The following is a 144,179-nucleotide window of genomic DNA, read 5'->3' as shown; positions in this document are numbered from 1 at the left end:
AGGAGTTAGCAGAAATATCCTTAAGATGAAAGAGTGACTGTGCATTCAGGATGTCCTTTACCACAAAGGTCTGCAGCAGTCTACATTCCTTCCTAATGCAGTTGAGTTTTGGCACTTGATTTCAAGGAGATCACACTGGGTCAATCCCGACGACTTTCAAAGATCCTATCCTAAATATGGGCTGTTTACAGCAGAGAGACACTTTAGCTAAGCTAATTGCTTCTGGCCCGGCAACGATCTGATCTTTGTCTGCCACAGCACATGGGCTCTCAGAAGATCATCAGTATAGCTGCCCTGATACTAGATATATCCTTTTTGGTTTTGCTCATTTCCTTTCCTCACTGTCCAGTCACTCAAACTAACAATGGAAGCAATCAGCTCCTCTATGCAACAAATGAGAAGTCATCAAGTTTTTTGTTTTTTTTTTTTTTTAAGAATCAACTGTCATTATCTTTATCACCGAAGATGAGGAAACTGAGGCCCTGAGGTGCATAAGTAATGTCCCCAGAAGACCAAAGTGGTGCTGGTATATAGCCCGTTTCTCCAGAGCCCTGGCACAGAAAGAACATTAGGGAGCTGTGGGTACATGACCACAGCCTATCTTGTTTCCTGAATTCAAGTCTCTGAGAAACACAGGAGGGTGCAATTAGGAAGGGAACTAGAGCTTACTGAAGTCAGTGGAAATCTTTCCAATTATTTCAACAGGTATTTGGCACAAGCCCCTGATGAATCCTGTGGGGCTCCCTGTTGCCTGCTATGCATGGCTCATTAAAATAAAAATTCATCTTGAGCACTTAACTCCTCAACTGGCAGGTTTGCAGGTATCCATGCTTATCTTTCTATTGCAAGCAGCAGCTGATAGAGACGGGATGGAGAAAAGAGTGTAAGTGGGGAGAGATCAGCCATAGCAAGTCACAAGAGGAAGCAGCTTACAGGAATGGCAGGGCCTCTTTTTCCCTTTTGCCTGTCCCGCAGGAGCTTGCCAGAAACCTGACAGCTTTGTGGCAGTTAGTAGAGCAAACACCATTTCTCAGCTTATTTTCTATTGCAAAGATAAGCAGCTTGATACTGTGATTGATCAATGCTCCTTGTGAGTCAATACTCAGATCACATGCAGTAAATCCCAGGAGGAGTGCCAAAACTGGTGAGTGAATATGCCTCAGCGTGCTGCCAAATTCTCCTTCCCCTCTCATACCAGAAACTCACCCAGCCAATGGAGCTGGTGTGAGCTGACATCAGCACACCAGAAGCTGGCTCATTTCAGTCTCTGAGACATCAACATCGGATATACAGGTCCAGTGGAAAGGTCTGGAAAAAGCAGCACATTCTCTAGAAGAGAAAATAGCACTGACAGGAATTGTGGAAAGCTGCAGTAATGCAGTATGCTGCACCAGGTGATATGCCACTCAAACAATGCTCTGTATCACAGCAAGCTAGGCTATTTCATGAGTCTAGTATAATGAGCAGAAAAGAAAAAAAACCCGATTATAAAACAGCAGGCAGCCCTGCCACTCAATACCAAGTAATAAAAATCAATTGAATGATCAATAGGCTTTTCTGTCCACTAGGGCTTTGAAGATTCTGCTGTCATGCTCTCTGCTATAATTAGCACTTGATGAACTTAAAATGTTTAATGACTGTGAAATTGCATTTCTATAGAGACAATGCACATCTGGAATAACAGCATGCAATTCAGGGGTCTATAGAGTCCCACACCATTAAACACAGAACTTCAAATAGAGTTTTCACTGTGAAAATGGAGCAGGCTCTTTGACGTGCTAACAGCAGCTCTGGCTCACTTGCTTCTCAAATCAGTGGCATAGCAGACAAACTTCAGGATATATTTTAAAATGACTACAGCATGTGCTTGTTTAGGAATGAACATACATTCCTGGCAGTAGGATGAAGAGAGCCAGACCACCCTTATCTCAGTTTCACCTTCACAGTCAAAAGGAAGGCAGAATGGGGTGTATCACTATATATATATATATATATGAGAAAGAAAAACTCATAAACCAATGAACCCATTCCAGCTTTAATATAAAATAAGCTGCTTTGTGATATAGATTAGAAAATAGAAGTTTTTGCAGGGAGAAAAAGAAGGAAATGCATTGCAAATGTGATTTACTCCAGCTGACAGTTTTTCAAGGCTGAGAATGCAATGGAGTTGTAACAAAGTAAATTTTTCTTCTCCCGAATCAGTATTTTTTACCATAAGCACTTCTGCCTTGCACACTAAATGAAAAAAGCACTCTCTTGCCTGAGCTGGGGCACACACTTGAAAAGGAAAGTTAAATTGGCAAAAACAAGGCAAAGAGCAAGAAGAGGCTGATATTTTCCTTCCCAAGTTCAGCAGAAACTTGGCTATGTACAGTTCAAAACCGATCTCTTCATAGGGCCAGTATAACCTGGACTAATGTTTCTAGTTGTGCTATTAATTGCTCATCCTGGCAACTAAAACCCCCAAATAGACCCAGTATATCAGTCAGCTATTTCTGAAGAGCATACACACAAGATAGATCAGGTGGTGTCATCAACCTTGCTTTAAGGGCTAATGCCAACAGAGTATGGATGTGACTTTCAGAAGATGTTCACCCTGAGAAGCTGGCGGTCTCACAATGATAACCCATGATATGGGAGCACTATGTGGCAGCTCAAACTGGCCTAAGCTGCCTTTCACACTATGCAAAAATCTTAAAAAATTTTAAAAAAATTAAGGCCTACAAATGGATTTTGTCCTTCAATGGGTTTTTCAAGACTACCGTTCTGAACCAGAACCCTGGCTTTCTACTGTCATGCTGGGCACATACTAAAAGAAGCTGAAGCACAGTCCCCATCAGAATTACTTCCTTTAATGCTGTCTCCTCAATCAGAAAAAAATTCTCTTCTGTCTCCTTATACTTCCCACCACTGGCCCCAGAGTCCAAGGCAACATAAACAAAAGCCTAAATATTGGTAAATATCATTATTTCACTCTGACTATATGTGTGTCTGCACAGAAATTCAACAGGGATTTCTGTTTTAAATCTGATGCTTGATCTCCTCAGTTTTTAAGAGACTACTATGGAAGGCTTATCATGAATGTATTGTGAAGAAAGACAAGAAAAATTGTTAGCACTATGCTAGCATTCATTATGTGGACAAGGTTAATGCATGGTAAGATATGAGGGCTAGATACTAATCTATAAGGCTCAATTTCAAGTTCAAGCTGAACTGCTTAAAGGTTTCTCTGTGCTAACACTGCTAGAATTAGCCATGACACTCCTGTTTCTGATCTGTAAGGTCTGAAAGCTCACAGTTCTCTGCCACACAAAAAAGCAATGAAGATCATACATTGCTGAAATGGAACAGTATCTCTAAAGAAACCTGCAAAAGTATGAAGGAATATGTATTAAAAAAACAACAAAAAAAATCTCATATCACACATGAGAAGTACTGGTGTGTATTTTCTGTCTGCTTTTGTAAGGTGCATGTAAAATCTTTAAAGCCAGGGGTTAAACATTTGACCTTTATTTTGAGCTTTCCCACCTCTGAAGTGTTTCCATAGATACTTAATATATTAAAACAACCTGACCTTTGAAGGGTGCTTTATAGAGTTTTCAAATATTGTCTGATTGTAACACTTTATCCCTAACCTGTTCTTGGCTTCTGATTCCTATTACTATGATGAATCTCTAGTTTTCACTCTGTAGGAGCAAGGTGGTGTTTTTTTGTTTTTTTTTTTCCCAAACGTCAGTAGCATAGCACAGGAGCCAGCCTTTGCTTCAATTCTCTGATCACCTGAGTTTTCACAGCAGAACTGCAGCAAAACCATAAGTGCTAGAAGAAGCTTTGTGAATTCAAGTCCCTACTCCTCTTAAACACCCCATCCCCTCTTTTTTTTTTTTTTTTTTCCCCTTTTTCCAGAATAAGTGTCATTTTCATTAGATTGTTTGCCACTTCAGCTATGCCAGGCACCAAGACCGCCTGAAGATACAGCACATCTTTGCTTGGCTATTCCTCAACCTGTTAACATGGGTAGCAAAGGTCATCCCAAATTCATGCCCTGTCCTAAGAGCATAGCTCAGCACACAGCCTAGAACATTAGTTACTGATCTGCTGCGCTTGGGTTGTTATGTTAATCTAAAATGACTGGATTATAGTTTATATTTCAGGGAAATAACCCAAGTTACAAGAGCTGGAGGAGATGGGCCATTGACCTCAATGAAGACATGATAATTAACATCAGCCAGTGTAGCAGCTTGGTGGAGCTTTGCTGATGTAAACCAGTGGAGGATTTCACCCATTATCCCTGGAAATGTTCCACAAAAATACAATGTTCCCTCTAGTCCCTGTTGTCATTGTTTTAAGCAATTACTGCACTAGATTCCCAAGAAAGGGTATAGCAATATATGTATTTTAATCTCAAGGTGACTTACTGCCTATTTTTCCATAACAAGAGATTACTGCTTTACTTCAATAGCTTTTATTAGTGGTGAAAAAAGAAAAGGCAGAGATCAGATTTTGTAATTGAATAGAGAAGGTAATTTGCACTCCAGTCTTCTTGGAAATGAGGCTTTTTATTAAAAAAAGGGAAAGGTCTGAAAGGAATAACTCTTTCACGCATTGTGGTACATAAAAAAAGCCAGAGAATAGCGGGGGCTGTCCCTTTCTTGCCTAGCGTACTTTTATCCCAGAGAGAAAACCAGAGCTAACTCCCAGGCAGACCTCTGTGGCACTGCCCAGTCATTTGGCTTACTATCCCTTAGGGGTCCTGAATGTGTGCAGCCCTTGTAAGTACAGGCCTTCTCTCACACCAACAATACCAGAAACGGCACAGGGGAAAAGAGGGATTAGGTTCTGGAAGAGTGTGTGAAGACATCATGAAGACCTCCATCGTGTTTCAGGCCGTACCTAAAGAGACATCCTCTCCACACCCTACCTGCCACCAGCCCACAGGAGCCAGCACTGCAGAAATTATAGAAATGGACAGTAAATACATCCTTCATTGCTGACATATATGAGGCAGAGGCAGTGCTCCTGCAAAAATCAGATGCCATGAAAAATGAGCACTGTGTACTCTAGCTATAGCTCAGGTGGCTAGCTGAAGAAGTAGAAAGCCTCAATTTTAAATAAAGAGCTTTGAATTAAAAATAGTGTTAAGAACTTCATCAATGAGACCAGAATCAGTGGCTCAAAGAGCTACTTTTCCACTTAAGTAGACTGGAAGGTGGTTGAAAGCCCGAAGACTTGTTTTACAAAATGTGGAATAGCAGTTTTTTTACAAAATGTGGAATAGCAGTTTTGACGCCCTTTGGTAAAGTTTCTAGACAAAGCAAACAAGCTGGTTTACAAGTTGAATTTACATTTCCATTGAATTATGAAATCGCAATTTCTTTCCATTTGGCTATGAAAATCCAGAAGAAAACACAAATGGAAGGTGAAAATGCCAACTTAATTTTGGATTTCTTAAATACAGACCCCACTGTCAGAAAAAAACCCTGCTCATCTCCTGATTAAGGAACAAAAGAAAGAACAGTGATATTTTCCGTATTTTTTAAAAAAAAACAGAAACTGAAATAGTTTCTTGACTACATGTTATTCAATGGGATGGATTTTCTCACTGTTTTTATCTCAGACTTTTCTTTGCTGGCAGGCCATGCCACATGCCTGCAAAAAACAGATAATGCCACTGATAGAGAAGTAGCGAAGAACTCACTGGAGCATGGAGGTGTGAATGGTTGAACCAGCCCTGACAGAGGCTCAAAAGAACATGATGACCTGTTGTTCAAAGAGGCACTACATGGTTGTGTAAGATTGGGATGGCAGGATCAGCTGCGATTTCAGATTTCAATCTGTCCTGAGTCTGGAACAATCAGAAGCTGTACAACTGCAGAAGAAAACACTTCTTAAGCAACAACTTCCCATTTAGAAATCCTGGGTCATATCCTCTACTGAGACAGTCAGTTTCTTGAGATGAACAGAGCCCAGAATAGGCCCATCTGGACTTTCTGTTCATGTTTTCAGGACATGGGAAATTCAGCAGCAGCCATCATCAGGTGCAGCCGAACAAGTACATTTTAAGCACCATTTCTGTATATATATGAAGTTTTACAGTTCAAAAATCACTCGGGGGATCTTCAGGAGAGGAAGGGAAGATGAACTGTAGATTTTAATAAACCGGTGCATTTTTTGTTTCTGCCTCTACCTTATTTGGTTGCTAAGTATACGGCAAGAATAAATGAAGATCAATAACCTATGGGGAAAATAACTGCATTGCAAAAACAGTTCAGCCAAGCTTTATTTTTCAATTGGCTAAAGAAGCAGCTTCTTAAACTTAGTATGACCTAGAAACTGCACATTCCCCAACAGTCCCAGCAGCCCTAATTAGCTGAAGAAACTGAGCATTTTACCACATAACCTTCAAATCATCTCTTTGAATTTAGTCTTTGCCTCTAAATCTCACTGGTTTCCCAAGTGCTTCCTTGTCTCACTTCATATAGCTAATGAAACAACTCAATCAAGGAGCGGGTTTTTATATATGAACAGATTCTGTCTGCATTCTTAAGGGCTGAAATTTGAAATAAATTACTACTCTCTGTTTTGTTCCTTAAAGTAAAATGAATGTCAGCACCACATCCTCTTTCTGATGCAGAAATGGTTTGTCAGGTACTTCACCATCCTCTTTACTCTCAGAATACTTTCACATCTCGGATGAAAAAGAATTTGGGCATGGGAATCCAAAATGGTTTATTTCTTATGCACAGCTTTACCTTTTGAGATGGGTTATTTTTCTCTGTACCCTGCAAAAGATCTTGTGAACAGAACACAGTTCATACTTGTCAAGGCACCGATGTTGCCAGACCTGGCACATACATATAGAAATAAAATTTTATCCAGGGCAGAGGGTGATGGGGGCATGCTGTTCACCAAAGGCTCCTCTTCCTTTTCTGTTTTTCAATAGCTGTTCAGAAATGGTCTTTCAGTGACCCTTAGCCCAACCCTTCAGGAATAGACCTCTAACCTAAGACATCTAACCCAAATTGACCAAAGTAGCGTGACCCCATTCCAGTTTTGGAAATTAACCCACACAGAGGAAGTCTAGAATTTATGCAGCGTTCCTGGAGCTTGTTCCACCTTTCTCCTTGTTTTGTTTCAGTCACTTTCACTATGACTAAGTAGGACAGTTACAGTTGAAACTGTTATTAGTTATTGCCATTGGCAAATCCTTCACTAGGGGAAGAAGCTGTTGGGAGTTTAATCCATTTGAAATATGAAGTCAATAGAATTCAGATGGTTGAAGTGTTCACATTCTACAGGTACCTGATGACCTTCAAAATTTGGAGTTTAGTTGGCTTGGTCAGCCACCCAGAATCCTCAACGTGGTCACTGTTTCTCTCTTTTTCTCACTTTGAACTAACGTTAGTTAAAAACAGGTGCTCAGTCAAGAGATCTGTAAGCTTATCTAGTCAGTGTTTTGAAGACAGCTGGTAAGTGAAAGAAAATGAAGTCAGCTAGTCTGTGAAAGCATTTTTGATGCTACATTATTCTAAAAATATTCAACTAAAACCTTGTTTAAAATATAAAAAATTATTACTGGATTTTTACTAAAAAAGCCCCAAATCTACTAAATTCCAATCCTGCTGAAGTTGTGGATTTTTTAGAATAACTGAAGAACATCGTGTGTGTGGAAGTGTTTCAGTGAAAAAGTTTGGCCAGCAAGGGACTCCTAGAGAACTTCTTTGTCTTACTGGTGTTCACATGGGGATAAGTACATAATGGGGTAAAGAAATTACTTACTGGCCAAGGCTGTTATCTGCCTGCTTTCTGAAACAAGCACACATTGTACATTTGATGGCTATGAAAACTACAATGAGAACGCAAGCTCATGGTCTCCAGCATTATAAGCCGTTAATGCCAAGGCACAACAAAGAACAAGGAAAAAAACAAAGAAGGGAAGAGATGAAAGAAAGCTGGACATAAAAATCTGACCTCAAGAACCAGCTGGGAATTGCCCATCAGAAGGACTCCCTGACAGAAAAACACTTCCACAAAAATCCAAATTTCATTTTTTACGGTAAATATTTCAACTCCACAGAAAACCCTTAGGAGAAAAAAAACCCAACAAAACAACACCTCATCCAGATTTGCTCGCTCACTTTGACCTTCCTGGTTAAGCTTTTCTTTTGACAACCAAATTCCCATCAGATGGAAGTAAACCTAATGGTTCAGAACCAACTGAGTTTGCCTCAGAGCTTTGACAGCTTCTGATTTCCTGGATGTTCCTGGAAGAATGTTATTCACAGCAAGTCTGTTCCAGGTTGCAATTCCTTTCAGATGCATTTCCTTTCCAGATTAAATGGGGACATAAACAGAAACTGAAACCATCAATAAATTGCCTATCCCTGTCATTCTGTACCATGTTCTGACTCCTCACGTCAGGGTAACAGAATAGGTTATTTGCTGGGCCTGTTCAGTATCATATAAACGTATCAAATACCTCTACTGCTACAACTATTATTCCTTTTCTAAGAGCTGCTCACTTTCTTCATGTGCAAAATTTCACAGCTGCTTGAAAATGCGCTTATATTTCTGACACTGGTTTTGCCTAGCAAGAGATCCACTTGTACAACTAACTTGGAAATTTGAAAAAAATGCAATTGGCTTTAGTTTTGTGTCAAAGTTCAGTATTGTGCACCTTCCATGACCGTTATATTGAGAAATTAGAAATAGTAAGATTTAGAATTATCAGATACTTTTTCTACATACCTAAGAACCACTCTCTCTTGAAAATCTAGCCCTAACTATGATGCTGACTTGATGTTCCACCAGATGTTTACTTAACAGAGCAGGAGACAGTTCTGCAGGCCTGCTTATGCAACTCCAGTGCTCACCTTTCTGCTACCTGGTATCAATATCTTTAGCAAACCAAAAACATTTCTTTAAGCACAGTTTCATCATGAGAAAGATTTACCCTGCAGAAACTTTCTAACCCATTTTAAATATATCTGTACTGTAAAGCAGGACTGGTTCAAGGCCACAGAACAATGCTGCTCTGTTTCATTCTCATTCTGACTCAAACCAATTAGGCTTTGCCTACCTGGGCTTGTCATCCTCACTCCGAGGGGTCCAGCCCAGGGCTAGGAACTACAAGCTGGTATTCCTTCAGGCTGGGAGAAAAGCAGTGCCGGAGCTGGTGGACTGCTTGCACCACCTAGTGATGTCTGCGGGCTTGCACAGATCCTCCCTCCTGCCTGAAGATGCTTGAGATCTCTGGAGAGAAAAAGGGAAAAACAACCCTTAAACCACAAATACTGTTACAAGGACTAGCGTTCTCTCCTCAGCCTCACCATTTTTTAACTGGTTTTCCCTCTGACACACCGTGCAACACTAAGTTAAGTACATCTGCATCAAATTTGTATGGATATTAGATGAACTACACAGGGTTTACAGGGCACAAGAGAGCAGTACTCAACTGGAGAAAGCAGGGTGCAGTGGGGAGCGTCGACATTTCCACATGCATTTATCCAAAGCTTTCAGGCCAAAAATAATCTAGGACTTTATATTCCCCAGAAACAATACTTCCTATAGTAAAGAGACCATTTTCTGTGCAAAAACATTTTCACCACTTTATGGTCGTCTATGTAGTGACCTTTCTCTAGAGATTTTCCAGGATCCAGCTCATCACAAGGAGGGAGCAATGTCCATGGGTATGTGACTGAATTTGCAAAGAGATGAAGTGCAGTGGGATCTAGAGGACAAAAGGCTGTTCTCATTTGTATTTGGTTTCCATGGCAAGGTTTTGGTAGCAGGTGGGCTACAGGTGTGGCTTCTGTGAGAAGCTGCTAGAAACTTCCCTTATGTCCAATGAAGCCAATGCCAGCCAGCTTCAAGACAGACCCACCACTGGCCAAGGCCAACCCCATCAGCTACAGTGGTTGCACATCTATGATAACATATTTAAGAAGGGGGAAAATTTCCTGCACAACAGCAACTGCAGCCAGAGAGAGAAGTAAGAATATGTGAGAGCAACAACCCTGCAGACAGACACCCTGGTCAGTGAGGAAGGAGGGGAGCAGGAGATGCTCCAGGCACCAGAGCAGATTCCCCTGCAGCCCCTGGTGAAGACCATGGTGAGGCAGGCTGTCCCCTGCAGCCCATGGAGGTTAACGGTGGAGCAGACACCCACCTGCAGCCCACGGAGGACTTCACACCAGAGCTCGTGGATGCCTGAAGGAGGCTGTGACCCTGTGGGAAGCCCGCACTGGAGCTGGCTCCTGGCAGGACCTGTGGCACCATGAAGAGAGGAGCCCAGGCTGGAGCAGGTTTGCTGGCCGGGCTTATGACCCTGCAGGGGACCCACACTGGAGCTGTTGGTGACGAACTGTAGCCTGTGGGAAGGACTCACATTGGAGCAGTTTGTGGAGGACTGCCAGGTCAAATCACCACAGTGTTGAAGCAAAATCCAAAAGATCACTGACTTGATTTGGCCCAGAAATTCACACTTACATTGCTATAAACTTTGGTGGGAACAGCAGTATGTTATAAGAGGCAGGTTTTGGTGGTCTTTTTCAGTTTGAAGTGGGAAACAGGAGTCAAAAGTTTCAGGATTTGTTCTGTAAGTTATGAAGCTATTATTTTAACTTGAACTGTATTGCCTGCCTCAGTAGACCTTTGCATGAAATAGTGGTAATTCTTACATGTATTCTCAGTGTTTCCAGGCTTTTCTGGCTAGTGCTTGAAAACGTTTAGAAATGTTTGAATGAAAAAACAATAGAAATAGAATAGAAATTCAGGGGACCAAAATTAAAACAGAACAAGAAAAGGAGCAGGTTTGTGTAAAAAAACCATTTATCTGGTTCTGCCATGGGGAGCAGGGAAGCTGTTCACCTAAAAAATGAGCTTATGGGCTATTGGTGACTTCATGGGGATTCTCATTCTTTCTGTCAAGTTTGGGGGCAGCAGAGATGGGAAGGGATGTGAGCAGAAGTGAGGTGCACTCTATTTTTCCTGCTACTGTGTTAAGACCCAGATTGAATTTACGTTCCCAGAGATTAACTCAAGTACCTACTCACAGTCCAATCCTTTATTACAATTATCCAAGGAGGTCTCACCTGAAGAGTTAAGTTGCCGAGTGACATCTACATGAGCTGATATACACACTTTTGGAGTCTGCATCAGTCTAGTAAAAAGCCGTGGGAGATTCTTCTTTGTACTGTGGGCTATGAAGATACATATTGCCTTTTCTCTGCCTGAGCATTTCTCTGATGACAAGTCACTTAATTCCATCAGCAATTAATATTAGGCACTCTCCCATCTGTGGCTGCAAAAATGAAAATGCTATTACTTCAGGCAATCTATAGGTAATTGGGCCTAAATAAGGGTGGGGGGAACATGTGCGTGTGTATTACCTAGTCGTTTTACTTGGTGGTCTTTTCTGCTCTTAATTTCTTGGTTCTGGCATTTAAAAGGGCAAGTCAGTTGAGCTTTAAATCAATGCTTTTTTATTATTAACCTGCAAATCCATTAAGGATTTCACATGTTATTTGCTTTTCAGTAAGGGCATTATTAAGAATTAAACTTAAACCCAAAAAGAACAGGCTTTTCAGGATCCTCCAGCAGACACAAAGCCAGACAATATTCACGCTGCTCCGCTTCTCTTAATACAAAGCCATTCCATTGCTGTGTTTCAAACTAATTGAATGTTTATCTGAAAGCCTTCATTATGCTAATATCAATAGGATCCATCTCCATGCCCACTTCTACAGAGATGACTTATTTTAATCTAGGTTGTTGCAGAGCTCCATTGCACAGTAATACGAGTTTAATGACAGAAGGCCTCAATTAAATCTCTGAGGTTTTCAGGAACATTTTCAGCTCTTCAAAAAGTTATTATCTCCCAACCATGTTGATTGGCCAAAGATACTTTAAAAGCAGCCTCCTCCCCCACCTCATTATGAAGGCCTGAGCAAAACTGACATCAAACCAAACGGTGGTTAGTGAATCAGCCTTTTTGTAATGATAGCAAGAGTTAATGGAGTTTGGACATCTTGATTTTAGTATCTCCTTTGAGATTAATCTTCCTCTTTCTCCTGACTTTGCCACTTTGATGTTGACCTTCCCTTGCTGTCATTGTACTTGCCCTTTCCTTCCCCTGTACTCATACAAACACATGGGCAGTCCCATGAAGCACATACTCCTCACTGCTATATGTTCTAAGAATATTTTATGTGTTTGTGTAAATGCCTGAGTGGGGTCTGCAGTGACAAAAGGAGATCCTTGATATTACTCCTCTTGAGCTCCAGAGTCCTGATTACTAAAGCCTCCTGCTCTATGCTTACCCTGACTCATTGGAACAAGTGGGGGACCACAAGACCCATCGCTCGCTAGCATAGCTCTTGTGCCAGAAGAAAATTCCAGAAGTGTTAAATATCAAGGAGAAATTAGGTCCTTTCATTTGACCTCCTTTACAAACTCAACGACAGAAAAGAGCCCAAAGATTCCTATTATTTAAGAACACAATGCTCAAACAGATACACATCCAATCTGAGACCATCAAGTAATGGAGAAACCCAGCAAAGATTCTGATACATTTTCAGTAGTTAATTTCTTAAGGTTTTTTTAAATCTAGAAGAACTGTGTCTTCCTAACCTGAATCGAGGTGCTTCCCCCCTTGCCCCCATACAGTTATTTCTACATTATTGCCAAATCACATCTTAATCAGCTTCATGTTTAGCAGAACAAATCACATTCCTTCAGTCTGCCACTTTAATGCCCTGTGGATATAATTATAACATGCAAAAACAGTATTCCTTCTTAACATTTATGTGTCAATAAAACATGGGTATGCTTGACAACTTGTCCTGAGACTGATATACTTGAAGACAAAGCTGGGTACAATTCCCTCTTGACAGTGATGGGATTTGTCTTGAAGATGAAAAACTCCCAGACAAACTCTGCTGTCTTTCACTCCTTGCCTCACACACCTCCTAATGCAACTGCCTGTATTCAGACACCAAATCCCTCATTACTGTGCCTCGCAGCCTGTGGCAAATATGAGAAATTCCATGTCAGTCAAGAGAAATATGAATAAATGCCTTGTCACCATTGAAAGCAAAGCCTGATGAATTAAAATACTTTTACAAAGGCTAGATTCACATATAAATCAAACTGAATTAATGATTTATCACATCTGTCTGCATTATATACACATCTTCCAGGTGTTATACTACTTTAAACATTTGCCACAGTATTTATGACATATGCAGGGCTTTTATATCAGTAACAACATCTGGTAGCATCAGAGTATCACCAAACACTTTAAAACCTCTGGATCTTTATTAGACATTGCCAGAAAAAAACCTGGTCTCCAAAGACATTGAAAGCATGCAGGTTTCTTTAAGTAGCTGAGTGGATTTAGCCATCCCCAAAATCAAGCTCTGTGTGAATACAGATGTGGCTCCTAAATAGGGACATGATGGTCTTGGCTTCCCTTTAGTCCTTGGGGAGGAACTTGCACAGACTCAAGCTGTATCTACACGTGGGCTTACTCAGATTCTCAGTGGTCCCAGCTCCTTCAGTTACTGTCACAGTTCGATGGCGAGTGTTTTCAGAACTGCCAGGGTTTGGAGGAGTGATGGTACTCTAAAGCAGCAGGACCAGTGCTCAGAGTGTAGGTTTGGGGATGTTTATTACTGAGAATTCTAAGCCATGACTCAGTAGCAACTGCTCAGTCTGTACAGAAGCTTTATATCTGCATCTCTTGTTTGTCTGCCAATTGTTTAGCTTTAACATGCAGAAGAAAAGATCCTCAAACCAAAGGTTGTGCAAGCATTCCAGCAGCAATTCTGAGTAGGCATCTTTGAAGAAGCACCAATGACCTCTTTTTGCCTTTATGAATTGGACCAGCATGGACCTGAGTATGCAGCAAGCCCTGTTCCTTAAAGCTGGTTTGAAAATGACCATGAACAATTTCAGCACTCTCAAGAGCTCTGGAAGTTTCCAAATCTGTGCCTCTGGAATATTTTAAATTACTAGGGTAGTAACAGCCCTAAACATTTCTCAGGCCAAACAGCTGCTAGCTGTCATATTCCCATATTTTTCGAATGGTTCTGGGGACCACTTATGACCCGTGCTTTGCAGTTTGGCATGGAAAGCAGACCATGATTTGGGAACTACTTCACCTAAGCCAACAGGCACTGGATGGCTCCTCCATTACTTCAGCATAGACTCTCTTGTTGAGCTGAAGAGCTTAATGGGGACAGAAAACAGAGTATCATTGTGCTGCCCACAGAGATGATTGATATCTTTGAGAAAATGATAACTCAACCTCCTCTTATCCCTTGGAAAAGCCATGCTGGAATGCCATCAATCTGTTTTGTTAGCAATTTAAAACTGAGTCTGTATAGGCATAAACAACAAGCTGTGAAAGAACAACATTAGCGCAGAACTGGAGATTTTTTTGTCCTTAAGTTAAAGATGCTTGGTAGCATTTAAACCAAGACTTTCACATGTACTCAAGGTATTCGGTATTTTTCTGGGCAGCCTTAATTTCTACTGTTACATTGTTTCCACAGGGGGAGATATCAGGTATCATGTGGTGCAGAACAAAAATTCCTGCCCAACAAACTCAGAAAGGTCTAAATTTCTGGAAGAGTCCCTGGGAAAATAAGATCCCTTCACAGTGAACAAAATGCTGCAGCCCAAAGCAAGCAGCCTTTCTGCAACTTTGAGACATCAGCAGATGCCTTACCACATCAACCTGTCTTTCAAGAGCCACCGTGCTGCCAGGACAATGGGGTATTACTGGTATAGTTCGCGGCACTTCTTGCTTGCGGAAAACAAATCTGTCATTGTGCCCTGTGGGCTATCCATTTTACATCTGAAGCAACACTGAACAAAATGGGGCCAGATCCATTTTTATCAGAAACAGGCAAGGTTCACCCAAGTCAGGCTACGGACTGGCTTCCCACAGGCACATACAACCTTGGTCACAGGAGCTTCTCTCCGTGTCTGCAAGCAGCAGTAAATAAAGGCACTCTCAGTCACTGAAATTGCTATGCTGTAGTTAGAGGCACAGAAAAATGAGGTCATTCAAAAGGTTCAAAGGCTGAGTCAGGCCCACTAAAGCTACTGTTTTCCAGCTCTCAGTACAGCAGCACAATTTACCATGTAACATAACTGATCAGGTGAAACTGAGTGCCGGGGAAAACCCACCTGGTCTGGCAAAATACCCATCCAGACAGACTTCTTGGAGAAACCCCGAATCATCACTAGTATGGCTCCTCATGACCTCTGCAAAGCTCCCTATTTGGGTTACATTCCTCGGACCTCAGACTTTCCATCCTGGAGAAGTACCCTGTGCTGATCTGATGTTGATCTCTTACCCTCTTCCCCAAGGATTCCATCACAACACGTACAAAAAGAGATTTAAGTCTCAGACTTCACAGCACAGCTTTAGATCTCTTAGCACAGCAAGTCACCGGCCCAACCAGGTACATTTTATGACACCAGCATCAACAGCCAGGAACACCAGTTACACTGCAAAGTGTGCCCCATGTGCTGGCCACATCTGCCTGGATCCAACCTGCAGTGCAAGACCTACCAATTACCAACACAGCAGTTGATGTTGCCAGATCTTGCAGTTTTATCACAAATATTACGGATTCTCCCCCTCCACCCTCCAGGAGATTTGACATTTGATTTTATGAAAAGTAGTTAGGTGGCTAATTACCATCACAATCAGGAAGAAAAGTCATTCGCTCTTGTGCGGGTTCCTGCAATTCCCACATGCAAAGTTTCAGCTTGCTTTAAAGCCGTGACCTCTTCTGAGCAGTTAGCTGCAGAAAGATGTTTGCAAGTAGCCTATGTTAGCACTGAATAGTGAATGAAAAGATACGCTGAGGTTTCCTTGGCTGGGGTTTCCTTGGTCAGACATGATTTTCAAAGAGGCTGCATGACAAAGCTGCTAGTGCGACAATACTGACTCATAACAAGGAAAAACCCAAGCACACCAATTGTTCAGAGAAAGTATGCTTTAAGTATTGGTTAGAAATGCTTCCCCTGCCCCACTGGTCACCGGGCACAATGACAAGAATGACTTGAAATGGCTGCACAAATGCCAGACCAGTGACCACACTAGCTACAGCCCCTTCCCTTCTAAGGCACTTGGATGGCTGAGAAGGCCAAAACAGCAGACACGCATTTATTGCTGATCAGCAATTGCCACACACAAAAGAAGTCTGTTTTGGAGGTAATATTCTTGTACATTAAGGTGCTATTTGGCACACAATAACCTGTGCAGCAAGACCTGTCTATATGCTGCTTTATTCTACAGATTATTATCATTCTTTTTATCTAAGTTCTTTCAGCACTTCTTCCCCACGCTCAAAGATAGGTGACTGTATACACATTACAGCTTTTTAGATCCTCTGACTAAATGTCATTTCCCCTTCTGGAAATATATTCATTATAGTCAATGCCTGCCAGCCAAACAGAAAAGCAGCTTTAAAGCAGCTGGAATTTTTTCCTTTTCCTTTTTTGTTGTCATATCAGCCAACCTCCTGCTATAATCCAGAATAAGCACAGGCTACAGCATTAGCCGAGATGAAGGCAGCAAGCACCTCTTGGGAAGGCATTTCGGGTATCTTCTTGCCTAAAAGTTAATAGCCCCCATCCCTTTTTAAGAGCACAGTATTTGCAAAACGTTTTTGAGCCATTCCCATGAACACTTGCAGCATTTTTCCAATCGTCAGACATTACACACCTTCTTCATGAAGGCCACTGTCCTGGTTTCAGCCAGGATAGAGTTAATTTTCATTTTAGTAGCTGGTGCAGTGCTGTGGTTTGGAATTTGGTGTGACAATGTGGATAGCAAACTGATGTTTTCAGTTGTTGCTGGGTGATGTTTACACTAAGTCAAGGACTTTGTGGTTTCTTGGGCCCTGCCAGAGAGAGGGCTGGGGGGGGCACAGCCAGAACAGCTGACCTGAACTAGCCAAAGGTGTGTTCCATACTATAGGGCATCATGGCCAGCAGATAAAGCTGGGGGAGGAAGAAGGAAGGGGGGGGGACGACAACGACACGACTGGGATGTCTGGCATTATGGCATTTGTCCTCTTGAGTAACCATTACATGTGATGGAGCCCCGCTTTCCTGCCTGCCAATGGCAAGTAGTGAATGAATTCCTTGCTTTGCTTGCGTGCACTGGCTTTTGCTTTACCTACTAAATTGTTCTTATCTCAACCCTTGAGTTTTACATTCCTTTCTGGCTCTCCTCTCCATCCCCCTGGGTGAGGGGCGGTGAGTGAGCAGCCGCGTGGTGCTTGGTTTCCGGCTGGGGATAAACCACGAGAGCCAGGAACGCAGCGAAGTCGAAGTCGCTTGGCTATGGTCAGATGGCAGATCTGTATCTGAAATGGAGATTCAGCACTCCTTGTAAGAAGGCATTGGTATCTTCTCCTGCCAGATTTTGATAAGGAAACAAAGACTCCACCCATGCTGGCTGTTTTTTTTAACTTTCATTAAAAAAAACCCCAACAACACCCAAACCGAACAGGCCCTAAGTATCACTTAAGGGAAACTGAATTGTTGTGAAAGCATTTCCTCAGAAGCAGGTGCTCTGGATCACAGCCTGTCCCTGGCCGTTTCTGGGAACCACGACAGCCCCGTGCCCTGCCAGCCTTACTGCCCACGCAGAGGGAAGGCCGCCCCCCCCCGCAGCCCCCAGGCCTGGGGCCGCCTCCGGCTGAGCTCGGGCCGGCGAAGGGCCGCGGCGGAACGGCCCGGAACGGCCCTGCACACGCAGCCCGGGCCGTGCCCCTGCCAGGGCCGCTCCGCTTTCTCCCCCGCCCTCGTTCCGCGGCTGTATTCCCAGGGAATTCCCAGCGCGAGGCCGCGGCCGCCAGGGGTCGCTCCGGCCCCACGAGAAGGCCGGCGGCGCCGCGGGAGGGAGCGCGGTGGCGGCTGCGGACCTGGCCCCGGGGGCCGCCGGAGAGGCCCCGGGGGGGCTCGGGGACGGGGGAGCCAGGGCAGCGCCGGCCAGGGGGAGCCGGGGCTGCGTCAGAGAGGGCCTTTCCTCCATTGCTTCCTCTGTGCAAGGGCTGTGTCTGGCCTGGGACAGCGCGAGACGCGGTGCCCCTGCTGCCTGCGGGGGTTTCCCGGCCGGGCCTAGCGCCTTGTGCGGGTCTGAAGGCCGCTTGTAGCACGGTTGGGAACTAGATACAAAAAATGCAGGAGACCCTGCTCCTTTATTTCTTCTCGTTCACCAGGGAATTCTGAGTACTGACAGCCACTACACCTTGACGGATTAAGGCGAGATATGGTATGCTTGGCACCAGAAAGCGACTGAACTAACAAAGTGTCTTTCTGGTGTAGCAGTAAAAGGTCAGATTTTGATCTTATAAATACCAGAATAGATCCAGAGTAACTTCAGTGGAGGACTCCAGACTTAACAGGTGGAAATGCCAACAGAAATTCGCTAAACAGTTTAATTTCAGTTCCCTGTCAAAAGTTGCTAAGGATTTGTTGGCAAATCCATTAACCCTAGGGAATGTATTTTTTTTTTTTCTTCTCACTAGTAAGCCAAAGCATTGAGCCATGCTCAAAGGAAGCCAGCCATGAGACAACAAACTATACCTTTGGCAGCGTGGGTGCAAGGGAAGCCAGTTTGACATTGAACCATCAAGAAGAATGTCTGTTCTTAAAGAAAATGTTGTTGCAACTTCTTTCCAACAGAAAATGGCCTTCCAATCTTTCCAGCTAGTCAGGATGGTGGATATTTTAACATTACTCACAAATAACTGCAGGCCAAGTATTTCCGATGCTTTGCCTCTCAAGCAGCCATAAAAATAAAAATAGTCAATCACAGAAACTGCCATATAGCTCTGAACAGTTTTTCCAGTTCAGTGTCTTCACCTTCCTCTGAATGGCTCATGATAAAGTAGAAATGAAAACAGCAGCAAAAAGGTAGAAGTGCAGAACTGACTGTAATTCAAAAGATGTCACTAATCATAGACATAGGAGGGACTCTCAAATGAGACAAAGTGGCAAGAACTGCCATTTATGGTTCCTTAGTTCTCTATATGAAACGTTAGTGTACTCTGGATCAGTAGAGATATTATGAATGAAGAAAGAAGACAAAAGAATGAAGCATAGAAACAAGACGTATTGAGGCCAAGGTCATTAAAAGTGAAATTGTTCCTCCTTTTGTACTTGCTTTTTCAGAACATTAGCTATTACCATTAATTCAATCCAAAATGACATGACGCTTCACATCAGCCTAAGCAAACAGCAAAATACAAGGGGCTCAAAACATGACTGCATCTCAAAGGTGCTCTGGAAATGCAAACAATAGGAGTGCAGAAACAGTGCATCATAAGGAGAGTTTGTCTACAAAAGGAAGAGCAGAAATGATGATATAATGTGGCTGATGACCAACAGGATACTATGTTGAACTGTCAGCTGATTTGGTATAGAAAAGCTGGTAAGTCTGATGAGAAAATACTGCTTTTATTTTAACTTGATTCCATTTCAGGAGTGTTTAGGATGTGTGTTAACACTTAGCAAAAAACTTTAGCCAATTTCTGAAGCTAGAAAGCTTATGGGATATTTTGTGATTCATGGGTAGAGTTTGAGATACATGAAAGGGATGTTCCACAGACCTTTCAGCATTAATAGGCTATTGTATGCTGCCCTGTGATGGCAGAGAACTGGGCAGTGGTCAGCATAGCCTTTCCTGGTCCTTTTCTGCTGGCGGTGATCCACACACCCATTTCCCTTTCCTGTTCTGTGTTAGGACTCCAAGCACATGCTGGTAACTGAAACACTGCTGTACTTTAAAGGGGGAAAATGGGTTCAGGGATGGAGATATTCAGAATTAGGGCTACACCTATAAAGCTGCCTAGAAAACTTAATACACTGAACAACCCTGCCAGAGGGAGTTTTGTATTGCTGGCTGTGGTGTTCCCTACAACTTCCTTAAGCTGAATACTGACATCAGGGGACCATTGTATCAGCCTGGAAGCATCATGCAAATTTCAAAACCATTTTCACATTTTTTTTCTCAAAAGACCATCTTCAAGGGCTTTTCAGTCTCCAATCAATGCAGTAATTTTATTCTACAACACATTTAAAAAACCTATGAGGTCTGTGAAAGGAAATATAATCCTAACATTTGCCTTTCAAATATTTGGTGCAAGTGAAGAACAGTTCTGTAATATCCACAGCAATGCCTTGTTATTAAATTCATTGAGTGTGGGTATATTTTAGATCTGTAGATATATGCATAATTAGCATACTTTATAAATAATTACTCAGTTACAGTTAATTGTCCAATTAATTATGACAATTGTAGAAGCCTTATAAGTTGCAATAAGAAGACTGAAGAACAGATGAAAGGAAAAGGTAAATTCAATTAAAACCCCATCTAAGTCAGCTTCATCATTTTTAAGACAGTGAAGGGAGGTGGGCGATTTCCATTCTACTGCTGCGAGTTACTACTCTGCCATTTAGATTTCTAACACCATTAGCTCTGATCCTCTGAACCTTTGCATGGTAACTCAACCTATTACGCGGAGGCCATTAGTCTCACTGATCCCTGGGCCCATTTTCCCCAAGGAAGGTTTTACATACATAAACACAGAGATGCTTGAAAGCTTCTCTGTTTAATAATACATTATTGGGAAGTAGCTTTCTATGAATTGCAGCCTTTTCATTCATTTTTTTGCAGGCTCAGCACAGGGCTTATAGCAAATATGGCTAGACCATGAGTACATATGCGATGCTGCCTCTAAAACTGCCTTCAGCTTTGAGAACCCTGCCTTGATACAGATACATTAGCAGCAAACGTCAGGCCAACTTCTACAGAAAGTAGGCGCCTGGGCCAATCTGGGTGTGTGGGACTGGGCATCACATTATCCGCATTGAGGGGAACAGAAAAGCTCATTTAAGGTTTGCTTTCTAAAGAGGAAAGAAAAGTCAGGACGTTACAGCTGAAGAGTAGAGGGTGAATTGCCCTTACCCTGAACCAGCGTTGCAGTCACCGGAGCATGACAAGAGACAGGCCTGTGCGCTGCGGTAGGGATGCAGGCAGCGTTTTGGAAGAGGCTGGGAAGTTCTGATGTTCACTGTCTTTGACTACCTTAAAGCACAGCCTCTACTTCCCACATGGTACTGTCCGAGCCTCCCATGCCTTAGCCATGCCTTCACGCACCAGTAGGTTTACTTCTCCAACAGCATTTGAAGTGAGGAGAGAATAACTGCAATTTTTATAATGAACACTTTCAGATGTGCGTTTATTTTTAGTGAATGCTTTGTTCCTCCCTCCTTTCCTTGTTTTCTCAGGTAATTGGGTACACATCTCCTGCTAAATAACCTTTCATTCTTTGCCACTGCCTTCTGATGACCTTTTCCCAGTCGCTCACACTTTCTTGGAGTTTAAAAAGTCTGCCAGTATGCAATATGTTTTTCTGTTTGGTTTATGATACTAACAATGAAATTCCCCCCCCCCCTTTTTTTTTTTTTTAGTTTTCCTGGACTAAAGATTACATAGTGTGCAAATACAGTCACTTTAAAATCTTTGCAAAATCTGATTTTTTCCTCTAGCCATTTAAACTGTTGGAAGCAACGTTCCTCTATTTGATATATGGTGTATTGCCACTTCCTCTCTTCCTCTGCTTCCCTGTCTCCAGCTCCGTGTAAATATTGACAGTAAAGAGAATACCACACTTGAATATTTCAGCATGCCAGTATTACAGATACTCCCCAGAGTAAATGAGGCCCCTCCTTATGCTCCTGTGACTTTTTTGCTGGGGAGGTTGGCTGTGGGTGAGAACACAAATACAGGCAGCTATCCCAGCTCAGCTGACCGTGGAAAACTGGTCACAATTAGTGAAGGGAAAAAAAAAAAAAAGAGGAAAGCTGGATGTTTTCTCGTGCTTTTGACAGTGAGAATGAGCTGCTTTGGAACAGAGGTTTGTTTTGTTAGCTTTTAGGAAGTAAATGATTGTGGTTCTGATTCAAGCATCTCTGTGTTACTAACCACAAATTACTGATGCTCTCCAAAGGATCTTTCAGCTATTGCTCGCATTGTTCTTTTTCCTTGACATTTTCCTGTTCTGTTATTTCAAATGTCTGCTTCAACATGGCTGTGACTACCCGCTAACCACACACTATTTGTCTGAACGGAGTTGCACTCTAACACCACTGTTACCTTTTTTTGTCAGAGGAAGCAGGCAGTGTTGAGAGGTCTTTGGCATCAGGCAACATCCAAGGGAAAATTTGTTTGAGAGTGAAGTTCAGGGTCACCACAAAAGAAATTCAGCCTGTTTTTGTGTTTTTGGAAGGTAACTTAATCTCAATAATTTTAAAGAATCTTTACCTAATCTGAATGTTAGCCAGGCAGACTATTATTGTTATTCATGGTACAGGGCAGTATTAAAATGCTGAGCGCTTACTCTTCTGCAGTTTTTCCTGTTCTATTCAGCAAATACTGGAAAGTTATAATTAAGATGGAGAAAAAAAAAAAGAAATCAATGAAATTGCACTGCATTCATCTCAGATGCATCAAACAAATGTTGAAAGTCTGGAACAAGTGCAATTGCCAGAAGTAGTTCTGCAAAGGGCAATAGCTGCTGCTCAGCTCCACCAGAATGGAAAATGCAACGGTAACTCATAAGGGCTATGTGAGATAAAAGCAAACATGCCAAGCTAGTCTGAAACCTCGCAAATCCGCTTTGTGATGCTCTTGGTTTTGCCATCCACCACAGTTAGGGCTAGGGAAAGAGTGGGTTTGTACAATGTACATGCTTGTATGCTCTGAGGCATATTGCCTAACACCGTATTTGTAAAGGTATTTAGGGACAGTTAACTTCCAGTGATTTTACTGAGTATGGGTGCCTTAGCAGCTCTTGAAGTATGACCTTTCACTTGTATGCGCTCAAGTTACCAGGATATATATAAAGGCAGTAAAACATGTCCTCATTAGTAACATAGGGATTGATGCATTGAGGTTTGAGATACTGAGATAGTTTGCGGATGGAAGGGGTGTAGGTCTCTGAGAAATCCCCAACAAGGATTCTTCATGTACCTAAATTAATCCCTTCTTATCCCTGACCCCAGTCAGACACTTCTGCACCAAACTCATCAGCTCCAGTATGGGTGGAAGCAATGCAAGGAGGAAAACAGAGGATGTCCTGGCTTTCCCATGCAGGTGTCCAGGTCTTTCACCACCGAGGCACTACCAGCAGGTCCTGGATGACAGTGGCAGTTTCCCTTAGGGCTGGATTGAGCTACATTGAAACCAGCATCATCTGTCTGAACAGGTCAAGCTGCTCATCAGCTCCTCAGAAGGGTCATTCAAGAGCTGCGTTGTTCTGTTATGCGGGACACACCCCCTGCTGTAGGACCATTAGGGCCTTTGGCAGACTTTGAAAAGGGGAGGTTTTTATACTGCTTTAACAGACATTTTCCCCTATAGTTATGTGCTCAGTAACCCCAGACACTAAGCTCTTTCCCACCTAGTGTTGCGGTGGCATGTCTGTCACTTGCTATTTATGGATAAAGAGGTGGCATTTCAGGGGACACCAAGTCTCCTGTGTTTAATAGGCTTAAGCTAGAGGATCAGTGCTTCGCCAGGCTCTTTCTGGCTGTGCCGCTTGATGGCAGACTTGCATTAGCACACAGCAGGCTGAAGGCAGGACAAATCAACAAGCAAATCCTGTCCAAAATTGTTCCACTTAATTTGTTTTGCATCATGAATGTACCTGTTTAATTGATTAAAGGAACCTAACACTGTAGTATTGAGCAGGAGTAAGCAGGGCATACAAAACAATTACAGCAAGAAAGCCCTGTATTTTTCAATTTTGGTCCCAGATATTGTCTGGATAATTAATTACTTTCTCATTCTTCCAGTAAGTTTGGTAAGAAATTTGCCTTTGTCTTACTGAGCCTTTTCTTCTAAGGGTGGCAGATTTTTCTTGCCCGGTATTTTCTCCTTTGTCTATCAGGTTTGTAGCAGGTTTGTTCATTGCATGTGTCCATGCATGGCTCAGGGTTTTCTTCTGTCCTTTTGGTTCAATAGCAGCAATGAATTGCTACCGAAGCTAAACAATGAACCTTCTGTTTGGCTAGACAGTAAATGGGTATTCATTGATGACCTCTGAGAAAAAGAATTGATGATCCAACTTCATATCAAAGGAACATTCTCCAGTGGGCTATATGAGGTTAACAAATGAATGTATGTTATCACATGCCACTTATCTCTAGATGTTTATAAATACAGCAGCAAGAGCTCCGGATGGTTACAGGCCACAGGTAGAAACAACTTGCTGGCCTGTTGGCTTTTATGACTTCATAAAGAATGTATTAAAAATTATTAGCTCTTACACTTGCAAATGGAACTGACCAGGATCTGAAGTTAAAATGTTGCAGGGACTGGAGTGGAATCTTCAGAGGGTGGCTGGCTGATACAGGAGCATCTTCTGTTCAAGAGCTGGGATCCAAGTTCTGAATGAGAACCTCAAGGGGAAGACTGGAAGCATCTCCGTACACATTATGGGAGTGCCATTGGATCCTTGGATTTACCGAGGCCCAAATCCCACAGTCTTTTTCAAAAAAACCCCAAACTTTACCTGGTCCACAAAGCAGTTGCTAACAATCTTTCCTGCCCATGACTTGAACTGTCTGATCCCTTGCTTTGACACTTCACCAGCTCCCCAAGGAAGACCCAGTTAGTGAGCACAGACTTCTTGCCTTTGTTCTGTAGTTACATTTAACATTTTGAATTTGTTCCCCTGCTTCTCCAACATTCCTTCCCCGCTCCTTCAAATGCATGGGTAAAAGATGGGCTAGAGGTTTAAACCAGGGAGAGCTCGTGCTTTTTATTCTGCCTGGAACAGCGGAGGAGCAGAATAGAGTGGAAGCCTCACAAATAAGTGTCATGGGTAGGCAGCACCTGAGAGGTTTTGAAGCATGTACTGTCCTGACTTCCTCCATTACCCACTGAATTGCATTGGCAGCGATAATTGCAGCTTCAGGAAAAATAACTGCTAAACAACGATAGCAGCAAAGCCCTACAGCCTTTCTCAATTAAATTAAGTGGAAATTTAGTCCTTGAGTACTACTACTGAAACTGTCTGAGCAGAATAAGAGCAAGCACCCTGGTGGGCTGGAGGATAGTTTAGGGCAGGAGAAACTCTGCTCGCTTTGCTCTCTGACCATCCTTCTTACAGCGCCCACCTCTGTCCCGTATCTAATGGTGGTATGAGAATAAAAGCAACACTGCAGGTTGGATCTACTCTTAACAGAGGCCATGTAGGCTGGTGAATTTAGGAAGGGCCACTGTCATCTCTGTAGCCATCATTTCCCTTCTGGTTCTGCAGCAGCAGCTTGTACTGCCACCACTTATTCACCTGTCTCTGCCACAACCTCTTGACCTTTGAAGGCTATTTTGGTATTGCTAGCGTGTCCTTTCTACCTCATTTATTTCTACCCTTTCTGCTTATCCAGGTACTTGCAGCTTTTATCAACATCATCTGCAAACATCTTGTGTTTGTTAACTGGTCCTACAAACTCGAGTCTTTTATAGAAGTAGAAAATCTTGTCTCTATACATTCCTGTGTGAAGGGAAACTGGAGTCACTTTCAGTAACCAAGGAATTACCTTTATGCTGATTTAATTTAAACAACCCAACATTAAAGAACAAAGCAAACAAGTCTCTGTCATGAGACTCAGTGAATCCAGGAGATCTTTTCCAAATGATATCTAAGAGCATTTACTTCAGCCTTCACAAAGGGGAGCTCTTCCTCTGGGATATCTGGGATAAAGATGGGACAGGAAGGACAAGGTTTTATGGAAGAGAACAGCCTGCAAATTGTTATAGCCTTTTAACCTCTTTCTGCAGTGCTTAGAGACAATAACCCAAATAAGTAGAAAGGTTCGTAGCCAGCCTTCACATAATGTAACTTTTAAGGAGTGCTGCCTCAAAGTGATGCTCTCACTTTAGTACCTATGAAATGAAGGCCATGCAAAAAATAAGGAAGGTGAGATTAGTATGTTTTCCATTGCCACTAAAAGAGTAATTTCTGCAACTCTGAGTATTCACCTGTTTGCAGGTGAATGCAGCTTGCAAGATAGTGTGTGGGTTGGCATTCGGAGTTTGAGGTGACTCGTATCAATGCAAGTCCCTTGATGGAAAACAGCAGCATGTGCATTGCGAGGATAGGCAGCAGTGGCACGGCAGAATAATAGTGACTTCTGAAGGGAAGGGTCTGCTCAGCCCGCTGGAGACAGTTTATTTAGGTCAGTCCGCAGGGACACGGGCACCAGCCGGTGCGGGGGAAGACAGACCAATTTCTCCCCTCCGCTTCCTTGTAGCCTGCCTGGGTTAAGGGTCCCTACCCCTGGCCCAGAGGCTGTCCCCAGTGGGAAGTCAGGAGGTTTTAACCCTAATAACATTTTTGGCAGGGGACAGTATTACTTCCCTCCTTGCATGCATCAGGCCTTCCATGAAGCACAGGACTGGATGGGTGCAGCATCTCTGCTGCTCAGGGCAGAAGGGGGGATGAGGACATGGCCTCTCACTGCCTCCCTTGGTCAGGCAATTCACATTCACTACAGCACAGGTACGTGACAGAGCTGGACACAGATTTCAGCATCCAAATTGTTCACGGTGCTTCAAAAAACTATCTACAGCTCTGGAAAGCAGGCAGACATGGCACATGGCTGTGACCTAAGAAAATGATGCATTCACTTTTGTCTACCATCCAAAGCTTGTCCACTGAGTTGGATTTGTGCCGTTCTCTCCATAAGGTGACCAAGCTCTTCACAGTGCTGGGGTCTAGCCTGACGTTTCCTTCTCCCTTTCAACATCATTTCTTGTGCCAGTTCCCCATTGCTTTTGGTGTATTTTGAGCAGCACTTAACCCCAGCACTCTGTGACAGGCACTTTATCAGTGTAACAAAGCGTCTCTGGTCTTGTGGGAAACAGAAGTTGTCATCTGTGTGGAAGCAGCCAAGACTTAGTACAGGTTGTCACACAGAGTCAGAGGCTGAGAAGAGAGAACTTGTCAGCTTTACCTTGATAAGCCCATGAGTGTGAAAGACATGCCACATGTAATTTCCATTACAGAGATCACCAGGAATCTATCAGAAGCATGAACAAGCAGAAGGAGTCAGGCATGCAGAAAATTATTCAGACCAGAAACCCCAGGCAGTTCCAGGTGTGCCTGCTTTCCACAGGAATCAAGAGGATTCTCAACATTGTCTTTTCCACTTAGTTAGGACCACTTTCCTGGTTCACTTGAAAGCAGTGTACAATGTTCTCCTTGTCTTTTTTTCCCCTGACACTGGCAACCCCATCTGCAGGTATCCTCTCCTTTTGTGCTGGAGGAGGAGGGATACAGACTGTTGGTGGAGCTGGCTTTCAGAGGCCGAGAACCCCAGCTGTCCTTACAGTGAGAGACCAGGAATGAGGATCCTGTTCTTTAGCAGCAGCTCCAGCTCTATAGCTGCACGAACCACTCAGCACAGGAACGTGCACGCGCCGTGCTGCTGTGCAGGCAGGAGCTGGCTGCAACTTGGTGATGAAGAGGACAGGCCACCAGCTGGACACCGACCACTGCTTTTCCACCCCCTGAAGCACACCAATGAACAATGATCTACAGTAAATATTTGCACTGTGGCACCACTGCCAAGCAGTAGCAGATGTCACACCCTTGAATTTGGGGTTTCTATCAGATGAGAAGTCAGTATTTGAGGCACCTATTTGTACAGCAGTCTAATTCGTGCTTGCACCAGCCTACAGTGAAAGAGGTCATGGAAGGAAAGACTCCAGAGGAAAGCAGGGCAGTAAATGGGCTAAAGCAGGTTTGTCCATCCCCCCTCCCTGTACACATGCCCCACTGCTGGCCATTAGGACCCTTGCAGCTCAGCAGCCTTCTTGCAACTAACTTGAGTCCAGCTAAGAGATTAAGGCTCATCTGCCTGAAGCTGGCTGTTCGGTGTCAGCTGAGGGAGATGCAAGGAGCTATGCAACTCATGTTTGTGCTCAGTTTTCAGGCACAAATTTTTAAAACAAAGCCAATTGCAGTTAAGGAAACAAACTTCTCTTCCTTGCATTCATCGCCTCACAGAAAAAGCTTCTGCACCTAGAAGCTGGTACAGCACAGCATCTGTACAAGTTAAAAATACCATTTCATTTAGGAAAAGTAATGCCCTTTTGAAAACTGCAATTAGTTGAAAAAGTGATGCAATATGCATACAAGATCATCTTTCAGACCAGTGTTACCCCCACAGTGTTTGTTCATCAATACATGCTAAAATAGCATCACTGTAAAAGTTCAGCAGCCCAGTTTGAAGAACTAAAGTCAGATAATGGTTAATTTTGCAAGACAAGTAGAAGCAAAGTCTGCTTGTGTCAATCAGTATGAAAATGTAATTTATTTCACTGCAACAGAAATCAATTTTTCTCCTAGGATCCAAGATAACCAAATATCACACAGTCAGTTTAATTAGTTTCTGATATTTGTACAGCTTCACCTTTAAACTCTGGAAAAAGCACAGTTCACGTGTTTGTTCTTTATAATTCCTCTCTGTTCTGCTTTACAGCTTAAAAGGAGGCGGCTTACAAAGCTTCACAGTGGCAGTAAAATGTTACTCGAATTCAGACTTTCTTCTGGCAACCAGGAGATGGAATCAATGCTCCATCAGATCCATCGGGCCATCTCATTAGTGTCACTAAAGCAAGCTCAAGCAAAGGAGGAACACAAAACCAGAGCCTTAAACCTTTCAAAAAAACCCTTTTCTCATCAGTTGCCTTACCTAGAGAAGCAGCAGCACAAGCTACACAAGACCCATTCCAACAGTTATCTGTTCACCAAATAAGTGTCTGTCCAAGCTTTTTTTTTGTATTGCTCTGCCATCTGCTCTGCCACTTTGCAGTCCAGGGGCACCCAGGCCCCCAAGCTTGGGCTAGGAGCTCTCAGAAAGCAACCCAAGTCTCTCTACTGCACACAAACAAAGGGTCCTGCACCTCCACGTTGCCCTGCGCCACACATTCCCCAGCTGCATTTTCTGGGCTCTCACACCACACACAGCCCTGCAAGACACATTAAGTTACCAGCACAAGTCTTGGTACTTGTGGCACTGGCCAAGGGATGCTCAGCCAGTCTGACCAGTCACGAGTGCACAGGGCACTTACCTCGGAGGTCGGGGTCCAGCTGCAGGGTGCTGGAAGACCAGGACTGCTTTCCCCACAGAGGAGGACAAACCACGATGCACCGGTTACCCTGCCACAGCAGCTTCACCAGCGTGGGGCACACTGCCGGACAGCACCAGCAGAGCAGGACTGGTGGCAGTAACAAGTCCCAGCAGCAACGCAGTGACAGTAACTGATAGACAAACATGCAAGGCTGAAGCAAGTCCCAGAGCAATCTGGAAAAGTAAACAAGCCAAATTCAGTAGAGAACAAGGCTGGACCCAAACCCTTTCTACAACACAGTTCACAGGAACTAGGGGGAGAAGTGGTCAGACCTGAGCTTATATAGAGTTACTGGCCTATGGGTGAAGGCTGGAGGCACCAGCAGAGGTTGATGAGGCCAATTAGAGTCTATTAGCAGCCTCATGCCCTGCCAGCTGGCTCTCCTTCTCAAGCTGGTTTGAGTCAAGGATTTAACCACTGGTCCATGAGACACAATAAACCACTCTGGTTTCCAAAATTCAGGCTGCATTTTCTCAGGTTTGTTTGTTTGTTTGTTTGTTTTTACTTGTTATAAATGTTTTAAGCAGACTCCTACACTTACCCCTCATCCAACATGGTTGAACTGAATTGGCTTTTGCATTGAGTTTGTGCCTCTAAGCCCAAGAGAAGGGTGATTTCTGAGGCTCCTGCAACATCTTTTTTCCAGTTTACCCTGAAACACTATGGTTTTCCCACATACACCCTACTGGCCCAGTAGTCCTTTTCCAGGCTCATACGCTTGCTGTGAGTGCTATCCTTGAAGAACAAAGCCAGGTCTAAGAATTTCACAGGCATTTGTAAGGGGCATGGCGCTGCTGTGCCCGTAACCCAACCCGAATGGCCCAAGGTCACACAGGTAGTATAGGATGAAGCACCAATTTCAACCACGATAGTATTAACGTCATGTTCTCTAGACCGCAACAAGTGCTTTTGTAAATCCATGATCACTGAAGGGGGCTTCCCAGAATACTGTAGCTATCCAGAACTTTCCTGCTATCTTTTCCATCAGCAAAGGAATGAAAGCACAAAGGATGAAGATGATTCATACCCAGCAAACAAAGGCATAAGAAGCACAAAGTGCAGTTGGCTCAACAGAGCTTAATTAAAACAGGCATTGCAGGAGAAGGTTGATAATGCCCTCTCAAATCTCTTCTTTTTGAAGTGGCTGCATCCCGTTTAGATAGGGTCTTGAAGTAAAACTGCTCTAAAACTGAAGGCAAAGAACATGTCACTGTTTGTCCTACCCTAACGCTTAGATACGTTGAGGCAGAAGGCAGCATTAGTGTTCCAGGCAGGGTACCTATGTCAAAAGTTGCATTGGGGTCACTGTGGTTTTACCACACGTGTAGCTGCTTGGGGCTTTCAGAGGGATTACCTGAGTGAGAAGCTGGTTGTTGGCAAAAGCCAAGGCACAGTATAAAAAACACAATCCTGCCCTCAAAAGCTTGCAATTCAGTTTCATTATTGACTCTTGGATTAGTTACAGGATTGCAGAGGTAAAGATGTTAAGCGAGTGTATTCATGTGTATGTGTGTGGGCTGATTGTAGAGGGAAAGAGAAAAGCGTAAAAATACTAAAATTCAGACTGGCAGGGGAAGCAAGCTGGGGTGAGGCCAAGCCCCTGCAGCACATTTGATTGCCAGTGATGGCAAGAATTCTGTGCGTGATTGAAAGTCCTCATCTTCATATTCCCGTTGGAGCTGATCACAACATGTAAAATGAAGCGCCCTTCTAGAATCAGAGCTCCAGTCGCTTTCTGCTAAGACAGACACTGCCCTGCCAACACGGACATTAAAAACATCATGCATGGAGCTTCAAAGGTGAGAAGCCTAACTGAAAGCTGATACTGTAGCATATCCACTTTACTCCAAGAGGTAGATTTTTCTAGGAAACCTCAAAAACCTCAGAATTTGCAAGGTTCATTCTTAAAATCTCTGCAGATCTGATTACAGCACAGGATGATTTTGGAGAAAAATCAATCCTGTAGCCATAATGGTGCTTGCTATTGTGAGCAACAGAATTAAAACAGGTTAAGTGATTGAAAACAAAGGAAAGCCCCCTAAGGAAGGAAGATTTCTGTGACAAAATATACTACATTTTCCTTGTGCTTCATTAGTTTAAGAATCGGTTAGTTTCAAACTGCAGCCTTTAAAGTCAAGAATAATTTGGAGTGTGGTACACTGGCTTGTCGGGAATTCTGAGGAGAGCTCAACTGAGGTCTAGGTTTGTCTTTTCAGACTTACTTGCAGCTTTCTCTTCCTGTAAATTGCTGGGCAAACTTCTCACATTTCAACTTTTTCCTGTACTGACTTGGCTCTTAACCTCTTATTCATTTTTCACGTATACTGGGAACTCAGCTGGACTCTGCTACATACAGTCTTCTTTATGCTACTAAAAGGGCCTGAATTCAAATCACAACTTCCAGGTGGATTATCCTTGGATTAGAAAGACATCCAAAGGTCTTGCACATTTCTCAGCTGGAGAAAAATGAGGTTTATGTGGGGATGGGAGATGTTCATGTCAAGAGTGAATAACAGCGTGAATTTCTGGATCACTGTGTCCATACCCACATTTGGCATAGATCAGAGCCAACTGTTCGGTGGCTGAAAGCAGAATTGGCCTTTGAGATCATTCATGGACAAATAGTAGCACCCATTGTAGTATTACTAGCATCAAATAATGACACAGAAAAAATGTGCAGCCATATGGAAGGAAGGTACAGACCGTATCTGTCTGGGTCCTGCTGGTTTTCTGCACAGGTACTGTCTATATTAAGATCCCATACGTATGGTGTAGCTTGGAGCAACCCCAGAGCAGCTTTACATGGTAACTTGGCCAGTTCTGTTCTTCAGAATCATTGTGTTGGGAACAGCTTTATCATAGTCTGCAGTTTCTGATGTGTTAATCAGTCTGCCTCAAGAAGCTGACAGTGTTCAGTCTGCTGTATTTCAAAGTAAAGAACAGGATTTTCTGAAGAGTCATGGTTAATTTTGGTTATTTAATAAGACATAGCAAGGAATTGTCTAATTAGCAAATATTGTCTGATACAAATTATCCGTTACTGAACATCTGATACCCTGTCTGATTGATTGTTGTTGAGCGTGAAAAGCTGTTTATTACTAGTGCTATTTTCAGTGGGTCTGAGAAGACAGTTTTTATTTTGTTAACCTGCACGTAGGTAATTCTCAGATAGCCATCCTGTTGTTCCTCTGTGGGATAGATGTATATATCTTATAGGATGCAAAAGGTGTTCACTTTTAGTGTGGAAGGGCGAGAAGCAAACTACAGTCATCTTTCTAAAAACTGGCAGTCATGGCACTGTCGCTTATGTTGCTGTTCTGAGAGCATGGGTAGGATGCAGTTCCCTTCATTTCGCAAGGAACTACTTGGCCATGTTGACATTTGCAGCCCTCTGGGATCGCCCCAGCTACTGACCTGTTTGCTAAACACTAGTTCAGCTGTGTCAGTTCTGTCGAAAACTATTTCCTGGCATTTGTGTTCAGTTCACACTATTTTGCAGTATCCCAGCCATGATTGTTTCCTTTCTTGAGGAAAATAACCTCTCTACTTAGGCCATTGAAAACCTGGGTGTTAAATGCCTTTCATGTCTTTTATCAACACTGTGTGCCTGCCTTCTCTCTTGTGATAAATCATTGCTTTTCATAGCGTGTCCATTTGCCATGCTTCGTGTCCGCAGACTGTTAGTGGGGTTGTTTCTGAGAAGCTACATGGTACCACATGACCTCTGAACACTCTGAACCGTGCATTTATGCTTGGAAGCAAAACTCAGACGCTCTGTCCCTTGCGCAGCAGGAACAGCAACATCTGCCTTGGGCTGGGAGGGAAGCTGAGTCCTCAGAGGCGCAAAGGGCTGAAGCTATTTCCTTCTGTTAGTTACTCAGCTGAAGTCACTGGGAAATTACTGAGGACAATACATCTTATTGGAGAGATCAGTTCTGCACATCATGACAGCACTATGCAGTATGCATAGTTCCTTCAGGAGCAAGCAATAGAAGTTACTCACAGGCACAGCACACCTGCAATTCCTTGAATGTACTCGCTGGCAAGCAGCAGAGATGAGGACTAGCTTTCTGTTTGCATAGCAGCTCTACCACTGCTAGATAATAATTCAGCTTGAAGGACAGCACATCTGCTTCCTACTCCCAGTTCTGTACTGTACACATCTGTAAGCTCCACGGGTATTCCCCATATCTGTCCCAGTGCGCAATAGGTATTATGCCATTGCATTTCAGAAGCAGCTAATCTCATACACGTAACTGGCGCACACTCCAGTGAGATTCTTTTGGGGCTTAGGTTTTACTCAATGAGATAAACAGACCTGAGATTCTCTGATTCAGCAAGAGACAAATACGTTGGAGTGGGGAAAACCACAAAACTATACATGGAAGTGGATTAAGTTTTATTAAATTCTATTTTTTACAACTATTTTATTGAAAACTTTCACATGTATACAGCACAGGAAGAAAATATTGAAGGAGACAGTCTACTATTCTGATAGTAGATCAGAATTAGATATTGGTCTGCTACCCCTTTAGAAAAAGCCAGTGGCAATCTGGGCTGCTTTACAGAAGTACTCTGGTGTGCTCATTTCTTGAATGTCATGCTGAGTCTGGGCATTGTGTTATCAGTAGGGAGAGGTCAGAACTGAAAGAGAAAAAAATGATGAGAAGATCACTGACTTGGAATGGGCAACTTGTACAGCATGAGGAAAGATTAGAAGTACTAAAGTGATTTATGCTAGCTGAGGATCTGAGATGTCTAGTTTAGTTTTGGCCCCTAGCCAACCTAAAGGGTGAGAATGAAGCTCAGCAGTCTGCAAATAACTGAAGGCTGTTAAATACCAAGGAGGAAATGAAATGATTTAATGAAGCACACAAAGGTGTAACTAGAAGTAGTTGGACTTAATTAAGGAAGGGAAAATCGTAAATGAGTATCCAGAAAGCTTCTTGCTAATGAAATATAATAGTCTGCAAAATCACCTTCGCCTGACACTTTTAAAACCGGGTGTGACAGAATACAAATGTCTTGCAGGTCAAGAAAGATGGTGTGTTTATAGCATATTAATTTGTAGTTACCATGGGGCTAAGCTAACTGAGGATTCACAGTCTTGAGCTCATAGTATCTAATACTTCCCAACAGACACACCAAATAATATGTACATCTTAACTGTTGAATGCCATCATGTATGCCTGAGAGTCGTAAGCGCATACCCACAATTTTTTTCCCTGTTGAAAAAAACTAACAAAACAAAAAAACACCAAAACCCCAAAACCTCTAGCTGGTAAGGCATGCTTAGCGGAGAAATGGTTTTATGGTTAAATGAAGAAGTGCTGATACCTATGTGGAAGAGTAAAGGGAGGATAGCCCTAGTCAAAGCTTTTGAATCAAAAGACGTTTTCTGAGCTGTCTCAGAATTCTTACAAAATGCCCACCCTGCAGCGAAGGCACTTCAATGGGACTGCCTGTGCAGTCCCAAGCAGAACTGAAACTCGGCTGGAGAATTTAGGTACCTCTATGATGCAAAAAGGTATAGAATTGTTACTGCTACCTTGACATTAAAACTAGTAGCAACAGACTGGGGAAGTGACATTTCCATTTGTGAACAAACTGTGTATCATTAGCTTGGATATTTGAGAGATGGAGATTATTCTGAATTTGCTAAAATGGCCACATCTGAATTTGTTTCATAGCTCATTAGGGAGCTGTGTATAATAAATTACCCAGCATGTTATGTTCAGCTAACCTGCCAGCTCCCAGGTTTGTTTTATGCTCTAGGTTGCTGAATGTGAATGGTGCCTATTTGACCATTGTTTCATTGTGCGAGTGTCAAAAACAGCGACTTGACAGAGCTTTTCTTTCTATCAAACCTAAAGCATTTTTTCACAAACATAAGAGGTGATTTCCTGCGCTTTACATCCATGAGGGCTGTTTCCAGTTGATAAGAAAGAACACATTAGCAGAAGGACAGAGGTACCTAAGGTCAGGAGGGTCTATTTTCCTTTCCTAATTGTTGCCCACAGGGATGGTTCCTCTCTGCCCAGTAATTTCCACTGCCCAGTGGGCAGGATTTCCAGACAGGCTTGAGATGTCCAGTATACCTCAGGGACATGCTGGACACAGGCTCAACCTTGCCATTTTGTTACTCACTTCGTGCTGTGCTTTCTTCTGGCTGCTGCACAGCCTTGGGTGTGGGGAAGAGGCTTCAGTTCCATTTCCATCTGTGGGGTTTGGGGGCTGGTTTTGTTTTTCACTTGACTGTTCAGTCCCAGTTTGCTTTGTGGTCCCACCTTATCATCTATAAAGCTGTGAGAAGGCAGAGTTGCTGATGTGGGTCAGAGTGTGTAGTGGTGCTTGTTTTTTTTTTAAACAGTTCAACTTTTCAAGGAAGAGAGGCTTTTTTTTTTTCTGCTCCCCCCCCCCCCTCCCCCCATTTGAATACTCCTGGGCAAGATTTTCTTATTTGTACTTAATCTTTTTTTCCTTTTCTTTTTTACAGTTATTACCTAAAATAGGTCTCTACAGAGTAAGAAAATGTTTCATTAACTTCTTTGATGCTTCCTAGGAAAGAATAATTCATTAATGAAACTAGTTGTACATATATATATATATATTTATATATATATATATGTAAGTATGTATGTATAATAGTATTCGGGCTTTCTCATACCAAAAGCTTTTGATGATGAACAGGGAGCTTTTGTGAGATGTTTCACTGTGGAGTGTTTCCATTTTCTGCCAGCACCGTTCATCAATAGGATTGATTTTTTCACAGGCTGGCTGTTCTTGGTCATAATGCTGGCTGTATGAGACTGTGTGGGAACAATTGCTGTTCACTGTTCTCTGGCATATTTGCATTAAATATGGTCTAAACACAAAAACTGTACTGACTGTCTATGCAGATTTCCCAGTTGATTTCATTATATCAGCAACATCCATAACTTTGATAAGTCTTTTAGATTGGAGAGTGTTTTTTTCAGTGTTCCATGAGTTGTTAAAAAGGAAAAAATAAAAACAAAACCAAAATCCAAACCAGACAAGGATTGGATACTCTTATCTCATATAACGTGGAAGAAATAAATGTATCTTTACCAAATCAAATTTCAAACAGATATAGGAAGACTGGTGCTCAGATAGACTCAGATTCTTCCATGAAGTAAGTCACAGTGTAGACTTTAATTTACGGGCTGGTATTAAGGGATCAGTAGCATTCACAGGTACACAAAAGCAATACACGGGTGTTAAGGCATCTGAAAGCAGCTGCATTTGTAAAACCAGCCACTTCCATCTGCTGGGACGAGGCCAAGGTTTTGTCCACTCATGTGGTTGTACGGCTGACCAGCTTGTGCACTGAGCTGGCATTTGAGAACTGCAGACGCCTTGCAGCAGTCAGTAGCTGTGAGCATAACTGGAGGCAGACTGTGCCATACTTCTGTTTCACCAGCTGTGGCCAAGGAAAAAATTGCACTCACTTCTTTATACGTGCTATGATGACAAGTGCTCTGTTAGAGCCAGGCACTAGGGCAAAGAAAAATGGGCTGCCTTTATTCCCCTGTGCAGTGGGTAATGCTACTAAAGAACCACCCCTTCACACACACACACGCATCCAAATAGCTCTGCAAACTTCTGATGTTTTCTGACACTGACCAACGCAGGGGATGGAAACAATATATTGTATGCAACAGAATAGAGGGATTTCCATTTTCTCCGAATCATATAGTTTACCTTAATTGCTTTCCTGTAATAATATAGTGATAAGGTGTTGGCTTTGTATGAATATTTCAGGGCAATAAAATGATAAAGTTACCAACAAAAGATGGCTTACAGTGATTATTTAATGCATTTCATAGATATTTAAAAGACAAAAAGATATATCTGCAGGTGGAATGTGAAATACTACATTGAGAATGAGTACAAATGTATTAATTTTATTACTGGGGTAGAGGAAGAATAAGTTAGCTGAAGGTAGTGAATAAAACATTTTTATATTTCCTGACTATCTGCGATCTTCTTCTATTAATGATCAAAAGATCTTTGCAAAATTCAGATAATCTCTTGTGCAATAGGTGTACTTTATTTCATGAAAAGGAATGGGAAGACTTGAAGAAGACACAGGACTCTTTTTCTAGTGGACTGGTTAATATATGGGGGCAGATTTTATACATGGGCTACACACATCAGAGCGCGCTAAGGCTGTTACCGAAATCTCGGAATGAAGAACTTATCGACACCAATGTGATGTAGATAAGCAGACACTTCTTTATTGATGCCTGGGTGCGTGAGCGAGTCCTCTCACAATCAACGCACACCAAGTCTCAAAATCAGACACCATATATAGAACTTATTCATGCATATTCATTAAATATTCATGCATAATCATAATATTTCCCATAAATCATTAACATATTCTCCTCCTATATCCGATTCTGTGCAGTAGAGCTTAGAAAGGTCTAGAAATGGGTCTGGGGTACGATTTGGGTAGGTGGTATGTGAGTCAGTGGTCGCGATCTCCCCCTGCCGGAATTACCTTTTACTAAAGTTCACGATTTCTTGGCAGGTAACTACAAGCTGTTCCAGTCGACTCTCCCCGGTTTCCATTAATCTCATATTCTGACATTTCAATACACCTTCTACATGCAGAAGACTGGTCAAATACAAAGAAACCTTTCAAACCCTAAAGTTATTACCTAAGTTTTAACAATGGTTCTAGCCCATTCTTCTAGCCTTGGTACAGGATGTACAGAAGATCTCATAGCAGCTTTTACTGTGCAACTATAAGTTTCATTAAAATATTTCTTGTCCTTCTATATTTCGATTTTATAAAATAATTTTATAAAATCAAATAATCAATCAAATAAAGTCAATCAATCTTAACTTATTAGCAAATCTATAACAAGGCTGTACATTAGAAAACATGCCCTGCATGCAAAGATATTCTTGCTTTGTCCCCCTCGCTCCCCCAGTCTCCATGCTCTGCGTGGTGTGGGAGTGGTGACCCAAAGTAGCAACTGAAAGCAGGTTAAAAGCAAACCACAAAATGTTACAGCTCCAAGCGTTCAAGCTGCAGTAACGTTTTGTGCTGCCTCTCTGGACCGAGCTAGTGCTAGAACTGAAGGAACTGAGCGAAAGAGCTTGTCAGATCAAAACCCAGTGGCTACTAAAACCTCTGGATGGCTTCAGTGAGTGATTGTGTGAAGAGCAGCCCACCTTTCCACAGGTCCCCAGTTCCCAGAGCGGCGTGGGCCTGTGCATTTTGCTCCCTGCTTGGAGCATGGGGAAGGTAGGGAGCCTTCTCATAATGCAGAGCAGGACGGCCATCTCATGTGCTGCTTTTTCAAGCCAACCACCAGGAAAACCAACAAAACAAGATGCTTTATGTAGGAATCCTCCTGCATGCTGAATCCTCACTTCTGCACCTCCTAGTCAAGGAAGGTGGCTTTCCCTTGAGTGTCCTGAAATAAGCACTTGCAGAAGCAGGGAATGCATAGACACACATTTGGAGAATTGCCTGAGGCTCTTGGTAGTTTGCACATTCATCCACTGCCTCCCACTGCTGAGGCTCAAAGGACTATGGTGTATCTATTGCTGCTCCTTACAGCCCACTCAGGAGGCAGTCTAGACCTTGAGAACTACTTGACCAAAGACCATGGCTTACCAGCTGCTCTGGAGAACAAAGGCTGTGAAGATGAAGGCTTTGAATTGTTAGGGGCAAGTCTGAAGTCACTCTGAAGTTTGGACCACAGTTTACTTTATGTAAATAATTTATCCATGTGTTGCCTAAACTCCCTCATTACCAAACTCTGATTTAGTTAAGAATGTGCACAAAGTTTAGGTCAATGACTCACCCTTTCAAGTACCCACCATCTCAAGTTATCAAAACTGATGAATGGAAGGACTTCTAATCAAGGGAGTCAATCTTGGAAAACAAAGAACAGTTAATGATAAGAACACCGTTATCTAAATTATAAAGAAATGCAGAAAGAAGTCTCCAAGTGAAAAAAAATCTGGCTGCAAGACAGACAACCTGATAAGGTGTTGCAATTCACAGAAGATTAGTTGAAAGTAGGAGAAAGGTAATTGCAATGGGAGATCATGACCTCCAACGCAAATAGCACCCTGGAAAGAGGGCAGACCCCTGCTTGGGGAGCATGGGTAGGTGGTAAAGAACTTCAGCAGTGCTACCTGAGGATGTGCGCTGATTTGCATTAGAAGTGAGAAACTTGTAACCAATCCTGTTCGTGAATGGAAACAAATATGTAATGTTCTATGAATACACAAGTACCCTACTGTATGTAATGTGTACCTTCGGGTAGCTTGGTGTGCATGTTAGGAGGAAAGATCCCCCATGCACTCAGCGCTGCAATAAAACAATGTCGGTTTTCTAAACTATCATTTGGTTTGGAGAGTTTTTCTGGTTACGATTTTCAGTAATGCCTGCAGTAAAGTTCTTTCTATTTACCCTTGAGAAGTGCAATCACCACTAGGCATCTGCCCCTGAAATAAGCTTGAAGATTTCTCTTGTGTTAAGTAAATTGCTTTGTTAAATACATGCCCCCTTTTTTTACATTCCTCCCCATTTAAAGAAATTAAAAAAGGCATCTTCACTCTTCAGTGTCAGAGAGAAAGAAAAAAATTATTGACTTAATGGTCTTGTCTTTTTTTCCTCCCCATTCTATTACCCTTTATACTATTCATTTACCTGTTCACTATTAAAATAACTCTCTGATGGTGGCATTACTTGGTGAAGTGATACAGATATGCTAAGTGGTGTGTGACAGATGAATTCCATTAATTTTAAAACCTGCTAGCTATGAGGTAGCAAGAACTGCCTTTTTCTGTCTTTATTGACTATTAAAGCTCCATTTTGCAGCACATACTGTTCCAGTGACATGGTTTTCCATGCAGAAGTCTTGATTTTTTCTCAGAAATCAAAAATCTCCCCTTTCTGAGTTCAGGTGGGCTGTGTAATATTGCAGTTAGAGAAAGTACTTTGTTTTGTTAATAAAATGGCTTCTCATTAGCTTCCCAGAATATAATGTTTTTTAATAGGTAAATTAAATCCTTGCTTATTAATTGCAGTGCCTGCAAGTGCCATTGGCATTCTTTCAGTATATACATGCCAAAGCTGTTGCTGGCCAGGATGTGACAAGGCAAAGGAAGAGATCTGAGGTTGAATGAATCTGTCTGGTCTGAGTGATCCTGATGGGAGATCTGACCACAAATCCCTCTTAATTCCTTTCTGTGATTGCTTTCTGCTCTAATTGCTTTGTGAAAAGTCAGAATTACTGTCTTTTTGATAAGCTGACATACTTTTTAGATTGAAATTGTAAAGTGTTTTACTCCAGTGGAGGCTTCCACTTTAATGGACTGGGAGTGCTTACAAACTTAGTTAGCTTATCTCATTTTGGCTCAGTTCAGTGCAGCAGCAAACAGCTGAGGAGTAACTTCATTAAATGTGCTGTGTGGCAGGGGAGCACTGCTTTGCCAAAGTCTATACTTACTGTCAAGTATGTTATTTTAAAGAGGAAAAGCTAAGATTTCATTATACATTTATTCCCATAGTAAAGATAATTGTATTTGTCCATCATACAGCAACTTTCATGGATTTCAATAAACGTGAATTAAACCCAACCTAAACATTTAGTCTGCAAATAAAATGATAAATATACGTATTTAAAAATTAGCTCTCAAAATAGGCTTTTATTTTATATATGTATCTTTTTAATTGGACTGCGTGCTGAATATGGAAGGCCAGATCTTGATCCTGGTTACCCATTAAGGAATGACAATAAATGGGCTGGGGCTAACAGATTTATGCAGATGTTTTCATAATAAAAAGCTTAGTTTGCAGTGTTTAATATTGGAATGGTAGCCTTGTCCTTCATTCTCTGGTGGCAGATGTGTACATGCACTGCTCTGAGAATGGGGTAGTAACTTGTTTTAAGTCTAGTGGGAGTCCTGGGCTACTGGAAGGCTTTTTGTAGCTGAAATCTAAGGTGCAGTTTCTGATTACATACAGATTGACTGGATACCTGCCTATCTTCTCTGAGAAGTCTGCTAATCCCAAAATTTAGGCCATGCAGTGACTAAAGTGGATCAGAAAGCAGAGCAGAAAGCAGAGCTTTCATCTTTGTGAGTTTCTGATGGTGGACGTCTAGATGGATGTTCAGACAGCCCAACCTTGGGCATGCAGATCCACAGAAAAGGGAGTGGTTTTTTTCCCAGACCTAATTTTGGTGCCTTGATTTGCCTTCTGTCCACCAACTATGTATGTAAGAAAGGTACAAAAAGCAGTTTCCTGGGCTGGATGGTGTGAATAGCTGTATTTTATTTATTTCTAGGCTAAAATAATCTGAACGGGACCACGACCAAAATGAAATAATTGTAAAACTTTTATCCTATAAAATGTTACTATCTTTTTTAGATTTAAAAATATTTGATTTTTTTAAGTGCTTCTTTCAGATACTTTTAATCAAGGACACAAACATGCTGGTGTTATTCAACCAAAACCAAATTTCTTCTTGAAGTTTTCTGCTGTAAAGAGTATAATTTTGGTGTGTGTTGTTTCTGAGCTCGGCCTCCAGGTCACTGTCCACTGAGTCCTGAGGCCCTTCAGTTTTTGGTAAGCTGCCTCTGGCCAAATGCCCAGTCCATGTTAATGCATTTTCTGTGATTTTCAAAATTCTGCCCAGATGGTCTCTTCCTCTGGAAGAATTTGCAACGCTCAATCTCACATTTTCCTCAGGGGAGAAATATATAATTTAATTTGTGGGTTTCAGTAGTCTTACTAATGACTTTCTACTTGTTCTGTTGTTTTTAAGTAGTTTTGGATGCTTCACTGGCACTTTTATATTGTCCTGTATTGTTTCCATCAGTTGCTCAATTTCAGGAGGGAGAGATGTAAACTGTACTTCAGCTGCTCTGAGACAAAGCTGACAGAGCTACTGAAAATGAGGCACATGCTGCTGCTGAAGATTTTGCCTTTTAGGGCTGTGTTTTGCTAGAGAGAGCTGGAAAAGTATATCCATGTGAGAGCCTACCGATACTGAAATGCTTGTCTCTCAAAGTCTACAAGAGCATCAAGTTGAAACCATTAACTTTTGGCTCAGAACTTGCCCTTTAGCAGTACACAGAACATTATTAAAACAACCTTTCAGGATTTTGCTGGTGAAGAGGTCTGACTACTTCTTTATCACCGCCTCAGCAGTGCTAACTGAAGGCATGGGCCGGAGGAGCTCAGCCTGTCTCCTGATCCGACAGGTTCACAGGTCTGCACAGAGCCCCGCTGGCAATGAGTCCAGCCTGCACATCAGCTACAACAGGGGACCTGCTGGCCTCTCCGTGTAGCATTCCCGGGACCTCTACTGTTCTTAAAAAACCTCTCACTTTGTTTAGGAGTGTTTAAAAAAGGTGTGCTGCAGTAGTTAGTGTATAATAACAAAAATGATAAAAGCAGAACAAGCAGAAATTATTTCATCTTTACCTTCTGGGAAGCCATGCAAAAGCAAGATAGAAGGTTTCAATGTTCCTGTTCTGACAAATTCTTTTTCAGTTACAGCTGGCTGAAAGCAGAAATGTTTTCTGGGAGAAACTTAAAGAGCAACTTCTTTTTTTGGCCCTATTCATTAAAGCTGTATTCTTATTCTGGCTAAAGAACCAAGTATTTAAGTTTCAATAGGTATTAGTCTGCTAGGGGAGTGCTCTGAAAGAAATATTTCAAGGTGGAGTTTGTGGTTCCCTGTATGTAGGTAGCCCTGTACTTAGCTTACAACAAGCTGACACCAGTGGTCAGTCTGCTTTGCTCTAAATGCTGTGAATTCAGAGAAAAGCTGTGACCTCAAATGTTCATTAGAAACCTGAGGCTTTACAATATGTCCATATTTTTGTTAGTAAGACTGTGTACACCAACAGTTCACATTGCAGCTGGGTGCTTTAATAGCTAAACCGACAAAGAAAAACTGCCACAGACAGTGATAAAGTGCCTAGTAGTTATTTTCTGTGTCTGTTCTTGGCTGTTGTGCTTTTGCATGCAAAATCAGCTTTTTTTGAGAACAGAATGAAACTACCAGTTCCTCTGTTGACAGCAGAAACAGCAAAGCAGGTTCTTTACCTGTGAAGAAACTTGCAGGCACAGCCAGTTCCTCTGGGGGCGGACATGACACCAAGAGCTTGGGCACAAAGACCGCTAAACTGGGTGGACTCGGGTTCAGCATCTGGGGTGCTTGTACATGGTTTGCTCTCAATGGAAAGTCACAGCAGAAAGCAGTTGATGCAGGGTCTCTTGTACGGCAGCGATGACCACAGTTGTCTGCAATTTTGGAGAGAGAGAAAAAGAGACAGAGACTGTGAAGGTACAGTGTGGATGTCACGCATGCACAGTGAGTAATCCTGGTGAACTCACACCTCCCAGTCAGCATGATAGAGCAGTACACAAGGATTGTTGAAGTGGATCTGCAGCAGTAACATGGTTTGCCAAATGTCTGACAGCTTGAAGTGTTGGACATACGTAAAAATAACTGATGGTCAGGAAAGAAAAAGCAAAGCTATACCTCATTGTTTTTCAGATAGGACACAGGACTGATTATTTGCTAAGGCTGTGGAGGATGTCTAGCAACCTGGCTGATGGGGGTGGGCCCTTTCAAACGCAGACATATTCCAGTCTCCTGCTGTAAGACAGCACAGGTAAGGTAGGATTTGTAAAAACCATGAATTTATGTATCTCATCAGCTTGTGGTAGCGATAATTGCATCCAGTCCTGCTAGGCAACTGTGGATTTTCCCTTTGCACTGGTAAAATTCTAGTCCTAGAAGACTGCAGCTGTGATGCTGAATCTTCCTTCATTTCACCCTTATAAATGAGCATCACCTTTAGCCTTTTAGAGTACTTCCTACAGCTGGGTATAGAGGGATGACATTGTTTCTACCCAGGGGCTTTATTTTACAGCATTTTTGAAGCTGTCTGTGGATCTGAGTTGCTTTCTGCAGCAGGAAGTCCTGGTGAAGCATGCTGATATATTACCTGTAATCCTTGAGTGTTGCTTCCCAGACTGTTAAATGTCAGGGCTCTCCTTGTCACATCTATCTGTATGACCTTGCCCACGGGATGGCTATGGAAATTGCAGGAATGCTTTACAGCGACAGTTGTCAGCCTACAAACAGCATCAGCTTTTTCTTTTTTTAAAGCAAAGATAATTCTGACAGCTGGATGTAACCACACAGTGGTTGTCCTGACATTGTTTGCAAGCTGGTCACAGTCATTCCTGACTAGCAGCTGTTAAACTGGAACACAGACTCCACAGGTGTTGAGTGACATGCTGTTGCCCTAATGTGCCAAGCAACAAGTGCTGTCTTTTAGCAGCCTGAGCTCATATGCTTTTGGAGTATACTATGGCAATTATCTGCTTTGGCTTTGCTTGTCCTCAGAGCCAAACTACTTACTGCTGAGTTGTCACATGCTAACTAACATAAGCAGCAAGCCTCTGTCCTTTCTGGTTTGCTACAGGAAAAAGGAAGTTGTGCATTGCAAACTTCACACAAATTACTGCACTCTTCCCTGCCAGCTGTGCTGTACAGAAGCAATTTTTTTTACATTAAAATGCTTCTGTGCCAATGTTGGTGTGATAAAACAAAGCATGAATGAATTGGGTTGTGCCAGTAACAGAGAGCCAGGTGGAAAATGCTTTCTTCACTGGGAATACGTTTCACAAGAAGCCACAAAAGCATTTCTGGAACTAACAGTACCATTTTTCCTTGGAGCTCAAGTTTAAAACGCTGTTCTTCTCAACTTGTTCCAGGCTGCTGTGTGGTATAATGCCATTACATGGATGAAACGCACATTGTTTGTGTCTGCGCTTCTTTCTGGCGGTTAAGAAGGAACGTGAGGGGAGGCCTGGAGCTCACATGGGTTCCATCCTCTTGCGTGTAGCAGGATGCCCTGACACTGTGCTGAGATTTATCGACCTTATGTCTGTGGGCAGCTCACCTTCCCTACGGGCCAGTTCTCCTTTCCCCTCAGTGCACAAACTTGTGGCACGGAGCATGAGAGCACAGGCCAGATTCTAAAAGCGACCCAAGTGCTACAGCACTCTGCTGTCAGGCAGGCAGGTCCTGGCAAGGTATTCGGAGTCCAGTTGAGATGTCAGGGCACCCTGTACCTTGTGTAGGGGAGGCAGGTGTCTCAGCATGGGGTACTTACACAGATCTTGTCCTTTGAAGTTACACAGGGACTGAAGTCCTGGTCTGTTGGGTGTTCTCCAAGAAGAGAGAGGTAGTCAGGAAGCAGGTCTCTCTGTGCCTGGTTTCTGGAACCTTATCATGTTTAGGCATGAGTGAAAGGACCAGGTTGCTCCATTACCTTGTGAAGGAGCCAGCTTTCATGATTCAGCGTGGCACACATGGATGTGCCACCGGCCTCCCCATGGAGCTACTACTTACCGTGATTCTGTCAGTACCCTCTAATCTAGTTGGATTTCCTGATGGAAGGCAGGCTTTATTTCAGGGTATGTGGTGACTCCAGGCGCTGTGAGGATGGCAGGTTTGATGAGGTAGTAATCCTGAGTGCATGATCCTGCTACATTAGAGGGAGTAAGTCAGTGACATTTTCACCTAAACCTGCTGCAAGCCGGGCTGCCTGGTGGAGCACCGTTTCCTACGCTGGACCAGACTTCAGCTCCAGCAGAAAAATGGTCTGATCTCAGGGGAAACTTCATTCTGCTTCTGAAGTATAAAGAGTGGGTTTCTTGTAGTGCCTTAAACATGATAGATTTCTTCTACTGTTTTAAGCAACACTAGTGAGGAGACCCTGGACTCTGATGCATACTTGGGACAGATAATGGTCAAAACATGAAACAGATGGCTCTAACTAACCCAGGACAATATTCAAATTGGGATAGGATCACTTCATCATTGGAGTCATTACTGAGAGTGGTAGTAGTCTGGGGGCAGATGATTTGGTTGTATAGGCAGAAGAGTCTAAACAGGAGAAAGCATTTTAATCTGATGAGCATGCTCGTCTTGTTAATTTTTCTGCACGGAAACATTTTCCTAAACATTTCAAGCTTGAAAAAACCTGCCACTGAACAACAGTTCTAATGAAATAAAAAGAATCCCCTTTTGTTCACTTGTCTAATTCCAAGTTTTCTGGAATTCTGTTCCTCAAAATTATTCTGCTTTGATAGAAAAATGTCACAAGAATACTTTTTAGTCACAAAATGAATATAAAAATGACTGATCATTTTTCTTTTAGCTCAAGAATAATTTTCAGGCTGAGCCTGAATATTAAAAATGTCATAATAAATGGCAACTTTTCTGAAAACTTGAAAGTTTGTGAAAGAAGGAGGTTATGGTGACACATGTTTCAGAAACCTAATTAATGAAGCCCTGAAGTGAAAAAGACTGAGAACAATTTGACTTCTTGTATGAGAAGAAATAACGCATAACATTTTGAAAGTAATAAAAGACCAATCACCCCAAGAACTTCAGACAAAAAGGGAGGATTGTAAAAGAGGAGTTAGATTTCTTTTTGTCGTTGTAAACCTTTAAACATATCTCTGTATAGAACTGTCTGAAAGACCACAATTGTATTTTGTGACAATTACTGAGGTTTCAGGATTTTTATATATTCTGCATTAGCAAACAAAACCTCTTCAATATTATGTTGAAATAGCTCCTTTAGGAATCTCTAAGTGTTCTAGTCAAGGTTGTTCTTCCCTCCTACTGGTCAGGAGGAGACCAGATTGTTCTGAACCTTAAAATCTTTTCATTCAAATGAGTAAATCTTTTGAAGTGCTCCAGCGTCAATGAAAACTGCATTTTTTAACAACTTTTTGTTTTCCTGAAACTATTCCAAATGACTCCAACTTAATCTTGAATGTAACAGTTTTGCACAAAAGAAAGATGAATTTAATCTCAACTATAAAAGCATGGATTTCCAGTTCTGTACTGCTGCCATTTGTGAAAAATGGCTTTGCCTTACTGTATTTCTTTTCATCATCCTTACTTAGGGGCTGATCAGCTTCCAATAATGTGGTTACTCAGTCTTACCCTGTGAAATTACAATCCATTATCTCATCAGGATATTTTCTGTGAGGGGGATTAAAAAAAATGCTGTCTGTAATACATATACTCAGTTGAAATTAAGTAAGGATGTGAAGTAAGCTTATACTGTTGAAAAGTACAGGGTATCAGCACCTGTCCTTCATTAATCTGCTCAGTCCTCTCTTTACACTATGAAGTGACATGATAACATAAAGCCACAATGAATTAGATGGCAACTTTCTTGTCTGTCCATGTTTAGAGGACTCTCATCCACCTAGATGCTGCCTTGTTGCTAGCTTTGCTGCTGGACATGAGTATCAGTGCTGAGATCGACAGGAGGCTCATCACACTGGCTTTCCTCAAATGAGCAATGGCACATTAGAGTACATGAAGCCTATTGCAAAACAGTGAAATGAAACCAAACATTTGGAAGCAAGTTTCTAACCTTTGTTAATTAAGGTGCCATTTTATTAGGCAGAATTGATGATGTAGTAAGTGGAGGTCACACCATGTTAAGGCCGATGGATGGAAACACCTGTTGTCATTGAAAGGCAAAGGCTGCTTAAGAAGACGCTAAAGGGTGAGCGTAATGCTATAGAGAAAATTCTGCAGGTAAAGGTCAGTGAAATTTTCCTTAAAAGTAGTTCTTGGAAGTGTTTGTGTGACATTTCTTTGTCTGCTTTCTAATCTTTGCCTTAAAGAAACAATGGGGTACGATATTGTCTGTGTAAGGACTTAAACATGAACAGTATTGATCTCCCTGTCTGACTGCAAAATGCCAAGACTGGCTTAAAAATCATAGCCTTTGTTTTGAAACAAAAAAGTATCTTTGTTTCTAGACCTCTTGAGGTCAAGTTTTCAGACACGCCTGTGTGTTTCTAAGGGCTCCACATCTACCTAAGTGAAAAAGAATAACAAAATATGTAAGCTTAAAAAACAAATACATTTCACATAGACATGTAGTTCCAAATGCCATGTGTTTAGAGGAAAAGACCATCACATGCCTCAAATAATGAAAGTTAATAACATCAGGAATAGCACAATTTGCACTGATCGAATTCAAACAAGAATGAAAATTCTCACCTGCAGATCTGTAAATATGTTATTTATTGTCAATGACATTAAAAGACTGATCCAGCAATCTATGAAGATTCCTTTGGGCCTCTTCATCACCAGGAGCATCTCCTCAGGCTTCTTCCATGCTGCAGTCCAACAGCTGTCTTTTACAGCATATCCTGACTTGTCATCACATTTGAGCTCTGCATCACACTGTACTTATTTTGGTAGAGAAGTAGGTGTGTGTTTGTGTGTGACAGGGGCTGGGGGCGGAGGTTTCACTTTGTACTTCTTGCAGATAGACTTACTGTGCCTGTTTGTTGACTTTGCTTATTTCTCTTATATCTCTTGGGGATAAAATAAGCACCAGCTTTAGATTTGATTTGCACTGTGAATTTGATTCTAATTGGCACCACCCACACCAAGGTTTAAAGTCAGCATTTTCAGTCTTCAAAGCCAGAGGGATAAAGCCAGGCTACTAGAATGAGATTTTAAACAGCAGGAAAAACTCCATTGCTGTGATAGTCTGTGATAGTCAGTGGCAAAAATGTCTGCAGGGACAAGGTGGGCACTGGAGATCTTTGAGCCCTGCTTGCGAGGTGTTCCCTGGAGTCTCCCTTCTCACAGCCTCTGAAGGATGTAGCCTGAGGCTTGGAACTTTTGGCCATGTAATGTTACCATTATGCAGCTCACAGGGTCAGAAAGGCTGCCACCCTTTGCTGAGGAGCCCTGCCAGTATAGCCAAAGGGAAGGAACATGGCTATGTATCACTTCTGCCCTGCCCCTTAGCTCTGGTGAGGTCTAGTTCTGACTTCAGTATTATTTAAAGCTGTTTTAGGATTGCTTCATGTTACAGAATCAGTGCACTCTCCTTTTGCGCCTTTCTATCCTGTCCATTACTTATTTGTTAAGAGATTTAGCTTCAAGAGAGAAAATATAAGTGCCCAAGTAGTTTTTGTAGTAATACTACGGAGCTTTTTTCTAAGTGGCTTTCTTGAGAGTATGTACAAGTAGATAGAATGCTTTCAATTGATGTTAAGGTTGCTAAGGTAGACATGTGCAGGCAAAGAAACCCCAGAGGATCATGCTTTTTTTTTTAATTTTTTTTTTTTTTCCATGCAGCCTTTATAAACAGTGTTTGGGAATAATGTATCAAATTCCAGATACTATATGCTGCATTCTTAGCTCTACGTTCTTAATTTCTAGCAGCCAGGCTTGCATGCTTAGATTTCTGTTATGCTTCAGGAATGAGTTCTAGTTGTTACTAATATAATACAGATAACAAAATCAAACCAAATATTTAAAAGCATTAGCCCCCCAAATAATCTGGTAAACTTGTTCCTACACTCTCAGCCAGATAAAGCTAGGAGCCAGGCAAATTACTGTTAGTGTTTTTCCAAATGAGTACATTGTACCAGGTTCTTAAATCCTTCCTGTGACAGCTCAGTAAAAAGAGACTGAAAGCACAGCTGCCCTGCTGCCTGGCTCTGAAAACACTCGATCCCAGATTGAAACGGGAAAATGCAGAGCAGTGCTGCTTAGATCAAGTGCAGGAACAGGCATATGGGCTACACAGCTACTGAACTACTGTTTCCATCTTCACCTGGCTTATAAAACTCCAAGAAGGGGTCTGACTTTCCAAACAGGTCCTTTTTATCCAGTTTTCTGTGGGCCATGCTCAGAGTAATCACCCTGTTTTCAGAGAGCTCTTGGGCAGCTATTGTTATCATCCCTTTCCCAGTCAGGAAAGGAGAGAGACCATGGGCCATGGTATGTACCACATACATACTGGTTCAGACCTCCTTTAGCAAGGGAACGCCACTGCTGGTTTGCAACGCAGTTGAGTCCTTACTTGGTCTCAGTGTCTCCTTCCCCAGCAAAATGCATGGCAGAATTTCAAAAAATGGGACACTGAAGTGAGTATGTGTGTGACCTTGGGAATCTGCTTTGCTTTAGGCTGCATGACCTGTGGTACTGAACCCCACATACTTTGGGGTCTGGAGTCTTTTTGTCTTGGGGGTGTTGTTCAGTTCTTTGGCATTCATGAAGCTGGTGGGAAAGTAATAACCCTGCTTCCACCAAGCGTTTGAAGTGTGCAAGATAAAAAAGCCATGTGTGAGGGGCTGCTAACAAGCATCTGGACTGATAGAGATCACCCTCCGTTGCTGACTTAACAGCTGACATTCTGCAGACTGAAAGGAGATGACCAGTTTTGTGGGGAAGGAGGAGTACAAAACATGACCAAAGATGAAAAGGAACTTCAGAAGCACCTTAAGGACCCAGCTGAGATCTTATGAAATCCCTTTGTGCCAGGCTGTCTGCAAAATGCACAGTGCAAGAGAGCATCACGCAGAGAAGACTCTCTTCACGTGGGACGGGAAGGGAAAAGCAGGAAAAACAGCAGTTCCCTAATGTCTCACAGGAAATCAGCGTCATAAACAGAAACTGAATGCTAAGTCATAGTCTCTGCTGTTTTTCATGACCTGCACAGGTTGATGCTTTTTTCAAGATACTGTATTAGATAAGGGTGCAAAAATCCACTACAGGTGTCACTTTTGTTGTGAAAATATCAGCAGTTCAGTTAACCAGAAACGATGGCCCTGCTGCATGCTTTGGGGGGAGGCATTCCCTCCCTCCTGGAAAAAGTGCCTTTCAGAAGGATGGCTTAACAAAATGTCTGCCCGTCTGCAAAGTGGTTCGTGTCAGCCAAGTGTCAAGTGAGGAGAGGAGGTAGAGCCACAGTTTGAGAAGAGTTATGCCCATCCTCACAGCCCGTCAAAAATACTGGCCCCTTATATGGCAGGAAATCCAGTGCGAGCTGAAGTTGTCAGAGATGATTCAATTCTTGCTGAGTGCTCTTTGACTCTTCTCAGAGTCCCAGAATGAAGCTGAGGTCAGGGACTCAGTGACTGCTGGCTACTAGCCCTGCCACAGCTCTGGGAACAGCAGCCTGTACCCATCTAATGTGGATCTGTAGATCTCACCATAGGACTGGCTGACTGCTTGCCCCCAGGTGCTGAGACTCCCCATCTCCAGTGTCGGGGACTGAGATGAGGTACATGTAACTGCATTGGAAGGGAGGATGTGCCTTCTGTCCAGTAATGAATATTTCCCTTCCATGTACGCTCCTACATAGAATGGGCTGAATTATTTCACATTGAGCCAGAACATCTAAACCCATTGATGACATTTCAAGCAAGTGCAGCACTTGTCACATTAATGGCAAAAGCTCCACTACTTTTATGTGTCTCCCCTTTAAGGCTCAGGTTATCAGCTGTAACTCTACCTCTGATTATTTTTGGTAGAGTAGCTCTCACCCACCTTATATGCAAGTAATATGTTTGCTGTAGACATGGTGCTGCAGTCTAATCCTAGACCCATAATTTAAATATAGTAAGGAAAGGGCCAGCCACCTTCAGGGAAGCCTTGCTTGTTTATATCAGGAAAGTATTTGGCTCTGTAAAGACTGTTGTTTATCAAAATTTTGAAATTGCATATGATTATCTTAGATTAAAAAATAAATTATTTTGTAAGCATTTTCTTGGAATTGGTTCAGATATTCAAATTTTCATTGGTCAGTAATAAAATTCTGATAATTTAAATGTCTGCAGTAAATCAAGCTTTTTTTCAGAAGCTACAGTTCAGACATTGTAATTTTAAATAGTTGTGAATATACCCACAGTAATGACTGCAACACCAGTTCCTTATACATAGAAATTAGCCATGATGATCAATATTATTCTTTATTGCTTTTGAATTGATATCAATTTAGAAATTTATTAATATATACTGTTACAGCTCACTGATTCATAGATTTTACAGCTAAAAGGGGACGTTATACCAGTTTGTCTCATCTCTTGTACAGCAGTTTTATACGGTTTCCTTATAGTAGTCTGTTCAAATAAGTGAATCTCACACTTGGAACTTAGGACCTGTGTGTTCTGTTGTCTTTACCTGGCTGTTTTTAACAAGCCCCTTACAGTTAGCCAACAATTCGTCACTCAGTGCTCCGACTAGCTCACAACAATATTTTTGCTTGCTATATTGACACAACTAAGACGATGATTCCTTGCATACCTTCCATCTAAACTCAGAGACAGGTGTATTTTGATCACAATATAATCTTGTTCAAGTCTAACATTTTTTTTCTTTAGGTGCTGACTTGGTTTGCATCAATGGCAAGACACTAACTGATTTCAGCAGAGCCAAAATTTAATCCTTGTTTGTATTAGGTTACCAATATTACTATCCATCTGCATTCCTGCAGTCAGGGCTTTTCGCTAACAAAGCCAGTGAAAGCATTCAAAGGCTGCGTGACTGCAGTTTATTGTTATCAACAAGTAACAGGGATTTTTCTTTCAAACTTGAGCTACACACAGAAGTTTGTTATGTCATGTGGACATAAAGCATCTTAGTTATAAGCTGGGGTTAGCCTGTTTAGTCAGAACAACTGGCTAAAGAATTATAAATAAATTAGACTAGCTCTTGGTATTGGAAGTATTTTGTCCTGTTACCACTGAGCTCAGACCCATTCATGAGTTCAGCCCCTGCTAATTTACTGTTTCCTTTTCCTGTTTGTAAGCAGGGCACATCTCATGGATGCAGGCTTGATTCTTCAGAACTTAGAACTTGACGTAGCATGGATTACTCCATCAACAACAACTATATAGCTCATTTATGTGAAGATGGGCATTATCTGTGAATACTATCTGGAGGGGAGCCTTGGTTTGGAAATGGCTTCTTTGGGTGTCCCCCTCACTCTCATTTTTAATTATTGCAACAATTTATCAATTAGTTTCTCCATTATTTCATAGAGCTTCTTGTCATGTGTCACTAGACAAGATGTGGTGGCCACTAAATTTTCTGCAAGTTATAGCAGAAAAGAAAAGAGACCTGTTCTGTTCCCACCCTGCCTCCCAGAGCGGGTATTAGCTGCAGGGTCACTTTTATCTTGTGAAACTTTTTTTTACCTGATTAAATTTCCTTAGCGTAGCAAACCTATATGACTTTTGTAAACGTGATTGTAGTTTCCTTGAGGTTTTATGTAAAAATGTATTCAGAACTTACTCTGTCTCCACTGGAAAGAGTTGTCTGCAGAAGTCTGTGGTGCCCTTATAACACTGTAATCCCAGGCAGCTCAGGGAAATTGAAGGAGAATGTCAGGATGGAAAAGCGCAGCTAGTTCTATTAAATCCTATTAAAAAATCATATGAGGAAAAATGAGGTTTAAGCCAGGCTTGGGGAAGCCGTTTTAGAGAAAATTTGTTTTAAATAATCCTTATTTTTACCATTAAGACTACCTCTGTTTTGCTGCAGAGTTGCACTGTGAAAATTTTCAGGAAAGAATAAGAAAATAGTAAAATGATCTGAACTCTGAATTAGTGCCTTTATGGTTATAATTTCCTTTACTTCAGTTGAGTTTCCCTGGCAGAGCTGCAAGGAAAACTCTACCCCATTAAATAACAGAGTCCACAGTACTAAATACAAGCAGGTATAAGTTCTCTCTCTATTTGCAAGCAATCCCTAAATTTTGTTGTTGAACTCCTGGCTTTTTGTGAGTAAATATTTCTAGAAAAGACGGCATCTCACATAATTTTGTAGATTATGCTAAGGGTGCATACATACACTACCACCCCCACCCCCACCCCCAATAGATGTATATGTGGACACCTTTAAACATCTGTCTCGGGAGGTAACAGTGGAATTTGGTGCATTCATTCCTGATTACTCTGGGGCTCTGGAATTTCAGGATCTGACTCCTTCTAATAGGGAATCTCTAGCTGTGTCGTTTGAAATGGTGGTTTAAATAAAAAAAAAAAAGCAGCAGCAATACAGCACATCACAATAGCAAGTTAAATATAGACAAGGATTACAGAGCCATTGTTTTCACTTCTGCTAAATAAGACAGTACTCTTAAAATGGAACACCACTTGACCTTTCAAGTCTCATCAGTCTGTGATTGTATTTAACTGTGCGGGGAGGAAACATATTCCCCCTGGAACTGTCCCCTATTGATATGACGATCACTACTGCTGGGTCACACCATGCACAGCAGGCAGAAACCCAGTGCTCCAGAACACAAGAGGAATCTTGCAGCGCATGGAGGAGCTCTGTCCATGTCCCACAATGACACACGCTCTTTTTTCAACTTCTCTCAGCTTGTGCTCTCTGCTGGCCATCTCAAATCACCACCAGTGCTCAAACATTCAAAAATCACTTACTTTGAAGTGGAAATTCTTGATGTGCAAAGCAAGAAGCAGATCTGCATTGTGGACAAGGTGAGTGTGTTATTCCAGCATGCTGGGGACGTGCCTGGTTTACACGGTGCCAGTTCAGGGACTCTGTTTTTACTCTGTTGTGGTCTTACTCTGTAATGGAAATGCTTTCATTCTTTTCTCTGGGGGATACTCAGAACTTCTTGTTAGTTGCAATCCTTGGCTAATGTTGTCCAAGATTTTTACAAATAATCCCAAACTAGTTTCTTTTAGATCTCCTGGCTGCTCTGTGGATTCTAGATATGTCCTCAGGCTGTCTCTTGACACTCAGATTACAGTGTTTATTTCAGAGCATGATACTTAAACATCTGCTTCAGAATGGATATTAAGTTTTAATACATTTGTAAAGCTTAGCATCTCTGTGATCCTATAGGTTGTTGTTATCTAAATGTACTCAACTGCACCCTACTTACCAGACTGGGCAGGAACCTGACAATTTTTTAAAAGACCCTATTTTTTTAAAAAAAGGCCTTAGCTTAAAGAGGTGGCTTTTTTTTTTTTTTTTTTTTTTTTTTTTTGTAACGTGAACCACAAAAAAATAAACTACAGTCAAATTGTATAACTAGGACGAGAGGACTGGGTAGGAAGGAAGTTTACAATGCAGTAAACAACAACTGAAAAAATGCTTCATAAATATTTTCATCACAGTTTCTGTGATTCATTGTCCCTCAGCTGAAGAGCTGGTCTCTTGCGTGCCATGAAAATGAGAATCCTAATCTATTTTGACTATATGATTTGTCAGTAATGTAGTAGAGTTTTGAGACTTACTCTTTCACTAGAAGAAAAAAATAAAAATAAAAATATAAAATAAAACCCTCTCTTATTCTCAACTGGCAACAGCTGGGATCACTGGTTAAGTTTGCTTCAAGTGTTTAATTTAATGCCTTTGAAATATGCAGGGTGGAATACTACCAGAATTCTAGTGTTCTTGATCATTTTAAGGGTGTTTTTGCAATTTGTATGCCTAGTTAAAGGTACATGTCTCACTTGTTCATTCTTAACGGGGCAAAATATTTTTTTTTGAGATTTTTTAAAATCTAGCCAAAGGGGAAACATGTACAAAATAGTCAAACTAATATGATGACTATTAACGCAGTTCTACTGAAAGTGTTTGCTGTATTTAATTTACTGAGTGACTTTTATGCAGTTATTAAAAAGGGTTATCTAAATACTATACTGAATAAGGTTTCAATCCAAAGAAAGACTGAGTCTTTTTTCCTATAGTGTCATTAAAAGAAATACATTAACAGAAACAGAATTAGGTGAAGAGCCACATTTCAGTAATCCTTCCATGATGTATGGAAGAACTGTGGTCTGCTAGGACAATAGCAGACCTGTGTTTTAATTTTAATCCTGAATTTTGATGAGCCTGAACATTTTCTACACCTTCTCCAAACATGGACTCTGCCCCTGTAGAGGTGGAAAGAGAGTTATGAGTGGTGATTGCAAAGTACTCTGTCTCTCTATAGGGATAAAATACACTCAGAGGAGCAGTAACAACTGTAAACTGAAACTGTTGGCTCAGAAATCTATGTTCAATTTACATGGCCATGGCCAGCAGTACAAACCTTTTTTTTTGGCACAGACTGCCTAAAGAATTGGGATTTTGAATGTGCATTCACCTGGCTAAATCCGTTAATTTGCTGTGATAATCCCTTCCTAAGGCAACCCTGAAAGTAGAGAAGCCGAGTTCCTTAATCCCATGAACACTTGTTCGTATTGGTGAACTTCATTTCTGTTGATTATTGGAGCAAACAAGCAACCATTTTACTGGACTAGACTATCTTCTGCTTAATCAGATATAATATTGATACAGACCCAACATAACGCTTCTAATGCCTGTTTTCTATTTGAAAGATGATTACGATTAGCTTAATTTCTTGGGGTTGCATGTAATTATTACCTGTCAGAATTTATAATAGGAGAGAATAGGAACCACAGATTTTTAAATGCATGTATTTACACTTTTACTTCATATTGTTAGTAGTTCACATTATTATGATTTAGCAACTGCGTTTGTAATACTCACAGATTAATAAATCTAAAGGGACAAGCTCTATTGTAATGGCAGAGAGAAGACCCCTTTCTTTCTCCACCTAATAGAAACCCAGGCAGAGTGATTAGATGATTAATACTATGTGGTTAAATACCAGTCACTGCTTCCAGAGGTTTAGTTTCTGTGAGACACTTGCACATGCATATGAATCCTATTCAGATTAGTGGGAGCTTTGTAAAGTCTGCAAAATAATTCTACATCTAACTAGTTTCAGTACTTAGAAAAAAAAGATATCTCGTACTCAATGCGGTGTCAGGGATTTAGAAGAGGTGTGTTTGGCTGTGTGATTTCGAGCAATCGATTGAAATCAATAGGCTTTGGATCCAGCATAAGTAACAGTGAATTAATTCTCCATCTGTAAAACTAAAATAACGTTATTTCCTTTGGCTTTCTTACCCATCTTATACTTTGGGGAAGGATCAATCACCTATTAAGTGAACTGAGTGGTTACTAGAAGGTCTTGATCGTCTTTAAGACTGGCTTAGAGAAACAGAATAAATACATATTTACCTGGTTTTTAAGCCTGTAAGATACATTCACATCATGCTGCAGGGTTTTACACAGTCAGGAAAGGCAGAAAAAAATATTGAAAGAAAGTAGAAGAGGAAAACCCCAGACATTTTGTCTATAGTCATCCCCTCCAGGAGCTGGGTCTTGAAGAAAAATACATAATCTTGCAAAACTTGAAGTAAATTCACAAGAGTCAGGAACACTAGCAGTTCATTTTGCACATGCGTACTTTGAACATAATATTCTTTATAGGAGTGTAATTTCTTTTATTGAATATTGACAACCTGCCCCAGGGACTTCCCCTACTATGGATATGACATTACTGCCAGTAGTTTGGTGTACACGAGCTTTTCCAGTGAGTTACTTAAAGAATTTAAAAGAGAAATAATAATGTGAGATCTTTTTCCCTGGATTTACTCTTGGTACAGAAATTAATTCTGAGGTGAGAAGTCATGGAGAAGAGGCCTCAGATTTTAGGGGTGGGGAGAGAGGGAAGGAAACACAGACCTGTCTCAAAATTGTTTTCCAGTTATTCCACAAAATGTCCTCAAACTACTTCTAACAAAACAGCAGGCACCAGTGATTTACAGAAAAATGGGGGCTACCTTGGACATCTGGAAAAAGGCTTCAAAAGGGAGCTGGCAGGGAAAACTAATTTAAACCTAGGCTATAACCCCATCCGTCTGTCACTAAAAGCAGTATATAAATGCTCAGATACCCTGGGACTGTACTCACATGACCAGAGGTATCCACAGTCTGATGTGATGGCAGCAGGGGAACAAAAGCCAGTGATGTTTTGAGGAGATGTATGGGTGACCTCCCGCTCTGCGCACTGCCCACGAGAGGGCAAGGGTCCAGGCGTGTGGGTCAGCTTGAATGAGAGTCCTGGGTCTGTCTTCCTTCCTTCCTTCCTTCCTTCCTCCCTCCTTCCTTCCCTCCCTCCCTTCCCTCCTTCCCTCCCTCCCTCCTTCCTTCCCTCCTTGCTCCCTCCCTCCTTCCTTCCCTCCCTCTCTTCCCTCCCTCCCTTCCCTCCTTCCTTCTCCCTCCTTCCCTCCCTCCCTCCTCCCTCCTTCCCTCCCTCTCTTCCCTCCTCCCTCCCTCCCTCCCTCCCTTCTCCCTCCCTCCCTCCTCCCTTCCCTGCTCCCCAGGGAGGCAGGCCAGTGTCCTCACGCACAACATGGCTTGGCTGCAGCAGAGCATCTTGCCTGACCCGAGATCCCTCTACAGCTGGGGCAGGATTTCGTAGAACAGAAAGGTGTTTACAAGCAGGCAAAGGCCCTGCAAAGCTGGTGGCTGAAAGTCACAATTAGGCAACCTTAGCCAGGAAATTCAGCCCATATTTTGACAGTCAGTTGGGGTTGATAAATAAAGTTTGGGCATCTTGTGAGTGAATCTTCAGTCTCTTCAACATGCAAATCAAGACTGATTTTTTTTAAGGTGTTCTGTAGTTGAAACATGAGTCACACAGGTTTCTTGCTCAGGGAGTGAAAGAAGTATTCAGCAAGGAATAAATCTCTTCTTTGGCCAGTGTAAAACAGCAGGTGAGCCTAGGTGATCACAAGTCCCTTTTTTCCTCACAATTTATTAATTTCTGTGGATGAAATTCCTTCCTGTCTGTAAAGAGGAGAGGACATGTAATTAGTGATTTAGTTTTAGAAATATTTTCAGGGGAAAAAGTCCCCAAAAGTCTAAGGATTCTGGCTCCTATATTACTTCCAAAAAGCTACGCAAAACAACACAACATGCAAAATTCATCATGTCTTAAAAATGAAAGAAAATAATTCCTGTTTGCATTTTTTAACAAATAATCCACATTTCTCATCGTCAGCCACAACTTATGAAAAATACATAGCTACTCAAAAACTGTTTTACTTGTACATTATTCCAAAAGCCTGATGTAGGTTAGTTTTAAAGTTATCGATGTGCAGTGATTTGATTTATAAATGCTGTTAAGGCAACTCATAACTGTTTCTGTTATAGCATTCATTGTATAATATTTTTTTTCTTCAAATTAACTTGTAGTAAAATGTATTTTCCCACAAACATAATGCAATGCCATTAATTTTGCATGAGTTGCTTTTAAGGCAGAAAGTGTTACACAATACAGTTTTTACAGAATAAATCACCTTTGGGGAAACCAGCAGAGAAAGCTTTTTCCCCACTGAAAGCCTCAGAGCTCAGTAGTTTCGTGCTATATGATTTTGCAAGTCAGCTATAAGCAGAGGTGCAAACTCAGGTTTTGGCTGCTATGCAATGTCCCTCCCTTGCAGAGAACTTCTTAAGGCCTACAGAAGAGAGCTTGCTTCTTAAGGCGTGCAGGAAGAGCCTCTTTTCTTGGTGTGCTGCAAAGATGATGGAAGCTACTTTCCTACTGTTCCTTAAACCAGCACTCCCTGCACCCAGTGCCCTCTCCCACTGAAATCTCTTTGGAAAACCCAGTTACTGATAGTTAAATGTTTGTGGTTAACGATATATACTGTAGGAACACTTAACTGTATTTTTGTGAGTGTAGACATACCATGCAATGCCGACAATGAAAATCACGTGAACATTGTTATTTTTCTTAAATTAAAGGACTCTTGCATAGGGCTTGTCCTTTTGTTACACAGTTTTGTTGTGCCCAGCATAACACAAGTCTATGCATCAATCCAGTCACTTACATCATAGAATCTTTTAGGTTGCAAAAGACTTTTAAGATCATCAAGTCCAACCACTAACCCAGGACTGGCAAGTCCATCGCTAAACCATGTCCCTAAGCACTGCATCTATGTGTTTTTAAACGCTTTCAGTGATGGCAATTCCACCACCTCCCTGGGCAGCCTACACAACTCTTCTTGCTGTTAAATATTGCACAGTATATGTATTATTACTAAAAGATGAATTAGGGCTTATTCTGATTACTCTGAAAGGCTTGCCTGTCTCTGAAGGACTTCACAAGCATTTTTGTTTGTAAAGCACCTAAAACAATAGTGTCCTTTTATCTGCACACTATGGCTTAACAATACAATGGATTTACACTGGCACAACAGCAAAACCAGATACATGCAGAAATGGTACCTCCAGTATCAGAAATCTATTACTTCTGCCTGCGGGTTGCAGCTCTGTCACAGAAAGTGAGCAGCCAAGAACTGTCATCACCAGTTCTCTTTTGCATAGTCATCTCTAGCAAATAAAAATAACTTCTCACATCATGACTTGGAGGTTAGAGATACCACATTCATTTTAGGTAAGCAAATGCAATCATTAAATAGGCAATGAAACTCTGAAAAGGAACTCTTTGCAGTACCAGGACGTTGTCTTTAACATCAGGCTCTCCTCATTTGCTTCATTCTAGGGAAGTATAGTAAAGAAGTCCTTTCCCAGGAAAGAAGATTAATATTTTCATCACCTTGTGTAGTGATGTATTTATAGTATATATTTTTTCCCCTAAACCTTGCCATTGTAGTATTTCACGTCACAGGACTCTATATTCTTTCTTGTAGAGAATGAGTAAAACCTGTGCGTTTCCACAGCAGCCTCATGTCTTGCATAGGATTTTTAAGATTATCATCTTTCTCATTCAAGCATTCTATCATTACAGATGTCCTGCTTCTGGTGCCAAAAATGCCCAGAGGGATTGAATAACTAGCTATGTCGGAAGAGGGGGCTTCCATGGCAAGACCACATGCTGATGCTGAGTCCCACAAACTATGGATTCCCACAGCAATACGGATGAAGGAACCCAGACAAAAAACTGGCTGGACATAGGCTCATTGCTGTGGAAGTCCTCTTTTATACTTCCTTTTGGAAGGAGGATTTCATGGTGTCTTGTGTCATTACTATATGTTTTCACAGCATCCAGCACAATGGGGATCTGGTCCCTGCTGGGAGGCATGATGAGTAAATACATTACATTTACAAACATATTACAAAGTCTATACATTTTCTTGCCCATAAGAATTGAATCTTACACCTACCCCCTGGTGCTGGAGGTGATGACAGTAGTATTTTCTTCCTCAGTTATTAGTTACAGTTGGCAAAGTAGGTAAACATATTCAAATTCCGTTGAAGCAATGCACTACACTCATTTCTTACTGCTCTACTAGAAATTCACATAATTTTAATGTCAATATAGTTTCAAACGAAAAGAGGCAACTAGACATATTAATTTCTGCTTGCTCTTTGCTGTCACTTTTCTTGTTTCAATAGGGCTTTTAAAATAGAATACCTGGAGAAATGGCCTTTGATTTATCTGGAAGAGAGAGACTGGGGAGGGGAGAAGCTGGTAACTTTAGGGCATTTAGCATTTGTAAAGGGATAATTTAAAGAATTACAGAAGCTACTACAAAAGACTAATGCTCCAGCTGATACTAATTTTCAGAGTAGTGTAGTGCCTTTAAATGACATGTTTTATACATCTTTTATTTTAGATAGAAAAGTCTAAGCCTAGGGAGAAGAAAGAAAGGGTGAAATATAATAAATGATCCAAAAAATTAAACCTGATTCAAAGTTCAGCAAAACCAAGAGAATGAATTCTTGAGACACCAGTGGTTTTCTAGCTCTTCATGAGCATAAGCCATTCTGGCCAAAAGGAAAAGCTATGCTACCTAAAGCAATGAATATTGCCAAAAGTGTATCATCTCTAGAGACAGATTCCCAGCCAGTGTGAAAATGTTCTCTTTCCCCAAAAAACTTTACAACATTTTACCCCAGCTGTACATTTGCCTTATTGTATCAAAGGTAATTCACAGATTATTGCAAATTATGAATGTACTAGAGCTGTAGGTGTTTTGTTAGTCTAATAGTTAATCAGCACAACCCACGATGGAAATTTAGGTGTATAATGGCATCTCATATAGGCATTATTGTAGCATTAAAATGCTCCTGCTCATGATTTATTGGTCCATCAGAACATGCTTGAGGTTCTTTCTTAAATCAGACCTGTGATTTTTCACAAAATACCTGAGCCATGTAGTAATGGATCTATAAATATCTAGCCGTATATATGAATGCTATTGCTATAATATATCTGTCTATGTTTAAAAAAACCTGGATTTTTAAAAGTCCTTAAAATGCAAGCTTTCCTTTTTTAATTTATACAGCTCTTGTGCTCCAAGAGAAGTGGCAGTCAGAGAATCTGTACCAGAAGTACAGCAAGCATCTTCATTGCACTTGGTGTTGTGAAAAGTACTTAGTTTTCTAACTGACCTGATGATCTTTAATTGTTCTCATATGTGACCCTGATTTCCCATTCCTTCCTGCTTCCCCTCATGGACCACAGGGTGCTTGCCTTCTCTCCATCTTTCCCTGCCTGCTCTCCCCAACAGAACTTTGGACATACTGGCCAAATTTAAATACAACTGTGAAAAAAAAAAAAAGAAAAGAAAAAAAAAGGCTCAAAAGATTACTTAGTTCCTGCTTGTCTAATGAAGCTGGCGGCTGGGGAGTGCAGTATTTGTGAGCAGGGAGCCCGGGCAGAGCTCAGCCTTCACCCCTGCTCTACACCAGTAGCCAGCTCAACATGCACATTCCAACTGGGCGATCAGCAAGTGCGTGGCAGCAAAACAGCCCCAGTTTCTTGCCCAGTGGAAATGTCATAGGAGACAGGGAAGGGATATAGGGCAGCTGGAAAAGGCTTGGAAGTCCTTTATTAGTAGAAATTAAGGCTTTATTAGTCCTGCTACTCATAGAACCATTTGTTTTGCCAGTACGTGGTTTCCTATGAATTTTCTTCTGAGTTGCCTGACCTCACTCTTGCTTTCTGTTTTCATACAGTCCCCCAAATAGTCTGTGACCATTCCATGGTAAATATGGGTTGAGTTTCTTTGGGTGCACTGCTTGATTTTAAATGTTAGTAGTCTGCATAGGTATAAAAAGCAAACATAAATCTCTACAGCCATTTGATAGAAAAGGGAAGACAAATTTAGAGAGATTTCACAGCTAAGCTACTTAATCCATGCTAGGACTGGCAATCAAAATCCAAACAAAACCCTAAGCCTCATTTTATTCCTGAAAAGAATTGGTCAAAATTAGGTTTGAGCTTTTTTTTGTTTATTTTTGTTAAGTGTCTATCCCAAATGCTGTTTTCTTTGCAAATTACAGTGAAAAAAAAAAAAGAGTCTTGAATTTGTGATGAGGTAGAATTTGGGAAAGATCGTATTACAAATTAATTTTGAATATTTCAATATATTATGACACAATAAGTATTTCAAGTACAATTTATTTTACAATTTAATAGTGTATTTATTTGAATGTTAATTCCTGTTGGGTTATTTTCCATGGCATGAGAAGCATAAGTTATATTATTTTACACTATCATGATTGATGTGTCATAAAATAATGCAAAAGTAATGAAAGTTCCATACCGATGAGGAATAAAAAGAAATGAAAATGACAAAACAAAATGAATTTTTAGCATGTTCCTGAAGCAGGATTTTTTTTTTTTACAAAAACATTTTCTATTTAATTTTCAAAATTTGAAGTCAATACAAATTTACACATCCAGAGTTGTGCCAGAACAATTCCAGTTCCCCAGCAGAAGTGTTGTGACAGAGGCTTCCAGACTGGTACTGTTAAGCTCTCAAAGGTGTATACAGCAACCTTACTCAGCTACTTACCTAACAAAAGGCTGAAAGGCATGGAGATGCACCAATTCTAGTCAGATTTGCTCAGAAATAGGTGAACATGGTGAATTCAGTAAACTGAGGGATAGCCTGCATGCCTTCTGTTTGCTGGTGGATTGCATTCTCTTTACTTCCACTCTCATCTTTATAAAAGGGAGAAAAAGCTGTTTCTGGTGTCTGACACTTTTTCAGAAAATTTCTTCTAAAGGGAGAGTATTTTTTTTTAATGTAAATACACAGCTAGCGGTGCAAAACCAATATAACATGTTTAGAGACAAACTTGGCTAGTGTAAATTGACATGACTGCACCGGGCAAGCATGTGTTTATGTGTATTCTTAGATAATTTGACCCATAATTACTGGAAATATTAGTCAGTTGGATTATTTCATATGCCAGAATTCATCTAGGAGATTGCTAAGTGATACAGCCCTCTCTACTCACGTATACTGGAACTGACCTGAGGTAAAACCATAGTTCTGAATATCTCCAGTTTCTGGAAAGACTGGCTTTAGATCAGAGCTAGCTGTTGGTAGGCAGTTCACTGCAGTTTACCAAGTGAAATATTACATTCTGTATAAAGCCTTTGTGTAGTTGCTGACAACACTTATCTATATGTAGTTATTTCTATGTTATTACCATGGTGAGCTCATCCATTTATATCTCGTTAGACATGACCAGCACACTGGTTTACCAAGCTAACAAGAGAGCAGTATGGGACACACTGAGAGAAGCTACAGTAAAACAGTACCCAGTTTTTAATATTGTCTTTGAAAATTCACAATAAGAAAAACTAATCTGATCTAGAAGCCAAATTCATAAAATATGGAGATTGATTTGAACAGGTGTTTTCCTGATAAACTTTCTGTGAAATTCTGTTTCTAATAATACAGCATGGTCTCAAAGTAAGGACAGGGTGCAAAAACATTAATGATGAAGTATTTCTTTAGTGCTGAATTTGGAAATTACCTGGCTTTCTCATTAGCTGGTTAACTGTTTTGGGGTCAGATCCTTGGCTGCAATAATCTGATGTCACGCTTTTGAACAACTTTACCCTGGCTGAAGATGGGGCTGTCTGTGATTAATGAGCAGCTGGAGTGGCAGAATTTCTGAATTTCTGCAATTATGGAAAATTACTGCCCGTGGGAAAGTAGGTGACTCAGCAGTGCAGTGGTACTGACTTGTCCCAAAGAGAAAAAACATTCAAAGGGAAATGTTGAATGAAAGATCACGTATTTGCTAAAATTCTATTATTCAAATTCTTATTGATATTCTGCTAACCTTTAACCTCTAAAAAATGCTTTAGTGGAAGAACTGTGTGATGCAATTACATACAGATCACCAGATGTGTTATAATTCCTTGAGTTATAAATGTGAAAGAGGTACAAAAGTGGATAACTATCTGATTAGCTTGCACTTACAAAAGGCAGTATTAAGTTCCCATAATGTCTTCCACTTATGCTATGACTCAAGGAAAAGCACTAAGTTACTAATACAGTATTTTAAATCTTAAAAAGAAATGTGATGCTTTGTGCGTTGCTGCATAAAGGAAGGACAGAACTGGAATGGATGACCCAGAAGGTTCTTCCGCTTTTGAATTCCTGAAAAATGAAAAGTTGCCTCAAATGGAAAAGTAAAAGTATTTTGGCTGTGAAGGTATAGGAAAAACAGGATTTGAAGTTTTTAAGTTGTCCTTTTCTGAATGAAAAGTGTAATGAATACAACCCACACCTGTAAAATCTGCATTTCTTCATAACATTTTTTGTGAAGAAAAAGTAGTCTTGAACCTTACACATGATAGCAACTTACTAGAAAGTTAACTATATTTAAAATCTGGTGTTAAACTGCAAGTCTAAGAAGCTGGAGGGAAAACTGGCTTGACCATCACACATGGAAGGTATTGTGCCAATCGAGAGCTGTTTTTACAATGAAATCTGTCTTGTTTTAAATAAACTAAGGGTGGTCTTTCACTGTTTTCCCTTTGAAAAGTGCTGAAATAGAGGAAAAGGAAGGTTATAACACTTCAGAAATACTTTAAAAGAATAAAAGGCGAGTAAGACTAATAATTGCAGTGAAATGTTCCAGGGTGGTTTATTCAGTTAGCACAAAGGGTAATAAGAGCAGATGCTGTTCCAGTCCTTACAATTCTTTAGCTTGTATTGACGTACAATGAAAAGAACAAAAGATAATTAATGGTCTATGAAGAGGACACTCTTAGTAGTAAGCTCATGTCTCAGCATCCATCTTCGCGTTGATCAATATTAGAAACTATAACTTCAACAGTTGTTTTATGAGGCCTTTAAAAAAAAGGACACAGAATTATCAAGATCATAAAAAAATGTATTTCATTCTTTTGTGACTATAGCCTCATTATTCTGCCTGCGAAAGGACACTGCAATTCTTCTATGTCATAGCCCATCCTGAAGGGGAAGGTATTTGTGTTATTTTTCAACTTGCCGTCTGTGTAGTTTGTCTCAAGTGCAAGGGTCCTTCTTTAAGCCAGCTGGCCCATAAAACAAATGCCTCCCTGCCCTCCTGGCTGGCTGTGTGCTCCAGGCGTTCCCTGGGCACACGCAGCCTGGGCAGTGTGGTGCCGTGCAGCGCTGCCAGACTGCAGCCAACAACCAAGTACATGCCCTGCCTGGGACTGAGCTGGCAGGACTTAAACCAGCTCTAGCCTAAAGCAGCTTGGATGCGCTCGGGCACAGCAGTGCTCTTGCTAACAAGCTCTGCCTCTCTCATAGGTGTCATACAGAGCACATTCCCCTCCCCCCTCCCACCCCCCAGCTGCAGCTACAGGGTTCAAGCACCAGCTTTGGAGGTAGGGGAGATGGTATGTGGTGGTTCACATCACACCGCGTGGATATGCTCACGGTTTCCTCTGCCACAGCAGGCCATCGTAAGCACAGATCCTGGCAGGCACTTCGTAACTCTTAAACACCTAAGGCATGTGAATAGTTCTGTAGGTAGACCTAAAACACAAGCTTAAACTATTTTTTCCATACCTAAAGTCAGGTGATACAAATCCAACGGTTGGCATAGCAGGATTTGGAGGGGAGAAAGCACTAAAAGCCTCAGAACGATAAATGGGAGAGGGATGTAGAAGTAGAGCTGCTGAGAAGGGCTGGACTAGAAATTTTGCACTGATTGAAAGCAACGCTGCCTTGAAGTTGACATACAGATCATAGAATCATTTAGGGTGGGAAAGACCTTCAAGATGATCAAGTCCAACCGTTTCTCAGAAGTGCAAGATATGGAGACCATGAGTTCTGTTTTGAGCTAGTTCTGCTCTGTGACTGTGCTAAGCTTAACAGTCTTTCAGCTTCCCTTGACTTCATCAGATGATCAGCTCTCCAGAGCATGGGTTGGCCCTGGCTACTCTTTCCCAGAACCCAGCATGATAAGATGCTGACCTCTTGTAGGGATGCAGGCCCTGCAGAAATGTGGCTTATACTGTATTTAGACAGGCAGATCATCCTCCATCACATCGGAAAAGATCATCCCATCCTTGAGCTGGCAATGCCAGCTCTGAAAACCCGTACACTTGCCCTGTGCTAGGACACATGAAAGATTTCGATCTGCTGTCATGTGTGCTGTAAAGTCGTTGCCAGCTAACAGCACTTGCATCCATATCTGATGGATTCTGGGCTCCAGACCTCACAGGTGTAAGAAAGCAATTTCAGATATTTTCAGAGTTTTTGAAAACACAAAAAAACCCCTATCCGCCATATTCATGTCCACAGTGGTTGTACGCATTACAAGAAAAGACTCTTGCAGGCTATGGGAGATGTGCTGTTCTACTGGATGTTGCATAGAATGGCTTAAGTGCAATGAATACAGATAAAATGTTTTATTTTCTTTTTGAACTGAGAAAGATGAGATGGGTCCTTCTATTGTTCCCTGTAGCTAGGAAGGAAAGGGGCACAGCTGGCATCAGGAACTGCGAGGGCTATGTCCCTTTCCTGGCCTGGTACAGTTCAACACGGTTTGAGTGCAACAGAGACCTTGATGATGTTGGGGAAGGGGAAAGGGTACATCCTTGGTTTCAGGGAGTCCAGTCCCATCGCACTGGAATTGGCATCGCTTAGCAGGCACATCAGAGAGACAAGTCAGGGTTTAAGTAGAGATTCACTTACAGCACTTTTTGCAAATAGGGACTTTGCCAGTGCCCAGTAAAACACTCTGTAACTGTGGAAAAGAAAGTGTTCTCATCTAAACCCAAAGAAAAAGCTAGAAAAATCTGAACTTTACATACCATTTAGCACAGATATAATTTTACAGCTTTAGATTATTGAAATCTGTACTGAGCTCTCTGTCTGTTCATATTATTGCTAGAAACAAGTTGACTAACTCCTAAGCATTAGTGGCATGTATATTGTATATTTCTGTGGGGTGTCAGATTGTATAAGAGGAAAACTTTTCTTTCTATACTGATTTGTTGTCTTTGAGTCAACAGTTTTATTTTCTTGAATCAGTATTTCTCCAAACTCGGCCTTTTCAGTGAAACAGCAGGTGCTGACTGATCTCTACTAGCAGAATTTCTTGTGTTCTTCTCTATGATTTTTTTGTATGGTTATTGTCAAAATTCAGTAATATCACTAATAAGTAAAATAGATAAATATCACTAATAACATTTGGAAGAAGTGGGGCTACAGTCTAAAGATGGTGCCAGGTTCCAAGCAAGGCTCAGTAAGTCAATTAACTTAAGTGTAGAGTCCTAACTAATGCAATGAAACAGCAACTGGATTGCCCAGCAAACCCCATATAAATCTTTGGGTGGGAAGAGACAGACAAACTTCTGCAGAGCAGAACCTGTGTAACTGCCAAGGAGGCTACATCAGGAAACTGCCACATTCTGGTTAGACTGAGAGAACCTGGAGATGGGGTAAAAAAGACAATGGATGCCCAGCCAGGCAAAATGGTGCCATGGCTGTTTGTCTACCTCAACCCAAAGAAATTCTGCTGCTCCTCAAGATTTTGCTGTATGTCACCACCACTTCACACTGGTATTAGCCTATGCTGCACAGGTCCCTAAAGTCTCCAGGGAAGGTGGTTTTCTGCATTCTGCTGACTGCAGCGATGAGGTATCTCGCTAGAGCTGAAGCAGATACCCATAGTAAAGACACAGTTTAATTTAATTCTTAGTCTCTGTGCTTAAATGAACAATACAGAATCAGTGTCAGCTGCAAGGGGACGGTCTTGTTAACACCAGACCCTCATTTCTTGCCACCTCAATCTCAAGCTCAATGTACTACTTCCTGAAGGGTTCCATTGCTTTTCCTTGTAAAAGCAAGGTACTTCTAAGTTTTTGCTGTAGTAAATTCTGTCTTTGTACAGAGTGTATTAAGAAATCAATATACATAATAAAATAGAGCCTAAAAGGCCTCCAGACTACCATCTAACACTGCGACACTTGAATTGCTTCAGTGCACATAAGCAACAGCGTACAGAAGGAAACTAATTCCAGGCAGAAAGGACAGAACATGCCATCTTTGCTACTGGCCCCTCAAGAAGATGCTTTCCTGTCTGTAACAGACATGCACCAGCATGCTTCAACCTAACTTTAAAGCTAACCCTTCAAGTTTTCCCACTGGTTTGATCTTGAAGGCAGTTATTGCTTCAAGCAGCACAAGCAGCTTTCCCTCGAATCCTGGGATTATACCCTTCCACTGGCCAAACAGAGGTGGTCCAGGTAATGTATAAATCAAATGTGGACAACCCTTAATAACATATCAACATCTGAAAGCAAATTTTCTGATTTGCTTTATTCTTGCCTAAGGAACTTGCAGACAAATGGAATAATCTCTTCATTAGAGGAGGCCAGAAGGGATCCAAGAGTGAAGATGACAAAAACATTAATCTGCATGCATTTTGTTTTCTTTTCCAGGTACCTCCATCATCCACCCTTCTCGATGTGAAACACAAATTTCACAAAGCATGTAAGTACTATGGCTAGCAGACTAGAGGCATGGTTAGAGGCCTTTCAGCTTGGAGAGACTGCCAGATTTATTTTTCATGAAATCTCACACAAAAGCTGAGACTGGCTTGACAGCTCCAGTGCTAAATAAGAGCAGTGTTTGGACTAAGGTTCTACTGTAGCTATAGCAGACGTGAGAGCCTGGAAGAAGACTGCATAATTTATCACTGCCAGCCCATGAGGGGCAATACTTTACTGCTTTTTTTAGCATTACACATTGTCAATTGAAGACCACAACCGCATTTGCCCTCATAGTGTTACATTAGATAAGTTTCAATAACATTAGACTCCTGCAAGCTGGCCATAAACAGACCATGCAGACCAAACAACTACTCTAGTGGGGAACTCGAGCACAGATGACTAAATGACTTATCTGGGCTTGTGCAGGCAATCTGAGAGACTTCTCAACTGACTCAGCCACGTCCAGTTCCTTAAAGGTTAGGGCAACCTCCCTTTCTTCTAGCACCACTTTTTTTTATTTTTCATATCCCAGGGAGGGGGGTGGTGTGGTAGGGAAATAGCAGGGGAGAGGGCAATTTTTCACACGTACAGACTGTATATATGGACCTTGTACCTGAGAAGAAATAAGAGCAATCACACTCCAAAAAATCCCTCTTTTCTCCCTGCCAGAGAACAGAACAGTTTTGCTGGATACTTCCTTTCTGCCACCTCCTAGCCACATGCCTCCAGCTCTTACTAGAGGGAGGTGGTTGGAAAGGTGGGGGAAAGAGCAATGAAAGCAGCTAAGTGCCAAAATCTGATGGCATTTACCTCTATCCACTGAATTTCTGCTCAGGATTTGGGGGAGTGAGGCCAAATATACCTGAAACCTCCAGAATATACATGTGCGTATAGTGTGCCTTGAGTTCTGAAATGCTAAAATGCTGCTGTATCTGTGTTTGTAGGGGTCCTAACTGTGCCACCCTTGCTCCTAGACTGAAAGATGTTTCTCCTAGCCCTGCCTGTGGGAAGTAATATGCTACTTGTGATGAGGACTGTTAACCCCAAGTGTCACCCACGTTTGAGATGTGTGGGTCTGTGCAAGGCCTATTAACTTGAACTAAACTTCTTAGAACTGCAGTTATTTAGTTGAGCAGAAGGTGCAACAAGAATTGAGGGTTAGAAGTGAAGGCCAGAGGAACTCAAATTAGGAACATGTTATTTGGTTCCAAGAGGCAGGATGGTTTACTGTTGGAGTAAGCATCTTAGATGATGGGCTTTCATTATTTAAAAAAAAAAAAAAAGAAAAAAGAAAAAAGAAAAAAAAGAGAGTATATTCAACCAAAGGCTGGATGTCTTCTAAAAAAAAAAAAAAAAAAGACAAGGTTTAGTCAGACATTAATACTCAGACTTCAGAGTAGGATAAGTAGAAGAAATGTTATGCTTCCTCTCTATCCACAGAATTTTATAAAACACTAAAGCTGAAGGATTCTGTGGTTGCACAAAGGTTCAGTTGATGAAGCAAAAGGCTGTTGACCTGACTGCTCTAAAAACACTTGTTTTCACTCCCTTTAAGGACTTGCAAAATGCAAAATGGTAAAAGTTCAGAAAACCCACAGCTGAATATGAAAAGACTGAACGTGTAAGCTTTAATATTTCAATAAGAGGATGTCCTCCCATCAGTTTGTGAAATGCAGTGCATTTCTGCCTAGACTCTCTCTAAGTCAATTGAAACTGGATTTATATATTGATGCAGCTTAAATAGTTGAAGATCACTGGGGCAAACGTTTATGCCAATTTCACTGTAATGAGGTTTGTAATGGATTTGGGCTAAAATGGTGCAAGTATGTGTGTAAGCCATTTTAGTGGCATCTGTTTTCATATTTAGAGGTAGCTTATTCCTCAGATACTCTCAGTGATGTGAGCATAAAGGAAGACAGCAAGCAATACAGCAAAGCACGATGTGAATTGTGAACTGAAACTCTGACAGTGCAGCGTTCTACAGCACATGGAAGGGCTGGCATGTGCCTTCAATGCTTTTTCAGTTCTCAAGTTTTTATGTCAAATCCTCCCATTCCTGGGAGTACACTATATCAGTGTCCTGTATCCTCTCTTCCCATTCCAGCTCATTGCTTTGATCTCTCTTTTCCAGTTCAGCCTGGATGTTGCTGTCTCATGAGGTTCCCCCCTCCTCCTCCTTTCCCACTTACAAAGAACAAACCTTCCCTTTTTTCTCTTCATATAATTTGGCATATGACAGCTAATAGAATACAGTTCCTTCAGGCCGGAACTGAGAAGGGGCTGAAGCTGATCTGTGGATGCTTTTGGTTAGCATGCTATTTTGTAGTAGCTCATGCATTCATTTCTTTCATTTTGTGAGTGCCAGACTCACATGTTCCCCTATAATGTCTTGCTAAAACACACTCCTACGCACACCCCTTTACAGTCTCTCTGTCTTCATACATTCTCCTTTGATCGCCCATGCAATTAAGCTTTCTCCTCAGCTGGTATCTTGTCAGCCCTTCAGTGAGAGGAACCCCTGTGCAGCAATTTCAAGGCATCATCCCTGTCACTGATCAGTTTTTGCTGCCTGATTCAAGACAGGAGGAAAAAGACTAAATTATGAATTGCAGCACAGGAGGCTGTTAATTGTTAAAACAAAAGAAATGGGATGCAAGTGACACATAACATGTTCTTGCTAAGTAGTTCCTAAGTCAGTCAAACATTAGTTTGGATCTTTATTTATACAAAAGGCAGAATATGGACTTGGAAGTCCAGGAACAAATACTGAAATACTCCTCGGCCCTCACTTCAGCAAAATTGTCTCCACTGAAACAACCCCAGCAAAGCCCAATCCTGTTCTTTCTGTGTCCCTGAGTTCAGGGGGGTAATTCCAGTATTATCATTGGAGATTCGGGGATTTATGAGCTCTTACTGGTGAATAACAATTTAAGATAAACTGCCATTTCCATGAAAATTCAAAGGCTTTCTCTAGACTGAAGACAGCTGTTTTGAATCAGCCCCTGACCACTGTATCCACTGCCCCTGACAGGGACCAGAGACACCAGCCAGGGTCAGCACAGAACAGCAGTTTCCCTGTTGCAGCCTTCTAGCCATCAGCTCTAGGGGCTTTCTGTAGCAGATGTTAGATCCAGGCTGCCACGCTTAATAGCAAACATCACACCTGCCCACCATGAATCTGTCTAATCCTCTTTAAAACTACTCACAGTTTTGACCTCAGCAAAACCCTCTAGGAAGGAGTTCTACAATATAAGGATGTTGTGGACAAATGTCTACGCTTCTGCTGCTTGATACTTTCTGCCTGAAATTGAGTGGCAGCTGAGTGCCTGGGTCTTACTGGCCATCACACTGTATTATCTAAGGTATGGTCAAAGAAGCCTCAATCAAATTGGTGCTATGCACTAAGTGACTTTACCAAGCCAAAAACCTGTTTAAGAAGGAAGCCTCTTGTCCCATTTTCTCAGTTTCTTATAATGAGTTAGGTGCCTGGCATTTTCTTTATATATAAAGATTATATTTTCAATGGAGAAAAAAATACTTTGTAGGCTAAACTTTGCAAGCTCTTGCCCTTGGCAATAATTCTTCACCTTTAATTTATTTTTATCTTTGCAAAATGTATTGGACTGCTGGGGGAGGAAATCTTATAGATAGGAAATGAAAAACTGTAATAATAATGCTAATTCAAGTATCACATAACTAAAATAAAATACCTCTAGAACAGGTAATATAGTGGAGTCAGTGATCATTAAATATGTTCAAGGTTACTGCTCAAAAGTTGCTGAAAAAGCTCTTGAAAGAAGAGGGGGAAAAAGATCTCAGCAATACTGTAACAAACTCATGAATGCAGCCTCCTGCCCCAGGAGGCAGCACACCTAGAGCTACCCTTTGAAGTCAGAAGAGTGAACTTGGGGAGGCCAGAAATTGCCCCCTAGGTGGAAGAAACAGGCAAGGAAGGAAGGGCAGGTGGAAGGGAGCATGGTGACAGGTGGGATGGAAGCTGAAGAGAGAACCGAAAACATCACGTGCATAGTATCCTGGTCTGCGGAGGGGAAGGAGGTGCTCAAGGAATAAGGAACATTACAAGCTGCCAGCTGTCCCAATAAAATACTGACTCTTATTCAGCTCCAAAATTGCAGGCCCCTCCATCTAAGCTAACAGATGTTACATAGGACATTTAAAATAAGCAATATCAATGAAATAAATTATTAAGAAAGAAATTGTCAGTAGATGGCACTCAAGAATAAACAGCATCATTTCCAGACACTGAAACTTTAGAAGTCTGCTATACCATCTTACAACTGCTTCAGACAGGCATTTCTGTAGCAATCCTGAGAGCTATGTTCCCTAGAAAACCACTGAGATATTTTCTAATGCTTTTCTGTAGAGAAAGGACAAAGAGAAAGACAGTGCAATTCCTTCTTCATGGTGGGGACTAGTCTCTCTTTTAGCCGCCTCCTTACAGGTTTAGGGCAGTGTGTTAGGATACATTCATCTGCCAGGTTTTACCTACTGCTCTCATCATGCATGTTCCCTAGAAGTCAGAGGAGAACAGCTAGCCCCTTAGATGTCATCACCCTGCGGACCACCTGGTCAGAGCATAATCTGACTCCCTGCACAAAAGCAAGGTCAGAGGCTCCTGTGCAGGCCCTTCCAACATGCCATTTCACTGAGTCTATCAAACACTCCCACTGACTTCCAAGTGCCTTGCATAAGGTCTTTATCACCTAATGCAAAGACATACCTTCCCATTTAAGAGGATAAACATAAGCAAAAGTACCATATCACAGAATTCTTTTCCAGCTGCATGGGAGGCCTGTGCATATTCTCCCTCCTTCCCTTTTCAAAATTACCTGTTACTGCCTCCAGCTCACTTCTCCTCCCAGTTGCCTGCCAGTAGTGCTCAGCTCAGCCAGGGCTGAACAACTGGAAGGACAGTGCAAGCAGGTTCTTGTTCACCCAGAACCCTAAAGCACATCTTCAAAACACAGAACAGCAGAAGCCAAGTTAGCCTGGTGAAGAGCAAGAAGGATCTCTCATTGCTTAGAAAACACAAGGTGAGCCTTATGAGAGGAGCTTAAGGCAGATGAGGTATTAAAACTAATCCTGTAGTGGAGGAGGTCCTCTTTTCTCCTTTCCAAAAAGTCTGCTAAGGGTTTTCACGCTCTGAATCTGAAACTTTCCTGTTTTTAATGACATCTGAGAGCTAGTAGCATGATTCCCAGAGCAAGAGCTTAAGCAATAACTCTGTATTTTGCCAGGCCTGTACTAAACACAAGAGCTGGATGCAGAGCTGTTGCTGGAAAGGATGACTGTTTGTACTGCATCACATAATTCCCTTCTAGAGGCTGGCTGTGATGTTAAACTGCAAGGCTCAGAGAGGTGAGAAAGGATGCTTTGGGGATTAGTCATTAAGAGCAGTACCAGGGAGAACGGTGACTGCTAAGCCAGTGCCTTGCCTAGCGGCTCTGTATAATCAGGACTGTCTGATAACACAGTCTTGCTGAGAACCTGCAGTTCCTCTGATTTCTCCTCACTGTCTGTTACAGCTGGATTCTCAGGTTGAAGAAAGTTAATGAAATCTGTCAATTTTGATGCCTGGAGAGACTCATGTGCCCAATGAATACACCTGCTGGGGACTCAGAGAGGCTGAATTATGCTATTTACAGCTCTTGCAGGCTGATTTCATAGCCTTGGCCTGTCAATCAACCTGGAACCCTTCATGTGTCTCACAAACTGAAGAGACCCAAATAAGTTATATCTAGGGCATAGAGCCTTCCAGAAGGATATTTCTTCTGTCCTGTATTAGATCAGGCTTGGAAAAAGCCAAAATTGTTGAAAGGCGGCCACAATCTGATCCTGCCATGAATTCCTTTGTGCTGGATGCACTCCCAGACAGAAAGACAGCTACAAAGTCTGTGGCTTTTAACAAATCTCCAGTTCCTTCCTCCTGATTTTTATGCTAAGTAGCTCACACTAGCCCAGAGTAGCATTTCAAATCCATACATGAATGAGTTTTCAAAGGGACAGGCACTATCTTGCTGTGCATGCTGCCTGGCTGCAGAGCTCATATGCCCAGCATTACTTCCCCAGCTCAGATTCATAGAGCGCACTGGGCTGGCAATCATATCCAACCCTTGTTTTAAATAAATTTTCTCCTCTCTACATTCATAACAACTCAATCGGAAATTAACAATGAAGGTGAATCACTAGGGATGGACAGTTATTTCAAATGGGCACTAAGAAGTACGGTGATTTCATCTGGGTAAATTGCTCATTCATCTGTGTTGACTTTGTAAATGAAAATGACTAGATTAGGAGGAAACACAATGATATTTATTTCATCTTATATTTATAATTTATTTTTATTTAGTCACTCAGCAGATAGCGATAGAAGACTGGTTTATGACAAATTTCAGTATCCCTCAAATGACAGAATTCTAAGCTCTTTATACTTTTCTATGCCTGTCAACACAACTTAGTTTATTAGAAACTCCTTGAATTTATTGTTACTGCCACAGTGAGGCTTGTAACTACTTAAATTCTTTACTTCTTGTTTCGCAAGGCTAAGCACAAGGTAAGGAACAGCTCCTGCCACAGAACGCAAACTAGTCACTACCATCTTCCTCCTCAGCTCACAATCAAGAGATCTAATCCATGAGGAAATTTCTTCCTGCCTCTGCAGGGTGTGCACGTCAGAACAGAGACCTAAATTCTTGCCTTGGCACGCTGCTTTAACCACGAGGCCAGCCTGTCCGGTAGGCTTCATTTCTGATCTGCACAGAAAGAAGTGTCAGGAGGATGACCTCCTCTCAGCTTATTTGTGGCATAGATTTCTCTATACAAAATACAAGAGTCTGTCTGCTGGTACAGATTTGTGTAACTTCAATTTATGGCTTAGCTGTCAAAATAATTGAAGCACACCTGTGAAAGCTGGGAATACTTCATTTCCTCCACAGTAGCCAGTCAGCAAATGAGAATGACATCATTGACCTAACACGATTGAAAGAAGAAGCTAAACTGAGTTATCCTCATGATTTTCATCTTCAAAGAGACTAAAAATTTACCTTATACTTAGACTCCAAATCTCCCCTCTGTTCTGTGTTGGAATTGCGGAAAACCAATTCTGGCCAATTTTCAAAAGGGGCAGACAATGCATGGAGTGTTCCAGGTGAAATCACAGCGGTGTAGCCCTCCACCAGGTAGCTCTCCAGAAGGTGTGCACTTGTGCACTTCACAAACACTATTTTGCATCCTGAGCTGTGATCATAACCCTCCCATTTGAGCTCTGACTCATGTGTCTCTTGTTGACACTGCTAAAGTCCAGAACTTATAGTTGGACGTTTCTAGCTGGGCTGCTGATGTCTAACTTCTTGTTCCTGATTTAATCGGACTTAATAATGAGATCCCGCACCAGACTAGGCACCTGCAGTTCACTTTTGCTAAGCACTTGAATTTCATTATAAGTTGTGGATAAAGAGATATTAACTCAGTCTGAAAAGCATCTGATCAGATATCACTGGAGTTCTGCTTTCTGAAATGTACATGTGGTTACAAAGAATATTTTCATTATGTACTGAATTAGGAAAAGATGGTTGAGGTTTGGCTCACCCAGCTGGTTTAAAAGCAGCGCACTTAGTAACACAGGACCTTAAGTAAGACATTTAGGGTCAGATTTTTAAAGCATTTTGGTTTTCTAAAAATAAAAATAAAAACCAAAAGGGCAACTGGGATTTTTGAAGTTTCCTGATTCACTGAAATGAATGTGATGTTTAAAACTTAGGTCTTTAAGACATGATTCAAAACCAATGAGAGTCGTGTTATTGACTGGGGTGAGTTGTGTGCTAGACACTTTCTCCCTTTTGAGCTTCATTTTCTCATCTATAAAATAAGAATAATTAACCTACCTTTCATCCACTTCAGGATCTTTTGTCTGTTTTGGCTGTGATCCCACAAGAAACATTTGGGACAAAGAATGACTTAAATATATGCCTAAGGACCTACTGAACCAGAGGGAGTAAGGTGTCTGAAACACAAAACCCAGGCTATCCATTAAACGCTTCTAGAAATAAGATGACCTTCAGAAAAAAAGTGATATTTAAACCAGCAACAGAAAAAGTTAAGATCAACTCAAAAACTTTAATGGAAACGCACATTATTTCTCTTTTTTTGGCAGCTGCTGCATCTGATGTTATTGCATTTCATTAGCAGGATTACAGATATCATTTCAGATGAATATCATAATAAAAGAAAAGGGAGCACATCTATTGAGGTGTAGCTTGAAGCAGAACTGGTCCTCTCTGCTCTCTGGGATGTTGTTCCCAGCTGAGATTTACAGGGCTCTAACAATGCATCACAAATGACATCCTATGTAAACAATCAGAAAACAAATGTGAGATGCTATTTAAATGCCTCATTAAGAAAAGAAATTTCATAGCTAGATTCTTTGCTTTTTTTGCCTTTGCAGTAGATTTAATTGACAGACCTAGACGAGAAACAACAAAATTTGTTTACCAGAATTGCCTCTTATTAGTTACAATCTGTCTTATATTGGTGCCTATGGCTCAGCTGAGAAAAGGACAGTGCAAGGCCCTGTAGAAGTAATCCAGGCCCTAGCAAACATCTAGTCTCATGTAAAATGAAGAATTACAGCCTTCTGAACTGTTAATAGAAGATGCCAAAGTAGTTTTGGTTTTTAAAGAGCTCCTACATTGATTTAAACTCATGTATTACATTTTTTGTCTGAAGAACAGATGGACTTGCAGTGTTAATCTGGTGTCCACGAACAGATTCATGTGTGATTAATGTTCATTCAAAGAACTCTAGATACTAAAAGCCCCAGAGGGTCTTCATGATTGCGAAAAGAATCTAATGCCCCTTAATAAGGTAGATGCCTGTTGATTATGGCAGGGTGAAGATCTGAAGATCACTTCAGGCCTGGAAATGTACTCTGCATCTACATCAGGTTTTTCATAGGAGTCCCTGTGCTTTTGGACACCAGGGTTGGGCAGATGGCTTTACAGAAAGATCCAACAGGTTTTCTTACAAGAAGCTGCATGGAATGGGTCTGCACGAAATGTCCCAGGGACTTACTGTGAAAAAGAGCCAACAGGCACTGGATGACACAAAAGGAAGTGAATCTCCCATGCCAGAATGAGAGGACCCTACCTCCTTCTTGGAAATTTTGGGAGAGCATGAGAAAAAAATGACAAGGACCATGGTGTCACCTCTATTAGACAGGTTAGAGAAGAAGCAGAAGCTTCAGCTGCTAAGTTCCAACTTTTTGTTTTTTCTGCCTCATGGCTTCCCTGGCTATGCTTCCGCAGCTCCTGCCTTCCACAGGGCCAAGAGGAGGTGTGACATAACAAGTAGCTGCAGTTCTGGGGGTAGGATCAGGTGAGCAGGGCAAGAACAAGGGAGGCTGTTCAGACCTGAATGTGAAGGATGTCACTCTGTGATGACTTGTTTTGCATTTGGTTGCACATGCTCTGTCTCTCATGTTTGTAACTTGTTTGTTTATTTAATTTCCTGGGGCATGGGGTGGGGGGAGAAACCCTAAGAACAACCAAAATAAGGAATCTTTCAAACAAAACTTGATATCTGCCACTGTTTCAAGTTAATGAAAGCAATGCATCAAGGACAAGAAGCTGGACAAATAATTCACAATAAAGATAATGTAGTAGAGTGAAGTTCTGCCCCTTTCTAAATTTTCCCCGAATTGCAATGATATTGAATATATTTGCTGTTGGAAATTATTCAGCGTTGAAACAATTGATGTGCAAGTTATACTGGATCTCATTCACAAGCTGGGCTGATGTAAAGTGTGGGCTGACCTTGCCCACTGGCTGGCTTTTGTTGCTTCTGATGGATGTTAAGTGCCTTTGTTCATCTACCTCTATGTTCCAGTCTAGCATTTAGTTATTTCCAGTCCCTCAACCATGCTCTACCAACTGCCGTTGTTTTCAGTGAAGGACCCAAATACCTCATCTCATATCTGGGGAAACAGGGGTACAGGCACCTCTCAATCCTTCAAAAGGTTCTGGAAAGAGAAGCCAGGCTCTGAGACTATCTGATGTTTCACCTACTACCTTCCCTTTCTCATTATTTTAATCTCTTTTTTTAATGTTTGAAAACGAGCAAACACATTCACAAATAGATGAGGCCTCTGAAAGTGTAGAAGGTTTATCAGTCTAGCTAAAAGCAGATGGGGACTTATCTGGAATATACTAATCTTTAGGAAAGCAAGCCAGGTTTTCCTGGAGATAACCCTGGTTTAAGGCAGCAATCTAGATACTAGCCTGTTTTCCATGCACACTTACATTTTTACTTGCTTTTTGGGTAGTATGGCTTATACTTTTGATTTCCCATAAAAATGAACATAGGAGGTACCATGTTTTCCAGTCAAGACTTCCAGCTCAGAAAGGTAAGTCATGCCTGGCTTCAGTTAATGAGACTGGATTTTCTTCTTAAGATTGGCAGACTTCAGAGCCTGCCAACCAGAAGCTGCCAAAACTTCAGACAAAGAAAAGAAAATTTATAGTATAAATTATTCCATAAATGTGATTGGAAAGAAAATCTGGAGGTAGAGTAAAAAGAGAACTGTACATGGAAAATCACAGGCTTGAAAAAGAACCAGTAAGCCAGTCACTGAACACAAGACTGTTTTTTTCTGGGTTTGAAATATACAGCGTCGCTGTCTCCATAAACAACTATGAATTCTAAAATAAAAGCTGTGTTTCCACAGCATCAAAAATATTTTTGAAAACTTTCAACTAATTCTGCCTGCAAATAAGATGACCAGCTCCAAAAATTATTATCAAATGTCATCGAAATAGTGCAAAGAGAAGGTTATGCCAGTGGTTATTTGCTTTGAATGACATATGTTCCTCTGGTTTAAATACATACTAACAGGAAGGCAATTTATTTTTTTAATATTCCACCATTAGAGCGCAAGTTCAGGGTTCACAACCAGTTCAGATGAGTTGTGGCTATAACATTTACAGAGGAAAATCAGAGGTGTTCAAAGGCCATGAAGTGTTTGCTATCTAGATTGGGATGAAATGTCATCCCTCAAGTATGAGAATGAACATAGTCACCAAGCAAGATCACCTTAATCAAGTCCCTCATGGGCCATGTCTGTGTAACTGCGGAAAAGCAGTTTGCTGATCAGTTTTCAGCATGTTACCCTTCTTTCGACATGGCTGCCTTGTGGTTGATGTGCAGACAGCCTGCCTGGGTTCATTTCCTGCTGGGAGAGCTTGGGATGGAGGGTCCTGTGCTCTCCAGTGTGGGCTAGAGCATCACTCACAGCATGCACAGGAGGCAACCTGGAATCAACCACATTTGCTGTTTATCCTCACAATGTCTCTGTTCACTGGGAAAGTATTATAGTCTCATTTCACAGCAGGGGAATGGCAGTATGCAGAGAGAAAATTATTTGTTCTCTATCGCAGACCTGAGATGGGAAGAGTAGTTTCCCAAGCCTCATGGCAGTGCTTCTGAGGCACTGAAGCCTTTGCTCTACCTAAGTAGGGTGGGGGGATGGGGGAATTAAACCCACCCAAATAACCTTCTCCAGGAAGGACATAGGAACATGACTGACCCTCTGCCTTATGTGCTGATGTCTGATCTGCTGCCAAAGCAGGGCAGACCTGTGCGTTATCGCTCATGGAGAAACTACAGTTTAGCCCTGTTATTAGTGGGGATTAATTTTCAGTGTGTTGAATTTACCAATGAATTTATGAGAATTTGCACTAAGGAAGAAATAATGTCAGTTCAAATGTGTTCAGTTAATTGTTGATGACATTGGTGTGGCCATTAGATTAAAAAAAAGCATCACTATTAGGGGTTAGTGAGGGAACGCATCCTGATTAGATTAGAGGCTGGAGAGAATGCTATCCCCTGGACAATCAAATACTGAAAGAAAATTATACTTCATTAACGTCTCTTATTAGCTAATTGACTAAAGAATGCTTTTAAAGAAACATAGCTACAGCCTGGGATAGGACTCTCCTCTGCCCAGTACATATGAGGTGGAGGCACAAATGAGATTTTGAGCCATCTTTTCTGTACCAGCTGTGATTGTTGGACCACCGGGTACTTCCTTATGCTGGAACATAAATCAGCAGGGCCCCAGGCCTGCTGGAACGTGTGCCAGCACCATACCGTATTCAGACAGCATGCAAGCAGCATGGGGTAAAACAGCAACCTCACCAGTTCTCTGGTCTCTGCCCTCATGCAGCTCTGTGGAGAGCTGCTACCTAAATGTACTTAGCAGTCATGCTGATTGTGGCGGTATCCAAACCAGAGCTTTCCAAAGCGAGAAGGCAATGACTTGTGTTGTCAGTGTCCTGAGACACAGCATATCTGTAACACTGCATGGCATAGCACTGTTTGTTCTCTCAGAACCTGGCACAGGCTGTAGATGAACAAACGTTTTAAAAGAAACAACATTTTAAACCAGGCCTTTATATCTTATCGCTCGTGTTTTCTGAGACCACGAGGATAGTCAGATACTTGTGTTTAAATGTGCTGCTTTGCTGCCTGTGAAACCCTTGGCTGGGTTGGCCACTGCCACACCAGTAAAGGTATTTGAGCACTTTAGGATTCAGATAGACAGCAACTGATTTCATTCACCACCAAATGTTAAGCTGTGTTTTTTAAAATCCCATGGTAGAATATGGACGGGGAGACAGAGAAGGAAGGATATTTTTAGTTCCTGAAACAAGTATTTAGTTTGGCAAATCTATGTTCCTTAATGTGTGGTTTCTCATGTTTGGGTTGTCCTTTGTTTGAAGGCTTCACTGATAGGGTTTGTATTTAGGAATAGACATCCTCCTCGAGTTCTCACATCCCCCTGAAACCTCAACAATTACCTTTGTTACCCTTTCTGAACTTGTAGAGACAAGACATCAAGGGCAAAGATAGCTGCCAGAATACATACCCTGCCTCAATCAGCATAAATTACTCATCTCTCTTTTAATTCTGGTTGGCATTTTGGAGCCAGAACACAACTGTCTGCAAACATGAAGCAAACTCAGTGCTATTTGAGCGTGTGGATCACAGGACGCAGTCCTTCCTAGGGGTCCCTGATCAAAACTCTCCAAACCCATTATGCAAAGTCCAGCTTCACCCACCAGCCTGCTCACTACCACCCTGCAGTGACCTTGCATGCCTCGGTGCAGTGGCTGTGTATCACACAGGCAGAAAAAGCAGCACGAAGGCCACATGAGGGGAGCCAGCGCTGCAGGCACGCTGCTCCAGGCCAGGCAGAACGTGTGTGTCATGCTGCTGCGGCAGGACACTAAGCAGTGGGATGCGTTCAGCACCTCCTCACCTCCTTGCACGGATTAAGGGCAGTCCCTTATGGGAATGTGACTTCAAGCTCCAGGCTTGTCAGAGTACCTATTTTCTTCTTTCTCTGTAATTTGCTCTATGATTGTTATTAATGAAATACAAGGTGATCCTCATTCCCTTTCCCTTCCCTTGCCCACGCACATTAATTTAAATGCAAATCCACACAGAAAGATCAAAATTAATTATACTTTCTGCAGCAGGGTATGTGGAAAATTGAAATGCACAGGGCTGGCTTTTCTTTTTCCTTTTCTCTACTTTTTGGAAGTGGAAAGGAGAAACAATATAGCAGAACTATTAAAATATTAAAATCTAAATGTTGCATGCTTGCTTGCTTTTAGTTTCTGGTGCTTTTTGCTTGTCTGAATTTCCATGGTTGCTTTCAGTGTTAAGCTGTTTCAGAAGGCAAATGGAAAGCTTAATCTGCTAATGACATAAATTGACCTCTAAATGACAAATAACATTCTGTTCACCACTAATAATAATAGATCTTCATTAAGAAAAACTATGCTGACTCTTAATAAATTTATCTGTTATTGCCTGATAAAGTCTGAGGGTTTTTTTAAGGGAAAAAAAGGGTGGTGGGGAGAGGAATGTTTGGTTCCTGAAAGAGTTCAGGCATTTATATAAGTTTTTTCAATAAAAATGCAATCAGGTGGATTTGTGACCCAAGGTGCAGTGCAGACTCTCATGAGCTGGAATTACACATCTGGGCATAGTCACAGCAGATTAACTGCTCCCAGGAACCAATGTGTGGACAGAGCTATCCTGCTTGCCAGATCCTGGGGAAGAAAAGCTTCTTAAGAGGAATGGCTGCAGGTGTTGTATGCAATATATTCTTTGCTGTAGAGACATGAGGCATGTACTGAAAAGCCCTCTGGATCAGGCTCTGTGGGGCTTCAGTGGAGATGCCAGGGTGACAGTTACATGACTTTATGTAGGAGAAATGGATGCTCACGGATTTTAAGCATGTAAGACCAATGGGAACAATCAAATGGACAGCTAAAAAGGAAGCATTTAGATACCTCATTCAAGCTGGGGCTTACTTGCTTAGTAGTCTGTGGGAAGTGTGTGCTGTTCTGCCCCCTGGCCAGACCCTGTCCTTAGCACTGTTGGTCTTTGTCAATGCCTGGAGACATCCAGTCAGCCAGCTCACTGCTTGCTTTCCCTGTGCAAGCAGTATGGTTGTAGCTAGATGCATTCATGTATTACAAAAAACAGAAGAATGAAATGGATGCTTATGATCAGATAGCTCCTTTTTCAAATTCCACATCTCATTAAGAAAGTGGTTATTTGTGTCCTCGTAGCACCTAGAGGTCAAGGTGTCTTTGTAAAACATGTGGCCAGAGATCTTCCTTGGGAAGCTTACAAATTAAACAAATCAGAGAAAATACTCAGCGAAGAAGGCTGACAAAGGAAAGGGATTTGTGGTGACGCAAGTCGAGGCGGACTTAAAAGAAACACTGTGTCTGCGTGGCTGGGTTCGGACAAAATGGCCTTTATTGTTTATACAAAATATTTATATATCTTAGACAGTGCAGGTGTTAGACCCTGATAGGTTTTTGTGTCCTTCTTCTTGCTTGCTATTTGCTGTTGCTGTAGGTGCCCGTATGCTGCGGTTCTAAGTTCCGATTCTTCACACCCTGTTTACATACCTGACAATCTGTGGCTGTCTTAAAGGTACACGGCTCAGTCTTTGAGGTCCACTAACTTATCTGCAGACCCGCTGCAGACCCCAACAGGGACTTACCCCTTGGTATGGAGCCATTGAAAACAACATCCGTTTCAGTACTCTGCTGAAACTTTACAGAACAGGACACACTGGATTTGCTCTTTCCCCTGACTTTCCATAAAAACACACATCTAGTTCCAGACCTTGCATCTGCTCTGTAAATATTCTTACACACCATATCAAAGGTCCTTCTACAAGAAAAACACAGCCTAGCTGAACATTCCTGGATCCAGCAAGTGCCTTCCCAAGGCCAGCCCTGTGCCCTAAGGACTTAGCAGCAGGTGGAAGCAGTGTGGAGTTGGCAGCCTGGCCGGGTTCAGGAGCTCAGGATGGTGCCAAGCCCGCACAGCTGGGCGGCACCCGGAGGGGGGCTGGCTAAAGCTGGTCTCTCTGCACTAGCCCTGAAAAGAAAGACCTGGGTGACTGTGCTGGCATTTAGCAGGTCAAAGCAGCAAAACATCTTTTGGTCTGTGGCCAGAGGGCCTTTTAGGTGGGACCATGCTGTCCCTAGGCTTGCTGCCGAGATCGGCAATTCGTGGTCTGGTTGTTCAGATTGCAGTACTCGGCAGCTGTCATTCATTACAGCGAAGGCAAGCATGGTAAGTAAATAGCTTCAGATGCGTTCTCTCTTAGTCTTGTGGCCCACTTTAGTTTTACTGTGGTTTCTTAGGTGTGCTTTGCTTACTGCCATCATGCTCAGGAATCACTCAAGTACAACGATAGCACAGTAAATCCCACAGCCCTTTCTACCAAATAAAAGCAGAATGAAACAGCTTCAAGTCATTTCAAGATCCTGCTTTCCTGCTGTCAGCTCAGTGAAGCAAGGGTATGCAAAATTCAGTCCAGCAAAGGCTGCAACTGTCGGCACAGTGATATCTCTATCTATTCCTGTCTTCTCAGAAGCGTTCCTGAGAACACTCAAACGTGCCTGCTGTGACCAAAAGAGACAACACTTATGACCACTGACGTTTAAGGTCACGGACATGGAACAACTGTATTTGTTCAACATTTACTTGTCAAGGAAATACCTGGGCGATATTTGGATATTTTTGGATAATCTCTGTGTCAGTATGTCTGTCTGTCTCTATATACTATGCACAAAACCACCATTCCCGTACATACTAATATGTGAATTTTTCCTAGCAGTGTCTTCTTACTGCTACATAGATATAAAAACTACCATCTGGTTAAGGTGGTGGAACGTATTTCAGCCATGCTTGGTTCACATGGGCAAGTGCTGTTACGTTTCTCAGCTAATGTGCAACGTGTTGTGATTATATAAGGGATATTGGTGCCGCAGTGATCCCCAGAGTTTCCTGTGTTTCTGCAAATTTAAACAACATGCTGCTGCTGATGGATTATAGTAATTTTGTTGTTCATATCATCCTATTCATATCGCAGCAGGTATTGCTTGTAATTATTAAGGCTATTTGTTATTAGAGATGCATGGGTGGTGAAATACAATGAGAAGCAAACTACTTAACTGATAATAAAATTAGCTGCTCATGGAAAGTCAGTCTGCTAATTATCTCTAAACTGTGTCTGTCAGCTCTGTTTTGCATTTCTTACACTGCTTATTCCCCAGTGGAATAGCTTTTGCAGGGCTGCATTCTAAGGAACACATCAAATTTCCCAGCTTAGAAGGGTCTTCATCATGTTACACCTTTTCTACTATACAGGTTCATGTAATTTCATAAATACTTTGTGACAAATAGGCATTTGATTGTGTAATTTAATACAGAACAGGCAGTGCATGAATGAATTTTTATGGAAGGCTCTTTATGAAACTTAGTAAAACTTGGACTGACCCCTTCAATTTCATAACTATTGGAAAATATCTAGTACTTAGATTTTTTAATTGTTAACTTTTCAGAGCCTTTTGTGGTATTTAAGTGGTGGAGCACACATTAAGATAAAGTTGAATTATGTGGATAGAAAGTACCTTTGGACCTTTTTAATACTGCATGTGGGCTTTTAAAACTGTTCTCAGTTCCTGTGATTGTCAGCTGATTAATTTACTCAAATTCTAATATAAATGCAGCGAAAACCCAAACTGTGGCAGTGGGACCAGTAGAACTTGGTTTCCTGTGCATCTTTGTATAGTGGTATTGACAGCTGGGCATGGCATTAAGGCCTTCATTTTAGCAAGCATTTCTAAGGTTCTTTAGTAGCACTAGTTTTTATATCCAGTATTAATAAGTGTTTTCATAGTTGGATATGGTCAAATCAAAGGCAGATGTCAGTTTTTATATATCCTGTCAGTTTGCTTATATTTTAATTTTTGTTTTAAAAACTGGCAGGTACAACAATTAACCCATTCAAAATTAAATATTTTTCCTTATGTCCAGTTTAAAAACCAGATTATATTAAAAGTAAAAATTGAGTCACTTTCCAAGAAAATACCATCCTGTGTTGAATAATTATGGTGCTTTAAATATAATAGCATTAAAATATTTTAATGGGTTTAAAATAAATATATGGATTTTTTTCCACAACGTTGGAACAGATTGCTGACAGAGAAGATGAAATAAGGTAAAAAGCTTAAGACTCATCATGAATTGCTTACACTGCCAAACTAAAGGAAGCCTGTACATGTAGAAGGAGCATTGAATCATAACAGAATGAGTTATACAACTGTAGGACAGTTTGGGTTGGAAGGAGTGTTCAAATTTGGATTATCTAGTTCAGCCCCCCTACCATGGGCAGGGACATCTTTCACTAGATCGGTGAAGAAGAATGGTGTTGATGTCACTTAACATCAAGGAGTTTGTGAATAGCCTTTCATCTGAGGAATGGGCAAAGCTTTCAGGTGCCTGTGTGCATGCAGGTGGGAAGTGACCTTATTGAAGACTGAGACAAACATCCTTCAAGACGATAGCTCAGGAGGGTAGAAACAATCAAATAAGAGATGGAAACCCAGGAAGACATTTCAATAGCTGTTCTACACAAATGGTAGAAATCTAAGAAATGTGATGGAGGAACCACAGTATCAGCTAAATAGGCCTATGGTTTGAACCATGGTGGCCATTCTTATTTTATAGTCAGTCTGTATCTGCTTTTTCAAGTCAAAACCAGTCTGGGATATAACTGGGTTGAAATTCTGTTTTTGCAGTGTTGTTCCAAGTACAAAATAGCTACAACCACAACCACGTATGAATGGAATATGAACAGGAAGGAAGCTGAACAGCTCTGCTGATCACAAGGAATATACAGGGACTGTGACCTACCAAGTACCACGTGGCTGAACTCTGTTGTACCATCACAATGTCAGAAAGTAAATAACAAAACATACCTGATCTTAGATGCAACAGGAGTTATAAGATAAACTTCAGTCACCCATCCTCTCGGATTGCCGTTAACATCTGCAGGAGGCACCAATGGAAAGTGTCAATAAGAATAAACGGGGAAGTATACCCTACTAAAACCAAAACAACCCTAGAAAAAAGAAACCCTCCAGCTCTAGGTTGGAAACAAAGCAAGCTTTGCCAGTGGGAGTGCAGAGAAGCCTTCAGGTGCTGCACACAGCTACAGCTGTATCTCTGTTTTCAGTGAGTGCTCGTTTACTTTGGGAGCATGCACTCTCCACATGCACTTCTGAACTCCCGCTGACAGCAGGTGAAATGAATCTGCCAGATAGTACTGGCTTTAGGTATCCAAGAGAGCCATCAAACCCTTATTCTGACAGGCAGTAGCAATAATTGATACAGTTGATAATTAGTCACTACATTTGGCTTCTTTTCACGATTAGAGAAAGGAGAGCCCTCCTCCTGTATGAATGGCGTGAATGTGTGTTTGCTAGAGCCAGGCTGGATTGGAATGGCTTCCCACATTGCCAAATAGAAATCCTAGTGAAAGCTCTGGAGGATGCCCATGGAAAACATTTGGTCATAGGAAAAAGATAGGTAAATGGTGACAAGTGGGGTCCCCTTGGATGACTGTTTCCAAGTGGTAAGCCAGTAAATCTCTGATACCTAGGAATGTGTGAGGTTTCCTCTCTTTGAAATGAGTCTCATCAGGCTGGGAGAGCAGACCAGCCAGACCTCTGAGACCTCCCAGGGCGACCAAGTTGGGTCACACTTCTATCTGGAAAGCAACACTGGTTTTTGCAGGACCCCAGGCAGCTAAGACTTGGGAACAGCCTTGCTAAAGTCTGCTGGCAGTAAGACTGAAAGTGGGAAACTTTCATGTTCAAATTAAAACCAACATACTTACAGAGATGTGTTTGGACTTTGTCTCCCACTCCATTTGCATAGTGTTTCTGCTTGACATAAGCTAGTGGCCCACCATCAATAGTAAGAGCTGGGAAGGAACATCCCAGCAGTTAATTCCAGGTCCCTCCAGCAAAATACACAGAGCACCCCAAGGGTGGTCTGGAAACCAGGGAGACACAGCGATGTGGTAACAAGGTCACTGCAGAGAAGCAGCAGCAAAGGCACACTTCCATCTATCTAAATCTTTAAGTATATTTGAACATAATGGCGTACTGAGGCTAAAGGACTGGAAATGTGGGATGACGTGCTTAAATGCACAACCCCTGTTTGCCCTTGTGAAGATTATGAGCCGTATCTAAAAGCGCATTGCCACAGGATCAGGTAAATTGGCTTTTATTGAAACATACTGTAATATAGGGGGGAGGGGGGCTCTGGGAGGAATATTCCAATTTAACACAAGTACATTGTATTTCAGGCTCCCAAATAACTACTGATATCTGCTGTCCTGGAGCAAATCATATCTTCCTTGACAAGTCAGACAGCTGCTCTTTCTCTATCTTCCTTTTGTTATCTTTAATAGCCATGGATTGTTGTGGTAACTTGAAAAAAATGTTTACAACTTACTTGATGGATGTCTCACCTTCTGCTATTAGGTCTGGTTCATGGGTTCATCTAATGCCTGTTCTTACCTATAAAACTCAAGTCAAGTGCTTCTGAAATGAGTGTGCCGAGTGCACTGCATGGTGGGCGCAGTACACACTGTGTACAGCTCCCCTTCCCCTCCAGCTGGCAGCTCGTGGGGTGAACAAGCTCTCCTGATCATCCTGAAATAGAGTTAAGGTAGAAGAAACCTCCGGAGCTCATCTGGTCCATAGGCCTTTGCTCAGAGCAGGGCTAACTTTCAAGTCCTGTAAGGTTGCTCTGGGTCTTTCCCAGCTGAGGCCTGACTATCTCCAGGGAAGTACATCCCACAGCTACTCAGGGCAAATGTTCCCACGTTTGATCACGGTCAGGGTGAAGAATTCTTTTCCATTTGTTTAAGCTACAGGAATACTAGTATCTTAAATACAGGAATACTAACAATTGTAAGACAGGTCTAAAGAAAACCATGGCTATATTTGACCAATTTTACCCAGACTTTGGATTGAAAAGACACAGTACATCTCCTTCAGGCTATCAACTGTCCTAAGGTGTCAAAAGAAATGAAGACAAATGCAATAGAAATGGCTGTGGGTGGTGATAGCGCAACATCCTTGCACCCTTGCTTTCCTCTGTCAGACTTTGCTGCCCCCAAATCTCAGTCAACACCATGGGCTGTGTAAGGTCTCTCCAGGCTGCTCCAGGTCAGCCCTGAAATGTGCTAGATCAGCCCTAAAAGCCTTCAAAAGCAAACCGAAGTGTGTGGGTTAAGTGAAGTTATGTGTCTTTGTGATGCAAAGGAGAAGTGCTTACACTGCCCATTCAGCAGAGCTGTAGGGGCACAGCCTTCTGTATGCAGGCGCTACAAATGTTGGACAAGTTAACAGTTTGAACAGCCATGATCCCTTCTGAAATCTTTCTGTGGCAGTTACCCACTTGTCCTGACACTGAAACAAATGCAGCTGGAGACCTGTACCTGTTTGAACAAAGTGACAGGTCTCTGTCTAAAATCATCAAAGGACACCTAAAACCAACTGCCAACTGCTATTGTGCATTTAGGAGCAACCTTTAAACTAGACCACTGAAAAAACTGCTTCTAGGATACATCCTTAAATTGATGGGTATCATGGAAGTCATAGGTAACCCAGTATTAGCTCGCTGGGTGCCTCTGCTTTTTGTGTCAATGTTTGCCTAATTAATCCATGATTAAGAACTAATGCTACCTGCACATCCCTAGTCATGTTTTATGTTCCTAAATGAGGAAAAACAACCCCTTTGCACCAGAATGCACAACAAGCATCATTCTGGAGGAAAGAGCAAGACTGACATATTTAACATGGAGCTTTGGCAAATACAGTAACAAACAGGGTCCTCTTTATGCTTCCCAGTGGTGCGTGCACATCCCCACTTTTTGTGCACTGATGGAGCATTCAGCATTGAGATTGGCCCTTCCAACACTCAAGTGGGGAGAAGGGATTTCTGCTCTAATGTGTATATTTGTGTGCTCCTTGCTCTCTTGTATTCCCTTTGTACAGCTGAGGCCAAAAGAGAGGATTATTTTTTAACCTCACATTTGTAGCTAACAGCTAAAAAGAATACTAACAGAAAGAGAAATTTAGATCCTCCACCATGAAATTAACAGCCAAGCTTTGTGATTTGAACAGGTCCCCAGTGGTACCCTTCCCGTGTTGGCCTGCAACTAGAACGCAGTAAGTATTCATATAGTTGAATACAGCCACCTAACATACTACTAGTCCTCTGGCAAGTTCTCCTCCTAACAGCATTGTGCTCTCTATACATGTTATTGGGTGAACTGCTAGCACTTTTTCATTAGCTGATAACAACGATGAACTTATTAGCTTTCTCATTAATAAAATAATCTAATGGTTTTCAGAACCACTGAGTAAAAATGTTTCAGAATACAGTATATAATCAGATAATGAAGGCAAGGCAGTTTTAAAACCATTCACTCACTTCCCTCACTCACTGCATTATCCATTTTAATATTTGCTCACACCCTCATCAGAAGATGCAACTGGCTGCAGGAGGCAGCCTCTTTTGTTTTGTGCCAGCACACCAGTTCTTGGTGGACATGGCAGTGGGAGATGAAGCTGCCATGGGCTGTATGGCATTCGGTATGTAGGCACATAGCATTGTAAAGCCCTAGAAAATGAGCTCAGCACCTGGTGGAATTTAGCATCCTCTCTGACTTAAACAGTCAACAAATATATGAAAAGGGAGACAGAATACATAAAGTGGAAAAGAGAAAAGAAGCGTTGCAGCCGTAGCAACACCACATACCAGCAGCTGTTGGGGTTTCCCAATAGCCAGCTCACTGCCTCTATAAGAAAAAGAGAGTGAGATATTGCTATTCTGTGTCTCTGCCTGTACACTCTAGGTCCATCAGGACTGGAAGGAGATGCCTCAGAATACTGTGGAAAGTAATGTAATGCTCAGGTACACCTGGTCTGCCTAGGTCAGGCAGCTTACAAAGAAATCTTGGACTGTGGGCCTTTGAGCGAGAAGTTGCATTCATCATGATGGTGCCACCTATTGTAAAATAGCCTGAGAATGCAAACACTTCAGCAAAAGGTATCAGTGAGGGAGACACTGCATAACATTGACTTTCCCATTAGTCTTGCAAGACAGAACAAGAAGTGCTTTATGAAATTGTCTCTGTGATTGCATGGCATGTCTCTAATGGTTTAGATTAACAGAGATAGCATCGTAACAATTGCTGTGCATTGCCACCCAGTGTCATGTCAGCCTAATGCTTTTGTTACAGTAAGATGAGAATAACTCATAGCAATGCTCTAAGTTGCTAACCTGGAGAATAAGTACCAAGTCACCAAAATAAATCAGAATACAGGTTGAGCCTACACCTTGACCGTTAGCAAGGCAGCCTCCATGTTATACTGAGCCTCTAAGAGGGTGCCTGTTGTTCATGCCATCTCCTCTTCCCTTTTTGTCATTACAGATGGGCCCTATTTGAAGGATTCCATTAACATACAAAGCCTTGCCGTTTCCTCCATCATTACACTGTATTTTACAGACCTAGGTCAGCAGGTCGGTTGGACCACGGTAAGTATGTCCTTGTAACAACCAACATGATACATCTTAATGTACTGTAATATCAAATTGCTCCAGTTTCCTCAGCCTGTCCTTCCCTATGTCAAATGGTGTAATTACTTTATCAACAATCAAACCAGAATTAAAAGGATAGTGAGCCAAGTTATCAGTGCACTAACTCCTACATCCCTTTAAAGATTAGAAGGTGGACGTAACAATATTGTCTGAGTTAAAAAAAACCAAAACCCACCCAAACACCAATGTTTGAAAACAGTTTTAGCTTATCTAGGTTTTATATGCCTGTGCAGGACCTGTAGCCAAATACATTTCATTTTCTGCAAGACTCCTCAGTTTTGAAAGTGGAAGGATATTAAAAAAGAAAAAATGGATTTCTGGTAATCCTGTTACTAATGCAGGAAAATTGTTGGATGGGAATTCTTACTCTTTGCTTACCGGAAGAGAGAGAGTGGTGAGGCCAAGGATTCCAGGCAGAAGATGCCCAGCCAGGCTCAGATCACAAAACTTTTGAGTCTCTGTAAAACAAAAGCATTTTCCATGAGCAACAATACCTGTATTATGCTATAGGTAGAACCATGGACTGTTTTTACTTCTGGCCTCAGTTTGACTTCAGTTATTTTCCAGTAAGCAGTATTTGGAAGGTCAGAGTGGTGGGAAAGAAGCAAATGGGGTTGTGGGGAGCTCTGACCGTACGGGCTCATCTATGCAAGGAGGAAGTGAAAGATTCAATTCTTTCACATCCCAAAGGCAGCAGAAATGTTTGCAAAGACAGTGAAAGAATGGGAGATGAAGAGACTTTTCAATGTCTTGGTGCAGGCACAGGTGGCAGAGCTGAAAGTAGTTCCACTACTAGACTGATCCAGCTTTTGCTTTAGTTTGCATGTACTACATTAGCTGGATTAACACACAGCCCAGGTCTGTACATTGGGTAGCAAAATTCCCAATTTCTGCAGTGAGAAACATGAATAAGATGGAACCTACAGTTTCTGAAAGCCATAAAAGTCATGATGGGACTATTCATAGCAATGGAAAACAAACTGCCAACTGCTTGCAATTCCTTTAATGAGGCAAGTGAGTTTTTGCTAAATGGCATCATGGCTGTAGGCCAAATTATTAGATTCTTACCTCTGGCAGCCCACAGATCCCACACTGCTCACATGAGGTGACCACAAGACCCACTAACAAGCCACTGTCCTTCCTTGGCTGCACCTATATGGATGGAGCTTCTGAGTGTCATGTCTTTAAGCAGCTTGCAGACGATAGCACCAGTTCCACTTTCCAGTAGGACATTATGGGCTAGGAAGAATTACTGTAAGACACTTAGAATCGACAAGCTATTTTACAGCTCCTTATCTCAAGGTGGATGTTACTGCCAGAACTGCCCTTGACTTTGGGAAGAGTCAGATTCTGGATCAGCACTGTAAGGCCACATATTCATCTCACCTGCTGAAGCTCACATGCATTTCTCTCTCTCTCGGGCAGCAGCTGGCCCCTAGCATGCTGCACAGACTCTGCCAGGTTTTAGCCCCCTATCTATCCTTCCCAGTTCTAACAGCAGGACCCAAATCGCTGGGTGGTGACAAGCAGTTTACTTCAGTGGAGTTAGAGCAGCTTCCACTCTGTGACCTACCTGTTTCAGTAGAGGTCTGAGAGTTTACCAAGGCTTGACCACACTAATTCCGATACTGATTAATGGTCTACTGGGGCCGTACTGATTAACGCTAGTTTGGGTCCTGTTTCCCCCCCAATGCATTCCACTACCTCAACAGTGGAATATCCTTGCAAAGCAAAATTGTGAGTAGTGCAGCCTCCTGTTTGCTGCAACTCAGTAATCTGCAAGAACCTTATTTATTCTCTCTTTTCCTGGTAGTTTATGTAGCCTAAGACAGTAACATAACTAAAGCTTAATATCCCATTATAAATAGTGCAGTTATGACTAGGCGTTGATATTGCAGGCAGTGGCATTTTTTTATGATTTAATCTGTGTGTGCAGAAAGTTGACTCCATGAGTTTCTGAATATTCATCTTATCCTATTCTGTTCCATATTCTAAATTGTCTCCGTTCTCAGTGGGAGAAATCTTCTTCCAAGCCACATCATTTAAACAGTCAAGAATTTTTTATATTACAGCTAGTCTATAGCAATACAGAAAAAGTCCATAGAAGAATGTATTCTTCTAACAATAGCAATTAAGAATGCATTTGTACACAGGATATATAGTTTTACTGTCATTTTTACTGTTCCTAGAGCTCCCGTCACCCTTGATGCTCTATCAGATTTATGCACACAGTGAGGGATGCTTCTGATTTAAAACATTGACATTTAAATAAACAAGGCACAGAATAAAAATATTCTTATCTTGTCAGCAAAATGATAGCTGAGGTACAAAGGGCCATGTTCAGGTCTGGACTCCAAAAATAGGCATGGAAGCACATGGAGATATGTTGGTGCTCCAGAGGTCGATGCATTGGGCATGGGTCTGTCTAGGGTAAAACTAAGCTCAGAGGTGGATCTTCTGGGGTTTGCCACCTCATTGGACATCAAACTTGAGATGCTCACTTAAGGATCAAGAACACTAAGACCCCCAAAACAGAGGATTTACACTGAGACAATATTATGTTTTTTAAAAGGAGAAAGTGGTATCCACCTCCACCTCCCAGGAGAAGTACCCTCTCCAGGCATGTCGTAAAATAAAAGATGCTGCTGTTGTCTGTTCCAAACAGTTTGGGTCTTTAAATCTAGGACCATATTTCTGAATCAAGAAACCTCAGCTTCCCTTTTGGAGCATGCACAGTCCCTGATTAACAGTCCTTGTCACACTCCACCTTGGTGGCTCAAGAGTTTGCTGTCTCCTGTTGCCTACTTGGTCCCTCTGTCAGAGCTTGGTCAGAGGCTACCACCTTGTAAGCAAGGATGTTTCCTTCTCATCCTCAACCTTCTTATAATATAGTTGCACAGTGACAAAAATATTTTTGGTGTTTTGTGCTGTGAAAGGCCAGACATACCCTGGGCTCAGGTTATACCACAGCTCTGAGTTTGGTTAACCAGATTTCAACAAGTTCTGGAGGCTGGGTTGCTCTGAGGGAGGACGCAGGACAAACTTGTGTGAGGGATTTGCAGCTCTCCTCCACTGGAGCAATTACTTGTTAGTATCTTTTGAGAATGAGGACCTTTCCTGGGATAATATACATAGAAATCCAACCTCAGCTGGCTCTCTTAGAAGAAAGGAGGCCCTCAAGGCTTATTTCCAGAAAGCAATTCAGGGAGAAAACCTGTTTCTTAGTACCATGGGTTTTGTTAGAACTCTTTCTCTACTCTGCCTTCTTTTTTATAAAACAAATATTATCTGAAACGCATAATTTGCTTCTACACAAGATTACCAATTCCTTTACCTTGCCTGGAGGGGACAGTTGAGGTTTGCTGACTGATTCCGCAGAGATACTAATGGGAGCTGAGTTTACAGATCTTTCCTGTATGCCTCCTGCAAAGATTGTACCCAGGGGGTGTTTGAAATTCCCACCACTGGAGTGATGGGTTTTATTTTTAATCTCTGTCCAATCTTGGGCCTAAGCATCTTTGACAGGGACCTATTTTTACATATTGCAATGTGACATGTGACTTTTTGAAACACAGATGGCATTTTACTGCTAAGAATGCATATTGCTGCTGTAGTCAAAAGGAAAAAGAAAACTATTCTTCCTGCTTAAATCCAGACTTCTGTTAAAGCTTTCCTCATTTGAGCAGTGATTGCAGTTTCTGATTTATCAGCTTCTGTTGTCTAGTTGCTTCCCAGGCAAGCTACCAGAAGGATCAAAATAGAAATGAGAAAACAGCACAGAACTGTGAAAAATATATTTTACCTCCAAGTCTGTAAATTTCATAAGATCAACCCTGAAACACAGTGCTTCAGTAAATATTTTTCTGTAACTGTGATTTAAAATTAGGGATTGCTTAAATACTTTGACTCCTGAAAGCCTTAAAATACCAAGGCTGACAGCAGAACTGTTCCATTTCAAATTTTCTGATGAAAAAAATGTTCTGCTCTATTTAGAAACATAGAGACTAATACTTATTTAAACCTGAGAACATCTTTGAAATCTGAAAATCCACACTTTCACTAACTGGTCTGTTCCATTTTTGTTGGCAAGCAAAATTATCACCAAGTTAGACATTATGGAAAATGAACAAGAAGCCAAGACATCTACGTTTGAAGCTTTGTGCTTGTAGTATAGCAGGTGTGCGCAGTGGGGAAGTGCATGCTGAACTGAATAACGAGGTGCGCCTGTTCTCTCAGGGGGAAGGCAGTGTTTTGGTCAGCATGATTCTCTCCTTTTACTTGCACAACACACGCGTACTCAGGTTTTTCTGTCCTGTGGGTGTAGGAGGGTGGTGAATAGGGGAGGAGCAGTTTGCTCTGACTGTGGCTGGCAGTCACACATGAAGTCTGTGGGGTAAGTGTGATAAAAACCAGTCTGGGAGTATTGATGGGTTTGAAATTGAGGTTTGCTGACTGTGAAACTGCTGCAGACTCGTTTGCTCCATCTTGCTTATACTGAGGTCAGCTTTGGACTTCCCATGGGGAGCAATTTAAGACATTTTCTGTAATTTGGCAATGGAATAAGAGACTTCAATAAAGGTTTATAACCTCTCAATGGGGTGTAGAAGTAAAGACAATTACAATAGAAGAAAAAAGACAGGATCAGAGGAATCTGAAGGCATGGGAGGGCTGCGAGTCCCAACAAATTAGTGGGCCTGTGTGGAGAAGATACGTACAAGAAAACTCATATAATCACTGCTTAGGAAGGAATTTGAGATCAAGGTAAGAGAGGGAGCTGAGGATCTGTAGGATGTACTGGTTGAGAATGCCAGTGAATATATTTCTCAGTGGATACCTATCAAAGCTTGCATATTTTGTGGCCAATTGAAACACACTTAGTTGTGGGAGAGGACCCTACAAATTGAATAACACTTTTAGGGATTTGTGGGTACCTGAAAAACTTAGCAGCGATATCAAATAAACAGGATGTGTGATTCTGCGTAGATCTGTGGGTGGCTTAAGAAGAACTACAACGAAGTGCCAAAGACAGAGAAAACTCCAAATGGTTTTTCATTGCTAAACTTCTTGGATCAATAGATAATTTGATCATGGAAGATGACCTCCAGGAAAAAAAAGAAGTCACTATTCACTGCAGTCACTCCAGCACCTTTTCCAAGCACAATTATTTGTAACACAAAGCACCTCCATTTTACAGCTAATAGTTTGTACTTGGCAGAGGTTTCTGCTTGAACACACAGTAAGTGTTGCTGTACCTTGGTACAGCTGGCAAAGTCTTGAGCTGATCCCAGTCAAATGCTACGAACTTTCCAAACATTGTAACCTTTCACAAAGGCAAAGTACACACACAAGACTGGTCTTCTTTTTTGTTTAATTAAATCTAATAATTTTCAACCTCCAGGGTTATCAGGAGAGAACAGCTTGCATTTGCCTGATTTCTTGCCATGGTTTTATATTATTTGTGCCTTTCCTTGGGCCACGTACACTTTTGGCTCTTTGTTACTGCCCAGTGGCAGCATGAAGTCAACTGATAAGGGAAGAGCAGGTTTCTGAAACCGCCAAGCTGGCTGAGCTGGCTGATGGGGATTCCTCAGATGCTGCTTCTAGTAAGGCAAGCAGTGTTGCAATAATTTCTCTTGGTGTCTGCAACAAATACCATTAGCTCACAATGAACCATACTGCTGTGTCAATTTTTCAGGTGCCAAAGGGAGTTAGGGAGCTACTAGGAAAATTAAATCTGATGGGTGAAGGTTTTAGTTCCTGTTGAGCACAGTACAGGCTGAAGAACCTATGAATAGGTGTTTATAGCGATACCCTTGAGTTTTTACCACTTCAAGTGCAAAAAGAAGGTAGGGGGAATTCAGGAAATGTAAACAGAACAAGCTGTTTCTTTCAGTTATACACAGCTTCATGTTTAAACCCTTCCTGCTAGTTCAGGAACAAAGAGCTACCTGATGTATGGTGCTGTTAAGTGTAGACCCTTTCCTATTTGTATTCAGAGTAGCTAGGGAGGTTGACAATTTGTCTATGTACTCAGATTTGAGAAGTTTTAGTCCCTCTAGACTCATACCAGGGGTAAGGAGAACACAAACAGGAGAGTGAACCAGAGAGTGAACCAGTGTTTGAGAGGACAAGGTGCCCCTTTGTCATTCTTTGCCCACCTTGTCTGGTGACCTTGACAAGTCACTGAATTTCTCTATATCTCAGTTCCCAGATCTGCAGCAAGAAACTAACAGTATTTCCCCCTTCACAAAGTACTTTGAGGCTACTAGATGAAAAGTGCTGTGGAAGAGCTAGTTAAGGTTATTAGTAATAGCCAGGTGTTAAAAGCATTATTTCATTTAGGTATCTACACAGCAGATGATAAATACATATTTTAGAATGATACACGTTATATGGCAGGTTTCAAAATGCTGTCAAAGGCCTGTAAAGATCTGGCAGCAAATCTGAACTCACGTTGGTGTTTGGTTACAAACCGAACTTGAATGCTTTGCTGGATATGTATGGGTACAAACATATATAATATGCATATACATGTGTGTGTATAAGAAGAGCATTTGATAATTTGCAGTGATTTTCCATTTTGAGTAAGAAACATGCAAAGGCTTGTGCTCTTGGGGAAGAATCTTGACCAGAGTATGAAGTGATCTGATGCCAAACCAGTGGTTTCAGACAGCTCAGTCTCAGAAGAGACAGGAAGAAGCTGGGATTTCACCTCCCTTTTCCCACAGGGGAGCACAGGTCTAGCTCAGGGACAGACAGCTTCCATCACTGTTCACTCCCCAGCTCCTGAAGCTGGCCTGAGTCAGCTGCAGTTTGCCTATAAAAACCTATAGCGAATCCATCCCTATCTCTTGTATTTGCAGTAAATATTGAGCTGCAGCCTGAAATATTCTTAGACATCAAGCCACTGCAAAATCTGCCCAGACAAGGGAAGTTTCAGGTGACTCTGCGTGTGCTATTTATTGTAAAATGGATTAGCCAGTTCCATGAGAACGGGAACAAAAAATCATTGAGTATTCAAGCAGGGCTTAAGAATTTTACTACCTGATGCAAAACTGCTGCTGCTGCAGATTTTTGCAAACATGAAAATACAAAAATTTTAAACAGATGAAGATCTAGAGATGCTGCTAAAATTACGCTGTTACCATCCCCAGGTAATTATATGGCATTTAGTGAGGTAGCAAAGCATATGAAGTAGAAATTAGTCCTGAAATTAATAACGTTTCTCAATGATCATTAGCTCAAGAGTACTTAGGGCTGGGATTGTAAAAGGAGTCTAAGGTAATCAGATGCTAAGTTTAATGTGATTTTGGGACTTAGGAGTGGGTTCAGCTGGCTGTTTCTCTTCTCAAAAATCCCAGCTGCACTCTGTACACTTGCACATAGTAATGGTCCGTCTGTCTGATATCAGCAGATCCTCTTCATATGGTACATACCGTCTCAGTCTGACCCTGGCTCAGACCTGCAACTAGTGCCTTTGTCTCACATTATCAGACAAACTAAGCTCTGTCCATTAGATAATTTATATACTGCAGCTGCTTTGGCTTCGCCGTCAAAGTTACCCAGGGCATGCTTGAGCTATTTTTTATCTCTTGCTGTGCCAACAGCTTCAGGCAGTGGCCCAAAATCATTGTCCTGGCTGCAGGTACTATCCTTGTACCACACCCTCACTTCACCTGCTTCAACCCAGACATCCCGTTGGTATTTGAAGAGAAAACATCACAACCAGCACCAATGAACTGGGAAACTGCCCCTGCATGGCATGGAAAGAGCTGCAGGAAGGGATCAGTATGGAAAAGGCTGTATGGCCTTTCCTCAGCACTGCTGTGCTGCTTGTTATAAATGAGATGTTGTGATACTATGCCAAAAGGCAACGTGATGCAAGATAGGGTGTTTTGTGTGGTATTACAGAAAGGGCATGTTGTAAACATTATAGAGAGGAATTAGCTGATGCCCTCATATGAAGATCATTAATCCGTGGGCTGTTCCTTTACAAACATTCCACTGGACTTTTTTCAGACTCTCTCCACTCCACCCCCTCTGTTTATAGCTTCCTTTTGTCCTTTTCTGCCTTTTCCCAACTGGCACACACAGTACTATTAACTCGCATCAAACCCCTTTCCATTCCCTGTAGTAGACCTGATGGGATGGTGTCATGGCACTGTGCTAGCTGCTCCTATCAGCCAGAAAATTCACCTCACATTCCCTCAAATGACTTCAAAGAGCTTCTTTCACCTCTGCTGAATTCATATTTTCCTAAATATACCCTCTGCCTTATAAGGTCTGGGATTATAATTCTCGACCCGGTTGTTACTCAGTTCAGCAAGGTGTTACTGGCATGATCCTCTCAACAGTTAAAGAAGGCGGTACAATCTGGCTCATGCAAGATGAGATGCCTTGCTGGTCTGCGAGTTAGCTATCCTGTATTGTTTTCCCATTTGTCTCATCATCTCTTGAATGATGGAATTTCCTACCTTAGCTCTCTTTTGACATATTACAGATATCAGTTTTGTTGTTTACGTAGTAGATGTTACCAGTTCATGTATTCCTGAGCCAGGTCCCCAAGGACCTGATAATTGAGACACTTAAAGAAGCTTGAGTTTAACATCATCTATAGAGCTCATGCCCGGGAAAGGTTTGATTCAAGAACAGCACTTACTCTATGCCACTGAGAATAAGAGGTATATAGAGTATATAATGCCAGACACTAGAGAGGAGAGAAAGAAGGTAAGAGAACTGGGCACTGTGCATGATATGAAATAGAGAGTACAGATGTGGAAAAAAGCAGCAGGGAGTTATATCTGCAGGGAGTTAATGATGAGCTCAACAGTTAAACACTGTTGAGCTACGCACATAGTAATAGAGATGTAATGCTCCTCAAGGAAAATATCTTTGTGTTTACTATGGGCCACCATATTTAGCTGTACCAAATAGATCAAAATAATCTAGGAGACCTACAAGATGGAAAATAAAAAGTAATTTTCTTCTAAATATTGGATTTTTTTACATTTATACAGAAGAAAAATACTCTGTGTTTTAAATGATCACTTTTTTAGTTTTTATAATTTTTTTTTATAATTCTTTTTTGTGTGTGTGTCCAGAAACAACAAGATACAGTGTTATTATTTTCAGGATTTTATTCAAAATTTGATTATTATTTTTGCAGAATATGTCAGCAGGAACTAGTATCTTAGTAATTTTGTGGGTTTTTGGGCATCTGTAAAAATGATAGGTTGAACTGATGCTTCATACAACTAATAAGTCCCCAAGACCAGCAATTAAGCAGCTATAGGATGAGTATCCTCATACTCATCCTTCCTACTCAAGTATGAAGTTCAAGGTATGCCCTTAGACCTTGTATTCACAAACAAAGAAGGACTGCTTGGGGATGTGAAGACTCGGGAAAGCCTTGGCTGCAGTGCACGTGACATGCTGGAGTTCAGGATCCTGCATGGAGGAAGCAGAGCAACAAGCAGGATTGCAACCCTGGACTTCAGGAGAGCTAACTTTAGCCTCTTCAAAAACCTACTTGGAGGAATCCCATGAGTTACGTCTCTAGAAGGTAAGGAGGTCCAAGACAGCTGGCTAATATTCAAGCATCACTTCCTCCAAGCTCAAGATCAGTGCATCCTCATGAGCAAGAAATCAAGCAAAGGGGGCAGGAGGCCTGCATGGATGAGCAAGGAGCTTTTGGCAAACCTCAAACAGTAGAATGACGTTTATGGAATGTGGAAAAAGGGACAGGCCACTTGGGAGGAATATAGGGATGTTGTCAGATCATGCAGGGAGGTGATGAGGAAGGCTAAGTCCATTTGGGATTAAATCTGGTGAGGAATCTCAAGGACAACAAGAAGGGCTTCTTCAAGTACATTAGCAGGAAAAGGATGACTAGGGAAAATGTGGGCCTGCTGCTGAATGAGGTGGGTGCCCTGGTGACAAAGGACACAGAGAAGGTGGGGTTACGAGTGCTGCCTCTGCTTCAGTCTTCACTGCCAGGGCCAGCCCTCAAGAACGCCAGACCCTGGAGGCAAGAGAGGAAGTCTGGGGAAAGGAAGACTTTCCCTTGGCCGAGGAGGACCACGTTAGGGATCACTTAAGCAAACTTGACACCCACAGATCCGTGGGCCCAAAGGGGATGCACCCCTGAGTGCTGAGGGAGCTGGCAGATGTTACTGCTAAGTCACTCTCCACATCTTTGAAAGGTCATGGAGGACAGGAGAGGAGCCTGAGGACTGGAGGAAGCCAGTGTCACTCCAGTCCTCAACGAGGGCAAGAAGGAGGGCCCAGGAAACTACGGGCTGGTCAGCCTCACCTCCATCCCTGGAAAGGTGATGGAACAGCTCATCCTGGAGGTCATCTGTAAGCACGTGGAGGAAAAGAAGGTTATCAAGCAACAGTCATCATGGATTCAACTAAGAGGAAATCATGCCTGACCAACCTGAGAGCCGTCTATGATGGAATGACTATCTGGGCAGATGAAGGGAGGGAGGTGGATGTTGTCTACCTTGAGCTTAGCAAGGCTTTGGACACTGTCTCCCACAACATCCTCATAGGTAAGCTCAGGAAGTGTGGGTTAGATGGGTAGACAGTGAGGTGGATTGAGAACGGGCTGAATGGCAGAGCTCAGAGGGTTGTGATAAACAGCACAGAGTCTGGCTGGAGGCCTGTAGCTACTGGTGTTCCCAGGGGTCAGTGCTGGGTCCAGTCCTGTTCAACTTGTTCATCAATGACCTGGATGAAGGGGCAGATATACTGCATATGTTCATTGAGAATCAATAGTAAATGAATGGTGCTTGCCTTTGACTGCCAGTGGTTAGGACCAATTTTAATTTGGTGTTAATTGAAGACTACTTTCACTTCCACCTGCTTGAACTCCTGAGATTTTTAGCAGTTTCTCTGCCTCCCCTTCTGAAACTCACTTTTCATTTCCAATGAATTTTAAATCAGTGAGCCAAAGAAGGAGACCAGAGGTCGCAGCATGGGGGATGCAACAGAGAGAAACCGACTGAAGGTCACCCAAAATGTAAAAAAAAACCAAACCCAAAATGCTACAGCAAATTGAACCTCATCATTTGAAACGGAATGCTGCTGATCTTAACTATGTTCCAGCAGTGTGACACAGTTACGACAAAGGCTAATAATGCAGTCTTGCCTGCCAGGCAATACCTAATTTCAGTGCAAATCTCACAGCTGACCCTGGACCACCTGCCTCCAATGGGTGATGATGTCTTTGTGTCAGATATGTCTGACACACAGGTAAAATGGGTCCTTGTCAGCCGCCTGTAAAGCACTCTGACACGCTGCTGCTGCTCACCTCCACAAACTGACTCAAGAACTGCCGTTGGTGCTCTCAGCTGCTTCTCTGAATTGCTCTGAGGGGAGGCTCTGCATTCCTCCTCCTACACCCAAAACCACCTCCACAGGGATTCAGGTATCCTGTGGCTGGTAGCTTTGGCTGTTAAACAGAGACTGGATTTTTTACTAAACCCTGAAGCTTTCCTTCTCCTTCCAGCATCTGAAATCAGCCAGGGGGTAAGGAGGGAATACTTGGTGCGGTGACAAGTAACCACAACTTGGTGCTAAGTCCTGTCAAACTTTTCATGGCAGCTCTGTAATATGCTCACGCCAAACAGATGATAAAAGCTGGCAGTTACAGGTATAGTTTGTGGTGCAACTCATGGCTGAGAGGAAAAGCTACAATGAAGAAAGCAGCTCATTCCAAACTCTTACACTGACCTGTCCAGACCATATTATCTGCACCTCTGTCTCCTGATACCACCATTGCCTATATTTAGTGTGTTAGGTTTTAATAGTGGAGGCTGTCCCTTACGGTGTTTGCAGAGTGCCTAACACAGTGGGCTTACAGTTAGGAATAGACCCATACAAGTGCTAGGACAAACTCTAATAAACCCTTGGCTGTGGTGTGTTCCACAACAATGTGGGCTCTTACACACTCCTTGATTAAATGTTTTTGTACACAGACTTGCACTTGGGATCATGCAGAGTCTAAATGGAGCACAGAAATCATGGTGTCATGTGGAACAAAAGAGAATTTGAGATTTCCCTGGTAAAGAATGCTTAAGTCTGTTACTTTTGGAGACAGTCCTGCTATGAAAGGCTGAAATTTCAAAAAGTTTCCCCCTGTAATAGAGGAAAAGAAATTGTTCTGGGGGTCCCAACTGAAGAAAACCTAATTGCAGAATAGTTCTGCAGGAAAACCCTTCTGTTTCAAAGCTCTTCTGAAAAGTGATTAGAAGACTAGTCCATTGGGGGTCAGACAGCCTGAAAATACTACTTTTGAGAAAAGTAGTCTAAATTCAGTGATGCTTCCTTAAGCCACGGGTATTTATCCATGACAATTCTATACCAGTGCAACTAGCCACCTTGAAGCCAAACGGCCCATTAGTTATGAATCTTTATCCCTTAAGCAATACTACGTACTTGAGTTATGATTTGCCAGTTTCTGGTCATTGTGAACATGTAGGACTACACCATTTCTATTTTGTTCTGAGGTTCATTCCCGTGGGGACAGACGGTCAAATCCAGACCCCCACATCACCCTGACCACATTTTACTTCCTCCAGCTGTTGTAGCTTAAGTGTGTGCCCTGAAAAAAAGCAATACAGGCTGCACCAAACCAAAGCCAGAACATAAAACTGAGGCTGGCTCATGGCAGCACCATAACTCCACCTTCTCTCCCTGCCTCCATACGTACTCTCCTTGCTCTGTGGCTAGCAGGGGTGACAGTGAGGCTGTGAAACTATTTCTTTCTGTTTTACAGGGCAACTTACTTGTCCAGTCTGCCCACCACAGGCTACTTCTGCTGCTGCCTGCACAAGGAGTCATCCCACTGGTTCACTGAATAAAGGCTGATAGCACCACACACCAGGCAGGCAGGTCCTGCTCCTCCACCCACTACCACATTTCAAACAATGATCCCTCCCTTCCAGATGACTCTGCTAGCAACCAGGATTCAAAGCTGTGCTTGTTTCTGTCATGCTTGGTTGGCTTTGTGAAAAAAAATTATATATATAAAAGAAAAGGCAGATAGCAAGCTGCCTTCAGCAGTTGGGCTTTGATTTTCTGTGTTATTTAGATTCCAAATAAGCATCTGCTGGCACAGCCAAAAGTATAAAGAGGAGATAACTGTGATTTTGACCATGTTCCACAAAGCATTCCTGACTGGGTTAATGTTCTGCACAGAAACTTTCCCTCATTCCTGGATGGATTTTACTCCTTTGCTAAAGGGAGCAGAAAAAAACCCAGGTGTAATTTAAGTCCTAAAAATGAAGTCAAAATGACATTTGAAAGATGAACAGATGTTGTGGGTAGGGGTATTATTTTTCTCATGTCTTTATTGGTACGATTTCCTACTCTGATACAGCTATTTTCTTTTCCACTTCTAGTTTTTTCTAACAGAATACACCGGGCCTCTTCTAATATATCTGCTCTTTTACATTCGCCTCTCAACTATTTATGATCAAGTGGAAAGTAGGAAGAATTTCCGCCACCCAGTGGTTCAGTAAGTGACACTTGTGTGAACTGTTTTCCTGGGGGACAGGGAGCCAAAGGGATGGAGGCTGCATTTCCAGGGCTGAGGATTTTACAGGGGATGTGAGACTGCACGTCTGGTCTCAGTCAGTGGGAGTTTCAGATTGTTCTTATCAATAATGTTGATATTTTATCAGCACTCATAAATCTGACCAAAAATGGGATCCCGGTTGAAATGGTCATTGTACGTGGTCACAATGGGAGCTGTAGTATTTTCCTCAAATAGTTTGAAGTCCAGAAATATAGCCTGAACAGGGTGAAATAATAAATACAGTGGTAGTTAACCAAAGTCATGCTTGACAGAGAAGAGAGGGCAAGACTTCAGGTGTCTCAATCCCAGTCTCTTTACAATGCATTCTCACTCATAAGATTAGTAAGCATCAGCCCCCAGCACAGAAGATAACACCCCTCCCCCCCCCGCCCCCCCCCCGCCCTCCTCCCAGCTCCCACCTAGGCACAACGAGGAGGAATCTTGAGAGGTCTGCATGTCATGAGTCAGGTCAAGAAAAACTGAGAAACACAAAAGAAGCACCACAGGAATTCAGAAGTGGTAATCTGATTTTTGAAACTAACCTCTTCAAACTGCAACTGTTCCCTACGGCCATATGTAACATATTTGAGTTCTGAAAGACTTTTAAGGAATAGCACAGTCAAGTGACAAACAAAACCAAGAGCTCAGCCGCCGTTACTGGACAGCAAAGAGCACAGGTTGTATCTAGCTGTACCGAAACAAATCAGAGCAGCTCATATATAAGCACAAACCAGACAGCTTTGCTTCTTTCCATCACTGAAACAGGAATGCTAACAAGGAAAATTAATCTCCTCCGATATAATACAGTAGGAGCTGACCACAAGGAAATGCAACCTGCTTAGTCTGCTAGAACTCAAGAGGCTGCCAAAAAGCAATGAAGAGAGGACAGTCAACCAAGATAGCTTTTTATGACCTTCAACAGTCCCTGCCATTCCCAAGCCTTTTGAAGGACTGGAAGAAACAAAACAGACATGATCAATGGGAGGGATTAAGAACTGTTACAGGCAAGAAAGTGGCAAACAGCTATCCATGATAACTGCGAGAGGCTCAAGGCACTGCCACCACCTACTGTACCCTTCCAGGGAATGGTGGCTAATGCACCAGGCAGGCTGGGAACTTTCACACTTAAGGAAGTTCTCTTCAGTGTGGTTGTCCCCATTCCAGGAGATCAGTGCCTGGTGGAGGGGTGGAATGTGATCAAGGGAAGCCTGTCAGCTGTGTAAGTTGGAGCAGTGGAAATGGGAGGGCACACAGGGAACTAGGAGCCTCAAGGAACTGTTCAGCTTTCCCACAGCATTTTTCTACACACTGATCGCAGAATCAAGGCAGCTGGCATACAACAGAGAAGCACAGTGAATAATAATACCATTTACAGATGGAGGAACAGAGACTTGGAGAGACATTAAGGGAGCCAGTGGAGCTGGGAATGAGAGCACAGAGTAGCTGAATTCAAATCCAGAGCTGCAAGATGCTTGCCTGCCTTCTATTGCTCATACACTTAAAAGGAGAGTTTCTGGTAACACAGAAGAGACAGCAATACCTTTGCCTTCTTTCAAGTGGTCAGGGGGTGTGCAGAATGCTTCCAGTGACTGCTCCTTAATGGGTTCATCTAAGGTCCCCATCCTAAGTAAAATTAATTTTAAAATTCCTAGCAAAGCTGGAAGTTTGCTCCAGACTTTGGATAAGTCGTTAATTGTTTGAATTTTTCTTAGCTCAATTCTCTCTGGTTTAATTACTTTGAAATTGTTTAATCTTTGACTCTGGCTACCATACAAGATGCATAATAAAAGCATTTGAGATTTCACATGCTGAAAACCACTTTTCATTTATGTCTTATAATTGGTTTGCAGTGAGACGGGCTCTGGTAGTACAGTACATGTAACCAAGATAAAATGCCACCAGGAATCACTCCTGACATTTGTTTCTGAAACTCAGTCTCTATGAGCTGCAACTCATTCTTGGAAGCAAATCAGCAATGCCTGTTATTGTTTCATAATCTTCCTCAAAAGGGAATCAGTATAATAATTTCTACAACAATTACCTCATTTCTTTGTAACGGGCAACAAAAAAGCCATCAGAATGGATTAACTTTGCAACAAAATCTCATTTTGCGTCCACAAGGAAATGAAATACAAACTACCTCCATGCAGCTACTTGAGCTGGCAAAGGACAAGGAAACCATTCAGAAGATATTTAGAATGTTTTTAAATGTCAGGCACATCCTACAGGAGCACTCAGGTAGCCTTAAAACACGGGAGAGATCTTTTGGAAAAGCACAGCAGACGCCTGCTTGCATACACAGCTGTCCTGTTTTAATGTCTTGTCAGGGCTATGCATCACATTCAGAGCTCGAGGAGCTCTTTTCATTTCAAGGCTAGTAAAAAGAAGTTGCTTCCCTGCAAAATGAAATCAACTTTGTATAACACTGAAAATGATTCCATTAATCTTTGGTTCCAGATGCTTCAATTAAGGCAATATCTTAAATCTCATGATTTCAGTGTGACTGCAGTTTTGGAATATTAGTCCTTATTCCTTTTGTGACGTTAAATTGTGAAATAATAAAAAGCAGTCTTTCACTTACCTTAATTTCCTTTTTTTTTTTTTCTTCCAGCTTGGCCTGCTTCTGCCATTGTTTACACTACATCAGACATCTTCTGGAGACATTATTTGTTCACAAGTTTTCAGGAGGGCACACTCCTCTGAAAAATATGATAAAGGTGACAATGTGTTTATGATTCTGTGTAAGAGAGAATATCCTCATATCAAAGCAGTCTTTGGAAGAAGATAAGAAAATTAAAAAATAATTTATTTTCTAGCTCCAGAAATTACGGTTAATCAAAATACAAAAATAAGAAAAATTTCAGGGCCATGTCCCCAAGGACACCAATTGAAATCAATGTCCATTTTAGCTCCTGCATGTCAATGTCCACCTTGACTCATCCACCCAAGGGGCTAATTCTCATGTCCAGGATATTTTTCAGGCTGAATGCTATTTTATTATGAGATATGCTGCTGTGACATCTAGCAATGCTGACAGAAATCACACTCCACATCCTCAATGCAATATAAATACAGAGCAAGCAACAGGCTTTGCATTAGGAAACAAAATTCAAATTACAAGTAGAAAAAAACATACTGTTTTATAGATCGAGGCCTCAGGAAGGAAGATACTGAGCTAGCCTAAAGTGTGTCCTGCAAAGCCTCTTGAATTTCGACTGTGTGTCACTCATAGGCTTTCTTTTCTTTCCTTTCATGTACCCGGTCTTGGTCATTTTGTATCACCTTTCCTCCCACCCCATTCGGTGACCCGCCCTGTAAAACTTCTACAATATATTGAAGATTTTAGTGAAGGAGATAAATGTATGGCCATAACAGGTGGCTCAATTCAATTCCAGTCAGAAAGGAGTTAATAGGATACACAACTAGAGAAGTTTTACAATATACAACATGTAAGAGAAATAAAATAAAGTTAAAAAAAAAAAAAGAAAAGAAAAAGATGAATATAAGTTAAATGGCTTTGGAACCAGAGTACCATTTCCAAAGTGATTCATGCATGTGGGAGTTAAAAGACCCACAGTTACTGCTAGTTCCTTGTGTACCACGGGAGCGCTGCATAAAAAGATTAAAAAGAGAATGCCTGACTTGGCAGCCCTGCTTATGGGGTGGAGCTGTAGCCAGTACCAGCACACTGCTCTTCCCAAGAGGGAACTGAGAATGGGATCCTTAACTCAGACACACAGAAAAGCTTTATGCAGTCTCCAGGGTGGTTCTGGTTGGTTGGCTGGTGGGTTTTGGTTTTTCCTTGTACAAAGCATGGGAGCAGTGACCCCTATACAGAGCAAAACATGATCACATTCTCTCTGCTTGGGCTTTCCCAAGCCCACGGCTTCATTCATCAAGCAAAGGCAGCTGGGGTGCTGCTTTTCAACAAGAAGATGAACTGGGGCCGAATCCAATGGAGTAGGTGCAGTGTGTAACTCAATTATCTTTATAGGAACTGTGAGCCTTTATTTTGGTAGGGTTAAAGCAGGCCGATTCAGTTTTACCTCAGTTTGCCTCAGCTGGTTTAGTGTTCTGTTTGGCTAGTTCAATCTTGCTTGGAAATGCTGAGTTTAAGGTATAGTAACAGCTCAGCTGTGTTAACCAGCCCGAGACTTTTAGTAGTACAGCTGCTCTAACAATCGAGAAATGTGCCCTTCAGCAGCAGAATCAAATAAGAATTTCCTACAAGAGGCATAAACCACATTCAACATACATAAATACAACAACATACATAGCCACACAATCTGTGACCTTTTAGGGTTCTTTTTTTAGTGGCTTCGTAGCATCTTACAAAGATCTATATTCTGTGACTCAAGAAGCTGCTGCAAAGTCTTGCAATGGTCATCTGGGTTTTGCACTTAGAATTTATATTTATAAAGTTATGGTTTGAACTTGCTTATCACCCTTTCTAACAACAACAAAAAAAATCTTTTGTCCATTCCAGGGCTGTGCCTTTTACTGGGGGTTCACTTCCTGGATTGCATACTACATCAACCATCCACAATATACGCCACCATGTATGTATAAGTAGCACACAAAACTGCTTGGTTTTAAAATATTTTTGATATGCAATCTTAAGTCCTCCAAAAGCAGTAGATGTCCCCAACATGAGATCATATGACTAATCTAGTCAGAGATTAGCTTTTACTCCCTGCCGGAAGGAAGACTGTCATGTGGGAGGCTCTCCTGCTGTGTCACTGAATGTATGTTCCCATTCAGCAATGGTCAGTCGCTGTCGAGTTTTATGAACTGGAAATATTGCCCAATGGAGAAAACACAAAGACTGATACATTTTGCTCATCTTCACCATATATGTACTAAGAATGCAGGAGAGAACTAGTGCCAGCTCCATTTTCTTGGAGGCGATATTTGTTTGCTAAAGATACATCCTTTTCATGAAAATTAAGATTTGTGAGTGTGTGCGTGAGAAACCAGTAAAAGTCAATCAGATACTGATGCTGATAATGAAAAAAAATCCTGGTTTTTGCTTCTAGATGTCGTTTATCATTTTGTTCTTTCTCATTATATTTTATTGTTGCTCTGCTGTTTCTTCATTATTTTTTTTCTTCTTGTTTACTCTTTGAACTTTTGCTTCTTTTGAGCATAATTAGCATAAGTTTTTTCCTGCTACTTTACTTTCCTTGCTACACCTTAGTTTTCCTTTTCCTCTGCATGTTATACTTATTTATGCACTTTAGGAACAAAGGGTTTGCTTTGCCATTTTTATTTACACTCAGTTAAATTACTAATTTTTTTAAATCAGAAATTTCTCCTACATGGCACCTGTTTTCCTTTCAAAATAACACAGAAGTTCTGTTTCAAAATTATGTGATTCTTTGAAAGACAGCTGAATTTAGTGTGGCTTTAAGAGTAACGCTGCAAACAACGTTGAAACTTTCCCAGACACAGGTTTTAGCAGTCCAGATCATCAAATCACTAGGTGCAGCTTCTTTATAAAGGAAACCATTAGTTCAGGACACAGCATTCCAACACAGAAAACATTCATAAGTACTTCTAATTGCTTGCCACCACCTTAAAATGATAATTATAGGTCCATTGGTCTAATGCTGGAGATCACCAGCCCTCTGGCATAGTTATCTAGATCAGTAAAATGTTGGTGGTTTGTTTTTGATGCGGCAGCAGGTGACCTCCACAGCCATACCCAGAGATGGCGAGTTTGGGGACAGGTAAGGAAAGGCAAGCAGGGAGTTGCAGAATGCTATGCAGGCATGGTAAATTAAACCAGGCTGACAAAAGGCCCATGGAAAACATCTGCTTAGCAGCTACAGACTCGCAGGTTGACATGCTCTGGTTGTTCTGAGGAGGAGTTTTAGAGCATGCCGTTGGAGCCATAGAGGAGTCATGTGCCAGCCAGAGAAAAAGGGTTCTCAAAAGTAAAGGCTCGATGAGACTTGGTCAGGGAAGTGAGGTACGTACGCGTGGTCTGTGGCCCTCAGCCACGACCAAGGTTTACTTGAGAACTGTAAACCTTTGGAGACAAACATGGTACAGCACTACAGTGGTCTGTGGACAACATCAAAAAGGAGAGGGCAGGTAAAGAGCACATAAAAATTGAAAAGGCGAAATATATTTCTTGCATGGTGAGACTGTGAAGCAGATAGTGGCTATATAGTAAAACCTTACTACTGTGTCACTACTAAAAACAAAAAAAAGTAATGGATAGGTTATGTCTTGGGTTCTCTGCTCAGGCAGATAAAACGGCCTATGGATAAGACTGTGATACCCAGCCTGGTTCTGCCACTGACCTTCACTTCATCCCTCCCCTTGCCTTTCCAAGAACCTTAACACCACCAACTGCATTGACAAAGCACTTAGATATATGAAGCTGAGAAATACCAGAAAAAGTTAGGTGAAAACTGCCTTGAGATTAGTGGCGAAGAGACTGGCATTTCTAGAGTGATGTTATTATTTGCATTCTCCTCATATTGTGTGTGATAATATCCATTCTTTCTGCAGACCCTGTCAGGAAAGAAGTATTTCTGCTCGTCAACACTAGATTAATTTCACCTATATCAAACCATGTGCTTACTGTAAAATGCAATTTATAATTTTGTCCTATTTTCTAGCATTTGGCCACAGACAAATTTCTTTTGCTGCTCTTGCTTTTCTGGTATGTACAGAAATAACTTTTATTGATGATAGCGAAATAGGAGTAACTCACGATTTAACAAAATGCAATAACATCACATGCATTTGTGTGTACATATACATCCACACTCACAACCCTGTGTCCTTTGACTGGATTTAGTGATAATCGATTAAGATTTCCAGGCCAGGAAGTCTCCTAATACTATTTACCTATACAGAGCTTAATGTGAAATACTGTATCTGACTGCCATGAGAACATCATCAACAATATTACTACTCATAATTTTGTGTAAAACCACTAATATTTAGACAGATTGAAAATTGCCATTTTTAAAACACTGAAGAATTACATCCTAAGCAGACTTTGCAATAGTGCTGTGTACCCTGACTAATTTAACCTCAACAGCTATTAAAACCAACAAAACCAATTGCTGCCAAGGCGGGTTAAGTCAAGAGAAAGCGCAGGTGACAAAGGGTGGCCGAGACTACTGAAACTCATGTTTGAATGAAGATAACTGTATAGTAAGACAGAGACTCAGTAAGAAATTCTCATGTGGAAATGTATATTCTCTTCCACCCTCTGCGGGAATTGCACTTGGAAATGCTGAGTGTTGACTTACCCAAGCAAACACGGGTCAGTAGCCAAAACAGCCTCTTTGAAAATCAGATACAGATCAGTTTCTAGAAACATAACAGGAAGGTGGCACAGGTAACATGTTTAGGTTCCTTCAGGCAAACACTCTTCAAAAAATCATTCAAATAACTCCTTAGCAATATTTAAATGCTTTCGCAAATTGAGACGCTTAAAGATCATATTTTTGGCAGTGTTTGTTTCTGGGGTTGTCCATGCAGTTCTCAGCTTTTCCTGCCGTAATAAGCTAAAGCAAAGACAAGCAAAATAGTCATATGAAGAAGTTCATACCCTCAATGAGGCTCTACAGTTGAAAGCAATAATCCTGTACTAGGAGACAGGAGATTTTGGCAGCAGTAGGCAGTAGTGCATCCAGAGCCTTACTGTCTGCCCTTCCTAAGCTCAGGGGTTGCTTGAAACCAAGCAAACCATTTGCCTGCATACTCAGTGTTACCAATAAAACTTGTCCCTGTCAAAATCTCTGCATAGAAAAAGCCTCCTTGTCTAATGAAACATCCTTCCCCCTGTCAGTGTAACACACCCTGCTATAGCTTTTAGGGAAAACGCTGCCATCAAGCAGAGAGATGAGTCCTGCCGGGGGAATTTGCTATAACTATGGCCATCCCCTTCAGATCTGCATCAGCACCTGCTCTGTGGTCTGAATTCTTGCAGCTTTATTGAGAACTTCCTACCCATGGAGACTCAAAACGTTTCCCTTTCAGATCTTGTTCTGGCAGGTTCCCAGACAATTAATTTGAAACAGCAGTCTACAAAATAAAATAGTTTGAAGCTGTTTTCACAGTTTTCTAAAACATATGAACAAAATATTTGGAAGATTTCTTCTTTTCCCCTCTTTTATGGCTTGTCTTTATTACATATCCTGATTTAAGTATATACATCTGCAGCTGCTGTAAAAAATAGTACTGAGTGATTTGAAGAGTGTCAACAAGCCTGTCTGAAAGATTCTCATATTTAGAGAAATTACTCAGAGCTTTGCAGGGACGTTGTTCTCATAAGATACACATGGAATATAAAGAGGGGGAACAGTATGTAGGCTTCAATATTTTATCATCATAAATATGGTAAGCCTTTTTTTCTGCTGTTCCCCACTGCCCCATATTTTATATCTGAGACACTAAGGACTAGCTTACATTTAGCAGTACATCTTGATATAGAACATTAGCAGCCACATTTCTAAAGCGGAACAGAACTAATTACAGCAGAATGCAGCTGCAGAGTCAAAGGTAAGCCAATAAAAATCCCTGCAGAAATGCCCTTTGCTTGTTTTACTTAAATGGATTATAGAATTAGTAGGTGTTAACTATAGTGTGTGACTCTCTCTTGCTCCACAAGAATATGAGCATCGCACATTTCAGTATGTTTCACAAAAACACTTCTAGCTTTGAAACTTTTTTCTTTAAAATAATAGTAATCAGAAAAAAATCATGTTTCTAGCTCATAATTGGAAGTATGCAAATTAAAATTACTTCTATTGCTATGGCTAGAATTACAGCTTCTGATATGGCATTTTATAATAGAATTTCCTTTTCTGGCTATTTAGTGTTTTACATCTGGTGTTTGTGATAGATGAGAGCCAGTTAATTGTAATTAAAAAACATAAAAGGACTGCAGGATTTGACCCAAGACTACATATCCATGCAGAGTAACAGCTTTGCTAATAGACCTGATTTACACTTTCCTAACAAACCCCATAGAAATCTCTGCCAAAAAAGGGAAAATTTTTCAGCATTGCTATCTACAATGTTCTTCCAGATAATGGCACATTTCAATATAAAATGAAGTTACATATTTCTTTCAATTGGTTTTAATTGAAGTTTGTTATGGATGACTTTCAGAATTAGCTTAAAAATTACAATCATATTTCTTTTTTTCTGCATTAGTTTTGTGACTTTATACTTTTAAGGTCTCTAGTTTTTAGCACTCTTCCTTTTTATTTTAATTTTTTAAGTTTTTCCAGCTTTGCAAAATTTAGAATGACAAATGATATAAGAAAACACAACTTTTTGACACTGTGGGTTTTTTCAGTTTGAGAGGAGAAATCAGTCTTCAAACCCAAAAATGAACAAAAATGTTCAGTTCAGCCTGAGACTGAAATGTATATAGCATTTTGATTTTCTTTGTAAAGCAGGGGAAACATGAAAAGCATAACATTAGATTGTTGTACTGACAGACTTTCTTTTTCAGGAATAGAAACAGGTTTTCCTACCAGTTCCCACTTTAAATATGGGTACTAATTGGTTTTGATTCTACAGTAGTTGTAATTGATGAAGTACTGAAAGCCACAAGCAAATGTGAAATCACCTTGTACTACATGCTGTATAACCCACCCGGGAGACATGGTGTGTCTTCCAAAAATTTAAACCATATAAATATTAAAGACCAAGTTTGAGAGGTTGGTTAGGGCTGGACATGGTATAACCAGAGAGCAGCAGAACCAGGAATAATACCAGTCCTCTTCATTTATCAATTCCTGACTGCTATCCATTTGACCAGCCTGCCCTTCAGAGAAACACTGCCTTTTTATTCACCCTGTATTTCCTTCCTCTGCGACATACCTAGAGAACTGGTTTCTGTGCTTTGTAACCAGCGTTAACAGAGGTGCTACGCTGAACACCTTTGAAAGTGTGTGTAGGAAGAGGGTAGGCACATTAACTCAGGACATCTTTACGAAACCAGTGGTCAACTTTTCACTTGCTGCTTTGCAGTCTGGGTTAAATCCAAATCCTGACAAGGATGTTGAGTTCAGAAAAGTATCTTGCTAAATTCCTTAAACCCCAGGGAGCCTTTTGGATCTCCCCCGACCAAAGCATGCTGCACATGCTGCGCATGGGAACCACGCTGAAGGCTTGCCCGCACTGAGCTGTATGGAGTTGAAGCATTGACTTAACCCAGGCTGCACCCACGATGCTCACTAGACACTTGTGTGTTTGACAAAGATCACAGAATGTATTTCCCATGGGCGAGTCATTTCAGAGTACATATTTTCTGGATACAGAGATTAAGTTGTAATAGGGGATTCTGATTATGCACTGAATCGCAGTTACCACAGCATTTTAAGCATATGACTGAAAATATGGTTTTAATGTCTTGCAGATGTGCGAAGCTGGAAATCACTTTATCAACGTAGCTTTAGCTCACCAAAATCATTCAGGTCTGTCTTTGTTTCCTGTCTATTTAAGACTGAAGTGTGTTTAACCTATCCATCTTCTGCTAGTATACAGTAATTTATATATCTACATCCACAGAATAAAGAAAGATGAAGTAGGTACCACGCCATTGGTATAACATCTTCAAAATAAATGTGGTGACAAGGATACATTAGCAACAACGTTGTTGCTCCAAAGCTTATAAAAAATTTATCTTAATTAGACACAACTGCAATTTAAATATGGATTTAAACATGGAAGTTCTCTAAAGCATCCTGTTGGCTGACAACAGAGGATTCCATTTTAAATGTTTCAAAAGCTTTTAAATTAGATTGCAGAGTTTTTAGATACGTGCATCTCGTGCAAAGATACACACACAAATACACAAAGGCAGACTCATGAATACCTACATAGGCAACAATGTATAGGCATGCGCTTAAAAGGCTGCTCCAAGCAAGGGTTTTCAGGATCTTTCATACCATGAGAATTAAAGTTACACTATATACACTAGAAAGTAAAATATATATTATCAGATAATAATAGTGTCATTTCCCACTATAACATGCTATTCAAGAAAATACTTCACCACAGTGTGATTAACTGCACACACTGAAGTCAGTTTCTATTCTGGAAAGCTTTTGATGTGCTGTGGTTAGGCAGGTGCTTACGCTGTTTGTTGCAAGGGGCGTAATTCAGGTACAAGCAGCAAGAGCCAAATAATTAATCTACATGTTCAGTGCCTACAAGTATGAAAGATAGCATTGTTACCAGAACTTAAAAATGAAACATGCATGTGGCATTTTGTGTGAGCATTACCAGTGACTGTAGAGTCATCCTGTTAGCTCTGGAGTTGTTTTCCTGTTCTACTCTGGGATGAAGGATAAGGACGTGAGAAGGGACAGGTTCATGTCCCCGAGTCAGGCTGCGTAAGACACAGCTGCATCATTTATATCCCAGAAGAGTGCCCTTAGCCCTCACCTGCTGGCTAGTCTGCATTAAACTACTTGTCTCTCTCTTCCTCTGAACAAAGGTTGCATCCTTTGGACATGCCAAACCTTCCTGTAGAAGCTGATACATGGCTCACTAAGCAGTATTCTCACTAGGATAAATACAGCTTTTTCTGTCTCAAAAGATTTCACAGAAACTTTTCTAACAAGTTGTACTCTGGGAGCGCTGGGCAAGGGGAGGGCTGTTACACAGACAAGTTGTGATAAGGCTCAGTTCCCCTTTCTATATGGAAACTGGTTTTATCAAGTTGTGTTGTTTTCTTTTTTCTTTTTTTCTTTTCTTTCTTTTTTCCTTTCATAAAGGCAGTAAAGCCTGTTTTCCAAGTCCAACCTACAACCCCTTCACATGGCTTTTCTTGCTGGTATCCTGTCCCAACTATACATATGAGGTACGTGACTTTCTTCTGCTTATATGTAAAGAGTAGGTGGTTACTGTGTTTCAGCCACTGGCTGCAAAAAATCTGCACCTCCATGCAGTTCCCTCTGCACATCTATCATTATGTTCCGTATGTCAGAGTCTCCTTGCTCCACAAATGTTTCTCCACCAGTCCCTTCTCTTCCCTCACATCAATATCATGACTGTTGTGTATATTCCCCTCCACTGCAGACTCTCCAGTGATCCAAGAATTTACCACCCATGTCTTTACCCCATCCAGCACACTGGGGGGTTCCTTTCTAGCTATTTTTCCTCTCCCTCTTCCAGTATAAGTGTCATGCTCTTCTTCCAGGGGAAGCTTTTGAAAACTTGCCCTTTTGCTTTACATAAATTATACAATTAACAGTGCGTTTTTCTTTGCAACAGGTTGGTTCTTGGATTAGTTTCACAGTGATGACACAAACCCTGCCAGGTAAGTTTGAAACAGAATGAAGATAGCCTGTACATTGTTGTATGTGGAAGTGCATTCTGGAAATCTAAAATTTGCCAAAAAATTTATAGCATACGAAATACTGACATCAAATCCCCTTTGTGATGTGACTGTATAAACCTTCAAAGTGCTACCCTCAGAAAGCTGCAGAGTGTCATGCTAGTATAACACCTTCTTTTGATCAAAACCAGCTCTCTGCTTTTTGTGAAATATTGTTGTTTCTTCTGTTTTCACAATGAAAGCAGACTTTGAAATTTAGAAAAAGAAAAAAAGTTGTATTCTTCATTACAGTCAATCATTTTTGATACAGGAATTTATTTTTTTTTCATTGTAAACCTGGAATAATACTTCTAATAGGGAGAGGAAAACAGAAGTATTTAGTATTTCAAAAGAGGAAAGAGACACGTTCCTGGCAACATTTCCCCATTTGCTTATATCAGGCAGCCAGCTTGTAACAGCAGTCTGCTAGTAGCATTTGCAACTCCTGCTCAGTACTTTCCTGCATCTTTAGAGACTTAAAGACCCATACAAATATGGTCCCTGGGACTGAGATTCTCCAGACCATTCATTTTTTAATTATTTTTGCATTCCAAACCAGAAACTTATAAAAGCTACTTGCAAAAAGTAGCCTCGTGGTTTAAAAAATGAAAAAGAAAGAAATTTCAAAAGTGGATTAAAGTGCATCATGAAAAAATTAAACTTTTAATTTTTTTTGAAAAAATAAAACATTTTTGTGCTTTAGGCTCTGGTATGGAAATGACCTGAAAGTTTGGGGACATTGTAGGACTGCATTTACAAAGGCAGGGAGCAGCAACATACACAGCACACTCATCCTTGCTGTAATTGTCCCAAACATAACTTGACCAGATAGCCTAATGAATGTTTCTGATGCAGCACCTCATTTTAAGGAAGAAAGGATAATGAATTTGCAAAAAGTACCTGTAAAAGCATTCCCCATTTGGTGCCACTCATCCCAAAGGAAGAGGCACTCAAAAGACCACTTACTGGCTCCTGACAACCACAGTAGGGGCCTGGGCATCTCTGGTTGTTGTGAGACCTCACTGCCAGGCAGCCAAATCTATTTGTGCACCTACTGCCTGCTTCCCCCAGGGCTGAGCTCTCCCTCCATGCAGCAGGGAGTTACGGCACCGATCCCAAGTTACAGTTCGGAGCTGGAGGAAAAAAACAAGAAGTGTTGCAGGACAAAAGCAAACCAGAAAAATAGTCGAGGTCATGGGTAATTCTGTGTTGAGATGGCACCATGCCCAAGGAGGCCTTGGGATTTATGGTGAAGTCATAGGTGATACAGGGCATGTCTAATAGATGTGCATATTGTCTGTGTGAATTCTGATGCAGAGGCTGAGCCTCAGGCTATGGTATATCAGTAACTGCAAGGCTGCAAGAGCAAGGGCACAGTTAACCTGTATCTGCCCACAGAAGGGACTACTGCAGACTTTTCCATAAACCCTCTTGTATGCACAGAAACAGCCACTGAAAGAACAGACATGATCTTTTTTTTTTTTTTTTTTTCCCCCTCTCTCTTATTCCTTGTAGTTGGCATTTTTGCTTTCCTGATGGTCATCCAGATGTCTCTCTGGGCCCAGAAAAAACACAAGCTATATCTGAAGAGGTTTTATCCAGAGGTGCGGAGAAAAGCAGCTATGATTCCTATCATCTTCTAAGCTCTTCACAAGAACTGAAGCCTAAGTGTACAGTTCAAGAGCTAACTCAGAGTAAATGAGCCATTTCATTCAGTAACCAAAGTGGATCAGAGGAAGAACTACTGGATATCTTTTTCAGAAAATTAACAGTTCAAGACGAACAGCTTTTAATTAAGTGATAAAATGTAGCTCTTGAATTCTTGGTTCCTGCTAGAAGATATGATTTAATTAGATTTTCTGTAATGGAGCTAATTGGGAAGGGACAAGAAAATTGCTTATATTGAATGTTAGGCTAGATATTTAACTGGTGTAAATGGGCACAGATGCTGTTAAAATTAATGAATACAGCTCATCTGCATGCATTCAGGTCTGGTGATTTTAAGGTTCAGTGTTAGATGTTGACGAGAGCCTTGGATTTTTGCATCAGATGTTTCACAGCCCTATTTTTATTAAAAGGCACAGAAACAGCACATTCTGCCTCGGCTCCCCTAAAGCATCACATCAAAGAACGACCACTATGCTGTTGACACAGTCTAGTCCAGCTTTACAAGGTTTTTCTTTCTTTCTTTCTCTGTAATTGAATCTCATAGCAAATTGTTCAATACAAGTTGGCTTAAATTGATCATTGCAGAGAGGTCTGGCTTTCTTTCATTTTCAGGTAGGCAGATCAGACCTATGATTGCAGGATGGGACTGTTTATGAGGTGCTTCCCATCTTGCTACTAATTTGCAGCATGTCCTTAGGAACATCATTTAAGTCCATTCCCCTTTCTCACATTGAAAAGTTCTGGAAATAGCAAAAGACTTTCTGGACTAACAAGCACATTAAGATCCCCTTGTTCAGTGCCCAGCTGCATCCAGACACCATTCACCTTGTTTGTATTAAGCACTGTGAAATCCTTGGGCAGAAGGTGAATCAGAGTACAGCTCATTATCGAAAAAGGAAAGAGATCCTGCCAAATACATTTCAGTCTGTATCTGAACTGTTTCAGATGGACACTGCTGAAAGGTTTCAGCTCTTGCTTCAGTTTGGTCATTCTCTATCTGCTACTTTGCTTTCCATTACGTTATTTTTTAAGATATTCTCTGGGCTTTTTATTCAAGTCTTGAAAACTCTTTTAGCTCCATTTGCAAATCAGAAATCAGTGGCATCTATGTCATGCAGAAGTATAACTTTAGTTACACAGAGAAAAAAAAAACCACCCAAACCCAGAACTACTTCAGCCAGCAAGTATTAAGATATGGAGAGCTGGGGCATTAAGTCCAGTTTTCATTCTATTTCTGTTGCAAATTTATCAATGTCTTTTGACTCCCTTAGGCTACTGAAAAAGCTTGCCTAAAGAACTTCATAATCATTAGAGAAACACTGCAGTGCACAAGCAAGGCAGGCAATTTGTCTCCTAAAGGCACTGTTATCTTTGCACCAGCTCAAGCTGGTTCTAACAAAGTTAATTTGCCCAGTAAATTGGGTTCATATCCCTTTTCTAATGTCTAACTTGCAACACTTGCCCCTATTAGCCACGGTAACTCAATTTCGTCTTAGTAATGTAAATAAATCACTTTCCATATTTTTGAACTTGTAACCTGTGAACAGCTAAAACTTTTTACTCCTCTCAATGGAAAACTCAAGTCACAGTGAACATTCAGTTCTCTAACCCAGACTGCTAATAAAGATCTATTTTTGAAAAATTTTCTGTGCTCTTTAGTCCTTATATCTAACAACAATATTTCTGAAACTCATTTTTTCCAAGCCAGTGTTAGATGTGTGAGTGAAGACTGCTGTCTATTTTTTTGATCCAGCTACTGGGATTGTTTTCATTTAATGTTTACTGAATGTCTCATTTTAGCAATGTTCAAGTTTAAAATAGTTCATGTGGGAAGGTAACTTGCCAAAATTACTTACTTATCTGTTCACCTCTTGATTACAATAGCTGCAGTTTTAAGTCTGTTCAAGGCATGTTTCCAGAGAGATTCCAATCGCTAGGAGCACGGTTCCTATTCAGTAGTCGGCTTAGGCAAAGGAAATACTTCAGGAATTGTTTACCTTCCTGCTTATTAGTTGATCATTTGATACATGGAGTGTGTGGGAGAAGGGTTTTGGCTCCTGTAGTAAACTACAGTTTTAAAATGGGGTTAAGAGCAAACACTAGCTAAGAATAAATGAAGATACATTACAGAAGACTGTCACAGATAAACATGGCAGATATTTTGAGTTTCACCAATGGGGTGTTGACCAGCTAAAATTGTTGTCAACAGTGTTAAATGACTCCACAAATAGCAATAAATCAACATCCTGTACCTTCACAGATCTTTCTGTGTTCCTCTGCCCTCTCTGATTTTCAGGGCAAGTTCCATGTGATTAGAACAGGTAAGTTCATAGAATCGTAGAATGGTTTGGGTTGGAAGAGCCTTAAAGATCATCTGACATGGGTAGGGATACCTTCCACCGCACAAATTCCTGGCATGGGGGGCATGTTTTGCTTTTAAACAAAAAGTATATGAAAATGGTCAGCCTTTGTTTTGATGAATATTTTGAAGGCCTTGCTTTTTTTTTTTTTTTTTTTGGGGGGGGGGAGCAGAAAACCCCCAAGCAAACAAAAAAGCCTAGACAAAAAGTGAGTATATTAACTACATAAAAAGTTGCAATTGACAGTGATTTTAGCCAGAAGCACCATGAACCTTTTGAACCAAAACAATTGTTGCCACAGAAACATTTTCCTGAGAGTTTTTCATGCCTGTGCTGATTACCTGGGGGAAAATAATGCCTTACTGAGCTCTAAATATACTGGGACTTCTTGTATTAGGGGCTGATGAGGAAGCAAACAGTTAACTGCAAATTCCTTTGGCAATATTTTCTCTTAAGCACAGACCTAAATTCTTCAGAGCCAACAGCAGAAGGAAGGCACGGGCAATGCCACACTACTACCAGAATGTCATCGTGTTTCAGGGTCAAAGGGAAGGAGTCAATGCCCAGGATGAGCCATCAGATGCAGCTGGGGTAGTTGTTTCCCACTTTGGCCAATCTTAATATAGAGCCGCTTCACAGGCATTGCTAAGGCTGTCACCATTCCAGTGCACTGGATACACCGGTGTCCCTGGAAAAGGGAAAATTAGTGGGACAACATGAATTACATTTTGCAATCCTGCTTCTCCATGAGGGCCATGAAATCCACTACATGCATCCAGTTTGCCCCTTTGAGCTTTTCTGATGCGTTTTCCCTCAGTTTCTGCATCTGAAAAGGTGGCAGACTGCAGGGCAGTGATCCGCTCCCTGTGGTGCTCTGCCCTTGCTTTGCTCCCAGGGCCAGCCTGAACTGTCCTGTGGCTTCTGTCTGCCCCAAAGCTTTCCTGACAGCTTGCAGAGGTGAGTTACAGCATCTGTCACAAAAGGCAGGAGGCAGCAGCACTGTACAGCAGAGAAACCGAGTGGCTGACGTTGGAGACACGTTCTGGTTAGACGTGAGGAGCTGGTGCAGCCAGTGGCACAGCTGGGCCCCCAGGTGCAGGGGCAATTCCTGCTCAACACTCCTCAGAAGCTGGGCTGTCTAAGCCAAGAGACCGCAAATAAAGCAAGATACAGAGATACTGGGCTTACTAAACAACAGTTTTTGCAGGGGTTGTGTAAAAATAAATCAGTTGAAGTACTAATGCATTCTTACTGGCCTGCCCGACCAGGACTGTGCAGACGGCATTGCTCAGCCTGTGGGCTCAAAGCATATCTCAAAATAGTTGCTTCCTAGTCCACCTGGAGAGACTGCTCAACATCCAGGTCCCTCTGTGTTCACCCTGCAGCTTACAGCTGGGTTTCTGCTGTGATCCTCCAGATGGGCGAGGCCAACATTTCCCAAGTACTTCCCAAGACTTTCAAATTTAGGAGCCTAAAATTAAACCTTCAGACACGCAGCTCCGCATGTTTGTGGCCTGCTCTTGCCATGAAATGCCAGCCTGGAAAAGAGCGGGCACCAGCTCAGGCTTCTTGGTGGCACGGGGAGATGTTGTGATGGGGAACTGAAGTGGCAGATGCTCCTGCACACAACTTGGCAGCCTATATTTGGATTCCCAGTTTGAAAAAGCCCTTAAGACCCAGCCATATGCTTGTCTTATAAGATGGTTACCACATCTTCGCAGCTGACAGAACTGAAAATTATCTCAGTGATTTCGTATTTCCATAGGGAAAGCAGAGCTCAAAAGGACACCGAAAGCAGAAATCAAAAAAAGGCAGATGGTCATCCTTTTTTAAAGATGCTATTACCATCAAAATATCTTGTACTTTCCATTGTTTTGTATAAAGAAAATTACTCTAAATTGGCTTTTATCACACTAGGAATTGAGATAAAGCAGCCCGATATCAAAGTAGTTCTGTGAAAGAGAGCCCGCAGTGATCGCTAAATATAATAAAATAAAAATCACTGAATGTGAAGACTTCTAAAGCACACTATAAGAGGAAGAAAGCTACAGGAAAGCAAGAGACTATTTATCTATTTATAGTTTTAACAAGTGCTGCTGAACTAAAAATTAATTCAAACCATAAAGAGTTTTTCAGCAAGCTAATATTTTCCACATGATGCTTTATTGGCTTTCCCTTTTCTATATTTTCCTAAGCACAAGCTTTGTCTTCCAGCGATATTTCCTGTCATTAACATTCATGAAAGCTTTTAGAGAAACTCACTGTATGCCTGTTCCAGTGTTCCACAGATAAACGTAAATGAAGTGTTGTGCTGTCATTGCACACAGATTAGTATCTACATGAATAATATTTTACTATGAAAACCCAGGTTTATCATAGGTGAGTGTATAAAGGCTGCTGTATAGCTACGATTAAAGGCAATTTTCACATCACACATATTTAGCATCACAGAAAAATGTTTATTTTAATGGTCTCTGCACATCTTCAGCCATATGTGACTCAAATATACAACTCTTTCTACAGGTATGGGAACCAACAGCGATCTGTCCCAGACCTTTATTATGGTCCCAGTGTTTGGTTATTTATTTGTCTAGTACACCAAAGGCTGGCTTTCACCCGGCTCTGCCCTGTGGGAAGATCTGAGAAAATATTTTCTTGTCTATCTTGTCTGACTGGACAAGCAGATGTCCAGGTGAGGAGCATCAGTCACTGAGTGACTGCAATAATACACACTGAATTTCCTTGCAATGTAATAGTCAATCTAAAACCTCTTTTCCAAAGGAAAAGGCAAGTTAATGGGTCCTCAAATATATGCTTTTAGATTTAAAATATCTAGCACGTATTAACACCTCCCAGAATACCCAGGCTTCTAACATATACCTGCTTTTATCTAACTTCTAAAGCCTTTGAAGACTGAGGAACCAAGTAAGAGGAAATAATTTATAGGTAAAAGAAATACGATAAGGGTGTTCAATAATACTAATTAATTCCTTATTTTAAAAATCAAACTTCACATCTTTTGTCAAAGAAATCTGATTGTTAGCCAGGTTCCTCCTAAAACACAGTATTATTCCTGTGAAAAAGTAATATAGCTCTACTAGCAATCCCTTTCATTGTTCTGAGTACCCAGCCATACTCAGTAAGAAAGGCGTTTATTTTAAAACTACAGATTTCACCATTTGGGGGCTCTTTTGAAGCACTACAGGACAGGCTCCAAAGAAAACAGATGATATTAAACATTCTTTTCCTTTCATTCATACCGAAAAGTTGATGAGTTTTCAGTTGACTGGTGAAACATTGTGACACTAAATTATAAAAGAAAGAAATATTTAAAGGATTGTCCCTCTCCTCAAGACAAGAATAGAAAAAAAAAAAGGTACTTTTTGTCTTTTCTATTAATAATATGAGGCCATTTCCCAGGTTCAAGGGCATCCTTGCAGAAGGAAACATTGATTAGAGAGCTGGAAGGACCAGAATGTGGTCACAGCGTGCTTTCAGGGATTAGCAGCTATGTCTTTTTGGAAAGAAATTTCACTCTTTCTGACAACTGAGCTTGACAGAAATGGATTAAAGATGACACATCTCCAATGTTGTATCTAATGAAAAACAAAGTACCTATTCTTAAACCAGCAGGGAATATTTGTCACATATACACACACTGTATTCTTCCACTCTCTGCTTTACATCATCTCTTTGCAGAAGGTGCTTTGCATTTGGACCTGTATGCTTTTCATTCTAACTCTTAATTACCTGTTAGAGCTTTGACATACTCAGTGATACTGCGAGAAAATCAGCTGTTGATTTCAAAACACTAAGGATGAAGAACCTATCTATACACTGTCAACCAATTTCAGCCCTATTGCCCCACACATATGTGATTATTTAGCTGCCATTTTCAGATATCCTTCCAATAACCACATGAAGCATTACGCCGTTCTTGTTCACAGACTTGCCAAACATCCCACCTTAATCCAGTTGCAAAGCACAGAGCTAAATCATGAAGATATGAATTGCAATACTCTTCACTACCTGAGCCCTAACTCCTAAACGATTCTCTGTGTTTCCTTTGCTCCTAACCTCTGCAGCGGTGAAGCTATTCAGGAACTTCTCTCTGCCAAAATACAGGTGTAATTCTTCCAGGTTTGCAACAGTATCTTACTATTAAACTACAAATCTAAAACAATAGAAGCTGCAACACGCTCATGTACGTTTGACATGCTTTCTTATTCAGAGGGCCCTAGCAGGTAAAAGGAAGATGGATATTGTGCTCATATGGATACAGGGACAAACTGAACAGGGCTGTAGTAATCAGAGTCGACGGATACTCTGGGGCTCAGTTCCTTGGGCACCTATCCCAGGAGAGGGCAGTGCAATAAAGATTTACTGCAAGCTAATAGAGGCAATGCTGATCTTAATTGTGGATCTGAAATTAAATAAATAGGTAATCTATTTTGATCATATGCAAATGTTTGCTGGACGCTGTACCTCAAACATTTTTGTACTTGGTTTGGAAGTATCAATTTTAGAACAATTCTCACTCGCACAGTATAAGCACGACAGACTTGCACAGAGTAATGCAAGTTATGCAGGGAATTACTGCATGTCCTGTTATTATATCTAGTTACTTGTCTTCATTTTTTCTCAGGGAAATTAAGTGCTTTTCCTACCAGAGAAGTGGTGGCAAATTTTCCTGCCCTTATGAACTGCAATACCAAATCATTAGGGCACATGCAAGACCTTGACGAAGTGTGTCAAAGTGCATGAGCTTCACAGAGGGAGTTCAGGAGTCATTCACAGATAGGTAATAACAGTATCCACAGACTGCCCTGCTCCAGTGCTGATGGGTCTGAGCCCACAGTGGACCAAAGCCCATTTCCACCACTGCTTCTCCTTCTCAGAGTCCCTTTGACAATGGGCAATGGCCCTGGCCAGCAGTTTCAGTGCACAAGTCCTCTTTGAACTGCTCAAGAGCTGAAATGTCACAAGCTGGCCACAGCTACACTAGAAGATGTGCTGTAGGTGCAAGGCCAGGATGCTGAGGCCAGATGCAAGATGGACTTAGCCATCTAAACAAGCAGCCCTCCAAACAGTTTTTCATTCTCGAGCAAGTGATTGATGCTTGCTTCTCATCCCTTAGGCAACTTTTATGGTCCTTCCCAGCCCGTGCTTCATTAAGGCACACATCTGATTTGTTCTCAGAGGTAAACGACTGCCCAGACCAACAGAAGTGAGCACAGCAGCCGTTGCCATCAAACGCTTAGAAAAATGACTACTTTTATTTACTGGCAAACATTTTTTGTAAGAGCACTAAATCTGGGCATGCACAACAGGCAATATGGGGCAATCTTGCCTACTGCAGATCTGGAGCCTCAGGACTGCAGGTGCATATATCATCCAAAAGGAATATCTAAGCAAGCAAAAAGGAAATACCTCATCTAATCATATTGTCGTGTTGTAATTATATGTGAATAATGCATTATAAAACATGTTGACAAGATCCCTATTTCTCAGCAGCCCTTTGAGCAGTCACTTTTCAGATATCATTGACCAAACAGAAATAAAATCAAATCCTTCAGCACCCACAAATGTGCGGGCTGACACTCACAATCAATAGGCAGTTACAAAGAGAGAAAAACTGCAGGAGTATTCTTATTGGAGATAAGGAGCAGGGGGAGAAGCAGTTTCTCCCCACCTTCAGCAGAGAAAATAAAATTGATTCATTGGTTACAGTGCGAGATGATGAGCATCTCCAGCAGAAATTAAGGGCACAAACAAGGTCACAATACATAAAATTTTCATGCAGCAGCAGGCAGGACTGGCTAAACTGACTGCCATTTTAACTGCAATTGTCAATAAAACGGTCACATTAAGAGGCAGGCTGAAGGATGGTCAAAGGTTAAGCCAGGCAGGCTAGTGAGGAAAACACAAAACCCGTCCTCTGTCACAACAAATGTCTGCAGACAGAGCTTCTCCTGCTGCTGTTCTGACTGAAAGAAGGATGGAAAACTCAGGGCAAGTAGGGGTCCTGATGCCTTGAACTCAGGCAAGCCCTGTAGGACTAACCAGTTGAGGCCAACAAAGTTTAGTGGCACCAAAAATCATGTCTGGTTTTGCTATTACTTCTAGAGCTTCTAATGAACTTCCCTGCAATGTTTCCCCTCCATCTTAATTTCCTTTATGCCCAGAGGATATACTATATGCCTTTATGTTGAAGCAAAATATTCTACAGCCGCAAGAAATGAAAGCCATCTGTTCTTTGAAAGTAAAGTGTCTCAGCCAGGATTGTTTTAGGGTTTTTTTTTTTTGCTTTCTTTCTTTTTTCTAATTAACACAACTAATCTATTGGCTTGTTTGCATTTCACACAGAACTGAAATACTAAGCTTTTCAGTATCAGCTAGGAGAGAAAAAAGTTAAATCAATCCAAAATGACTGGGTTTTTTCCTTCCAATTTTTTATTTACAAAAATGTTGAATATTTATGTTTGCATTAGAAATCAAAATGTACAACTTCCCAACTTCCCACTGCCCGCCCCCCCCCCCCCCCCCCCCCATCTCCTTTTTAGGAGCGAGTTGCTCACAGTGCTTCTTTCCCTCAAACCAAGCATCACTTCATTGCTAATTACTGTAAATTAAAAGTGAAAGGGGCGGCATTCCCTTATTTTCAGAGAAAGAACCAACTGAGCTGAACACTGCAAACTGGAAAACATAGTGTTTGATTTCCCCAGCAGAAACACCCTCTGACTTGCTTTGTACATGGGAGTCTGACATAGCTTGAACTGCAAGTGAACCAAGCCTGATGCTTCAGAGCACCGAAAAGTCAAAACGAGCAGCTCAGGAAGAGTCAGCATGCAGCCAAGGGGGAAACAAATGTAGCTGGAAAGCTCTGACCTTTTCTTCAATGAATGTAACATGGGGTAAGAGTATGAAGGGAAAAAGACTGTACCATAACTGAGACCTACTGTACACCCAATGTTTTGTTCTGAAAATGGGCTACCTTTATACTTGAAGTGGGAGTGTAGGCATGGGGCCAGTGTCCAGGTTGCTCCATCCATGGGATGGATGTAGGAGAGAAATGGGTGAGAAAGAGGCTGCCTCTCTCCTTTCCCCCAGCTGATGCAATGGAGTTTGTCACTAGCACGGGCTCACTGTCCAGGGGCCAGGCGGAAGCAGAGGGTCTCTGAGACCCCCTGGCTCCCAGGGATAACCAGGTGGTGCAATGGGTCATGCATCTCACCACACCTTGCTTGGGGCTCCAGCCCCAAGAGGCTTCTCTGTAGTGTCACCAGACTGCATGGCTCCAAAGTGACCTCAGGGCAAGAGGGTTCAAAGGCATCAGAGACACAAGTGTCCCTTTGCGGGACATTTAGCAAACCTTATCACTCCAAGTGAGCTAATATCTTTGAAGATCTGCCTTGTCTTTCACGTTCCCCTGCCCTCGATGATGCCATAGCATTGTTCCTCCAAAACAAAAGCTGCCCACAGTTGCAGATGGCCATTGTAATCTCCCTGAGTGTCATAAATAAAAAAGATGGATGCAAGCAGACTAATGATCTACTTTAGGACGCTTGGTTATGATGCACTGAAAAGAACAGCTGGTTGTCAGCAACATATTTACCAGGAATTTAAAAGACAACAACAGCCATATAATCCAGAGGATTTAATGACAGAGTGGAATGAATGATGAATAAATGCTCCTTTTGATAAACTCACAAACATTTGGGGGATGCAACAGTGATTTATATTCTTCTGGGAGAAATAAACAAATTAAGGATTTCACGGCTTTGTGGAGACCAGATTTTGTAAATGTGAATTTCTGTGTACTTTCAGATTAACCTTTTCTCTCTTGGTATCAAGAGGGAAACAAACCATGGAATTTTCAACTTGCAAGAAGCTCCAGATTTTTGCTGTTCAATTTGCTTGTTATTCTGTGCTCTTTAAATCAAATGAGAAAAATCTGTTGCACACTCAGAATGTATTGTGGAATAGAATTTTGAACCTGGTCTGTAGTGAAACTATGAAAGACCATACCAAAAATTTTACCTTTGTGTATGTCAAAAACGTTTGAGTAAAAAGTTCAGTTTTCATACTGTCATCGCGTTTCCTTGGAACATGGTAGAATCACTGCAATTCACAGTGCAGATTGTGACAGTCACATTTAAAAATGACTTATCCAGACTAATACAGATAGGCAATGTTATTGATGGGTAAAATGAAACTTAAAAAATAGAAGTACTTTTTCTGAATTTGGCTGTTGGATATCTTCTTGCAGAATTTTCAGATGTCAACAAAAGACATAGAATTATTTAGGCTGGAAAAAAGCTTCGAGATCAAGGCCAACCATTAACCTAGGACTGCCAAGTCCACCACTAAACCATGTCCTTAAGCACTGCATCTATGTATTTTTTAAAACACTTCCAGGGATGGTGATTCCACCGTCTCCCTGGGCAACCTATTCCAATGCTTGACCACCCTTTCAGCAAAGAAATTTTTTGTAATATCCAACCTAAACCTCCCCTGGCATGACTTGAGGCTGCTTCCTCTTGTCCTGTTGCTAATTATCTGGGAGAAGAGACCCACCCCCACCTGCCTACCACCTCCTTTCAGGCAGTTGTAGACAGCAATAAGGTCCCACACAAGCCTCCTCCTCTCCAGGCTAAACAACCCCAGTTCCCTCAGCTGCTCCTCACCCTTCACCAGCCTCATTGCCCTTGTCTGGACACGCTGCAGCACCTCAGTGTCCCTCTTGCAGTGAGTGGCTCGAAACTGAACACAGGATTTGAGGTGCAGCCTCACCAGTGCCGGGTACAGGGGAATGATCACTTCCCTGGTCCTGCTGGCCACACTGTTTCAGATACAAGCCAGGATGCTGTTGGTCCTCTTGGCCACCTGGGCACACTGCTGGCTCATGTTCAGCCGGCTGTCAGCCAGCACCCCCAGGTCCTTTTCCCCCGGGCAGCTTTCCAGCCTCTCTGCCCCAAGCCTGTAGCGCTGTGTGGGGTTGGTGTGACCCAAGTGCAGGACCTGGCACTTCTCCTCATTGAACCTCGTGCAGTTGGCCTTGCCTCATTGGTCCAGCCTGTCCAGATCCCTCTGCAGACCCTTCCTGCCCTCCAGCAGATCAACACTCCCCCACAACTTGGTGTTGTCTACGTACTTACTGAGGGTGCACTCAATGCCCTCATCCAGATCATCAATAAAGATCTTAAACAGGGCTGGCCCCAGTACTGAGCCCTGGGGAACACCACTTGGGGCCAGCCACCAGCCAGACTCCATTACTGCCACCCTTTGGGCTCAGCCACCCAGCCAACTTTTAACCCAGCACAGAGTACCCCTGTCCAAACCATGAGCAGCCAGTTTCTCCAGGAGAATGCTGTGGGAGATGGTGTCAAAGGCTTTACTAAAGTCCAGGCAGACAACATCCACAGCCTTTCCCCCATCCACTAGGCAGGTCATCCTGTCATAGAAGGAAATCTTGTCTGTCAGGCAGGACCTGCCTTTCATAACCCCATGCTGGCTGGGACTGATCCCCTGGTTGTCATGCATGTGCCATGTGAAGGCACTCAGGATGATCTGCTCCATAACCTTCCCCAGCACCAAGGTCAGGCTGACAGGCCTGTAGTTCTCTGGATCCTCTCTGCCTTTGTAGATGGATGCCACATTTGCTAACCTCCAGTCTTCTGGGACCTCTCTAGTCAGCCAAGACTGTTGATAAATGATGATAAATCATTCCAGAAAATGGCCTTGTCCAGCTCCAAGGAATGCACCAATAATAGAAGGTACAAAGTGAGTCTCTGGCCCCACCTGCCCTTGAGTGTCAGACCTCTTGCACTTATGCTCCCCAGTCCTCTTATCTCTATACTCTCCAAAGACAGAGCAGCAGGCAGCATGACATAGCCTCTTCTGGCTTCAGCAGCAGCCGTGTACCAAGTGCTGTCAGTTCTCAGCTCATTAAACCCAAGTGTGCAGAAGTTGCTCCCTCCGTATGCACCCCCCAGTAATGCAAACCATGATGTTTGAGCAAGTGATGCATTATGAATCATGGTCATCACATTCAGTGTATCAGATGGGTCCAACCCTGAAGTAAGAGATCTCTCTCCTATCCCACCCTGGAGTGCTGGCAGGACTTGAAGCACGTTCCACATGGAGCCTGTGACCAGATCAGGCTCTCGTGAGAATTTCCGCTCCTGCATGTATCACTTGGTGGGGGGGGGACCGCTTTGCCCAGATGGTGCTCAGCAGCCTATTATGGGGCAGGAAGCCCTAGATACATTAGATGCACAAATCAGACATGGCCAAAATGCTGGGAGGACTCTTAGATATGACCATTAGGTAGAGGATCCTGCTATTTACTGACAAAATCTTTTTCTCACTTCTTAGCATAAGATGTTGCCATCTTTTGCTGAAGTCCTTGCTGAAAAACAACTCCTTTCATACTGCCTCATCATCAGATACAAACCTTCAACTGTAAACATGCGGCATTTTTGCTGTGCTGTCATTGCCACCACTGTGCTGAAGGCAGTTATTCTGTACCCTGACTAACTGCTACCCGCATAGTTACTGATCTGCATTACACAAGGGGACAGAGTGCTCTGGTCGCTATCCTGAGCCAAGACACAGGATCATACTTAACCTCATGTAGACTGCAAGCCTCACACAAATCAATGGGCCAAGACTTTTGCAGCCCTCAGTACCTGACATTTACCACCGAAAGCAGTATTAAAAGTCTTCCCCTGCCCATGGTATTCAGCTATGTGAAAAGGCCATTCTTTTAGCATTGGCAAAAAGTTCATGAACTCAGCAGGGGAATAGTGTTGCAAATTCACCAGGGTGCCTATTTTTCTTTCTGTTGGCTGCTGAAGGAAGCAATGACCTGTGTTTCCTACCACATACTCCGTTCCCCCAGACAGCTCACAGCCTCCTCCTCTTTCCCATACTTGCACCCATTATTGCTTTTTAGTTGCTACCTTAGTACCTGAAGCACAGATCAAGACATCATTGTGCTAGATGCTGTAAGCAAAAATAAAAAGGAAAACAATTCCCACACCCATCTGAGCATGAGGGGAAGCAAATAATACAACAAGGTATGAGGACAATAAGTCGAGTTACGGAGGATGATGTGGAAATTAAAAATCCTTCTAGATTTTCATTACCAAACTCATTTGGTAAACTGGACAAATGATAATTTCTTGGAGGGGAAACGAACTTCATACAGTTAAGTCTGTGCTGCAAAAAGCAGAAGAATGACCTTTGCTTTTAATGTGTTTGTCTTTCCATATCCATTCATAGACAGTGAACGTAGCCTATTAACACCATTGTGTAACACTAAAAGTCAATTTGACTTAACCATACTTGCTGGCACTGCAAACTTTCTGACTATCACTCAATTAGAAAAGAGACATTAGCTCAGGTGTTGCCTAGAATCCAGCTGCTCTCTTGCCTTTGTAACGAACCCAGAATTCTGCTTTAATTCAATATTCTGTAATCACCTGGGTTTAAATCAATCCAGGGTTGTCAAAAGCATATGGGATCAAATGAAAATGCAAAATTTAAAATACAAATAACCATTGAAGGTAGATTTTAACTGATAACACTGTGTCGTTATGGCAAAGTTGATGTCATTTACAGCAACATTAAAGCAAGTGTTATTAAGAGAAAATGAGGCATTTGTCAATGAGTGGTTTTACTGTCATTGAAGGTCTTGGAATTAACACACTTGGAATATTTTGACTGAAACAAGCTCATTCAAAGGCTCTTTCTAGCTCATTAGCATCTCATTAGACTTCGAGGATGTTTCAGATCTTCTGTCCTTAACTAGTAAAGGAAAAAATCAAATTCCAGTAAGAATGGTACAAAACTGTGGAAGTGTATTATTTACTGTTGCATGTATACTGTTGCAAGTACTCAGAATAGATAGATCAGCCTTTTTGCCAGAAAATATAACACTTACTTTCTATGGTCCCAAAAGGAAATATGAACAAAATTCTGATATCCCCAGCCATTACTGAATAATTTTTGATTATATTAATTGCCCATTACCTTTTATAGGGCTATTTCTTCAGTGGGAATGCATCCATTGAGATTAGAGGTCTGTCTCCAGCATCATAAAGTTAAAACAAGCTCCTAGTGAATATCACAGATGGGTATATGCTTATTGTGAGAGCATTTTTTGAAATATTCAACTGCAGCAGGAAACTTCTGAAAACCAATCTGTTTGCAGAGCCCTTAAAAAAATGTATTCTGTCTCTTCTCCTCCAACCACCTCAAACACCTATAGTATCTTGTACACACAGGTACCTCAGTACAGAAAACACATGGGAAACACCACCTACTTTGTGCTATGCCAAGAAGGACAGGCAGATTTCCCCCTGCACGGACAGACATCTGGGTTTTGCTCCCAAATACTGGTGCATCACAGACACCCTTCCTGGACACTCCTGTTTTCTCCTCTACTGCCTCCCAGCCCAAATCCTTGCATTTCCCACTCTCTTTAATACAGTGCTTCTGGACAGAGCTGCCTCAAAAAGATATTTTTGCAGTTCACTTCAGGGGGACTTTTCAGAAAAACAGGTTTAAAAATTAATGTCCAGTTCTACCTTCCCACTTTTTGCTGTTCCTAATAAAAGCCCATGTTACACCCAGACTGCCTCCCTGCTAAAGTTACAAATGGGAATGTGGTGGTGTCAGTGAAAGGTTCACGAGCACACGGAAGGTTTGAGGCACAGCTGTGGGCAGCCTGGTGCGCAGCAGAGAACTGCGCTATGGCCATGCTGCATCAAGTGAAAGGCCCGTCTGACCCATCCCCTTGTTTTTAAAAGCATCCAGAAAGGATGCCAGAGGAGGAATGCACAATGACAAAGGGATTGTATAGGCCCGAGGACTGTGCCTGGGCAGGTGTATCTATGCAGGCAGAAGCATAGGCTCAGTGTACAGTCCAAAGAGCCAAAGCCAAAATATTTCTGGGACAGAAAACATGTAACAGCAATAGCACATATGCTCAGGCAAATACACCCTGCTTAAAAGAACTGCGTCTTGCAGGCTACAGTTGGCGTGCATCTGTCTAATTCAGAGTACAGCAAAAGAAATAAACTGTGGTCTTATCTGGGGTCTTACACCTACCAGCCGTGTGTTAACCAAGATGTACACCCCCTAACCATCATATACATTCATTAGAATATAAAGTTCTCCTCCTACTATGCTGAAACGTGTGAAGAGGAACTACAGGTTTCTTTCCCAAATGGTTTGCATTCATGCTGTTATATTTACAGGTTCTAAGTGGCTTGTGCCAAGTAGACAGAGCCGGCATCCTCATTTACTGAAGTCCAAATGTGATGAGATACAGAGAAACTATGAAAGTGCCCTTCCAGCTGGCTTACAGACAGGGTGAGACAAAAGAAAAAGACATGAAGATTCAGGTAATAGTAATAAATGTTTTAAGTTGTAGAAGACTGCAATGTAAGTACAATTGTGCTGAAACGCACACTGAGCAGGCTCTACCTTGCCACTGCGAGTGACATCCCTTTCGGCTGAGGTCTGCTCTGTGGCTTATTGCTCAATTATAAAGTTAATCAAAGAACTAATTGATCTTGGTCAGCTTGGTCTTCTGAGCCTTTTCCTATGGATTAACTTTTATTAGAGCTAACAGAGGACATGAGGAAGGCTATAAAGGGCAAGGAGATGATAAACCTGGTATGTGAGAGGAATTATAGTTGTATGGCATATTTGTGAAGACAAAATTGGATTCTAGAAAGGAATATGACAGAGCCATGTACCTTTTAAAGCCCTATAACCCGTATGGCATTAGAAACCTTTCTTGCGATGTTTTGCTATCTCTTCTGTTTCTCTGACTGTGTTTGTAGCTTTTCCAGCCTGTTTGCAACAAACCAGTGCCCCACAGGAATGAGAGACTTTGTATCTGCCTGTACCTGAAACTAAAAACTGTACCTCTTAGAACAGAATGATCTCAAAGAGAAAACATAGGTGTCCACCTGATATTAAATATCTGCATATATAAAAGCATTGACATGAAGAAATAATATGACAGAAAGAGCTCAACAATAATAAAGGCTGTGCAGAAGAAGGATGATTTAGTAAACATGCTGTTAAAAGTGAACTTGCATTATTGGATGTGGGCTTTGAAATTAAGGCATATGATCAAGTTAGGTGGAAAAACAGCAATATGTTACAGTTCCTCACACTTTTATGTTATATTTTCTCTGAGACTAATATGGAGGAAAAAAATTGCTCTATTCTTCAGAACAATGAGGATATTTCATCTTTTAAAAAATTGTTTTGGAAAGTAAACATTCTGCAAATGCCTTAGCTCGTACTGGATAATGATGAGCAAGCTAAACAGAATTTAATTCTTTCTAAAATGTAAATATAAGGAGGCATTCTTTTCTCTTTCCAATTATCATCCTATGCTAGAGTTTGCCTCCCTTTTGGCTGTACAAATGATATTCTCTTGATGAAAGGGAAAGCGCTCGTGGGAGCTCCCCCCATGTAGTTACAGAAGAAGAAACTATCTTATTTGATGCCCAGCAGCCAGGATTCAAAGGGAAAATATTGAAATTGAAAGTCCTCCCTGGCTATGATTTTTGCTTATTTCTGGTCTGGTATGAAATGAGAGCTACTGACTGGGAAATACACCACTAGTGTAAAGTTCAGAGTTGGTTGTTTGGGTTACACACATTCACTTCTGAAGACTGATGCAAAATAAACCACTTTGGTGGCCCCGATTCCCACCTTCCAGGAGAGGAATCATTTCCCACATAAGACAACCTTGGGAGACCTTGACTGAAGTTAAGGGGACAGTTCTTGCCAGCTCTGTGCAAAAATATAAACCGAACAGTGCATAGGTGCAAGATGATCAAAGAAATTACGAGTTTGCCTCTTGAGAATGAAGGAAGAGTGTTTGTCTTACTTAGTTTAGAAAAGTGGAGGCTGAGAGAGATCTGATTGAGCTCTATAAATACATCGGGGTAAGCATCAGGGAGCCAGAAGAGCAATTTAAGCTAAAGAACAATGTTGGCATGAGAACAAACGAGCATTAATTGGCATGAATAAATTCTGGCTAGAAAGCTGCGGGTGATTTCTAGCTATTCGAGGAGTGATTTCCTGGAATAGCCTTCCAGTGGGGGTAGAAAAAAGCAAAAATTAAAAAAGCAACAAAAAGCAAACATCAAGGATATTTAAGGTAGAGGCTGATGCATGCCTGACTGGGATGAGACAGCATGGCCATCTGCGATAGCAGCAGACAGAATTTAAGTGATCCTTTCCTGCCCTACTTTTCCGTGTTCATTTTCTTGGTGGGATTACCGTTTACAGAAACTGCTTTGCTTTACAGTCGGGGATGTTACTGATGCTTTCAAAGAAACGTAAAGATGTCCTACAAGCACAAATGCCTGCCTTGGTGATACAAAGCCTATGAATCTTGGACCAAATCACACACCCCTGGACAGTACGTGAGTATGCCTACCACAACGTATATGATTCACTCAAAGTTAAATCTCTGCACAGCACAAACAGTGGTTCTAAGATGCTAATGTCATGAACAGAAATATACAGCAGAAAGGACAGCCCTTTATTCTTTAATTAACTCATCCAGTTCTTCAGCCATATCATACATCAAGCCTGGCCATAAAAATGGCAATTTTATAGTGTGTAAAAAAAGAATAAAATGATTCACAGAGATTGAAGATCCATTTACAGCAAATGTGTATGCCTTTCTGAGTACAACAGATTCCAAACAGATACATTACTGTGATCCATAAAACTACTTCGATAACTTATTTACTGTAATTTTGGGTGACACTGTCACAGATTAATGGTTTTCTAAAATGCATAGGTGCATCAGGTCATCATATCGTTCTTGAAGGGAATTGTTTTTGTCAGATATGTCATGTTGGTGTGTAGCAAATGGCCATTGTAATTGCTTGATGTCCATTATTTTGTCCACAGATTGTTAGGGCAGAAAATGAGCGTATGAACAGTAGAATAACCTGGACAACTTAAGGCAAACCTAATTAGAATATTTCTTGCCTAAACTTTTTACCCTGAAAACTTGAAAGACAAGATTTAAATGGAATGTAGACGTGACCAGTTAAAAAAAAAAAAAAAAAAAAAAAAGATTTAAGATTAAAATGAAGATGGGAATAAGAACATAAATGCTGTAATCGCTGAAGAGTACCAGCAATCAAAGTCTAATATCCTCATATTGTGCCAGATAATGAAATATTAAGCTGGAGATAATAAGATTTCTTTCCACTGTATAGTCTTCAGCATAGTTAAACCTATGAATGCACAGTTGAAGTGTTTTATATAAGCAAAAGGTTATATGTCAAGGATTCTGAGGGGTGAAAAGAAAAAAAGAATCTCAGCCCATTTACTACAAACTAGAGAGAACTGACATCAGTCATTCTCTTTTAAAACTGTGTCATAATTAAATGCTTTTTAAGAAAGACAGCTTCACCACTGTGCACTGATGGGGACTGGGGATGTGGTGGACACTTTTTGCCTAGATTACCTAAGGAAACAAAGGCAAGGTAATTATGCTGTATGTACGTGTACATCTGCCCCTTCATACTCCCCTGTAAATGCAAAGAATTCCATTAAATTTAACAAAAATGCAGGGATATTGAAGACAGTAAATTCCTACAAACTTTCACAGAACTGGGAAAGCTAATAAAGAGAGATATATTAGTGTGATGGGTTGACCCTGGCTGGATGCCAGGTGCCCACCAAAGCTGCTCTGTTGCTCCCCTCCTCAGCTGCTCGGGGAGATAAAATATGACAAAAGGCTCATGGGTCAAGATAGGGACAGGGAGAGACCATTCACCAGTTACCGTCATGGGCAAAACAGAAGACTGGTATTGGCTCCATTGGACATGGGGAAAGATTCTGATATCTCACAGAAGCCACCCCTGTAGCCCTCTGCCACCAAAACCTGACCATGCAGACCCACTACGATTAGCTGTCTCCAGCTAAAGGAACAGATAGGGACAAGTCACCTGCATCAGTCTCCAAGAAGCCAACACAAAAAGCCATAAGAAACCAAGCTAAATTCATCCCACCACCAACGGAGCTGTGAGGTCTTTAACATGCCAGTGAGGTGCAATAACACTAAAATAATTACTGCCTTGACTGTCTATATTTCTGGACTTCTGTGGCCATTCACCTGAGGGGTTTTACATTTAGAGCTGCAACGAGGAGATGAGCCCACCATGCTCACTATGGAGCAGAAATAAAAAATGAGCTTTAGATTGTAAAGAGAAGTCAGAAGAGAAGCATTTCAGCTGGGATCTTACAAAACCTATAGGACTGTGGCAAGCACAACTCAGCAAAACACAGTTCTCTGCTTCCTTGAACTTCATGTGGAAATCCAAGACAATCATTTCAGTAAAAACTACAAAATGCAACACAGGAATTACATACACGGCCCTTGTGTATCAATTCAAATGTCCACAGAGTGCGTTTCTACCTCTGAGCCTGACAGGAGGAAGATCTTGCAGAAGAACATAGAGGAGAACATCGACAGAGTACCTATTCCTCTGGGACTCCCACCTTCTTGCAGTGTAGAGAGTTGGATCCAACAGGTTACAAGTGGACCACTGCATGTAATAATTACCAGTGGGCCTCTCTCCTGTCAAGGTCTTTAACACCTTTTTCCCCCAATCCTTCTTTTTCACTGATCTTTGCTCACTTTTACAAAACCGGTATAGATGTTTTTCAGATTTTCAAAAAAGTCTTTGAAATAATAGATCATCAACCATTAACACCATGCTCTACCAACAGCAACCTGCTGTACAATGAACAAAAAAAGAACAATCTTCCACACCATTATTTAAAATGCATTACATTGCTAATGCAATGAGATAAGCAGTGCTTTCTCATGGAATAGCTTTTGAATAGAAGTTGTCTTTTACATGTTCATGAATGCCTATGAACCCTTTAACTATCACAAATATTCACAGCACATCTCTGCTTCATCCCACATTACAAAATCCCATCAATTAATCTTTTTCCTTCATCTGTATTTTTCCATGGTCCCTTTTGTAGAAAAATTGTGTAGAGTCAGAATCGGTCATATAACCAACGTCAAAGTCGAGGACAATAAGAGCTAAGTGGATTTTTATTTTCTAAAAAAAGATGAAGATTGTACAAGCTGGATGGGGAGGCATCACTGAAGTGCACTTTGGGAGTTAACACACTGAACCACTGTAACATACAAGATCAGACATGGAGTGGGGCAGCACTGAATGCTACATTGCCATTAGAGCATTGAATGTCAACATAAGTAACGTCATATCACCAACAAATAATACTCTACTCATGGAATGATGTGTGGATGAACATAAAAGTTGTACTTTTTCTATTTTTTTTTACTTCTGCTAAACTTTTTGTTAAGCAGAATCTGACAGAATTACTACTTCTTAACACATTAGAAAATGTGCACAGAGAATGTGAATTTATACTTGTAGCTGAACTACCTTTCCATCAAAGGCAAAGCCAGGTTCTCTTAGGAGCATGTTTGGTCTTGCAAAACAGCAAATATGTTAGGGTTTTTCTTCTCTTTCTAAAATAAACCAGAGTAATGCACAAAGAAGGTGGCAGATGGTTGCTTCCTAATCTGCACATGAAATATCTTGCAATTACAGAATTTGTTGCTTAATGTCTCAAAGTCCGCATTAATTATACACACTAACAGAGGGGCAGTACTGAAAATGACTGGATCTGGTGGTGAGGCTGAACAGTCTTCAGTGTGGAGTTTAATTGTCATTCCTCATAAAACAGGTGAAAAGCTAAGACAAAGAAATTTTGCCAGATGGCAGTTGATAACACAACATGTTGTGTTGCTTTTTCTGCTCCTAACTGCCAGGGGAAAAGCAGGCTGCAAAACCTCCCTTGGGTTTGAGGATGTGGGATTTTTTAAAGCATGGGATAGAATTCATGCTTGGTTTTGAGGTGACAAGGTCTACATGAAGTACTCTGTGAGACTTCAAAACAAGCTATAGGTGGTATTCTAAATGCCATGCAAGCCCTGTCCTGATCTTCTGCCAGGGTTAAATACTCCACAGCTTACTATCAGCCACCAAACTACAAGAAAATGTACTTTCAATACACACATGAAGGAATCAGACTAGTTGTACACCCATACCCTTGTGAAGCTGCAAACCTGCAACAGAGAAGCCAGCTGTTTTATGATGCTGAAAGGAAAAAAAAACCCCACCAAAATACCATGGCAACATTTCTGTGCTATTTAATCACATTTACTGAAATTTTATTAGGTGCTTTTGAAGTAAAATGGCAGGAAATAATCTGTAAAAAGTAATGTGCTTTTAAATACAAAGGCCTTGAATTTGAGTGTAAAAAGGAAAGCAAATCTCTAATTTAGTGGAACCAGTATGACTAAAAATAATTGCATTTGTAAAGTGAACATTTGGAGAAAAAAAAATGATTAATGTGCTTAGTAATATCATCCATCTAATTTGTATAATGAGCATTTTCATTTAAAGCCATGTTTCCATTCAAAATACAAGGAGATTAAAAAGAAATAACTCAGAGTTGTTAGCATCATCTACCCATATTTACATCAGCATCCTGATTCTGAGTACGACATGGCTTTATGGCTCTGTTTGCCATTCAGTCTTTACAAAAAACCAATAACGACAAGTTCTAATTAAATTTTTTAATTTATAAACTCACATACATGCCATGAAACATTAATTGTGGCAAATCAAAAGAAATACCAGACATTTAAATACTGATTGCTAGCAATGTCAGCAAAAGCACAGAAGTTAGCAATCTATATGGATATAAATTAATATTCATTAGTGCTCTATTAACTTTCCCCGATAACAACCTTGGAAAATGTTACTTTGCCTTTCCCTGTGTGGTTATAACTTTAGAGTCTCAGTTTAATTTTCACTCCATCCCAGACTGCCCCATCTCTTTTTCTACAAAGGGCTTGGTCATTATTTTCATTATAAGTAGTGGATGATACTGGATCATGAACAGAACACCATAGCTCTTCGAGTTTGCCTCCTAACAGATTCCAAAATGAGAAGTCATTTAATCTAAAGAAACAGAAGTGCTGTTGCTTAGAACATGCCTCAAAAAACCTGCAGCACAAGACCTGCTGTCTCAGAGTCCACCCTGCTCCCATGGCACGGCAGGAGCATCTCTTCCTCCCAGGACTCCACTCCTTGGGTACTACAAGGAGACCAGCATGGCCTGGCCAGTGGCTGAGCTAGCAAACTGAGCCCTGCTGCAGGAGAGAAGACACCGGCCAGTGTCACACGAGACAACATGTTGCTACAATCTGGGGAATGCCTGTGTGCTTGTGCTGGGTGACTGATGCCATCTCCAACTCATGTGTCTGCACCCAAGTCCCATAATCTTAGTGCTCTGCGTCTCACACCAAAGACAAGTCCCGACTGCCTCAGAGGTGGGTAGCAAACCTGCACCTGGAGAAGGTGTTTCACTTCTCTGGTCCGCCTTCAAATTAGCAGTTTTCCCCTAGCTTTGTACTTGACCTGAAAACACTGTACACTGCCAAGACACCTGCACTGAGACGGCATTTGAAGGTTCACAGCATCTAGAAAGCCCTGAGGGCCCCGTAGGTGTCTAGGATAGACATCACCCAGCACAGATGCTGCAGGGGGTCTCAGAACCTCCTCACTTTCCTGCCAAATCCTGAGATGTGCTGCATGTGGCACACCAGTCTCAGAAATATAACACTGTGCTTCACCTGAGAACTTATTCATGCTTTACAGCTACACTGTACCTGCATCTCATCCTGTGTCCTGCTGCAACTGGAGTAAGAAGCGTCTAAAGGGGTTTTCCAGGAAAGCAGCCACTAAACTCACTTAAGTTTTCCCTCATGAAGTCTTAATGCTTTATTAGTTTCCATGAACTGCTAAAGTGAACAATTAACTACATCTACTATAAACTCCAAATTTACCCAAGTCTTGTGGGCAGGGAGGGAGGATGATCCAGAGAACAGGCACAGGTCAGCTCTAGTTCTAACTTTTACATTCCTTCCTGTTCTCTATAATTCAACTATTCCTATAAGTGTGTGTGTCTGATCTAGTTCATTGCATTTCAAGTCAAATTCAAGAGAAGTTCCACAGAAAAACTGAACCTCATTTGTATTACTTTTTTAATGCAGTGGTTGGTTAGAATAACTTCATTCCCATGCACTCTCTAAAGGTTTTTCAAGCAAAATATGTTTTCTATTTGCTGGCTAAATGAATGGAGAGGAAAAGAAACTAGTTCACATTCAATCCAAATTACTGTAAGGCACCAAAAATGAGAATTCTGTTCTCAAATCTCATTTTTCAAGGAGACTTCAATAGGAATTTAAAAAAAAAGAAAAGGTAATTCCCACAAACTTCCTCTAAGTGTGTCACGTTCTGTTTTCTGAATGTTTAA

General features: G+C 41.5%; 1 protein-coding gene across 2 annotated transcripts; it reads left to right on the top strand.

Moving 5' to 3' along the window:
• The first annotated feature begins 54,277 nt into the window (after positions 1-54,277).
• On the top strand, positions 54,278-122,032 carry TECRL (trans-2,3-enoyl-CoA reductase like). 2 transcript variants are annotated; one of them, XM_005442646.3, is made up of 12 exons: positions 54,279-54,602; positions 69,653-69,704; positions 91,300-91,344; positions 92,613-92,716; positions 106,186-106,301; positions 108,973-109,078; positions 110,848-110,920; positions 112,991-113,034; positions 116,758-116,815; positions 118,121-118,206; positions 118,620-118,665; positions 120,238-122,032. In XM_005442646.3, the coding sequence occupies exons 1-12, from the start codon at positions 54,369-54,371 to the stop codon at positions 120,363-120,365; spliced, it is 1,092 nt and encodes a 363-aa protein (XP_005442703.1). In that variant the 5' UTR covers positions 54,279-54,368; the 3' UTR covers positions 120,366-122,032. The 2 variants fall into 2 exon arrangements, with proteins under 2 accessions (XP_027666086.1, XP_005442703.1); XM_027810285.2 differs by lacking the exon at positions 91,300-91,344 and having other exon boundaries at positions 54,278-54,602.
• Positions 122,033-144,179: the final 22,147 nt, after the last annotated feature.

Source organism: Falco cherrug, chromosome 1, assembly GCF_023634085.1.
Source record: "Falco cherrug isolate bFalChe1 chromosome 1, bFalChe1.pri, whole genome shotgun sequence".
Lineage (NCBI taxonomy): Eukaryota > Metazoa > Chordata > Aves > Falconiformes > Falconidae > Falco > Falco cherrug.
The sequence above is the reverse complement of the archived record's forward strand: the minus strand, read 5'-3'. Positions and strand labels throughout refer to the sequence as shown.

Excerpts from the sequence above, each read along its gene's own strand:
- TECRL (XM_005442646.3), top strand. The coding sequence starts at position 54,369 with ATGCACAGCAGGCAGAAACCCAGTGCTCCAGAACACAAGAGGAATCTT. Across the intron at positions 54,603-69,652 it reads AGATCTGCATTGTGGACAAG|GTACCTCCATCATCCACCCT; the intron begins GTGAGTGTGTTA and ends TTTCTTTTCCAG. Across the intron at positions 92,717-106,185 it reads AGCAGGTCGGTTGGACCACG|TTTTTTCTAACAGAATACAC; the intron begins GTAAGTATGTCC and ends TTCCACTTCTAG.